The 142,491-nt window shown below is 45.1% G+C and overlaps 3 protein-coding genes across 25 annotated transcripts; 2 read left to right on the top strand and 1 right to left on the bottom strand.

The window, feature by feature from the left end:
- Nucleotides 1-4,712: 4,712 nt before the first annotated feature.
- On the top strand, nucleotides 4,713-18,280 carry A4GNT (alpha-1,4-N-acetylglucosaminyltransferase). 5 transcript variants are annotated; one of them, XM_070493378.1, is made up of 4 exons: nucleotides 4,713-4,995; nucleotides 9,086-9,518; nucleotides 14,905-15,508; nucleotides 18,147-18,280. In XM_070493378.1, exons 2-4 carry the CDS (start codon nucleotides 9,108-9,110, stop codon nucleotides 18,155-18,157), a joined length of 1,026 nt encoding a protein of 341 aa, XP_070349479.1. In that variant the 5' UTR covers nucleotides 4,713-4,995; nucleotides 9,086-9,107; the 3' UTR covers nucleotides 18,158-18,280. The 5 variants fall into 5 exon arrangements, with proteins under 5 accessions (XP_070349479.1, XP_070349478.1, XP_044610802.2 ...); XM_070493377.1 differs by lacking the exon at nucleotides 4,713-4,995 and adding an exon at nucleotides 7,626-7,783; XM_044754867.2 differs by lacking the exon at nucleotides 4,713-4,995 and adding an exon at nucleotides 7,626-7,783 and having other exon boundaries at nucleotides 18,142-18,280.
- Nucleotides 18,281-21,900: 3,620 nt separating this feature from the next.
- DZIP1L (DAZ interacting zinc finger protein 1 like) lies at nucleotides 21,901-134,114 on the top strand. Of its 16 annotated transcripts, none has more exons than XM_070493372.1 (21): nucleotides 24,517-27,711; nucleotides 30,328-30,909; nucleotides 34,151-34,244; nucleotides 36,973-37,094; nucleotides 37,784-37,945; nucleotides 40,780-40,908; nucleotides 47,320-47,382; nucleotides 48,597-48,737; nucleotides 51,367-51,397; nucleotides 52,558-52,611; nucleotides 54,938-55,071; nucleotides 56,414-56,606; nucleotides 59,398-59,614; nucleotides 60,041-60,228; nucleotides 61,343-61,482; nucleotides 63,127-64,940; nucleotides 65,339-77,013; nucleotides 92,968-93,124; nucleotides 95,217-95,354; nucleotides 125,899-126,071; nucleotides 133,242-134,103. In XM_070493372.1, the coding sequence occupies exons 1-16, from the start codon at nucleotides 27,709-27,711 to the stop codon at nucleotides 63,286-63,288; spliced, it is 2,415 nt and encodes an 804-aa protein (XP_070349473.1). In that variant the 5' UTR covers nucleotides 24,517-27,708; the 3' UTR covers nucleotides 63,289-64,940; nucleotides 65,339-77,013; nucleotides 92,968-93,124; nucleotides 95,217-95,354; nucleotides 125,899-126,071; nucleotides 133,242-134,103. The 16 variants fall into 16 exon arrangements, with proteins under 16 accessions (XP_070349475.1, XP_070349477.1, XP_070349476.1 ...); XM_070493365.1 differs by lacking the exons at nucleotides 125,899-126,071; nucleotides 133,242-134,103 and having other exon boundaries at nucleotides 65,339-65,520; nucleotides 76,106-76,197; nucleotides 76,630-77,013; nucleotides 95,217-95,429; XM_070493366.1 differs by lacking the exons at nucleotides 125,899-126,071; nucleotides 133,242-134,103 and adding an exon at nucleotides 90,143-90,276 and having other exon boundaries at nucleotides 65,339-76,766; nucleotides 76,970-77,013; nucleotides 95,217-95,429.
- On the bottom strand, nucleotides 93,890-118,702 carry CLDN18 (claudin 18). 4 transcript variants are annotated; one of them, XM_044754019.2, is made up of 6 exons: nucleotides 109,434-109,825; nucleotides 100,210-100,374; nucleotides 99,465-99,582; nucleotides 97,061-97,171; nucleotides 95,969-96,104; nucleotides 93,890-95,581 (listed from the first exon to the last, which is right to left on the bottom strand). In XM_044754019.2, the coding sequence occupies exons 1-6, from the start codon at nucleotides 109,651-109,653 to the stop codon at nucleotides 95,567-95,569; spliced, it is 765 nt and encodes a 254-aa protein (XP_044609954.1). In that variant the 5' UTR covers nucleotides 109,654-109,825; the 3' UTR covers nucleotides 93,890-95,566. The 4 variants fall into 4 exon arrangements, with proteins under 4 accessions (XP_044609954.1, XP_014707454.1, XP_014707453.1 ...); XM_014851968.3 differs by having other exon boundaries at nucleotides 93,890-95,461; nucleotides 109,434-109,805; XM_014851967.3 differs by lacking the exon at nucleotides 109,434-109,825 and adding an exon at nucleotides 118,465-118,702 and having other exon boundaries at nucleotides 93,890-96,104.
- Nucleotides 134,115-142,491: the final 8,377 nt, after the last annotated feature.

Raw genomic sequence — 142,491 nt, 5'->3', positions numbered from 1 at the left:
AGTGTGGTAACAAGAAAGAACATTGTGAAATATTGATGTCACCACAATCTTTATTTATTTATTTAGAAGATCTAATTGGCTTTATTCAGAGATTCATCAATTGGGCAGCATCCCATCTAGCAAGTAGAGAGACATGCCCACCGCTATCTTTATTTTTAACACGGAGAATGTGGAGAGGAAAGGCGAGGGAAAAATATCACAGGATTCCAAAGGATTTCCATCGCTTTCCTCTGTCCACTTTGGACTTCCCTACGTATTGACTTCTTGAATCCAAAGTGGGAAGTTCCTGGTGATTTCTTGAATTCTTCATTAGTAATTTTATCAAACTTCTGAACTCTCTGCATAAGTCTGTGTTCATCAGTCATTGTGGGGATACTCAATTGTTGTCTTTTAAATTTTATTTTTTGAATTGCTTACATATTCACGTAATGAAGAATTCCAATAGTACAAGGTGCACGCTATGAAGATCTCTCTCCCATCTCCGTCTCCCAGTCACTCAGTTCCTCTCCCTAGAGTCAACCAACATTATCAGTAGAATTTCTCTTTATATCCTCTCTTTTGAGAAAGATAGTAGTAATCCACACATTCTCCTTTTTACCATGCTTTTTTTCACTTAAAGTATGTATCTTGGAGGTGATTCCATGTCCACATATAAAAATCTTCCTTGTTTTTTAATGGGTGCATATCATTTCATTGTAATGTATAATGGATCCATTGTAATGTATAATGTAATCCAATGGATGTAATCTTAATTTATTAAGCCTGGCCCTTCTGATGGACATTATGTTGTTTCTAATTGTTTGGAAATAAAAACAATGAAAATGAAAATATATGTCATTTTGCTCATTGCAACTAGATCTCTAGGATAAACTTCTGGTAATAGGATTGCTAGACACAGGGTATATTGGTTTATAATTTTGATAAGTATAGCTTAACTGTCCTTTGCAGAGGTTGTACGAATTTATGTTCCCAGCAATGTGTGACAGTGATTGTTTCCCCACACCTTTTCCAACACCTTATATGATTAAACTTTATAGGCATTTGCTCACCTGGGAGATGAAAAATCGTATCTCAGGGCAGCTTTAGTTATCTGATGTATAAGGTTCAATGTCTTCCCTATATTTAAATCTATTTGTATTTCTTTTACTGTGGACTGCCTGGTCATAGCTTTTGCCTAATTTTTTACTAGATTGAAGTTTAATTTGTTACTGATTTATAGGAGTTCTTATGTAATAGGGAATTAATAACTTTGCTTTTTGAGTAAGTCTCTGAGTTACTATTAAGGAGTCTGTAATCACTGGATCTTTATGTCTTTTTATAAAATAAAATTGGAAAATAAAATAAAACACAGAATGAGAACACCCCACAAAGCAAACGTATAGTTACTGAATTATTCTAAGGTGAACACCCTTGTAGCTACCACCCAGGTCACCAGGTGGCTAGAACTTTGCCATTCACCCCAGAAGTCCCTCCACGTGCCCTATCCTGATAGCAACACCCTCCCTTCCTCCTGGGGCTGTCAGTGTGGGAGGTTCTGATCCCAAATAGAGCAGATTTTTGCCAGGTGATACTGCAAGAGTCTTATTGAATTACGAATTGCCGCAGGCCACATTGGATTCCTTGTGCGCAGGGACCAGCAAGTAAAAGGAGCAGTTACACTGGCACAGGTAATTGACCCTTATCAACAGGAGGAGGTCAGATGGCTTTTACACAACAGCAGCAGGGAGGCATATGCATGGAACCTAGGAGACCCACTGTGGGGCCTCCTGGTACCTCCTTGCCCTGTTATAACTGGGAACAGACCTGTGCAGCAACCCTGAACTGAGAAAGGGTGTGATTCCCAGGGTTCAGGCATTGAACAACCAGCTGTGCTACCAACACCTGATGAGGTGACCTCTGAGGGCAAGGTGAACTCAGAATGGATATTGGAAGAGGGAGTGAATGAATTGCGGCCCTGAGATCAACTATTGTTGACAGGGGCTGTAGTTCATCCTTTTAACCTCCTTATTAGTTTCCTCTTGGGATGAAAGGTCCGTGGGAACCATGGAAGCCCTACTCCCCAAAACTATGTGGAGAATTAGGTCCATGCAGCTCAAGGGATGCACTGTGATGGCCATGACAATGTGCCTCACGGACCTTCAACTTGAGTGAGCATACTGACCAATGGCCCAGCTACTGCATCGCTGAATTGTGCTGAGGCCATCCCTCCCCTGGGCTCCTCCTAGTAATGACTGCGGGTAGCAAGAATACTGAGGTAGACCCGTTCCTGGGAGACACAGGACTCCTCTAGTGGCTGGCTTTGGTTTGAGGACTCCTTGATGACTTTGCTGAACCTTCCTTAGACAAGGCTAGCCTGAGCAAGGCAGCCTAGGACACTGCCACCCAAGCTTCTCTCAGATGTGCACTGTGAGGCTGACAGCTGTCCCAGTCTTACGCAGCTCCCTTCCTATTTTCTCACACAGGCATTTCCCCTAATAAAATCCTTGCACAGGTAATCTCATCTTGGTGTCTGTTTCTTAGAGGACCTAAACTAACATAGCTTGCATGTGGGGAGTAAAGAGAAAGAAGAGTCAAGAATGACTCCCTGATTTCTGACTTGGGTACTGGGTGCACGGTGATTGTCAGACACTGCGATAAGGGAGACCAGGGATCTCAGTTTGAAGAGAAAAGAGGTAACAAGAGGATAGATTGAGGGGTGTGTGGAAGGACAGAAGGAAGGGAAGGCTGAGAGATCGCAGGCAAGGAGGACAGTTCCACCTGTAACAGGTTTCTCTTGCAGATGAAATTGCCTCTAATCCACTGGAGGCTTGGTCTCAACTCTCTAAATCTGAAGAGCAGCTCCAACCTCATCCAGGGCTCGAAAACAGACTCTCATGAAAACATATGGAAGGAGATGAGAGAGAACCGTGGGGTTCTCTGCGGCGGGGTTTCTGTCTTAGTCAGCTTGGGCTGCTATTACAAAATACCGAAGACTGGTGGCTTAATCAACAGATATTTATTGGTCACAGTTCTGGAGGCTGGGAAGTCCAAGATCAAGACGCAGCTGGGTTTCTGGTGAGGACCCTCTTTCCTGGCAGACAGCCCCTTCTTGCTGTGTCCTCACATCACCTTTCCTTGTGAGATGCATGCTCCTGGAGAGACAGAGATCTCTCTGTCTTCCTCTTCTTAGAAGGGTCCCACTCTCCTGACATCATCTAAACCCAATTATCTCTGAAACATCCCACTTCCAAATACCATCACACTGGGGTTAGGGCTTTGACATAAGAATTTTGGTGGTGGTGGTGGTGGTGGTGGTGGTGTGTGGGGGGGAAACGACATAAACTTTCAGTCCATAACAGTTTCTTTCACCATACGGGGAAGTGCTCATTCTCACAGCCACTCAGTCTTTATAAAGGTCCCGTGTCATGTGGACACTTGGCATAGGTGGCTCTAAGATGGTTCCAATTCCTTACAGGAAGGGGAAACTAAACCCTGACTTATTATAGAACTTAATGCAAAGCCCCTCAGACAGCCCTCCACTCTCTGGCTGGTTCCACTGTTTTCCATAGGCTTCTGGAAGATCCTGTTCTCCAGCCGGAAGGAGCGGTGTCTGGGGCACAACTGCTTCACTGAGAATGATTATTCTCCCTTATCTTCCTGCCCTAACCCCCGAGTCCTTCTTTTATCTACCAGTAAATTTAAAAAGGGGGGAAATTACGTGAGTAAGCACAGCAATTTCTAGAACAAACTGAGGAACACATTCTTGATAGCTCTGCAAGGTTTTATAAGCAGGAGCATGTTTGATGGGTATGGCCAAGTGGAGAACGAAAAGCATTATCTCCAGAAACGCAAGGCTAGAACCATTTTCTTAGAAATGCAGAACTCTAAAATATTGACATGGGATGAGGGGATTTTACTCTGGCACAAATTCACTGATTTTTAGTAAAAAATTTTCTTCAAGACTTGCTGTTGATAATGTCACTCCTTAATGCGCTTCCATGGTTCTCCCATGGGTCCCCCAGTGTTAAGCTCTGGTGATTTCTCCGTCTGCAGCGACCTGCCTCCGTCCAAGCCATCTCCTCTCCATTCACGCAAACCCAATACTCCAGTCTTTGTTCCTGCTTCAGAGCAGCGGTGAAAGGAATTGACAATGTTGATAAGATATCACTCTGAGTATTGGTTTTGCCTTGTTAATAGCTGAATGCTTTAACACGTTTATCGGTCCCACTCGCTTAATAAATACGTTAAAAACCGGAACTGTGGTTCTAAAGCCTCCAAAGTAAAGAAGACAAGTATTGTTGGCTTGAGTATTTCCTTTTTGCAATAAACTGGAGTTCAAAGAAGCTACAGAACTAAAGGGTGTGCTTTTCACGTGTAATTCAACTCAACAAACATTTCTTGTTAACAATTCCTTTAACTTTTCCGTCTTGACACAGTAAATCCTTTATAGCAGAGGGAGTCTAGGACCAAACACTGAGCTGCCTGCAGTTGAGGTTATCACCGGAACTGTGGTTCTAAAGCCTCCAAAGTAAATAAGACAAGTATTGTTGGCTTGAGTATTTCCTTTTTGCAATAAACTGGAGTTCAAAGAAGCTATAGAACTAAGGGGTGTGCTTTTCACGTGTAATTCAACTCAACAAACATTTCTTGTTAACAATTCCTTTAACTTTTCCGTCTTGACACAGTAAATCCTTTATAGCAGAGGGAGTCTAGGCCCAAACACTGAGCTGCCTGCAGTTGAGGTTATCAGAGGTTATCCATAGGGCTGGAGAGCTGGGGAAATTTCTGCTCTGGTTCTGTGGTTTACCTTCCTGTGTTGCATTTCCTTTGCACTAGCTACAAATATCTGAAGAACAGCATTGTAAAATAGAAAGAACACTAGATTCGGAGTTTTTTGCCATCCTGTTCATTTATTTGCGGCTACATCAATCTACATTTCCTAAGGCCTCATCACTCAGCGACAACAACCCTAATCCATTGGATTGACCAAGTCTGACCTACATTACAAAGGAGGAGGTAAGATCTCTCTCACAACAGGCAGAAACTCCTAAGAAAGTAGACAGTATCTGGATGCGTATGTGACTGTCACCAATGTATTCAGATCCATCCATTGCTTAAAGATAAATCACTACTCAGATACCTACAGTGGGTTCCTAGGAGTTGCTTGGCTGGTTGGAGAAGGCCTGAGATTGTGTGGTGAAGATGTCTGGAGGAATTTTGAACAGAGTTAATGTCACAGAGGGTCAAAGAGCAGGGACACTCCTTAGGTGATATGTAGGAGAAGCTGTGGGTAAGGGGCATCCAGAGTGAAGGTACTGATGCAAGCTGTGGCCCATCCTTGGAGCCTCTGGGGATCCATGGAGTCCAGGTTAGGAGGTGCTGCTGTGGGATCTGCCCATACAGAGAGAGAGTTAGTGTGGCACCGAGCAGACAAGGCAGAAAGGGGAGCAGAAGGAAGGAAATTCAGTTCTGCTCATCACACCAGAGGGAAGGCTCAATGGATGGATCTGGGCATCCTGGGAAGCTCCTGGCAGAGTGGCCCAGATGACAGAAGGCCTCCTCGGAAAGACTTGGGAAGGACATCAGTTGTGGTCCTAAAAATGCCCTAGGGATCAGTGACTGACTGCTGGCTTCTGCGCATATCTCATCAACTCTCACATGTGGCTGAGTATTCCCTTTTTGAAAGTTCACTGGGAAACAGATATCATTCATCTGAAAACAGCAACAACAACAACAACAACAACAACTTAATGTTTGTCATCAGGGAGTCCAAATCTACAGTAATAGTGTTCCATTTTTCTTCTCTTTTCCTGGGTGGAAAGTGTGAACTGCTTCTTTGGTTTACAGGGTCCTTTCATCCTCACCACGAGCCTGGGCTCAGTTATTTCTGCACTCTACAAAGGAGCTGAAGATCCAGGCAGCTTAGGGACTTGCTCTGGTGCCCTCAGCCTGCATGGGTAGAGGCATGACTCCAAACTCAGTGCTCTTTCCATCCTACCCTCTACTTGGTTCTTGGTCAGACAGGTCCTACTTCTTGTGCTTGGGGTTTCACTGCATCACGAATGCTCCCTTTCATCCCTGTGACAAAGACCACCAACTATTTCACTGTTCTCTGCCTTGACCACTTGTTCAGTGGTTTTTGGCCACTGTGCCAGCAGTTGGAAGGCACCAGAGCACATGACCCACCTTAGACACAGGCATGAGGAAGGTACCCCTCCCACAAATGGAGCGCTCCAGTTACCCCAGTGCAAGGGCAGAACACTGCCTCCCCTCGCCTCTGTAATGAAAGAACAACCAATCTATCCAACGACAGCGGACTTTGGAATGATGCCAAGGTACCTGAGCCTAGAACTGATGAGGTCCAGAGAAGAAATTCAGCTCTGAAAGGAAGAGGTGTGTGAGACCCTATGAGCTATTCTTGGGCAGCCTCAGCCACGTAGAAAACGAGAAGCCATCTGTTGCTTCCCAACCTTCTTGGGAGCTTCTCAGTTGTAATCTGAAACTGGCCCCCGAATGTGGAGGGCAGGGAGGGACAGAACAAACAGGCAGAGCACTCCAGATTGGTAGGTGGCAAGTTTAATAAGCAAGGGAACTTACATGGTTTCTCTTGGCTGGCTGCAAGACAATGTACTCACCCACTTGCCAAATCTGACAAGTTTATATAGAGGCCTTAACAGGGCTTAGTCACATATGCCATCCAGATGGTCTCAACACCACATTTCTATGTCAAGGCTGTATCCTTGGGGCTGCTTCTGGGAATGGGGAAGGCAAACGGAACGCACATTCCTAGGACGTGGGAGGAGATGGGGAGCCTCCAATTGCCTGGGTCCAGCTCAAGTGTCAACCAGTGGTTATGTCTTCTCGATGACTTCCCCCAACACCATCAATGAGCGGGAAGGTTTAATTCCCTTGATGTAGGACTTGCTATGTCAGGATCCAAAGTCGCTCGGGAGGGGAACTCTCTGTTCACACAAGAACATCCAGGGGGAACCGGGATACCTGTTTATGGACAAAAGAAGGCTCTGGACTGAAGTTAGGTGGTTCCCTGAGCAGAGGATGGCTCCAAAGAGAATTACTAAGTGCTCATGTAAGGAGCAATGAGGAGCAGACCACAGGAGAATGCTACCCTGGGAGATGTAGGGACTGCCACATCAGTGGAGGGCGATGAAGCTGACCTTGTGAGACTGGGAGGAAACTCATACCCCACAAGGGGGAACTTGGGGCAAAGGGACCCTTCCTGAAGCCACTGTAATGGACACTGGGGAATCAGTTCTTGTTCCAGATCACCAGGCCTTTGAACTACCGGGTTTTGTCCGCTGCTTATTTGTGGTGATGGATTTTCTTTTCTTTTAATCAAACCTTGCGCAACGTTTGGGACTAACTTACAGGGTTGTCTGGTGAAGAAACCTCCCCAAGTCTTTGCTATGATTTTGATTGAAGCTAAGTCTCTCAGGGGCACATTCTGTTGGTTCTAGGGTTGTACTATGACACAATTTTCTCCAGGTGTGAAATCATTGCTTTATAACCCTCCTGATAGATCCGTGAACAGGCAGGATTAGTGTGTGAGTCACCTCAAATATCATGTGAATCCCTTCTTGTCCCCAAGTCCCTGTGTTTAGAGTAATTTAGGAAAGGGAGGAGCTCCCTGGGAAAGTCTTGTGTTTAGCGTTGACCATCTGCCAATGACTTCCTTCCCAGTGTTGAACTGGGAGATTAGGTGGTGATTTATCAGAAAGTATAGCAGGAAAAACTTATCATTGCTAAGACCTCAGATATTAACTAACTGCAAGTTTCTGGCTAGAAGGTAAGCTCTGATTCGTTGGTTTTGTATTTTCTAAAAGAGTTACATGGCATGCAAAAAACAGACCACTGAAGAACTGAGATCCCTGCTCTCCTGGAGTTATGGAGAGGGAGGTCCTGCAGGTGAAGGCTCAGAGCCTGGGCTGTGGTGACAGGTGACCCACGTTAGAGTCCCTGCTCTGCTCCTGGTTACCTGTGTGGTCTTGGCAAGTTATTTAACTCCCACCTTCGGATTGCTTCCTTGGTTAATTTTCATCTTAGTTCTATTAGTTTTTCAGTAAATTATCTTGGATTTTCTAGGTAGGTAATCCTATATTCTACAACTTGTGATATTTTTGCCTCTTCCTTTCTAATATTCATAGTAGAAATACCTGTCTCTTGTTTCATTGCATTGCTTAGACTTATCAGAACGATGTTGAATAGTAACAGTGACAATGGACTTCTATATCATACTCCTGGTCTTAATGGGGATGTTTGAAATGCTTCATATTAAGTGTGATGATTACTGTGTGTTCTGGCAGACATCGTTTGTCAGCTTAAGAAAGTTTCCTGGTGCTTTTTAAAAACCATGAATGGATGTCAGATTTTATCCTTTTCTTGGCATCTATTGAGTCAAAATGACCATATGGCTTTTCTTCTTTAATCTGTTAAGATAATGCATTTCATTAATAGTTTACCTATTAACTAATTAACTATTTTTGTATTTTGAATCATCCTTAAATTCCACAGATAAACTCTAATTAATGCATTTTTCTTTTCCATATTAAAGGACTTGATTTGATTGTATTTTATTTTGTTGTTATTCGTGCTGTCGAGTCAATCCCCATCCTAGCAACTCTGTGTACAGAGTCTGTACAGAGTCTGTGAAGAGTACAGACTGCCGGGTCTTTCCGCGCCACTCTCTCACCTTCTGGTGCTCTGTCAGACAATGCTCTGCTGCTCTTCACAGCGTCTTCACGGACCATTTATTCGGAAATGGGTGGGCAGGTCCTTCTTCTTAGTCTGTCTTAGTCTGGAAGCACCACTAAAGCCTGTCCACCGTGGGTGACCCTACTGGTATTTGAAACACCTAGAGCACAGCTTTCAGCATCACAGCAATACCCAGCCGCCACAGTATGACGACCCACAGACGGGTGGTCCAGTTCCCTGACTGGAAAATGAACCCGGGCTGCAGCAGTGAGAGAGCAGAATCCACCACTTCTTTTAAAAATCTAAGCTTATAAGTGATATTTATGTATCATCTTCTGTGTGCTGTCTTGATCAGGTTTTGTGAATATCATTTTTAATTATCTGTGTTGATTTGAAGGAGCAGGCTGAGAGAGGAGGACATGCTGAAGGAGCTCCAGCTCTCCCTGTGGGTCGTCCTGCTGCTTGCCTGTGGCTTGCTCTACCAGCTCACCCTGAAGTCCAGCTGCCTCTTCTCCTGCCTGCCTCCCTCCAAGGCCCTGCAGGATCCAGAAGCCCTCCTGGGCCAGGGACGCAGCATCGTGTTTCTGGAGAGCTCGGAGAGAATGGAGCCATCCCCGCTGGTCTCCTGTGCTGTGGAGTCAGCTGCCAGGATTTACCCTGAGCAGCCTGTGGTGTTCCTTATGAAGGGTCTCAACGATTCCACACAGCTGCCCCCAAACTCCACTGCCTCGGCCTTTTCCCTCCTCTCAGCGATAGACAATGTTTTCCTCTTCCCTTTGGATATGAAAAGGCTGTTTGAAGACACGCCATTGTCTTCATGGTACGCTCAAGTAAGTGCTCAGAGAATCTTAGAATGTCAGTGCTGGGAGGGACCATAGAAAATGAATCCAACCTACTCATTTGATAGATGGGTAAACAGGGTAAGGACTCAGTGCTGGAGATGAGACTAGAACCAAGATCCTTTGACTCTTGCCTGCCTTCTTTCTACTATGTTGAGTCCTGATTCAAGTAAACAGGAGAGATTGACATCAGGCTTATCTGTAGCCTGATGTCTTTTGTTTCCAGCCTTATTTCTTAAGATCTAGGTTATTTTTGAGACCATTTTTTTCTTTTCATTCTTTAGAGGGCAGGCAGGGTATGGAGTGGGCAGCTCTTTTTTTTTTTTTGGTGAAGAAGAATGGCACTGAGCTAACATTCGTTGCCAATCTTCCTCTTTTTTTTTTCTCCCCAAAGCCCTAGTATGTATGTTGTATATCTTAGTTGTAAGTCCTTCTAGTTCTTCTATGTGGGATGCCGCCACGTCATGGCTTGATGAGCAGTGTGTAGGTCCACGCCCAGGATCCAAACTGGTGAACTCTGGGCTGCAGAAGCAGAGGGTGTGAACTTAACTGCTACACCATGGCATCAGCCCTGAGACTATTTTTTTTTTTTTTTAAAGATTTTATTTTTTCCTTTTTCTCCCCAAAGCCCCTCCGGTACATAGTTGTATATTCTTCGATGTGGGTCCTTCTAGTTGTGGCATGTGGGACGCTGCCTCAGTGTGGTTTGATAAGCAGTGTCATGTCCGTGCCCAGGATTTGAACCAACGAAACACTGGGCCGCCTGCAGCGGAGCGCGCGAACTTAACCACTCAGCCACGGGGCCAGCCCCAGCCCTGAGACCATTTTTAACGGAATGAGTCTCTATGTCTTTTCCAGGTGTACAGAACATCTATTTTGTCAGTTTAAACTGACAATTTTAAACCCATCTATGCTGGACTATTTTGCACCTGAAGGGGCACTAGGCAATATTTAACTTGAAAATGATGTAAATAGAAAATTCATGAAGGATCAGGTGGAGTGTTGCTATGTGAGATTGGGTTATGTTAAGATATGATCAAGAAACTCCTGGAGCTCTTAGGAATTTTGCAATCTTCATCTTGGTAACATCGCATAATAAGGAAATAATATTTCAATTACATATTTCTCTCACAGAGGACCCACAACCAGGTAAAACTTAAGGAAGTAATAGCCCAAGCACTCAATGATTCCATAATGTGGGCTTTAAGCATGGCTTCTTATAAAGACTATCACACAATATGGAATTAAATACTCTTACATTATAACATAATTAGAATTATTTTAGATATGCCCTGGCCCCTGCCACATCTATATGGAAAAAAAAGACCTGAAGAAAATACACAACACACAGTGCTAGTAGGTGTTTCAGGGTGACTGGATTAGAAGTGAATTTAGTGATGAGAATATGTTAATTTTATAAATAAAATTATTAAAAAAATAAAAAGTAATTTGAAAATTGACATCAAAATAATACCATTTGCTTGCCATGTAAAGTCCTGTCTAAGTTCTAATCACAGGCTGGACCAAATGCCAGCAAACTCTTTCTCTGTAAGGGGCCGGATGGTAAATATTTTAGGCTTTGCAGGCCAAGAGGCAAAATTGAGGCCATTAGGAAGGCACATGTATTAGTTTCCTGGGGCTGCTTAACAAATCACCACAAACTTAGTGACCTAAAACCACAGAAAGTTGTTCTCTCACAGTTATGGACGCCAGAAGTCCCAAATCAGTCTCACGGGGAGCAGATAGCAAGGTGCTGGCAGAGCCCCATTCCCCAGGGAGGCTCTGGGGCAGAGTCTCCACTCCCTGCCTCCACTTTCACCTCCCCCTTTCCTCTGCGTGTGTGTGTGTGTGTGTGTGTGAACTTTCTCTCTGCCTCTCTTTCTCTCTCTCTTTTTTTTTGCTGAGGAAGATTTGCTCTGAGCTAACATCTGTGCCAATCTCCCTCTACTTTGTATGTGGGATGCCTCCACAGCATGGCTGATGAGTGGAGTAGGTCCACACCCAGGATCTGGCCTCTGGAACCTGGGCTGCCGACACAGAGCGCACAGAACTTTAACTACTCGGCCACAGCTGGTCCCTGTCTCTCTCTTTAAAGGACACTTGTGATAGCATTTAGGGCCCATCAGGATAATCTCCCAATCTCAACATCCTTAATTTAATCACATTTGCAAAGACCCTTTTTCCAGAGGTAACATTTACAGGTTCCAGGACTTAGGACCTGGTATTTTTGAGTGGCCATTATTCAGTCCCCTACCATATTTATATATAAAAAGGATAGCTGTGGTCCCATCCTGCCTCATTCACTTGGGGACCAGGCGGGCTGTCCTGGGTGGAGGACACACTTGCATCTAGTTGCTGTCAACTGGAGACATTTTCTGGACTAAGCGACAGCCTGAGTGTGTGTGTGTTGGCGGCAGTGGTCAGTTTTGCTCTTGGCCCTGTTTCATTTCTAGATCCTAGTGTGCCCATCTCTTCTCTGAAGAGCCTGAAATCTCAAATTGGGACCCGTCAGGAGGAGGTGGAGTGACCTGCCGGGTGGAGATTTCACCTGCAGTTGTCAGCAAGGGTTCCCAGCAAATAGGTGGTGACCAGTGTGGCTCTGGGCAGCGGCAGAGCAGGCCGAGGGCCAGGGGGGCAGGCGCGGGCAGTGAAGAGGGACCGGGTGGAGGGGACACGCAGGCTGGGTCCCTGTGGCTCTCAGTGCTAGCCTGCTAGACGGCGCTCTAGGACTGCACAGGAACAGGCGTGTGCTGGCTCCAGGCCTGGTTTCCCGCATGCCTGGGCTACATTAACTTTACCTGCATTGGGTTTTGCTCCTTGGAAAAAGAAATCTCTACTCAAATTGTTTTGGGAGATGTTGCACACTGCATCCTTTTCTCACAGACTAATCACGCACATGAGGAGACGGTAGGCTCTGTGTAGTTCTGAACTAAAGAAACTTTAATTTGATTCAACCCAGGATTTTCCAAATTTATTTGAGCATGGAACCCTCTTTCAGCATGACATAAATATTTCCTTGGAGCTAATGTTCTGTGGAGCACAGTTTGATTTGCTCTGAGCTGTGCCTCATTTTACTATGTTGGGTCTTAGGAACAAGGTGGGCCCTGGGACACAGAGTGTCTGCCCCATCCGAGCCTGCAGGGACCACATAAGGCCATGCATCTACAGTGGTCACACCAGCATACCCTTGGGGGGCTGGGCTGTGGCATGCTCTGCCCCATTGAGGCCACCTCAGGATAGCTGGGGACCAGCTGTTAGGGATGACCCAATGTGCCATGACCTGCTGGTGACCCCTGGGTTTGCTGCACTGGTTTGGCAACTGTAGGCCTTGAAGATGCCCAGGGAGGAGTACTGTGGGGTGCTGAGGGGATGAGCATCCAGACCCTAATCCCCTTTCTGGTGCTCCACCCCATGGGGTCTCTTGTATTTTAGGTTGACGGTAGCCCAATGCCCATATCAAGCCGGGCTCTCTCCTCCTCTGGTTCTATGTGGCTTTTGATATCCTTCATCTCTGGGTCTGTTCATTAACAATCACCAATTGACCAAATAATCAACTTTACTTATTTTTACCAAAACCTTGTTTCTTCTGAATGATTGGATCTCTGGAGCCGGACTGCCTGGGTTCAAATCCATCCTCTTCCTCTCTTACCTTGGACAAATTATTCAACTTCTTAGTCCTTTTAGTTTTTCACTTGAAAAATGGGATTATTCATAATACTGATCTTTGAGGATTTGCGTAGCTTATAAAGAGCTTGGAACAGTTTTTCATAAAATTTAGCTATTATTTTTTATGAGGTTTTCAGCAATTGTATGCAGCACGATGATGTTAACAACTCGTGGGAAGCTTCCTGCAAAGTATTAGTTGACCTGCTCTCATTTGGCTTCATCGCAGAATTTTAAAGAATGTTCATTTTGTGATAAGCCAAGGATTGTTGTTTAATCTTTTAATCAACCTATTTCAATTCAGAAAAATCTATTTTGCTTTCTGTATTCAAAATTTTAGCATCCCACTTGGGAACAATGCCATTTTCTAATGATTTATTTTTATTCTTTTAAAAGTCATTTTCTGTTTTGCTCACATTTTAGCATCTGCAGTCATCCTTGACTCCTCTCTCCCACTCCACGTCCCACCCGTCAAAATCTGGACGGGCTTTGTCTTTATCGTGTACCCAGCATCTGACCACTTCTCTCACCTCCTCTATCATCCTCCTTCTCCACCGTAATCTCTTGCCTGGATTATTTCAACAGCCTCCTAACTTGCTTCTCTGCTTCTGCCATGGCCACCTCCCAACCACCCTCCCCCACCCCCCATCTGTTTTCCACACAGTGGCCAGTGTGACCCTTTTAAGACTAATTCAGATCACATCACTCCTTTCTTTTGAACCTTACAAATCATTTCAGTCTTCACCCCAGCCTACGTGATCCACCCTCCCTTCCCACCCCAGCCCTCTCTGATCTCATCTCCCATCCCTCTCCCGTCACCACTCCGTTTTGGCCACATTGCCTCCTTCCCGTTCCTGTAAAGAGTGAGCGTGCTTCTGTCTCAGGGCCCTTGAACTGGCTGTTCCCTCTACCTAGAACCCGCTTCTCTAAGATGTCAGCAGTGTTCACCCACCCACTTCACTCAAGTTTCTGCTGGAACTCAAGATAAGATAGAGCTCTACCTCGCTCCCTTAATAGCCCCTTCACTCATCTTTTTTCCCGTCATATCCCTTATGAACACCCAATATAATATATTATATACTTATTTGTTTATGGACTATCTCTTCCCAGTTGGAATTTTGTCTGTTTGTTCACTGCTGTGTCCTTAGCAATTATAATAGAGCTTGGCACATAGTAAGCAGCCCCTCAATGAACGTTATTAAAGAAATTAATTAGTGAACAAAGGCATGCATGCATGCATTTTAAGATTCTTTTACCAATTTCTCAAAGAGCATACATATTGACCCATTCTATAGTTTCCTAGCTTATTTTTCTTTATAGTTTTTAGCATTTTTAGGATGTTAAGAGTTCTTTCTTCAGAGTTTCATGTTTGTGGTTAATGTATACCCTGCTGAAAATGACTCACACAGTTCATTGTGAAATCCCCCCGGGGTTCTTCTTTCCCCTTCCATTGCTTTAATTATTGTTATTATATTTTTAACAATTTCATGAAATCTTTAAAAGCTACTAAAACCTTCCCATCGATACTGATTGCTATAAACTTTTTACTTAAAGGCAACTTTTTTGGGTGGAGGTGAGTTTGGTAAATTTGCAAAATTCGGCATTCGGGAGGCTGGCTTGCTTCCTCCTCTCCAGCTACCCTGGGGCTGCCCTCGGCTGTGAGCGTCTCCCTCTGCCCCTGCTGCTGGCGGCTGATTTGCACTTGCTCCTGCAGGTCAACAGCAGTACAGAGAGACACTGGCTCTACGTCAGCTCAGACGCGTGCCGCCTGGCGGTCATCTGGAAGTACGGCGGCGTCTACATGGACACCGACGTCATCTCCATCAGGCCCATCCCTGACGAGAACTTTTTGGCTGCGCAGTCTTCTAAGATCTCTAGTAACGGGGTGTTTGGATTCCTCCCCCGCCACCCCTTCCTGTGGGGGTGCATGGAAAACTTTGTTGAACACTACAATTCAGCCATTTGGGGCCACCAGGGTCCCGATTTGATGACGAGGATGTTGAGAGTATGGTGCAAACTCGGAGACTTCCAAGAGGTGAGCGACCTCAGGTGTTTGAACCTGTCCTTCTTACACCCCCAAAGATTTTACCCCATTCCCTTTCGACAGTGGAGGCGCTACTATGAAGTCTGGGACACAGACCCGAGCTTCAACGACTCCTACGCCCTGCATCTGTGGAACTACATGAACAAGGAAGGGAGGACCGTGGTTCAAGGAAGCAACACGCTGGCGGAGAATCTCTACCGGAAGCACTGTCCCAGGACGCACAGGGTCCTGATTCAAGGCTCAGAGGGGTCGGTCACCCAGGAGCTGGGTCCAGGTGATACGTAGAGCCGAGGCTGGGTTGCTCCTGCTATGTCGTGGAACTGGGCAATTTCTGGAGTGCCAGGCTCTCACTGGATCTCCACTTCCCCAGGGGTGTGGGGGTTTACTCACGATATCAGTTAGGATTAGCTTTCTCTGTCTATAATAGAAAAGTCCCAAAGACCATTGGTATATAACATATGGAGGTTTATTTCTCTCTCATGTAGAAGAAGTCTGAAGGCAGGCAATTCAGGGCAGGTGTGGTCACTACAGTGCTCAGGGACCTAGGCTTCTTGCATCTTTCTGTTTATCATCCTTCATGTCCACAGCCCGTGGTCCATATGGCTGCTTGATCTCCAGCCCTTCATGTCTGCATTTCAGGCAGCAGGATGAAAGAAGGAGGAAGGGAATACCTCCTCTGTTTTATGAAGACTTCCTGCACCTACCATACAGCACTTCCCTTTACATCTCACTGGTCAGAATGTAGCTGCAAGAGAGGCTGGGAAGTTTAAGGAGGAAGAAGAAATGGGGTGTTGGGATAGGCAGCTACATGTTACATTTACTTCTGCAAGATTAATTCCAGCACCTGTTAGAGAACTGACTGAGGAAAAAAGAGACTTGATTTCTAGTACTGATTTTGACAGTCATTAATGCATTCAGTCAATAAATATTACTTGAGCCTCTTCTGTGTGCCAAGTGCTAACTTAAGAGCTGAACATACAGCTGGATCAAGCAGACAAGGTCCTGTCTTAGTTCTGGCTGCAATAACAAAGTACCATAGACCAGGTGGCTTATAAACAACAGAAATTTATTTCTCACAGTTGTGGACGCTGGAAGTCCAACATTAGGATGCCATGATGGTCTTATTCTAGTGAGGATCCTCTGCTGGGTGACAGCACACTTCTTGTTGAATCTTCTTATGGTGAAAGGAGTCAGGGGAGCTCTCTAGGGTCCCTTTTATAGGAGAACTAATCCCACACGTAACGGCTCCACCCTCATGACCTAATTTCCTTCCCAAAGACCCTGCCTCCTAGTATCATCACATCAGGAGTTAGGATTTCAACATGGGGAGTTTTGGGGACACAAACATTCAGTCCATTGCACGTCTCTAGTACTTATATTCTGTGACTGTCCACATCCCCCTGGGATAGTCTCCTCCCCTCCTCAGGGGGTCTGCTATTCCCTACCACACCCCAACTGGCTCAAAAAAACAAATTACAAATTCAAAAATTTAAAAACTGCTGCCCCTTTTACAGTCACATAAAACTTCACCTCCTCTTTCCAGGAGGTATGAGAATTAATATTTCTTCTACAAATACTCATCAGCCAAGATTTTCTAGAACTTTCCTTTTGGTAGTTTGCTTTATGGGAAAAAATAGTTTATATTTTTTTCCAAATATAAAATTATGATGCTTTTTCAAGCTATAGCCACCCATCCCCTTTCATTCTGGTATTTCCCCCTTTGAGAATCACTGCTCTGACAGTCTTTGTAAAAATACTCACAAATCATGTCTCCTGCCCCAGCTTTATTTATTCCCAGCTGCTGGCTCTGGATTCTTAGCTATCTGACACCACAGTTAGGTTTTGAGGCCTGCTGCTACTCCCCATGGCTGCCCTCTGAGTTGTGTCACCAGAAACCCTGCTGGTTTTCAGCTCTCCAATGGTCTCCCCAGGGGAGCATTCCTAGGGCTAGCCCTCTCGAGGAGGGGTAGGGTCCCACACACTGGATCTCATTTCCCCATCTGGAGAACGCACGACAAGGGGTTCTCCAACTAACGTTCCCAACCCCTAGGGTCCTGAAGCATTTGGTTAGAAATATTTCAATATTTCAAAAGTGTATCAACTGTTTCATGATGGGAGCAACTAGGTCAACCTGAATGTCCCATTTCTATGTGCTGGGCTGTGATTATATGAATTCAGTATTGATAATTTAACATTTATAGGGAGCTTTAACTGTCAGTAAAATGTTTTTGATTAATAAAATATAGGAAATAATGATGCATTAATTAATAAATGTAGTTTATTTAGTAGAAAAGAATACTCAAAACACGGCGATGAGGGGGGATTGGGCAAAGTAAGGAGCAGAGGTGGTAGAAGGATGGGATTTCTGGGGCTCTGGATGAGCCTGGATTCCTTCTGGCCTTTTGTGTGTCTGGGCCGCTTGTTTATGTCATGATACATTTTGAAAATAGGCCATGCTGGTGTTTCCCCCATATTAATTTTTTTTCAAATCCTGCATTCCTTCTTTGACTTTCAAACTAACAAGATTTTACGGAGAAAAAAATTGGCTATAGAGTGTTTCATTGTAGGGTATGTCATAAACTATTTGAATCAATACCCAACTGGTGGAAATTTAAGTTGATTCTAATTTTAATAGTACATGTAATGCTGTAGCAAAAGTCCTGGTTACCACATTTTTGAAGACTTTAGGTTTTGATATGTGCTGCCAAATTGTTTTAAAAAAGGCTATTTGAAATTGCCCATTTCCCATCCTTCACCAATGCCAAAAATCTATTTAATTTTGACCAATATAGTAGTTTAAAAAGTGTATCTCATTGTCATGTTAATTTTGGTGGGGTTGAGTGTTTCACATGTTTAATTGGTAATTTATATTTTCTTTCTTTCTTTCATTTTTTTTTTTTGATGAAGGTTAGCCCTGAACTAACATCTGCCGCCAATCCTTCTCTTTTTGCTGCGGAAGCCTGGCCCTGAGCTAACATCATGCCCATCTTCCTCTACTTTATATGTGGACGCCTGCCACAGCATGGCTTGATGAGAACGGTGCATACATCCGCACCTGGGATCCGAACTGGTGAACCCTGGGCCACTGAAGCAGAACGTGTGAACTTAACCACTGTGCCCCCCGGTGGCCCCTATATTTTCTTATTCTGTGAATTGCCCAATACCTTTTGTCTACTTTTCTGTTGGGTTGTTTTTCTATTTCTTGATTTGTAACCACTTTTTCTGTACCAAGGACACAAACGTTTCATTATTTTGTTGCAGTTTTGCAGTCTGTCCTAGCCCGCCAGGCCTTGGGTTTGTTTCCAGACGGAGAGAGCAGGTCCTGGTTCTGCTGACTCTGCATTTTCATTTTGCAGGCGAGGAGATCGTTTTCCTGAGAAACGTCTCTTCTTTAAGTGCACAGACTTCCTCGGAAGTGAGTTTTTCAGGGACTGGGCTAGAGCGTAGGCTCTGCTTACAGAAGAGGTACCCCGTCAGCTCCAGCCTTTTTTTTTTTTAAAGATTGGCACCGGAGCTAACGTCTGTTGCCAATCTTCTTTGTTTTCTTCTTCTTCTCCCCAAGTCCCTGCCCGCCCCAGTACACAGTTGTGTATTCTAGTTGTGGGTCCTTCTGGTTGTGCTATGTGGGACGCCACCTCAGCATGGCCTGATGAGCGGTGCCATGTCCGTGCCCAGGATCCAAACCAGCAAAACCCTGGGCCGCTGAAGCTGAGCACACGAACTTAACTACTTGGCCCCGGGGCCGGCCCCCAGCCCATTTTTTGATATGTGAGAGGGCAAGCCTTCTTCTGTTGCCAGATCCTCAGATTTTTCCAAAGAAACCAGCAAAACGGATTTTTATGTAAAATCCCCCTCTGCCTATATGCCTATGTATACATCAAAGCTGTGAAAACCCAACAATATACCCTTGACCTAACCTCACCTCAGGGACCGTTAGTGGCCAGCATCCTAGCCCTGGGGGACCTGTCTGTACACCTCAGATGCCCTTCAGGAAAGTGGGATCCGGAGCTGGCTTCCAAGGTGTGATGCCAGCAGTTGACAGCAGAGGGCACTCCTGCTGTGGGCTGCCTAGAGTCCCGAGTCCACCTCTAGTCAGCAGACATGTCTCACTGTTTCCTGACAGTCCCTAAATGTAGGAGGGAGACCAGCCATGCCGGGCCTGTGCTGGGTCAGAGAGCAAGGGTCTGGCCCTGGCCTGAGGGAGGGGTGAGGGGCTACGGGGCAAGATGGAAATTGCAGGTATTGGGAAGTCACCCTCCTGCCCTCCCACCCAATAGATTCTGCCCAGACGCTCAGGGCGAAAGGACTGTCTCCTCGACTAGCCATCTAGGGCCAGTCGCCTTTGGCCTGTTCCTGTGTTACGGGCTAGATGCCTGCCCCCATTGGTGCCAAATCTTGTGTGTGCTGTAGCAGAGGTGGCGCAGCACAGGGTGACAGCTTCCCAGTGTCCTCCAAAAACGCTTGGTATCCTCGGGCCCTAGAACAGAGCCTGGTGCATAGAAGGCACTCTGCAAGCCTTGGCTGTATTGCAAGTTGAATTGCGGCCCAGAAAGGGAGGGTGTGAGGGCTCTGCCCATAGGAGGTCTTGGTCAGCCGAAGATGGAGTCGTTCGCTTTTGGCATTAGCAACAAGGTGGGTGCAGGTCAAGTCCACTTTCTCACAACCACCCCGGAAAGAGGGCACCCCATTTACATATGGGGAAATTGAGGTGAGTGGAAATGACACAGACAAACACATACGGGTCCCTCAGAGCTGCTTTCTGTACACTTCAGGGACACGGTGGGAAGAGAGCTGACGAGTGCATGCTCCAAGCCCCCACAGCTTTCACACTTGACTGAGCTCTAGAGGACACCCCACTGACAGCCGGTCCCCAGGCTGAGCCTGGAGATGCTTTAGCTAATTTGGTTCTCATAAAGACCCTGCTAGGTACAGTTTCTTTTTCCCATTTTACGGAGAGGTTAAGTGACTTTCCCAGGGTTACACAGCTTGGGAATGTGGAATGTAAATGTGTCTTTGACTCCAAAACTTGGACTCTTCTCTCCCTTCCAGTGGGCAGCAGGAACCCCTGGAGTGAAAAGGGTGCCCTGACCAGGAGAGGAGAGGAGGAACAAGGTTCCCCATCAGGGTGAATGGCTCACAGACATCCTTACTTGATCTTGGTTACTGTCCCAGCCACTTTTATTTTAAATTTTAAAAATTGTGGTAAAATATACATACCATAAAATTTACCACGTCAACCATTTTCAAGTGTACAATTCAGTGGCATTAAATACATTCGCATTGTTGTACAACCAATACCCCTAGCTATCTCTGGGAACTTTTCACCATCCCGAATTGAAACTCTGTATCCCTTAAACAATAACTCTCTATTCCCTAAACCAGCTCTCCCACTCCTCCCACCCCCAGCCCCAGGGTAAACACTATTATACTTTCTGGAACATCTCTATGAATTTGACTATTCTAGGTACCTTGTATAAGTGGAATCATATAATATTTGCCCTTTTGTGTCTGGTTTACTTCGCTTAGCATAATATTTTCAAGGTTTCTTCGTGTCGTAGCATGCATGCATCAGAATTTCATTCCTTTTTAAGGCTGAGTAATATTCTTTTGTATGTATGCACCACATTTTTTTTATCTATTCAGATGTTGATGGACACTTAGGTTGGGGTGTTTCCACCTTTTGGCTATTGTGAATAATGCTGTTATGAACATGTGTGTACAAATATGTGTTTGAGTCCCTGCTTTCAGTTCCTTTGAGAATATACCCAGAAATGGAATTGCTGGATCATATGGTAATTCTATGTTTGTTTGTGTGGAATCACCACTCTCTTTTCCACAGCAGCTGTACCATTTTATATTCCCACCAGCAATGCACAGTTTCTCCACATCCTTGCCATCACTTGTTCCCATACGCTTTTGCTTTGGCTGCCCCAAGATACAGAGTTTGGCAGATTGAGGCTGGGGTGGGAGGAAGACCTTAAAAAAATTTCCCAAAAATCTGAATCTAACAAAAGCCTTGACTGGCTATAGGAAGGGATCAGGGACTGATTATCAGGGAAGAATTCTCTGGTCCTGGGTTTCACAGCTGGATCCACAGGGCAAGCCAGAAGGTTAGGGGGTCGGAGGGTGGTTACCATTTGACCAGGCCTGGGACTCACCCAAAGGACTAGCTCTGGCTGGGTTGGAAACCAAGAATCTCCCTTCAGCTTAAGGCAGGTGGGCTGGGCTGTCTGCCTGGGAGGCTGCAGCTTCCCCAGCTTTCAGCAGGCCAGCGGCTGAACTGCGGGCAGTGTGTTTGTGTGTGTGTGTGTCTAGACAGAACCACGTCCAGCCTCCCTGGGCTCCACGCGGCCCGGCCTGTCAGCAAGGCCTGGGAGCCATTCACTTGGATCCTAGATTTTCCTAACGGATTAAACGTGGCATTCCCTCCTCCTCCCTCCGTAACAGACCTAAAAATAGCTCCTCCCAGGGGGCTGGGGAGAGGCTCCACCCTCGCCGGGGCGGGGTGGAGCGGCTCTCGTCGGGGCGGGAGGCGTCGGAGACCCCAGGCCGAGCCGCGGGCGCTGAGGGGTCCTCTTGCCCGTCCCCAGGGCGGCAGCGCCGGGGGGCCGGCCGGCCTGCTCCCCGCGCCCGCGGCGTCCGGGTGCCCGAGGCTGGGAAGCATCCCCGGGCCGCGCGGCGGGGCGGGTTCCGGGAAGGGCTGTGGCGGCGCGGGGCGCTGGGGCGAGCCGGGAGGCCGGGCCGGGCGAGAGGGGGGCACCTCCGGACCTCTGCCGCCTCCCGGCTCCGGACCCCCAGGTGAGCCGGGCCGCTGGGAAACTATGCCAGGAATTCGGCCCGGGAGGGGCGCGGGCGGGCGGTGCGAGGGCCCCGTGGATCGGGCCACGGGCGCGGGGGTTAAACATTAGCGGCTGCAGCCCGGGAGTTGCGGCCGCCGCGCCCCGGCTCGGCCTCCAGACGCGCCGCTTCCCGCGCCCCGGCTCGGCCCTGCGCCGCGGCTCCTTGGCCCGCTCTGGAGCGGGGTACCCCGGGAGGGGAGCAGCACTGGCTGAACCCCAGGTCTGGGCTTCGCTGGGAAGACAGCCCTGGATTTCTACTTGCTGAAAAAAGTAAAATGATTTGGGGGCTTGATGCTTTGAGTTCTGCAGGTAAAGGGGGATCTTTTGCTAACAAGATGGTTTAAAAAGCAAACACATTGGCATCCCGTTTCTTCTCCTTGTACTCCTGGGCTGGAGTTTGGGGGGAGGCAGCAATGGTGTTTTCCCCAGGTACAAGTTCACGGGAGACTTGCTGTGCACAGGACAAGGGGCCGGAAGGCGGGCAGAGGTGTGGGTCTGGAGGGCTGGGCAGGGGCTGCCATCCAGCCAGCGCTCCTAAGGGCCGGGCTGTCTGCACCTGCCTTATCTCCTGGAGTTTGATTTCTAGCAGGACTTTTGAGAGTGGTGAGTGTGAGGTGCTCTGTCTGTGGCCTCTTACACTCGTGTCTGCAGACAGCTGGGGGGGGGAGTGTCATCCTTCTTGGTCACAGTGCCTAACACCTCCTCCTGGAGCTGAGGACCCTCCAGTGAGAACAACTCCACCTAGAGAAGGCTAGTCCTCCAGTCAAGTGTTTGAGAAGTGGTCTTTTGTCTGTCTTGTCAGCACCCAGGGTCTGGAGACATCTCCCTCATATGGAAATGTTTTTGGACACCATCCACCTTGATAAAATGATCCCGTGAAGTTATATGCTTCTGGTTGCGAACAGAAACCTGAATTCACTTGTGGAGCATAACCGGGTCCTGCCACAGAGCTGGAATTTGGTGAAAAGGCTTGCTGTTCAGCTGAAACTGACAGGAGTGGGGAACGGCACAGTTTGGTGGGCTCTTGTGAACCTCCTTGTGGGCCCCTTGCAGCAAGGGCAGTCCTGGTTAGCAGGGTTAACCGCCTGCCGTGCCACTTGTCCCTGGCCTTGCACCTGTAGCGAGGATTTTGTGAGATTCTGATGGCTCAGGCACTAGAGATGGAGAAACTCTACCAAGAGGCAATGGCTCCTCCAGAGGAAAGAAAACGCCAGAATATTCTAAGCTGGTTTTGTTTGAGATGTGAAAAGTGGTGTTGGTCTTTGACCGTCCTGCACCTGGGAGGATCGGTCCTGTCAGTACGTAGTCTCCTTCTCTAAAGTACTCCTGAGCGATGTCGATCAAATTCCTGCTCCCAGTTTTTTATTTTGAAGAAAATCCTCTTGTGGCAAAAACTTAGAATAGGTTCCTGACAAAACCGTGGACGATTTCTTTTAAAAATATCTCCTTAAGGTTGCTAGGAATGGAGTCCAGCTGTCGGGGTGGAGTGTCTCTCTCTCTTGATACTTGATGGTTCTGGGAGTGCGTGAAGGCAAGAGTGGAGAGGGGGACTTCTTTCTTTGGAAAACAACAGAATCAGAGAACAAAGCTAAGGTCTGTGATGGGCTCGCTCCGGAAGAGCTCCTGGGTCACTCACCTCCGTTGGGGTCTCTAGCGCTCTCTTGACTACCATGTGTGCACAGCCTGTTTGCAAACTATGTGCAGGTTTCCTTGGCAGCCACCACAATTAGCACTAATGACACGCCTGAGCTCCCGGGGCAGGTCCCGCTGCCTTTGGCTCAGAGCCAGGGCGGGCTGGTAAATGATTGCCTGGCAGCCGCCTCAGAAGCCTGGCTCCTCCAAGTGCTCCTCTTGGCTGCCTTCTTGAGGAAGCAGCAGAGACAGTAAGGTGGCAGCAGCGGTGGTATAGACTAGCTGCCAAGTTACATTAACTCAGTCAGAATTTTATTTAAAAAAATCAGCTCTTTGGTTGATTTTGTGGAAGTTATCTTTAACAGATCATAGGTGGGCAGCTTTCAGTACCATAAAGTCTCGGGGAATTGTTTCACAGTGGATGGCTGCCTTGTGAGGTGGTGAACACCTCATGGCCAGGGGTATGCAAAGCAAGGGTGGTAGACGGGCTTTCGTTCTTGGCTGTGGGACTGTCCAGGTAGAAACCATCTCTGTGACAATGAAGTGAGTTTGGAATGCTGGCATAAATATCATTCTTTTGTGTCCCACTAATTGTGACATTGGTTTAGGATTGGGAAGTTTCCGAGGACTCCATCAAAACATCTAGAGATGGTTAACACAGCTTCAGGTTTCCTGATGACAGAGAGTCATTTCTGCCTTGTGTTTCTATTCCCAGATGTGGGAGAAGCAGTCTGCTGATAATTCGGTCTGGAGAGAGTGTGGTGTTCCTGCCCCCGGGGGTGTGGTCTCCAGGTAACCCGCAGCACTCTCCTTTGGCTTTGTCTTCAAAACTGAGTCGCATTTGGCTAAGCTCTGCCAACATACAGGGAGAATTAGGGTTTCCAGTGCCGACCCTCTTGTGATTTGCTGTCAGCTCTTTCAGTCCTTGAAGTTTAGTCAAGAAATCTCAGGTACTGTAATTTCCGTAATGGGAAATAATCTATGTATCGTCACCATCATCATTAGGAGGTAGTTTGGCATAATTTGAAAGCTTTGGTGTCAGACAGAACTTGATTGAATCTTGGCTTCTTTACGTGGTAGCTGAGTGAGTTGGGGCGGGTCCCTTAGCTTTTCTGAGCCTCAGTTTCTACATTTGTCAGATGAGGCAAATCGTAGCTACATACAAAGCCAGAAATAGCACTTTCACAGCCTGGCACAGTGCCTGGCACACAGATACTTAGTAAACGATGGCTGCTATCATCATCATCATCATCTTCAAATTCCCACAGTTCTGCTCACCTTTTGATGTCCAAGCCCTGGGCCTTCTGAGAATTGGCCCCTTGGGGTTCTAGTAGAAGACAGCAGGGATACTTTTGGGGTTCAGTGAGTCCTCATGAACTCAGAGCCCTAATTCAGAATTGCATATAACTGGGAGTGGGGCTGCCATCCTCAGTGCTATCAGAGTGTGCTCAGAGTGTAAACGTGCGGGTTTCAGAGCTGCTCAGGAAGCAAGCTCGACACTGCAGCCAGGTCCTCACAGGGGATGTGGGCGCTGGGGCTCCTCGCGAATCGGCCTGAGCCGACCCCCGAGGGCTCCCACGCTCCAAGCTTTCGTTAGTGGCCAGTGGGATTGAGCTATGGACACAGATGGTCAACAACCCAGCATTTTACTAAGGCTGAATGGCATTTCTCTCCAGCGAGTCCAAATTAAGGACTCCTAACTCATTCGTACTCTTTATCCTAATTCTCACTGGTCCATAGCCTCATTTCTCCAAGACCCCAAGAAGGTAGACTTTTGAGGCAATATTCTAAGATTTTGACAAACCTGCTCAGTTCAGTAGCAGTCTGGGCTGCAGGTAATATGCTAGGAGTGGAAATACAACAGATAGGTATAAGCCGTGGTCTCAGCCCTTGTGGAGCTCAGGGCTGGGGGAGTCGGTGGGAGAAGGGAGACAGAAACATCCTGGTGTGGCCCTCCTTGGTGCTCCCACAGCACCCGGCCTGGCTCCTACCCCGGCACTTACCACTCTGTAGGGTCATTTCTGTCTTTGTGGAGAACAAACTCTGGAGCCAGATGCCACCACTTACTGGTTGTGTGACTTGGCTCTCCTCGTTCACCTCGAAGCTTCTTCATCTGCCTACTGGGCTGTGGTGAGAATTAGATGGGGTGATACACGTAAAGCCTCCTGACTGTGTGTGGAGTACACAGTGCCAGACTGTTAACTGTTTTTATTAACAATGGCAGGGACAGTTGCCTGGGTCACCGTCAATTCTGAGTGCCAATCATGGTGCCTGGCACTTAGTAGGGGCTCAGGACTCATTTGTTGATGGGATGGATGGATGAATGTTGCACAGCTGCCCCAACCTCGACCAGAGTGTGGTGAGGGCGACCGGAGGAGTGCGTGCCTGTGCTCTGGGAGCCTAGGGGAGGGGCAGGGAGTTCTGATTGTGGGCCTGGGAGGGATTTATGGGGGCAATCATGTATGAGCAAGGCCTTGGAGCACGCATTCCCCTGCAGTAGGAGCAGAAGGAGGTGGTGGAGGGCCATCTCTACCAAGAGGCAGCATGCACAGTGGGGAAGAGCTCGGATTCTGTCACCCGGCTGTGTGGGTTTGGATCCTGCCTCCTGCACCTGAGGCAAGCTTCTTCACTTCCTTGTGGGTTAGATAATAATAGTCTCTCCTCAGCGCCGGCCTGGTGGCGCAGTGATAAAGTTTGCACATTCTGCTTCTTGGCGGCCCAGGGTTTGCCGGTTCGAATCCCGGGTGCGGACATGGCACCACTTGGTATGCCATGCTGTGGTAGGCGTCCCACATATAAAGTAGAGGAAGATGGGCACAGATATTAGCTCAGGGCCAGGTTTCCTCAGCAAAAAGAGGAGGACTGGCAGTAGTTAGCTCAGGGCTAATCTTCCTCAAAAAAAAAAAAAGTATCTCCTCCAGAGGTGTTGTGAGGAGTACATGAGTTACTCGTTATAAAGTGCTTAAAGACAGGGCCTATAAATAAATAGTTCAGAGATATGAAAGTATGGACAGCGAGGAATATGGTTAAGTGAGAGATGCAGCTAGAGAGGTAGTTTGGAAACAGTTCTTAGAGGTCTTTGAATACCTTCTTAATGAATTTGGAATTAGCCCATAAGAACACATAAAATCCATTCCCATATGGCTGAAGCTCAGTGGCGGCTGCCGCTTTTAAACAGGGCATGGACTCCCCATTTTGCCACAATCCCCAACACTCCCTACCCCACACTCCCTCCTGCAGTGCTCCTGAATCCGTAAGTCTGGGGATCTGCATTTCTAACAAGTTCCCAGTTGATGCTGATGCTGCTGGTCCAGGCACCACACTGCCTAATTGTGTCTGGGACACTAAGATGGGGAATCAGTTGCCATTTGTCATCAATTTGTACTGTGGTTTCTCTTATAGCTGCTGTGTCCTGCATTTAACACACCTTCCTGGCCCTGGTGGAATTTGGATTTACAATTTCTGGCATAAACAGTGTTGGAAGGTTGGGTCTAAGTCCCAAGAGACATATGGGCCGGTGAGAAAGAGATTTGGGAGTGGCTGCGGCTCAGCCTAAAGCAGGACTGTGTAGCTGAAGCTGTGGTGTGTGTGAGCTCATCCCCAGGGAGAGCGTGCAGGGAGAGACGGGTCGTGGGTGAATGGCAGAATGACGTGGGGGCACTGGCACACCCTGCCTTGCAGGAAGGGAGAAAGGATAGTAACTGTTCAAGGAAGAGGATGGAGGGAGCATTTGGAGCGGAGGGAGGAGAGTGAGAGAGCTGCTGATGGAGCGTCCTTGGCCTTGTTGTTAGAGACAGGACTGTGGGCAAACACCTGAGGCCAAAGTTTTAATAGTTAAACAGTGAGTTGTCAGGTGAGCTCCGGGCTGTGGGAGCACAGGGAGCGGGTGTCCTGTTACCCCTGCCCACGGCATGCCTGGTAACCTGCTGTTGCTCCAAGGCACGGCTTGTTGTGACAATTGTCTCTGAGGCTCCGGGGACGTGGTTGCAGCTTGGAGCTGAGCATGGTGAGTATCACGTCGTTCACCTCCTCCTTTTTGATAGTGCGACACTTTGAGTAGAATTGTGCTGATCTTCTCCTCATGGCCATGGAGGGCATGCTTGTGGTTGGATGGTTTTGTTTTTGGAGCACATGTTGGGAAAGAGTCTGAGAAAGGGAAGCGTGGTTGCTGAAACTGAAAAGGGAGGTCAGTGGCCTCCTGTGGGCAGTCTTCGAGGCCTGGCTGCGGGGTTTGGACTTGGTACTGTGGCAACAAGAAGCCATGCTGAGCTCCTGTGTTGGGGGCAGACATGTGGTTAATACACCTCGGTAACCTGGGCTGACCCAGGTAGGCATCCTGTAAATGAGGGGGGAGTGAGTGAATGAATGAATGAGTTTGAGGGATAAGCGGTGATGAGCTGATCAAAGCAGAGTTTTAGGACAAATAGCCTCAAGAATCGTGCTGGGTGGTTCAAAGTCCACAAGCTTTGGAGCCAGATGCACCTCGGTTGTCCTTCAACGCTGACCTCCCTACCTGGGGCAAGCCACTTCCCCTCTCCACACATCAGTTTCCTTGTCGGTAAAATGAAAGAGTGGTACCTGCTTGTAGGTTTGTGTTTGGTTGTGTCTGGCACAGAGGCTGGCACACCTTGCACTGTGGCCGGTATTGTTACTGAGGGCTTCCCTCGCTTCTCCTTGGGTTCTTACAGCGCCCCACGGGTAGGTGGGGGGGTCCTATCACGGGTACCACAGCCTTTCATCCATGAGAGGCTTGGGGGGTGGAGCCTTTCCTGCAGGCCCTTCCCCTCTGCAGACCTGGCCCCACCGCTTCCTCAAGGCCTTTCTCCATCCTGAGACCAAGGACCTTTCTCTCCTCTGATTTTCTATTGCACGTAAAAGTCGGAATCACGTAATCTAGAAAGAACTTGATTAAATAGGGTCACATATACTTCTTGTTGCCCCAGTCGGATTCTGAGTTCCTCAAGAGCAGGAATTGTATTTTTTTCTTTAAAAAATTATAAAAGTAATAGATGATGATGCAGAGAACTTTGGATAGTCTAGAGAGGTGGAAAGGGGAAAATAAAAGTCCTCAAACCTCCATTCCCCCTTCCCAGAGGTAACCATAAACAGCTAACAGCTCGTTTATTTTTCTAGAAATAGTCTGTGCTTATGAAATAATACAGATAATGAATCATATAGGAATCTAAATTAGTATATTTTATTTAATTATGACTATATATGAATAACAAATACGGATCACTCATGTATGTGTATATATGTATCATTATCATCATTGGTAAATGTAAGTCCTGTCTATCTGTCTGTCTGTCCGTCTATCTATCCATCTCCTATCCATGCACTATCCGTCTATTCATTTATTTATCCCCGTTTCTCATTCCCATTTTCCTCATCCCTCATAGGTAACTATTCTAAAGTGAGATAGATATATATATTCAGATATATATAGATATAGATGAGATATACTTATCTCCTTTATTTTTGCAAATTATTACTAAATGTGACTATATTAATATTTCATTTAAACAGAAATGGAAGCATGTGTGTCTGTATATGTGTATGTGTGGTCGTTATTCCATATCAGTACATGAAAAGTGGCTTTGTTTTGAATAACTGCGTAGTATTTCATTGTATAGAGACGGTCTGTGGCATCCCCTACTGTACTTTGCCTTCTTGGACTTTGCTATTACAGACAACACTACAATGAGAATTTTTGCACAAGCACCTTTGCACACTTGTATGAGTTTATCTGTAGGATAAATTGTAATTTCTAGTAGTGGAATGTTCATTTTAAATTCCTGTTGCTCTTGTCAAATTACTCTCCAAAGAGAGAGAACAGTTTCTGTGTCTACCAAGAGAGGGGAGAGTAGAAGCTGAGTCTTTTGATAACAAACTGGAGCTCTTTTCTAAACCATTAGGTTTGAAAAAAAAAAAGACCATCATGGACTGGGCACAATCTGTGTGTAGGGTCGCAGGCGCTCTCCTAAGCACCCCCTGGGCAGTGGCGGACATCAGTTCACTCACATCCCACTAGGGAGGACATAGTCACATGACCACACCTTATAGCCGAGGAAACTGGGAAATGTAGCCCACCACTATTCCACCCTGACCTTGTAATAATGGGAGGAGAGGATGGGCTGTGGTAGACGTTAGGCAGCTCTGCCACCCGAGGTGAGTTCTTGGACTTTATCCTGAGGTCAATGTCAGGCTGCAGAAGGACCTACTTATACATCTGACAGCTCCGCCCAACAAAGAGCTCGGGCAGGCACTCTTGCAGTGGACTGGGGCACAGAGATGTTCACTGAGGACCTACTATGTGCCAGACTCTATGCTGAGTGCTTCACCTGCCTCATTCCTAACCACAGGCTTGCAAAGTGGGCCCCGTGATCCCCAGTATACACAGGAGGCTTAAAGCTGTGAAGGGACTTGCCCAGGGCTGAGGTTCTGAGTCCACATCTGTGAGACTGGAAAGCCCACACCCTTGCTTGCTGGAGCTCTGGCTGTGTCAGGGCAGAGCAGCCTACTGCAGCTGTTGTTTAGTTCCCTTAGGCTCTTGCTGGCCACGTGTATGGTACATGCAGCCACACGCACCTTGCCTAACTTGGACTCACTTCTCATTTTCCAGGCCCTCTCTCAGCTCCTTTGTCTGCTGCCGTGGCCCTGGTGGCATCCTCCCTCGGTGATCAGCCCAGGGCTTTCCCTGCCCATGCAGTCTCCTGCAACCACTGCTGAGGGCCTCAGTGGCCCCCTCTTTGGGGCCTACATGCTCCCTACCTTCAAGTTCCAGCCTCGCCATGAAAGCATGGACTGGAGGCGTATTAGTGCCCTGGATGTGGACCGCGTGGCCCGGGAGCTGGACGTGGCCACCCTGCAGGAGAACATCGCTGGCGTCACCTTCTGCAATTTGGACCGGGAGGCGTGCAGCCGCTGTGGGCAGCCTGTGGACCCAGCGCTGCTCAAGGTGCTGCGCTTGGCGCAGCTCATCATCGAGTACCTGCTGCACTGCCAGGATTGCCTGAGTGCCAGCGTGGCCCAGCTGGAGGCGCGGCTGCAGGCCAGCCTGGGCCAGCAGGAGCGTGGCCAGCAGGAACTGGGCCGCCAGGCTGACGAGCTCAAGGGTGTACGGGAGGAGAGCCGCCGGCGTCGCAAGATGATCAGCACCTTGCAGCAGCTGCTCCTGCAGACAGGCGCCCACAGCTACCACACGGTAAGGGATCTCTGCAGGGTGGGGAGTGGGAGGGCTTTGCGCCCAGCCACCAGGCCACCTGGGCAGCACCACTGCCGTGGGTCCCAAGGCCCTGTGGGCCATTTCACTGGTTAGGAGCAGATTTTAGAGACGCTGCTTGCGGTCAGGGAGCCCAAGGGTGTCTGACCAGGTTCTACAGTGTGTGTGTGAGAATGAAATTACGCATTTGTGGCAGGTGTGTGTAGGAAGGATGTGTGTGCACAGAGTGTGTGTGTGTTTATGGAGAGGGTGCGTGTCTAGCGTGTGATGTGTGAATGCACGGGGGGTATCTGTGTTTATGGATGGTGTGAATCTGTGTATGTGAGTGTTTGGAGGGCACATGTGTGTATGGTATGTGTGCATGTGTGTAGAAGTGTGCATATAAAGGTGTATTTATGGTGTGGTGGTATGAATGGTGGATATGTGTCGAAGGGTTATGGAGGGCATACGTGTGTATGTATGAAAGGTTTGTGTGTGCATGTCGAGAGTGTGATATGTAAAGGGATGTGTAAGAGGGTGTATGTATGTGTGGAATCAGTGTGTGACAAGGGACTGGTGGAGCCAGGCCCATTCTGGAAAAGTGACTCCATTATTCAACTAAGTGACAGTTCATTCCCCACAGTGGCATTTGAGTATTTGCATGTATTTCCATAGAAAGTGTGGACTGGGGACAGTTGCCCTTTAATGAATTGTCGTGATGGCCAGGCCCTGGGCCAGGCTCTGAGGATGAAGGCACAAGTCATGCTGGTTCAGGTTTTCAAGAAATTCATAGTTTGGGGGTGCGTGGGACAGCAGGAATCATTATGATCCAATGTCAATTGATAGAATGATAGTTTATATAGTTGATATAATGTTGATTATGATAAAAAGGGTCAGAACCCTTTCAGTAGTAAGTGACAAAGCAGCAATCCAACCTCGCTTAGACCAATAAGGAATTTTTTGGCTGATTTAACTTAAAAATCCAGGGTTATGGATTTTTTGTGTGTGATTTTGTGTATGGATTCAGGTGTGATTTGCCCCAGGAATCAGACGATGGCACCAGAATCTAGTTTCTCTCCCTGCAGCTCTTGGCAATTCTTCCTCAGTGTGGGTTCCGTTTCTAGAAAGATTCTGTCCCTGTGGCAGCAGTTGGGCTACTGTAGTGGCAGCTTCTCATTTTCTCAGATTCAAGGCTGGCATGGTGGGGGCCTCCTTTGGTGTCAGCAGCCCAGCCGGTGCTTCACCGTCTCTCCTATGTTTGGCCGTGCGTGGGTCTCCGACCCATCTCTGAACCAATCACAGGTCCTGAGAATGTGGGGTTCAGAGTGGCTTTGGTCTGGGTCACATGTTCATCCATGGAGCTGGGGGTGGACTGGAGCCCGTGGATTCTCAGTCCTCTGGGAAGAGGGTAATCGCCCAGCAGGAAGCTGTACTGTCAAAAGTGAACACATGTCCTTAACCAGTGGAGAAAGTGTTGAGTACAATAAAGATGTGGCTGAGAAGCTGTAGGAGCACAGAGGAGGGAGGGGGGTGTCTTCTGGAGGTGGTGTTTAAACTGAGCCTTGAATGCTGAGCACAGTTTTGTAAAGGAGTGTTGCAAGCAGAGGCAGCGTGGGTGCCAAGGAGAGAAGGGCGCTCAGTGCGATGGCTTCGGAGTGGCCTGAGGTGGGGTTGGTGAGGGGCTGTGGGCAGAGAGGTGGCAGGAGATGATAGCAGAGCCAGGTTCTGGTAGCCTTGAATGCCATGGTGAAGAGTGTGGACCTAGTCTGAAGGCAGTGGTGGTGTCCAGCGTCAGGAGCCTGGTTTGTGAGTGTGCTGAGAGGTGAGAACAGGGAAACGGGGAAGGGTGGGATGAAGGAGGGGCTTACGATTTGGAATAAGATGCCTCATAAAATATTCCCCACCCATTCAACTCATATTCCTTCCGACAACTAGAAATTCATTTGTGTCCCTTTGGAACTCCAGAGTGGACCAAGTCTGTCAATGTCGTGTGTATCTCTTTGGATAAGGTTTGACTATGGGTGACAGAAAACCTCAAATAATAGCTGTGTGACTGGGTAGAAGTTTATTTCTCTCTCATGAATAAAGTCTAGAAGTAAGTGATCCAGGGGTGGTATGGAATGCCACAACCATTGTGGACCCAGTTCTTTATGTGTTGCTCTGCCAGCCTTGTCATGTGGCTTTTGCCTCATGGTCCAAGATGGCTGCCTGAGTTCCACCTCTCAGGTCTACATTCTATTCAGCAGGAGGAGGAAGGGTGAGGAATGTCATGACTCTTTCTTTAACGGCACCTCCTAAAAGTTACATATCCACTTCTGCTTACATGTCATTGCCCAGAATTTAGTCACATGGCCACACCTGGTTACAAGGGAGGCTGGGACATATAGTGTTTATTCTCAGTAGCCTCATGACCAGCTAAAACTGAGGGTTTCTATTGCAAAGGAAAAAGGGAAAATGGGGATTGGGTAACAACTGGCAATTTCTGTCACATTTGCTCTTCTGTAAAGATAGCAAATAATCTGCCCTCTTACTCTGATTGACTAGTCATGGCAGCCTGCAAAGCCGTGTTGGAAGGATTTTGAAGTTTTACAGTGAAAAGATGATAGGATAGATTGGCAGCGTCTGAAATGCCTGAGGAGAGTGAAGTGGAAATGCAGGGGCTGTTATTTGCTGTCCTCTACTCCGGTGGTTCTCAGCCCTGGGGTGGGACCTGGACATTTGCATTTTTAAAAAAGCTTTTTATTCTGGAAAATTTCAAACATATACAGAAGCAGAGAGAGTACTATAATGAAGCTTCTTCTGCACGTTACCCAGCCCAGTAGTTGTCAGCTGATGGCCAATGTTCCTAACCATTTCTCCCACCCCTGGGTTATTTTGAAGTGTATTACTCATATGATTTTGTCTGTAAATGTTTTAGTACGTATCTGTAAGAGGCAAGGATTCCCATTTTTAAACATAAACATGATACCATCATCATGCCCAGAAAAACCAACTAAAATTCCCCAACATGGTCAAATACCCAGTCAGAGTTCACAGTTCCCCAGCACTGGTCGTGTTTTAAAGCTCGGAATACATAATATATGTATATTTTTTGGGTTGATGTTCCTGCTCACTCAGTTAGTCAAATTCTTCATTTCTGAAGCAGCCCAGGGGGCCGAAGGAAATGGGCGTTGCGATGTCGGGAGAATCCCAGGCTGACTCAGGTGATCTAATCCTGCTCTCTCACTGCTTCCCCTTTGTGTAGTGCCACCTGTGTGACAAGACGTTCATGAATGCCACCTTCCTCCGAGGCCACATCCAGCGCAGACATGCGGGCACCGCAGAGGGCATGGCGGAAGGTAGTGAGTCCAGGCAGCAGCCCGGGGCCCTCCTGGGACTGTGGAGGGACCTGGGCTGGTGTTCAGAGGGTGGGGGGCACGTACACCACCAAAGCTGCCCTCAGAACCTCATCATCCAGTTGAGGATGGGATGATCCCACCATCCATCATGGGGGGTTTCACCTGGGGCCCGGAGCGTTTCTGACCACGTGTGTAGGGAAGAAGGGCTGGGAGTCAGACAGGTAGGTTCCAGTCTTAGCTTTGTCTCTTTCTACGAGGTGACCATGGTCAGTGCTCCCCTGTCTGAGTCTCAGTGGCCTTCACTGTGAAGGGGGCAGTCAGACGGAGTGACTTTGAAGGGCCTTTCCCTCCTGGCCTTCTGTGAATCTGCTCTTCTCTGATGCTAACTAGGAATAAGCTTAAATGGGGTTAAGGAGCAGCCAGACCAGTTTTTTGACTTTTTTATGTATGTATGTATGTGAGCTTATTATGACTCAATCACTTTAATTTCGTTGTTTCAAATTCCAAAACAAGTAGCAAGGTTGTATGTTTTCTCCACAAAGAGATTTGCGTACTTTATATCCATTTTTTGAGGTTCAATAAGAAATAGCTGTTAAAACATAAAACATAGATATGAAAATATAAATATAATGTAAATATAAAAATACCATTAAATAAAAATTTTTTCTTATTTTCCTTTATTTTAATTTCCTTTTCAAAGAACAGACTTAGACTTTGAAATAGCACCATTTACCTAGTTACTATGCATTTATTATATATCTAATTCTTCTTGGTTCTGAATTGGAGGCTGCTAAAGAAAAACAGATTTTCTACTTCTTAAATAGTTTTTTTTCTGATAAAAATATATGTCTTTGAAGAGATATTTGTATACCCATGTTCATAGCAGCGTTCACACAGTAGCTAAGATGTGGAAGCAACCCAAATGTCCATTTGATGGATGGATAAGCAAATGAATGGATAAGCAAAATGTGGTATATACATACTAAGGAATATTATTCAGCCTTAAACAAAATGGAAATTCTGCAATATGATACAACATGGATGAATCTTGAGGACATTATGCTAAATGAAATAACTCACAAAAGGACAAATACTGTATGATTTCACATATATGAGGTGTCTAGAGTAGTCAAATTCATAGAAACAGAAAGTAGAATGGTGGTTGCCAGGGGCTGGGGGTAAGGGGGTGGGGGGTCATTGTTTAATGGGTACAGAGTTTCTGTCTTACAAGATGAAAAGAGTTATGGAGATAGATGGTGGTGATGGTTGCACGACTTTATGAATGTATTTAATACTGCTGAACTGTACATTTAAAAATGATTAAGATGGAAAATTTTGTGTTGTGTGTATTTTAATACAATAAAAAAATTGGGAAAAATGCCTTTGATATAGAAAATTTAAATACAGGAATGTAGAAAACCAAAAATAAAAACCATGGGCAATATCACCTGCAGTTAATATTTTGGTATATTCTCTGTCACTGCTCTTCCGTGTACATATATAATTGTATAGCACGCAGTTTTGACTATCGCTTTTTTCCAATTAAGAATATATCACATTTTCCAATGTCATTAAATTATCTTTGAAAACATGATTTTTTTAATGGCTGAATAGTATTCCATCATGTGGCTATCATGATTTATTTCACAATTGAATTATTTCATAATTTGTATGGGTTACTCAAAAATTTCCCTATTATAAATCACATGATGATCACCAATCTTGTGTATAAATCCTTGTGCATATTCCTTACCATTTCCTTAATGTAAAGGGCTGTAAGGAGAGAGGGAAGATGGTCTTCAGGCAACTTTTGGGACATTTCTGTTCATGACCTTTTTATTCTCGGGCAGCTGGCTCTCGGATACCCCAGCTCTGCTGTTCCATACTCACCTCAAATCACTTTATTAACCCAAATTAATTTTGACTGCATCTAAACATTGCTTGTTTCCAAAAAGTCCAATCTGAAAAAAGCCTTTTCAAAGAAATGCTTAGAGTTTAATAACAGTACCGTCTATCTAATGATCACTAAATGTACTTTAAAGAGTAACGTGTTCGTGTACAGCTGGTGTCTTTTTCATTAACCCTTGGATCTTGGTTTATCAGTATGTGTTTTAGTTAAGAGTATTCTTTTATAATTCATTCTTTGTTTAAAATCTTAAAAAATTTAAAGTCTACAGTTTCAGCAAGCTTGGCTGAAAGTTTCCTTCATAATTCATGCTGCCTTTTTTCGTTTTGTACAACTATGCATTTAGACTATATTATGGAAAAAAGTGAACTTAAAACTAGAATTATTTTCCTTACTTGAAGCTCCTCGCTGATAGCTGTCGGGATGCATAGACCTGTTCTTTGGGGTCCTAACCAGTGTGTGCGTGCTATTTGCTATTCTGCCTCTGTTACTCTACTAATTTTGCGTCCACATTTCCGTGTGTCAGTACGGTCAAAACAGGTATTTTAAAGGACAATAATAGTAACATTTATTGAGCTGTCATGCCAGGCACAACGCTGACAACTTTGCTTTGTCACGTTTCGTCCTCATAACAGCCCTCTGAGGTAGGTGCTATTTTCCATTTTCCAGTTTGGGGAAACAGTTATGTCGTCTGCCCGAGGTCAGTGTGCAGTGGAAGTGGCAAAGCTAGCCTCAGACTAAGGTGGGACTGATTGCATAGGTGAGGAATGTACTGACTTTTGGACTTAAACTGGTCCCCCTCTTTTTGCATGGACTCCACAGGAAAACAGAAGAAGCAGGAACAGCCAGTGGAGGAGGTGTTAGAAGAGCTGCGGGCCAAGCTAAAGTGGACCCAAGGGGAGCTGGAAGCCCAGCGTGAGGCTGAGAGGCGGCGGCAGCTCCAGGTGGGCACGGAGGGCAGAGGTCAGGGAGGCTCGGACGTGGGCGACCTGGGAGACCCATGATGCTCCTTATCGACAGGGCCCAAATGCTGGCTGGTTTCCCAGAGCCGGGTGTCAGAGCTAGGATCGCAGGTTCCTGGATGTGGCAGATGATTTTAGGTCGTCTGGAAAGGAAAATCCAGTTATTTTGGCAGACCTGTGTGGTCAAAAGTAGGGCAGAGAGTTGCAGTTTCCTGCGTTATTCAGCGCCCTCTGAGGGCGTTTGAACCTGAATTTTCACTTCTTACACCGTGCTCTTAGCTTTTTGAGGACAAAGACTGGATAAGCTCCAGAATCCAGCCCAGAGGAGGTACTCAGGAAATACCTGTAGAATGAAAATACGTAAACTTGCCTCCCTCGTTCCTTCATTTATTCATTCATCACTCATTCCCTCAGCATGCATTTATTGAGCACCACCTATGCCAGGCATTGTGAGGAACATAAAGAGAGAAAAGACATTATCCCCATCCTCAAGGAACTTTACACTTCAGAAAAGCCTTGTTCCATTCCATGTCCGGACAGTGGGGACCGTGGGACGGGTGTCCTTTGGGTCTCCATAGTGACTTGCGTGGACAAGGGGCCCTAGCAGTTTCTCAGTAAATATTTGTCATAATGTGGAATTAATGATTCTGTTGTTTTGCTTTTCTTTGTAGGAAGCAGAGATCACTCGTCAGAGGGAAATGGAAGCTAAGAAAGACTTTGATGAGTGGAAAGAAAAAGAGCGGGCCAAGCTCTATGGGGAAATAGACAAGCTAAAAAAATTATTTTGGGATGAATTTAAAACTGTTGCCAACCATAACTCTACGCTAGAAGAGGTACCCAATATGAAAGCCTTCTCAATGTTCTTTGGTGAAAATCTGCTTATTTGTTCTCATAATTCAGTTCTTAGTTTGTACTGGTTTTATTTCATCTGCCATTGGGAGCTAATATGCTATGAGGCCAGATACTAGAGGGCGGTGCCTGAGATTGAATACCTGCTCTATCATATACTGGCTGTGTGACCTTGGGCAAGTTACTTAACCTTCCTGTGCCTCAGCTTCTTTTCTGTAAGATAGGTTGCTGGAAGGGTTAAATTAGCACAGAGACAGCACTAAACGTTATCTGGCACACAGTAAGAATTGCCTAGATATCATGCTTATTTTTGCAAAGGGCTTTCATCACTGGACAAGAAATGAGGCAAAATTTAAATTAATGCATTTTTCTTCCAACAAATATTTGCTGAGCGCTGGTCACCTGCCAGGCAGTCTGCTGGGGTCTGTGGAGGTCACACTTGGTAGCTAACATTCACTGCCTGTGTTTACTGTTTTCCAGCCACACTGCAGAGCGCTTTACACACCCTCACTTCCGATCGTCGTAACAACCAAACAACCATAACATTCTCAAAGTCGGTACCTCCTTAGTTTATTAATTTATTTGTTAAAATTCTTTGTTTTGTTAAAAGCTTTTTATCATTCCTCCTTTACGGGTGAAGACAGTGAGGCCACATAGCTTGCCCAAGGTCACACAGCTTTAAGAGGCAGAGCTGGGTTCCGGTCCCAGCTCCTGAAACTTTGAAGCCCCTGCTGTTCTTCCGAAGGTGCTATCAAGTTTATTCAGGGAAACCTTATTAAACTGATCCCTGGACAGCATCTTCCCGTAGAAGCCTGGATGACTACAACTGTCTAAGGGAAAAAGTTTTGGGGAGGAATATTTTCGGAATGTGTGTAGCTCTAATTGGTCCTCCTAACATCAAGGAGAATCTTTCTTGTTTTTCAAAATGAACTGTCAAAGAGTGTTTCTCATAATCGTTTCATGTTTTTTCTAAAGAAACATCTAGACAACTTTTCCAGAAGGGGATTGTCATAGGATGCGCTTGGAGTCTTCAGTGATCCAGCGTCTTAATCTGAGACGGGAAGCTGAGGATGGAAGGCGGAGGGGTTGAAATGAGAGTCGTGTGTGTGCGTGTGTGTGCACGTGTGATTATCTGTAGTGACCTGAGCCCTCCTGTCCTAAATGTGCCCCCCGTGTGGTCAGGGATGATCTGTGGAAGACAAGATGTTGCTCTGCCGTGTGAACCTCATGCTCCTAACCCCCAGCTCCATACCCACCATTCCTGAGCTCGTCTACACCTCTCCCGACTCCCACACTTCCCTGACAAGGTGCCAGCTGATGAGACATTTGATAAATAGGTATTGATTTGATTTTGGAGTTGTTCAGAAACCACCTCATCAAGAGTCAAAGGGTTGCTTTTGGTTAGAAATTCTGAGTTTTGGTAGATGAGGACATGATTCTTACCATCCATGGTTTCCTTCTGACTTGATCTCATTCTCCTAAACTGGAACATCCATTTCTTTGTGTGTTTCTCCTATCGGACTGCTTATGTTGTGTTTTTGTGTTTGTGTGTCTCCCCCGTCTCCTCTCACCTGACATTTTATTATTTTACTTTTATTACAGTTAGGAACCAAACTGGATACAAAATTCTCAGTGTAGTTGGATAATTATTTTGTTAATTTATTTTTAAAATTTTGGGGGTAAAAACATAAGATTCTATTTAGAGTGATTGTGAAACTCTGTAAGACAGGCCATTTTCAAAATGCAGGAGAAGATTCTCCTTGATGTTAAGAGGGCCAGTGAGAGCTAAATATGTTTTCAAAATATTTCTTCTCAAAACTTTCTCCCGTTACAGAAATCTGAGTTTCCTTTGGCTCAGTTACGTGACTGAAGAGAAAACTTTAGATTAGATGTAGGGTAAATCCAGGAGTCCCCAGTTCAGGGAAGATACCATGAGGGTTTGTAATGCCAAGACAGCCAGCTCTCTGGTTGTCACGAGCAGCAGTGTGTAGACAGAAGTGACCCACTAGAGGCTGAGAGTTGGGCATACATCTGATAAAGCATTCGACTGTGAAAGTATTCGAGGGGTTCAGAAGGTGAACATTTGGACCTAATATTGCTTGAGCAGTAATCGAGAAGAGTTAAAGATTAGCAACAACAATGCCAAGTTAAACTCAGGGACTTGCAGTTCATTGAGGCTTCGATAGGGCTTCTGAGATTTATTCAGAAACAGAGATGGAGTTATTTGCTTTGTTACTGCAGGAGTGATATATTGAAAAATATAACCCTAGTTGGGTGTACAGGCGCCTTCTCTTGGATCCACTTTTCCTTCAGATCACATGCTGCTAGCTCAGGAATCACTAGGCATTGGTGACGGCTCCAAGTCGGGCAAAGCCAGGCCTTCTTGGTGACAGCCAGGATGTTTCTGTGGGAGGAGGGGCAGGAGTCCTCAGGGAACGGTCTGGGGTGCCTGAGACGCTTCCAGAGGCTTACAAATCTGATTCTCTTCAGCCTTTTCAAGACTGAGGAGGAAATGGGGCAGCTGTCAGGCGAGCTTTGGGTTTGAATACAGCAGAATTTCAGTGCAATTGAAATCCCACTCTTGAATTCTGTTCTTCCATGGGAATTTGCTTCTCCTCTGCAAGGACTGAGCTCTCAGGAGAACTCTAGTGAAGGGGAGTGTGGACTTGTGTGATTAGCAGGTGTGCAGCTATCTAGTGGGGACAAGTTTGGGGTTTGTCGTTGGGGTAAGGTGTGCTCTTCTGACACTGCTCAAGGGCCAAAGACACCATCGTGATCAGATCTTCATCCAAATAAAACTATGCCCTGGCCTTTGCAGAAACTGCAGGCACTGCAGTCCCACAGTGTGATCGAGTCCCATCTGGGGTCGTTGCGGGATGAGGAGTCGGAGGAGCGACTCAGGCAGGCGCAGGAGCTCCAGGCACTGAAGGAGAAGATGGATGTTCAGGTGAGCAGACACCCATGCCTTTCTTCCCCAAGCCAGCCAAGAGGCATGTTGTCTTCCAACAAAGATTCCTGTTCTGCCAGGATGTGAAAGCACAGAATAGGGTTCTTTGGCTTCTCAGGTGAGGCTGGTGATGTACATGTGTGCAATATCAGAATATGTACAGCTGTGTCTCTTATTTTGCACTTTTATCTTCATTTTGAGTCCAACCCAGTTGAAAACAACTCTTAGAAAGTGTGACTATCGCTTGGATTTGAAAATATTTGGAATGAATGGTGTGATGATAAATATTTAACAACTGGCTCTCTGTAACTAAAAAAGCTTTGATTTGTAGCGCTTGTCATTTTCCATGGTATAAATATTCCCACCATGGCTGATTTCGTGCCACCAATGTAAGGTCACTGCATATGGAATTGGGACAACTTGTGCACAATCCTCTCTCGTGAACTGGTAGGAGGTGGCCCTGGCCACTGCTGGATGAATCTTACAACAGTCCAGTTATACATGGTCTGTATCATGGTGATTCCATGATGAGAAATGGCAGTTGGCACAGTCATTAGATGATGTTGTGCTTCTGTTCCTGTCTTCCAAGAATGTTAACAAAGAGCTTAATGTCTAACAGTCAGCAGTAAAACGTTTCCACTGGTGGATGTTTCACAAGTTTCACATTAAAGAAAGCCATTCTTCTTCTATGAACTCTGTTTACATCCTTTCTTATTTTTCTGTTGACTTCCGTCCCAACTTGTGAGTTTGTATAATGTATGGAAATTAAGCCAGTCCTTTGTTCTTGTTGTGGCTATTTTCTCCAATTTTCTGTTGGTCCTTCAACTTTGTTTATTGTGGCTTTGGCCATACAAAATCAATACTATTTATGTGGTTAAAATGATCAATCTTGTTTATGGCCACTGTGAGATTTAAAAAGAAAATATTCTTGCGTTTTCTTTTAGTGCTTTTGTGGCCTTATTTATTTATTCATTCATGCATACATACCACTTTACTGAGGTACGATTGACATGTAAAAAGCTGTATATGTTTAATGTATATGACTCAATGAGTTTGGGGATAAGTATGCACCCTTGAAACCATCACCACCATCAGGCCGTAGACACATCCATGACCTCCCAAGGTTTCCTCCCATCCTTATTATTGTTATTATTTTTGTGTGTGTGGTAATAACACTTAACATGAGATCTACTTCCTTAGCAAATTTTAAGTATACAATACAGTGTATATATATATATCTTGCATAAAAAACTTTGTACTCTTTGACCATAAGCTCCCCATTTTCTCCTCACCTTAGCCCCTGGCAATCACCATTCTACTCTCTGTTTCTATGAGTTTTACTATTTTAAATTCCACATATAAGTGAGATCATGTAGTATTGTCTTTCTGTATCTGGCTTATTTCACTTAGCATGCTGTCCTCTAGGTCCACTCATGTTGATGCAAATGGCAAGATTTCCTTCTTTTTTAAGGCTGAGTAATATTCCAGTGTATTTATATACTAGATTTTCTTTATTCATTAATTCGTTGATGGATTATTAGGTTTCCATATTTTGGCTGTTGTGAATAATGCTGCAATGAACATGGAATTGTGGGTATCTCTTTGAGATCATGATTTCAATTCTTTTGGATCAACACCAAGAAGTGGAATTGCTGGATTATATGGTAGTTCTATTTTTAATTTATCTTAACAAGAGAAAAATAAACAAGTTTATTAACATGTATACCTCATATATACTTGGGAGATACCCAGGGAAAATGAGTAACTCTCGGTGTTTAATGTTTTGAGGAGCCTCTGTACTGTTTTCCATAATTGCTGTGCCAATTTACATTCCCACCAACAGTGTGCAAGAGTTTCCTTTTCTTCACATCCTCGCCAACACTTATCTTCTTGTTTTTTTAAAATAATAGCCATCTCAGCAGGTGTGAGGTGATAGCTCACTGTGGTTTTATTTGCATTTCTCTTCTGAGTGATGATGTTGAGCACCTTTTCATATTCCTCTTGGCCATTTGTAGGTCTTTGGGGAAATGTCTATTCAAGTCCTTTGATCATTTTTTAATTGTTCTTTGTTTTTTGCTATTGAGTTGTATGAATTCCTTATATTTTGGATATTAACTTCTTATCAAATATATGGTTTGCAAGTATTGTCTGTCGTTCCGTAGCTTGCCTTTTCATTTTGTTGATTATTTCTTTTGCTGTGCAGAAACTTTTAGTTTGAGGTAATCCCACTTGTTTAGCTTTGCTTTTGTTGCCTGTGCTTTTGATGTCACATCCAAAAATATATTGCCAAGACCAATGTCAAGGAGCTTTTCCTCTATGTTTTCTTCTAGGAGTTTTATGGTTTCAGATCTTACATTTAAATCTTTAATCCATTTTGAGTTATTTTTGTGTATGGTGTAAGATATTGGTCCAAATTCATTCTTTTGCATGTGTATATCCATTTTCCCCAGCACTATTTATTGAAAAGGCTATCCTTTCCGTATTTTGTATGCTGGGTGTCCGTGTTGAAGATTAGTTGACTGTATATGTGTGAGTTTATTTCTGGGTTCCATAGTCTATTCCATTGGTCTATGTGTCTGCTTTTATGCCAATACCATACTGTTTTGATGACTATAGCTTTATAATATAATTTGAAATCAGGAAGTGATGCCTCTAGTTTTGTCTTTTTGCTCAAGATTTCTCTGGGTATTTGGGGTCTTTTGTGGTTCCATATGAGTTTTAGGATTTTTTTTTCTATTTCTGAGAAAAATGCCATTAGAAATTTGATAGGAATTACATTGACTCTGTAAATTGTTTTGGGTAGTATGGACATTTTAACAATATTCTTCCAGTCCGTGAGCACAGAATATCTTTCCATTTATTTGTGTCTTCTACTTCATTCATTGGTGTTTTATAGTTTTCAGTGGATAGATCTTTATATCCTTGGTTAAATTTGTTCCTATGTATTTTGTTGTTTCTGATGCTGCTGTAAATGGGATTGTTTTCCTAATTTCTTTTTTGGGTAGTTTGTTGTTAATGTATAGAAACGCAACTGATTTTTACATGCTGATTTTGTATCTTACAACTTTATTGAATTTTTATTCTAACAGTTTTTATTTGGGTGGAGTCTTTAGGGTTTTCTATGTATAAGATCATGTCATGTGCAAATAGAGAGAATTTTACTTCTTCCTTTCCAATTTGAATGCCTTTTATTGCTTTTTCTTGCCTGATTGCTCTTTCTAGGATTTCGCGTACTATGCTGAATAGATGTGGTGAGAGTGGGCATGCTTGTCTTGTTGCTGGTCTTAGGGGAAAAGTGTTCAGCTTTTCACTGTTGAATGTGTTACTCATATATGGCCTTTATTGTGTTGAGATACATTCCTTCTATACCTAATTTGTTGAGAGTTTTTGTACTGAAAGGATATTGGATTTTGTCACATGCTTCTTCCACATCTGTTGAGATGATCATATGATTTTGTCCTTCATTCTGTTAATGTGTTTTACTACATTTATTGATTTGTGTGTGTTGAACCATCCTTGCATCCTGGAATAAATCCCACTTAATAATGATGTATGTTCTTTTAATGTGCTGTTGAATTTGGTTTGCTTGTATTTTGTGAGGATTTTTGATCCATGTACATTAGGGATATTGGCCTGTAATTTTTTTCCCTGTAGATCCCTGGTCTGACTTTTGATAAGAGTATGCTGACCTCATAAGATGAGTTTGGAAGTGTTCCTTCTTCAATTTTTCAGAAGAATTTAGGAATAATTTGCATTAATTCTTTAAATCTTTGATAGAATTCACCAGTGAAGCCATCTGGTTCTAGGCTTTTCTTTATTGGGAGATTTTTGATTACTGATTCAGTCTCCTTACTCTTTATTGATCTGTTCAGATATTTTGTTTCTTTATGACTCAGTCTTGGTAGGTTGTATGTTTCTAGGAATTTGTCCATGTCTTCCATATTATCCAATTTATTGGTGTATAATTGTTTGTAGTAGTCTCTTGTGATCCTTTGCATTTTTGTGGAATCAGTTGTAACATCTCTGCTTTCATTTCTGATTTTATTTATTTGAGACTTATCTTTTCTTTTTGCCTAGCTAAGTATTTGTCAATTTCATCTTTTCAGAAAACCAACTCTGTTTTGTTGATCTTTTCTATTCTCTATTTCATTTATATCTACTCTAATCTTTATTATTTTCTTCCTTTTGCTAACTTTGGGCTTAGTTTGTTGTTTTTCTAGTTCCTTGAGGTGCAAAAGTAGGTTGCTAATTTGACATCTTTCTGTTCTCTTAATGTGGAAGTTTATCAATATAAACTTCCTTCTTAGAACTGCTTTTTCTGCATCCCATAAGTTTTGATATTTGTGTTTCCACTTTTGTTTGTCACAAGATATGTTTTGTTCCCCCTTTGATTTCTTCTTTGACCGTTGGTTGTTCAGGAGTGTGTAGTTTAATTTCCACTTATTTGTGAATTTTCCTATTCTTTCCTGCTATTGATTTCTAGTTTCATAGTATTATGGTTGGAAAAGATTAACTTGATCTGATTTCAAGCTTAAATTGGTAAGACTTGTTGCGTGGGCTGCCATATGATCTATCCTGGAGAATGTTCGTTGGGCGCTTGAGAAGAATGTGTATTCTGCTACTTTTGGATGGAGTGTTCTGTATATGTCTGTTTAGTCCATTTGGTCTATGGTGCTGTTCAAGTCCACTGTTTCACTGTTGATTTTCTGTCTGGATGATATATCTGTTGTTGAAAGTGGGTATTGAAGTCTCCTACTATTATTGTATTGCTGTTTATGTCTCCCTTCAGTTCTGTTAATATTTGCTTTATATGTTTAGGTGCTCTGATGTTGGGTGCATATGTATTTACAATTGTTATATCCTCCTGATGAATTGACCCCTTCATCATTATATATAGACCTTCTTTATCTCTTGTAATAGTTTTTGACTTAAAGTCTATGTTGTCTGATATAAGTGTCATTACTCTTGTTTTCTTTTGGTTACCATTGGCATGAAATACCTTTTTCCATCCCTTCAGTTTTAGCCTATGTGTGTACTTAAAGCTGAAGTGAGTCTCTTGCAGGCAGCATATAATTGGATCTTGTTTTTTTTTTTTTTTTTTTTTTGTGGTGAGAAAGATTGGCTTTGAGCTAATGTATGTTGCCAATACTCTTTTTGCCTGAGGAAGATTATTGCTGAGCTAACATCTGTGCCAATCTTCCTCTATTTTGTATGTGGGATGCTACCACAGCATGGCTTGATGAACAGTATGTAGGTAACTGGCTGGGATCTGAACCTGCAAACCCTGGGCTGACGAAGCACAGTGCACAAACTTAACCACTATGACACTGGGCTGGCCCCTGGATCTTGTTTTTTTTATCCGTTCAGTTGCTCTTCATCTTTTGATTGGAGAATTTAATCTGTTTAAATTTGAAGTAATTATTGATAGGTAAGGACATACCGTTGCTATTTTGTTAATTTTCAGACTGTTTTGTGGTTCCTTTGTCCCTTTCTTCCTCTCTTGCTGTCTTCCTTTGTGATTTGATGATTTTTTTTGTAGTGGAATGCTTTGATTTCTTTCTCTTTCTCTTTTACGTATCTGCTACAGGTTTTTTCTTTGTGATCATATGAGGCTTGCATAAATGTCTTGTAGTTACAGCAGCTTATTTTCAGTTGATAACAACTTAACTCTGATTGCATACAATACTCTACACTTTACTTCTCCTCTTCCATACCTACTGGTGTCCACAAGCCAGCCAGCAGCATCTGCGGCCAGTTGTTGAGATCCATCTGCCAGCACCAAGAGCCAGTTCAGCTGTGCCGATTCCTTTAGTCCTGGGCGGGGTGAGACAGAGTGGGCCCCCTGGGCAGTGTTCCTCAGGCTGGGCACTCTCTCTCACTTTCCCCCATGGGAGAAATTGCAGGCTGAGGGGCTCTCTCTTACCACTGAGCTGGCTGCCTTGGGGAAAGGCTGATGGTAAGGTGATCTTCTTACCTCTGCAATGCATCTGTTCTTGGGTTTTTTGCTCCACTGTGGTGCTGACACTCTGGGCTGGGTTCCTGGGCTCCCATAAAGGTATTGTCATCTGCCGGTGGTTCAAGGGCTGGAGCATCCTATTCTGCCATCTTGCTGATGTCACTTCTATTTTAAGTCTTTGACCCACCTAGAATTTATTTTGGGTAAGATATGAAATAAGGATCCAAGTTCATATTTTTTTCCAGACAGTTAGCTATTTGTTTGAACATCACCTGTCAGTAACCCATCTTCCCCCAGACTAAGATTCTGTTTTTCCCCCCATCTTTGTCTGGGCTTTCTGTCCTCTTCACTGCTCTGTCTGCCTCATCATGAGCCAGCACTTTTTCATTCCTGTAGCTTTGTATTGTATTTTAATATCTAGAGAGGCCCGTTTGATAAACCTGTTCTCTTTTCAGAAAACAGAATGGAAGAGGAGAATGAAGGAACTGCAGGAACAGCATGCAGCTCAGAAGAAAGAGGTAGGTGTCACTGGCTGGTCTGGGGGAGCTTGGTTTCCCGTGACCTCCTCGCATCCTTCGGCACCCCCATCCTTCACCCCAACCTGAAACTGGTGGGCGGATACTTTATCGTTGATACTGTTCCTGGCTGCTGGCCCCCATCAATACACAGAAGGAGTCAGTGGCCCAGAGAGCAGCTTCCCTGGCCAGGAGCAGCGGCCTCCAGGCCTTCCCTCTGAACCCACCACATCCTTTACTCTGTGGCCCCCTCTGTAGCGACCCCTTCAGCCCTCCAAGGAGGGTTATGCGGTAAACTCAGATGAATTGCCTGGTCTTTTGTGTTTGGGCTCTTCTTTGAAATCCCACCCAGGAGGGAACCAGGAGGCTGTGGCCCTCGGTGGGAGTTCAGGCGGAGCCCACATGGGAGAGCTCAGATACTGAGATCCATGAACAGAGAGTGGCAGGCCTCAGGGCAGGGCAAACAGCCTCTGTAAAAATGTCCCTGAGGAGGTGGCAAAATGAGGAGGAAGCCGATGACCAAGAGCCCAGGTTCTGCCAGCAGAAACCTCACATGAAGGGGCTTGATCAGAGGCTGGCATGTGGTGGACACCCCGTGCCCGTAATTCCCACCTGGTGGGCTTATTTTATTTGAAATACTTAAAAATGGGAAATACATTCAAATTTGTTCCAAAAGCAGAAAAAATATATTAAGGTACACTGAGTAAAGTCTGACTTCCACCCTGTCTCCATCTACCTGTCCCCGACTCCCACCCCACAGGTGACCACTTGTATTGCTTTCCTGTGCATTCTTCTAGAGTTTCTTTATGCAAATATACATAGATAGTCTCATTTTCTCTCGGCTCTTACACCGGAGGCAGCATGTTACCACATTTTCTTCACCTTTTGTTTTCACCTAAAATCATCTATGTGATGATTTTTAAATGGCCTCCATTTACCTGCCGTCCTTCAGTGGGGCCACCCCTGGCAGAGAGCGTTTTTGCCCTGATCCTGGGTGCTTGCATTCAGTTCTGACTTCTCCTCAGGCACAGCTTGAAAATGTCCCCTGGAAGGTGGTCAGTCTTGTTAGGAAGCCACCTGCCCGGGTCTGGAAACGCTGTACCCTGCTTTAGGTGGAACCCCAACCAGCGTTTGCCCGCAGGTGCAGGCACGGCCAACTCTGGGCTCTCACAGATCCCTGCAGACATGTGACTGACCGACTGCCCTGTGCCCACCAGCTGCAGGAACAGAACGAGAGGCTCCAGGCCTCCCTGTCTCAGGATCAGAGGAAAGCAGCGGCCCAGGCCCAGCGCCAGATCAGCACCCTCCACGCCCAGCTCCAGGAACAAGCCAGGCTCATCGCCTCCCAGGAGGAGATGGTAGGTCTGTCCCTCCTCCCAGCCAGGCCCTGGTCCCCTAGGCCTCTTCCTGGGAGGATCTCAGATTCTCTGGACTCATCGGCGCTAGTTCCGTTAGTCAGGCTCTTTAAGGAACCAGAAGAGTCCTCAGGCTGGAGGGGCACAAAGTGGAGAGGATTGGCCTGCCTCCCTCCAGGCTGCAGATGTGCTGTTGTCCTTGGGGTTGTGTAGTGGCTTCACAGTGACACCAGAGACCATATATGTGCCAGCACTTGGTCGATACTTTGCTTTTACTTCATGATCTTCAAGGTAGACATCACCTTCTCCCCATCTTCAATTGACAGATGACAAGGCAGGCTGGAGAAGTCAAGCGCTCGCTTAAGTCCACACAGGGCTTAAGTGACAGGGGTGAGAGTCACCCCTAGCCAGGCAGGTGGAACGCAAAGCTTGTGCTCTTTTCACTTTGTTCTCAGACATAGCTTCTCAACCAACACCTTTTTCATAAGTGAACAGCCTCTGATGAGGTTGTCAGGTAAACCAGTGTGATGGAAAGGCACTTACTCACTGAGCAGCCTCTCCTGGAATTGGGCCCTGTGACTCTTCACCTGTTGCTGGTAATTCTCTGCCCAGCCCGGGCTCAGCTCCCCATTCTGAGCCCCAGCTTGGTGGAGAAGTGTATCTCTCCCCAACTGGGCCCCTCCTGTGGTCTCAGGTCCTTGTCATGGTTCTGACACCACCTCCCACACAGCTTCCCTGGGCTGAGAACCCACTGCCCCATCTAGTCCATTCTTCCTGCACCCCAGCCATAGTGAACCCAGTCAACGTATCTAACCCACTCCCTTGCTGCTTTTCTTTTTACTGTTCCCCTTAAAACACTTAGCTCCTCACTGCTGGGGCCACCTCAGGTCCAGACTGGAGGTTTCCTCCTTACGTTACCCAGAGCTCTTGTTTGCAGATGTTTCTGTTAGGAAGCCGCTGGCTAAACATAACAAAATAGGTTAATAGAGGTTTATTTTTATTGTAACACCAAAAGAGGTGACAGTTGTTGGCCTTAGTTTGGTAGCAAAATTATGCCATTGGAAATACAGACTGTGTTTTTTTTTTTTTAACCATCTTTAGCATGTTGATTTTTGCTCTCATGCTTGACTCTGATAGTTGCAAGATGGCTGCCGTAGCCCCATCCATCACGACCATATTCAATGGAAGAAGTTGATGAAAAGGCCCCTTCCCAAGACTTCTTGTGTTTTATCAGTTAAACCTGTGTTACATGGGCAACTGTAGCTGCCAGGAAGGTTAGAAACTGAATAATTAGTTTTACAGTCTCTAGAATAGAGGTGGGCAAAGGAGGAAACAGTTGGAAATGGACATTGGATGAGTCATTCATCAGCAGGTAATAAAAACGAGTCAAGCTTAAGCAGAAGAAGGAATTTGTTTTAAGGTAGACAGGGTATCTCACAGAGCTCAAGGCAGGGGAGCAGCTGAGTCCTGGAGTAAACTGGAACCGGAGGCATGAATGTGGTCAGGATTTTCCTCTGCTCTGTGTCTCTGTTCCTTTCCCTGTATCTGCTTCAAGTTTTTCTTTTACTCTGAAGATCAGCTTCCACTCCATATCTGTCCGACATGGCGAAACAAACAAGCAAACAAATAAATAAACAAAGAGAACCAAAACCAGTTGACTGCCTATAGCTCTTTTTTTTAATGACCACATTCAAAGCAAGCCATATATTTTTAATTTTAATTTTATTCATTTATTTTTTTAAAGATTGGCACCTGAGCTAACAACTGTTGCCAATCTTTTTTTTTCCCTTCTCCTCCCCAAAGCCCCCTCCCCCCCAGTACATAGTTGTATATTTTAGTTGTGGGTCCTTCTGACTTTGCTGTGTGGGACGCCGCCTCAGTGTGGCCTGATGAGCGGTGCCATGTCTGCGCCCAGGATCTGAACTGGCAAAACCCCGGACCGCCGAAGCGGAGCGTGCGAACTTAACCGCTCAGCCACGGGGCTGGCCCCTGCCCATAGTTCTTGACTTCACATGTTACCAGTCTGGAATTCTCTGCCCAAAGCTGGACAGTCAGCCATGGCTGTGGTCTGGGGTCACGTTGTCCTAAGTGGCTGCCCCGTCTGCAACTGTGTGGAAGGAGGAAGAAGAGGCTTTCCTGGAAAAGGGGAGTTGAGCCTGGAAAAGGCTTTCCCTTCCTGGAAAAGGGGAGTTGAGCAGACAGTTCAGTGACCATCAGCATCATGCCTCCTTTGCCCCAGGGGGCGCTCAGCTCAGATGTCTGCCTTGCCCTGGCTGTCTTCCTCTAACTGTACCAATAGTACTGACTGTGTGCCTGTCCCCCTCTGTTTGCCGGGGGCTCCTGCCCTTCAAACCATAGTCTCTGAAGAGGGGGCATTCTTGCCTCCCCGCCATGGGAAAATGGAGCAGGGTGCCATCCTGGTTGTTGCCATTCAACCTTGGTGCCATCTTCTCTCACTTCTGGGTGGCAGGAGATGAACTGGGGGTTGGGGCAGTGTACTCTGAGCTCCTTCCAGTTCCCAGTAGGTAGCCGGGACTTAGTGGCCATCCCTTCTTCACGGTGCTAGGCAGACCTGCTGCTCAGAGCAGAGTTCCTTGCTGGCCGTAACCTGTTCTCTTCCACATCTTTGCAGATCCAGACCATGTCTCTCAGAAAAGCGGAGGGTAAGTCTCCACGGGGTGGTTTGGAACAGTCTTGGCTGTTGTTTGGCCTCCTCTCTCTTCTGTCGCCCACCAGTCAATTTATAGGATGAGGATGGGTGACAGCTGCCCGTGGACATGTGGTGTCAGGCTCTCTGGCTGGGCGAGGGGAGTTGAGAAGAGAGAAGACGATTGCTTCTGGGACAGACAGGGCTCCAGCCTGGTGTTTGTGCTGAAGGCATTCTATGCAGCGGGCAGGCGTCCTTGCCTGGCTTGCTCTTCTCTGTGGGGTGGTGGAGACGTGGGGAGGGTGGGGATCTTGGAGGCAGTGATGGGTGCAGTGGGGTTCCTGAACAAGCTCTTTCTAATTCACATGCCTGTGGTTCAGGCCACTGACCTTTGCTTTGCTCCCAGCATGTAGCAAGTTGACCCCAAATCTATGTGAATGTGGCCTGTTTGGGGTGTACATGCCCCTCCTCTTGGGTACTCTGGTGTGCTGGTGTGTGCGCATGTGTGAGTGTGTGAGTGTGTAATGGAGTGCAGGTGTTGGTGTCTAGAGGGAGATGCTACCTTACAGGGGACTGCTCCTGACCCTTGACCAGCCCCTGGAGGAACCTGGCCTTCCCACTCCACCACCTCCCCTGGCCTGGCCCTTTAGCTACACTTCTGCTTTTTCCTGCAAACCCACCCATCTCTGCCCATCCCCTGCCTCAAGACCAGACATTTCTTTCCCAGCCTTGCAACTAGTTCGGAGATGTCCTGTTCCTGTGGGCCTGAGCTTTCTCAGTGCCATGGCTGGGATGGGAGCCATTAATAACCGCTGAGTGCCGTGCGCTGCGCCAGGCACTTCAGGTTCCTTCTCTCCTTACCTTGTCCCCATGATTTCATGTGGGCTGGGTATTATTATCCTAATTTTCTAGATGAGGAGACTGAGACTTAGAGGGGTTCAAGGACTTGCCATGTCACGCACAGCTAGTGAGGGGCAGAGCTGGAACGTGAACTCTGATCTTTCTGCCTCCAGTGTCCTTGGTTGTGACCACTGCTCCATCCTGCCTCTCTCTGGGAAAGAAACAGCTGAAGGGCTTGCTCTTTCTGGCCACCACTCACATGGTGTCCCATGCTTTTCTCAGAGTCAAGGATGGGGTCCAGGTATTGGAGCCACTAACTGTTCCTCCTCTCCTCAGGGATCTGCGAGGGCCCGAAGGCTGTGGACACAGAAGAGGACTCTTCCGAGGAAGGTGGGACCTCATTTTCTTCCCTGGTGTCCACTGCAGAAAACAGGTTCACTGCCCTCTCATTGTTTAGTCTGGCTCTACTTAAGTGTATCTGGCCCACTGAACGGGGTGCAGGGAACTAGGACATGAAATAAATATTTCTTAAGCACCTTGTGTGCCAGCATGTGACCTGCGGGTACTAACATGCAATCTGCTGGTTCACTGATGGGGAAACCCAGGCTCAGAGAGGGTCAGTGACTTGCTCAGAGTCACAGAGCCAGCAGGTGGTGGAGCCAGAATTTGGGGGGGCATCTGATGCACAGCCTGTCCCTTGTGCCTGCCCCACCGCCTCTCCCCTGGTACTGTCTGGAGCAGTGGATGAGGAGTCACTGCATTGGCTTCAAACGGCCTTTGCTGTTTTGTTCTGTGTGGTGCGTGTGCTGCAGACACATCATGCAGGCCTAACTGGTGTGTAGGCGTCCGCCTCGGCTCTCTCTTCAGAGCACCGGGTCCCGGCTGTTGTAATTCACTCCATTCGGTGACTGCCTCCGATTTGCAGAGCTCTCAACCAGAGGTCTCGAGGGCATGCAAAGGAGAAGCGAAGAAAATAGCAATGCTCCCTAACCACGGGGAGCTCCTGGGTTGGTAGGGGAGAAGGAGCTTCCAGGGAAGACGAGCGAGTGCGCACAGCCAGCCTGCTGACCCGGGCCTGCCCGCACCAGCCGGGCTGGGATGGGACAGTTCAAAGTCAGCAGCAGATGCACCCGGGAAAGGGTTTTATCTGTGTCACCAAAGAGTTCATCATGAGTATTTTATTTTGTTTTTTAATATAATATTTTTCTGTACTTTTGAGACAGTAATCTATGCTGATGGTCAAAAAAGGGGAAAAAACAAAAGAAAAGAAAGACTGTGAAAGGATGTGCTGTGAGAAGTGGGGGTCCCTCCTGCCGGGCTGTCCAGTTTCCACCCAGACAGTCCACTGTTAGTGTTTCTCGTGTATCTTTCTGGAGATACTTGGTGCAAATCCAAGCACACATGTGTATGCATTCCTTTCCTTTTTCCCAAGTGGGAGCACACTTTACATGTTCTGCAGTTATTTATTTCCTTAGCAGCTTATTTGGGAAGTCATTTTATATCCCTTTATGTAGAGCTGCTTCATTATTTTTTCAGGGCTTTGCAATATTCCATTGGATGGATGAAACTAAATTTATTTAAGCCCATGCTATGGCTCACGCTGTGAGAACCACTGCTCTAGAACAATCGGTTCTCAGGCTTGGCTATTTGTTTGAAGATCTGAGGAGCTTTAAAAATCACTGTTAAGGCCTGGGGCCCACCCTCAGAGATTCTGATGTTGTTGGGCTGGGCCCTGGGTGATTCAGGTCTGCAGCCAGGCTTGAGATCGCCACCCTGGACAGTGAGCTCCTTGAGAGAAGAGAGATGGCTTTCTTCTGTGTCCCCAGCACCCAGCTCTGGCCTGTTCACACTCATCTTACTTGTCAGTAAATGTCTGTTGAGTGCATCACAGGGCTGGTCCAGCCCTGACCACAGTGGCCCCCCCAGTGGTCCTGAAGAGTGCTTCTGGGGGGCCTGTGTGTCTCACCGTGGGTGGCCCCTTTGCAGCAGTTACCACATTTTATTGTAATTGCTCACTTTGCTGCCCTCTGGGTTGGTATTTCTTAAGGTGGGGTCTGTGGCTCACCTCTGTCAGAATCATCCAGGCAAGTTAAAATGCAGGTTCCAGGGCCCTTCCCCAGATCTGTGCAATCAGACTTTCTGGAGTGTGGGGCCAGGGAAGGTGCCTTTTGAACCCAGGTGATTCTGATGTTTATGGCAACTGGAGGGAGAAGCCCTGATCTAGACAGTAGACTCAAAGGGAGCAGGGACCTGTCTATCGTGTCCACCATTGTATCCCCTGGACGGGAACAGAATTGGTGCAGCAATGGGATGAGGGCATCAGGTGGGGCCAGGGCTAGGCTGGAGTTGGCAGCAGGCAGGGCCTGGAATCTGGGGTCAGAATGGAGTCCAGGGAACAAGCTGCAGTCAGGACTCAAGTGAAGTCGAAAGCCCAAATGCCCCATTATTCTGGGACAGGATGAGCCCAGATCTTGCAGGTCCAGACTGGCAGGCGATGAGAATCCTGAAGGTGGGTGGGGGGTCTGAGGCAGTGGTACCCAGGAGCAGAGACATCCCAGCTTCTGACCCTGGGACAGACACTTGGGTAGGGTCAGTGGCCCTGGGCTCACGGGCTGGAGACCAGGATCACTGGCCGAGTGAGGGCCAGGCAGGTGCAGTGGGGCTTTAGGAGTGGATGCTGCAGGTGCCCAGGCTGACCTAGGTGACTGTGCTGCAGAACTGGAGGCCTCCCGAGATGGACAGCAGAAGGTGCTGGCAGCTCTGAGGCGAAACCCCACCTTGCTGAAGCAGTTCAGGCCAGTCCTGGAGGACACCCTGGAGGAGAAACTGGAAAGCATGGGGATAAAGAGGGTAAGCCCAGGGCTACTGTTGTAAGGGCCAATACCCACCATGTAGGCAGGGGCTGTTCTTAAACTGACAAATGATCAATTATTCTTTACTTTATAAGCTTATTCATCTTATTTCTTCCAATTGGGGTGCCTTTGGTGTCCGGGAATATAAAGCCCCACAGCTTCACCCTCATCTCCCAGTGCAGTGTGGTCTCTTCTCTGTCTCCTCCAACAGCCTCTTGAGATCAGCCCTACCTGGCTGACACGCTACCCTGCGTCCTGAGCTCTCCGTGCTCTCCACTCACTGGTTGCTTTCTTCTGTGTCTCTAGTTAAATTTTCTTGCAGAGGGAATTTAATTGGTTCAATCTGACCTCTGGATGGGTCCCTTGGATGGAGAGTCCATCGTCCATGGCACACGTGGCCACGCCCATCCAGCAGGCGGCTACGGGTGGGACAGGCTCTGAAAGCTGGGTCTGGTACAAATTAGTATTCGAATGCCATTGTTCCTTCATGCCTGTGTTTAACCAGAGCATGCATATTATCGTGAAGGGCATTAATGAAATCTGTTATTAAATGAAAACATACCTTGTTACTAAAGTAGCCGAATGATCATGTCATTGAAAATACTGTTGTGTAGAGTAAGATTAGAAAAAAAAAAAGGACACCTAGGTTTAATTTCATAAGGATACTCACTCATCTTTGGCGGTTTTCAACTCCTGCTTAATCTAACTTTGGGCCTATGTTCAGACCTGATTAAAACATTTCTTTCTAACCTGAATGAATCCTCATCTGGGATTCGGATGCCTCCTAAGACCCTCCCATGGGCTCTGGGTGGATGTCAGAGCCCAAGCAGCTTCTAATAGGTCTTTGAAGGGTACCTGGCTTTTGTTTTTTGCAGTTGATTTTTTCAAGCATTGTTAGCCACAGTGCATAACAATAGTGCCTGGGTTACGAAAAGGAGCACGTCATGCTCCCCCCTCCCAGGATTCAATCGGGTGGAGGAAAAGCATGTCCTGTCTAAGTCCCCTGTGCTGTGGTGTTCTGTCTAAGTCCTGTCCAAGCCCCCTGTACTGTGATGTCCCGTCTAGACCCCCTGTGCCGTGGTGTTGATGGAATTGTAAGCAGCCCTTTGCGTCATCCCGCTATGTGCATTTTGACGGGGCTCCCGGACCCTAAACCAGCCCACTTTCAGCAGGACGGGAAGCTACTGCTCACCCTGCTCTGATGCTCATCTCATCCTCCTCCAGAACACTCCGGTGCTGATGACAGTGACTTCCAGGCCAGCAGCAGCAGGTTGAGAGGCTTAGGAGAAGGAGGAGAAGGGGAGCCCCTGTCTCCAGAGGGGAACTTCTGTCTCTTCTAGGGTGCCAAGGGAATCCCTGCGCAGACTCTCAGACACCTGGAGTCCCTCCTGAGAGCCCAGCGGGAGCAGAAGGCGGGGAGGTTTTCTGAATTTTTGAGTCTGAGGGAAAAACTCGTCAAGGAAGCCACCAGCAGAGTGAAGGAGAAACAGAGGAACAGGGCTGCAGGGTCCCAGCAGGACGGCCAGGCTCCAGGTAAGCTGGTGAGAGGCTTGCTTGGGGGCTGTGACCTGGGAGGGTTTGGTTCTTGCCAAGGCTTATTTGCATGTGAGCAGGGTGTAATCCCTGCCCGCATCGGGACATGGCTCTGAAGGACGAGATGATAGGGTCCTCACAGGGGACTGAGTCCAGAAGTCTGGGGTGAGGTGGGGTGGGCCGGGCCTGGGATCCCTCAGGGAAGCAGGAGAGAGCCAGTGCTAGAGCTCGTGGCCAACCCTGGATGTCCCTGCTCTGACGTGCAGCCTCGCTCGGCAGCTCTGTTCTGCTCTGCTTTACCACAAGTTGAACTTTGCTCCAGCAGGGTTTCTGGTATTTCTCTCTAAACCAGGCATGTCGGTGCTAGGAGACAGGCCCTGGGCCTGGGAGCGCTGGGGCTGCAGATGGCGGCAAATATTCATCAGATGAAAACTTGCTCTGGGGCAGTGGGTGGGCGTGGGGGCTGGGCCAGTTCTGCATGGAAAAATCCTCAGAGCTCAGACGTGTTCCCTGGGCCAAGTCACTGCTGCTCCTCTGCCCCCGGGGCCGTGACAAGGGAAGGCCTGTTGTTCTCGTGGAGGATTAAAGTATGTGGGTGAGGGCCTCCAGCCTCTGTCCTCAAGGAATTTAGGGAGAAAGGGAACTTGTGTTCCTAGGTTCAAGAGCCCCCCATTTCTGGAGGATTCCAAGATCCACTGGGCTGCTGTACCTGGAGGCCTTGCGGGGGGGGGGGGGGGGGGGGCGGTGCTTCAATGAGTCTGGGCTGCTCAGGCAGGGGGATGCCCTGGCTGCTTTCACTCGTCTTCTCAGTCACGGACATACTCAGCCAGAGGAACATCACTTCCTCTGTCCAGGCAGACCCAACCTGAGCTCTTTGCACAGAGGAATTTTCCAGATTGTGGTCCACATATCTCTAGGGAAATGAGAGATAATTTTAGTTGGTCTATGGACCAATAATTTTAAAATTTAATCTTTCCTTTTCTCCATGTGAATTAGAAAAACTGTTACTAACATAGCAGTCTTGTGAGAGCATGAAATTATTACTTGGACAAATATGAAGCAGGTATTTTGTGGTTGAAAGTAGCGTCGTTTAGTATAAAAATGTTAAATAGATAAGAGGACCGTTGGTGTGAGGAAATGATGGAAATTGTGTTGGTCTGGGAAACTGTCCTATTTAGTTTAAACGTCTGATCTTAGAAGCTCTAAGGAAAGGGCGGTTCTTTGTCGTGCACAGACATCGCAGAGAGAAGGGTATCTGTCCTGTTGGCTAACCCACCTTGCACACTTCAGCTTAAGCTCCAGCCCTTTGCTCTCTTGCTCAGGTGTGCACTCCTTCCTTCGCTCGCTCATCTAGTTCAGGACTTACTGAGGCTCACCTGAGCCAGGGCCGCCACCTCAGCTGGGGAGCTGGCCGGACAGTTGTGTGATGGAGACAGGCCCAGGGCAGTGGGAGCTCCCAGGAGAGGGGACAGGCAGTCAGGGAAGATGAAGGGAAGCACCCCTGAGTCCAGGCTTCCAAGGAGAGGAAGGTATCTTGCTCCTCCAGGTGCCACCCTCCCCTCTAGCCCTTGCTCCTGTAGTCAGGAAGCCCTCTTGTCTCCTCTCCCCTTCCTGGTCTTGGGGTCCTGTCTTCTCCAGGGCATGTCACTGACATGTGAGGTGAGCACTGTGACCTCTCTTTCCAGCTCTGTGCTACACGCTTCTCTTTCCAGGTCCCCTGTGAGTGCCCTGTGCATGCTCACCTCCTGTCTCTGCTCAGACGCGGCCTCCTTTGTTCTGGGGCAAAGCCGTGGGGTGTAGAGGGGCGGTGGCAAGAGCCGTAGATTTGGGGTGCCCTGGGTTTGCATCTACCACTTGCTCCCATGGAATGGTGGGTTTTCACCGAGTCCCTTAATCCCTCGAAGCCTCTGTTGAGTAGGGAAAACGATGCTCTCCGAGGGTGTCTGCAGCTAAATGGAGGTTGTGAAGTGCTTATTAGCTCTGCATTTGTACACGGCAACTGTAGCTATTGTGGTTATTCTCCCTCGGCAAGTTTGTCGGCCTCCCCTTTCTCTTCCGTTGACGCTCTCCTAGAAGGTCCACTTCTGAATAACGGCGTTCACTGAGAGCAGTGTATTTCAAATGTTTTTTGACCTTGAGCTAGAGTAAGAAACACATCTTACGCTGTGACTTGATCCACACGTGTAAGACTCCCGCTGTGCACTTTCTCTCCTCTTATCTTTCCATAAAACAGTTGCTGATTCTGGACTCCCCCTTCTCCTCCGTGGGTCTTGATGCAATTTGGAAGAGAGAGGGCGCGTCTAGTTGCCTGCAACGGGCCGTTCTGGGAGGAGGTTGTGTGGGTCTTGATAGCCCATGTGGTCCTGCGGTGACCTCTGGTGGCAGCAGGGCCTTCCTGCAAGGCTGCCCGCACACCAGCGACTGCAGCTTGAGTGGGTAGAGAGGGTAGACGGCCTTAGCGAGGTCAGCCTCTAGGATTATGTCGGGGGTGAGCTGCAGACAATGCTGGGTCCCACTGCAGACGTGCAGCCTCCTATGGGTCTCCCAGAATGATGACATAACCCTGGAACACCAGTTGCTCTCCTGGTCTCTGATGAAACCATGGGTCCCAGCCCCAAGTCTGGCGAGCAGCGGGACATCTGGGGTGGGGGAAATTATTAAATCTGCTGCAGTTACACTGCAGCAGAGTGACTTGTCCATTTCAAGTGTGTCAGAGCCTCTCTCGGCATCCTCTCAGGCTTGAGGGCCCAGGTGGGTATGCTCTGAAAATCATTCTTATCTGTGTTTCTAGCCAAGAGCCAGCAGAACCTTTTGTTCACCAAAGAGGTCCAGCCAAAGGCCAGGACCCTGCATGTGACATTGCCATCCAAGCTGGCAGAGCCACCCATGACAACTCCTCAGAGCCGCGGCAGCCATGGCCCTGGCCTCGTCCAGGTGCCCACCCCAGCTCCGCGCCCCAGAGCCCATGGATCCTCTGGCACCCCTGCTTCCCTGGGGCCTGGGCTGAGGTGAGCCCTGGACTCTGCACCCTCCCCGGGTCGGTGATGTGGCTCCCGGCCTCATGCATCCCTGTCCTGGGCCCTCCAGAGGCTTCTGCAGACATGTGAGGGGCACAGAGAGAAATGAACAGGAGGGGCCTCAGGTGGGGTTCAAACTGAGCTCATAGGAAGAGACTGGGGCCCTTTGGTCCCAGCCAGGACGAACCTCCCCGCCCCTTCCCCATCTCTTCCCGGGCAGCAGCTGGCACACTGGAATAGCTGGGTCTTCATCTTCTAAGGGAGGAGCTGGCGTGGCTGCTATGCTCCAGGATGACTCCTGGCTGTCCAGGGAGGGAGCAGGGCTGGCTCTGGGCAAACCAAACACACTTGCAAGTGGTGAAATGTGTTTCACTTTTCCTTCTGGCCCATTCGTCCCTCGTTTCTTCTCCATGGCAGTACACCCCCGTTCAGTTCTGAAGAGGACACTGAAGGAGATCCTGTGCAGCGTGTGTCTCTCCAGCCCCCGAGAGTTCCTTTGAGGATGGGGTCCCGGCCAGAGGATGACTGGGACTGGTCTGACACCGAGACGTCGGAGGGGAACGCCCAGCCCCCTGGCAAGGGCTCCGGTGGGCTGGCTACCTCAGGTGACGAAGGTTTTCTTTAAAAGTATTAATGAGGCCTGTGGCTTCTGGTTTCAGTTGCATTTTCTAGCCAAGGCTTAGTTTAAAAATATGGAACTTATGGTTCTGTCTTTTTGAAGTTGGAAAGTGGAAGCAGTGGGGTGTGAGCCCAGGTGTGTGCAATCTGCAAAGTCTTGATGGATTCTGCTGTCTTTCATCTTGTCCACAGCATAGCCCAAGCCTCCTAGTCCATCAGAATCTACCAGAACCAGATCTTTGGAGAAGTGTTGACAACCTGCCTGGCAGGGCGATAGGGTGGAAAAATCTTGGAAACGGGAGTCAGGAGTCCTCGGATGCAGTTCGGGCTCTGTCACTTGCTACCTGCTTGTGCCTGTAGGAGGGGTTTTGGTTCCTTTGTTGTAGAATGATGTGTCTGGACAAGATGATTCATGGGGGTGAAGAACACAGTGCTTGGTACGTAGTAGGCCCTTAGCAAACATTTCTTGAATGAACCAATGAGCCAAGGGCTGTTTAGCTCCAGATGTTGCTCAGGCCCTCTGACGTTTGAATCCAGAAGGCCTCAGTTAGCTCCTTGCTTCTTGATCATTCCTGAGGTCCGCACATCCACCTGGCCTTTGCCACATCACCAGGAGTCCTTAGACAATGTAGGTCACTGCTTTGCTCCCTTCCTGTGCAGAGTTTGCAGAAAGACTGGCCACAGCCCTCCTATGCTAATTTATATTTATGATATTTCTTCTTGTGTCTGTGAAGACATTGAAGGAGGATGTGTCTGCATATTAGTTTTGCAGTTCATGTACCAACGGAGCAGAGGTTCTGCCTTAGCCTCCTATTAAAAGAACAGCTGCCTAAGACGTAGGCCCTGTCCCAGCCCTGTCCCAGCCCTGTCCTCAAGTCTGCACTGTTACATTTCAGGATCCTCAGAGCCTCGCATCACCGGCACACGTGGGCCTGGGCCTTCTCTCTCTCTTTGCCCCTCTCCTCGTGGTTGTCCTTCCCTCTGCCTTCTGACCTTTGCCACACTCCCTCTGTCCACACCAGAGCCTTGCCATGAGCCACAAGGGTGAGGCATTCATTCTCTGGGCTTTTCTCGCTGACACAGCCTCTGGTTGCCTTCCAGAGACACTGGTGCAGTCGATGGTCAAGAACCTCGAGAAGCAGCTGGAGGCTCCGGCGAAGAAGCCTGTTGGAGGCGTCAAACTGTTCCTAATGCCCGATGCTGGGCCACAGAGGTCTGCCACACCAGGGAGGGAGCCCCAGGTAGGGTGTAGGATGCTTGGAAGTTGCCCTGAAAGTCCGTGCAGAGCCAGCTCTGAGTTTGGGGGACCTAGGGTGTGGGTTGGGGGAGGGTCCTGCAAGTGTCAGCCTTGGCCCTAGCGGGACGTTGCAGGTGACCTCACTCTCTCCTCTGCTCCTGTGCAGGTGGAGAGATGGCCTCTTTCAAATGCTTGTTGCTTGTGTGCATGTTAATATGAAAAGGCCTTTTGGTCCATTATTCAGGCAACTACATGGTAGGTTGTTTCTCCTGGCCACTCACACTCCATTTCCTGCCTCTGGTAGAGCCTGGATACGGCTCTGGGTCTGCCTTCCTGCCATAGCTGCCTCTTAGGGCTCTGGCTCATCCCACAGCAGACCCCTCCCCATTCCTTCACTCCTCCGAGGACCCCAACACAAGGCTGTCTGCAGAGCAGATTTCTCCCCAAGGATGGGGCATTGGAGTGTCATCACACAGCACATCAGAGTAGGCAACAACATACAGTGGGAACAACGGCACACCTTTGTCCTCATCACTGAATGTCTTGATGATCTTGCTCTCTCAGGCTCTAGCTGCCATCAGATTTAGAGCTCACATGCTCCGCCTCCCTGACCCTTATCATGACCAGACACCCTCACTGCTCCCTGTCAGGGACCAACTCCCACATTCCTGTTACTTTCTTAGGCAGAAACATTTTGAGTTCTTGTTACTTCATGTTCCATTCTCACCTTTGTCATTCCAAAAGGTGCATCCTGGGATGACCAATGCTATTGCTAAAACCCAGAAGTAGTGGGCAAGCAGTTCTTGGTTCTCGGTAGCATACTCGCTCTCTCCTTTACTACATAATGTGTTTGGTTAATTGCACAGCTCGTGTACATTTGTGAGTCATGAGTCCAAATGATTAGAACAAATATTCATTCCTTTCCCAGTGTTGTGAAAGAGCATCAGCAAAGCAGGGGAAGCGCTGTGCAGAGCCTGCTGCTGCCCTGGGCCCCCAGAGGTTTCTGACTGGGTGGCCTTACATTCCAGGAGAAAATGCACAGGATGCTTATGTCAAAGCCCAGGTGGCCTGGGCCTCGTCCCGGCATGGGCACTGAGAACTCCAGACGGGTGACTGTGATCCTGGTAGCCTGCGTCCTTTGCTGACTCTGGGCTCTCCCATTGGCCGCAGCCCAGGCCCCTTCCAGCTGCAGGGTCCTGGCATCTGGAGCTCCCCTCGCACTCCTTTGGTTGGATTACCAACCTGGCCTGACCCAAGAGAAGCAGTCTGAGAGGAGGTCAGGTGGGCGCTTTAGCCCCTGGTGCATTCAGCTCAGATATTCAGAAAAGTCAAACCTCTGAGCTTCTAGCTCTGAAAATTTGGGCAGTTACAAAGTCTAGACAAAATTTAAGTGACAAAAGCAACCTGATCTACACAGGGCTTTCCGAGGAGCTTCCCTTGGTCTGGCTAGAGGAATTTCAAGAGTGCTTGAAGTCACTCTAACCCCTGGTCCCTGACGCAGGTTCTCAAAGAGAGGGAAACCTGAGAAAGCAGGAGGGTGGTGTCCCCCTGCTGCTTTCTTCCCGGTCTGCATTTTGCCCCATGTCCATCCTGCGTCGCCATCCTCCCTTAGCAGAATGCATTTTCTTCTCCCACTTACCTCCCGCAGCTGTCTGACGATGAGAGTGACTTGGAGGTCTCTTCTTTGGAAGATCTCCCCCAGGACCTGGACCAGAGAGAGAAACCGAAGCCCTTGTCTCGTTCAAAGCTCCCAGAGAAGTTTGGCGCCAGCTCTTGGAGCCCCAGCCGACCCAGGGTCCCTGGCTGGTGATCCTGCCCCAGAACCTGGTGGGTAGAGGACCAGCCATGTCGCCTGGCTGGGGCCAGCTAGGTCCCACCCAACAGAAGAGGCTGCTGGGCGTCTTGTCTTTGCCAGTAACCGAGAGGTCTTCTCCCTTGGAGAGAAGCACAGCGGAAGACGGGTATAATTTCTCCCTCCCCGCCTGTGAGGGGTCCTGCCCCAGAGCATCAGCGGTGCCTGGCTGGGTGCCCATGGGTCCTCCCACAGCTTGAGAAAGGCTTATAACAGGACCTCTGAGCAATTTCCTTCCACCACCTCAATGTTTACATAGAGTAAAAGGAGCTACTTGGTCTCTATTCCGGAGCGTTTGTAAACCTGTGGGAGCACTGTGAAGATGAATCCTATGTGGGGTCCTTTTGGTGACAAGTGCCTCAGTCGGTCATTCAGTGATTGATCCAAAGTCATTTACTAAGTGCCTGCTCTGTGCCAGGTCCCCCAGCTTCTCACTGCCGAGTCGAGGTGCAGGCAGAGATGGGTGGGGCAGAAAGTACGGGACAGTAATCTAGTAACAGAGATTGGGGTGTTATGGGAGCGTAGATGGGACCATCCAATGCAGCCTGGGGTGATCTTGGAGAGCTTCCCAGAGTTGTGATGTCTAGCAGGGCAGTGGGAGGGAGGGCCACTTGGCTGGGGCCTCATATCCCTAAAGGACCACAAATTTTATTTTATTTTATTTTTTTGCTTGAGGAGGATTAGCCCTGAGCTAACACCTGTTGCCAGGCTTCATCTATTTTGTATGTGGGTCACTCCCACAACATGGTCACAAACGAGTGGTGTATATCCGCACCTGGGAACTGAACCAGGGCTGCCGAAGTAGAGAGCGCCGAACTTAACCACTAGGCTGTGGGGCCGGCCCCAGGACCACAAATTTAATTTTTGATATTATTTCCAAAATTAGGTTATATATATAGCCACTGTATTTTTTGTAATGTGAAAAGCATTCATTTATTATATGTGAACATTTAAATATAACACAATGTTTATAACTCTGGTATTTCTTCATTATTTTTGGAGCTTCCGTGGGGGCAGGGGTGGGGGTGAAGCACCCTGCACCCCAATCGTGTCGGTTTACATCCTGTGGGTGCAGTTGCCAAGAGGGAGTTAGGAGTGTGAGAGGTTTGTTGAGGAGCCTCACCTGTGAAAGGTGCAGGTGGAGGAAGCAGGCTTGGATGGGGAAAGGCCTCAGAGTGCGATGCAGGTCTGACTACGGTGGGAGGAGAGGAAGGAGGAAGCAGGAACAGGCAGGAAGAGCCCCAGACCACCAGGCAGAGCTGAAGTCCACCAACCCAATGAGAGCTCCAGGGCAGGAATGGCCCACCAGGGAGTCCCCAGTGGGCAGAAACAGCCAGGCCCTGGTGCCCCCACCCTGCTCGGCCATTGAGTAGGGCGGCCCATGAAGAGGGAGACCTGACCTGAAAGCTGAGACGAGCCCTGTCAGCCAACTTCATTCCTTGTAGTTGAACAGCAGTTTTTTTCCTAGAGGGAGACCCAGCGGTGCATCTCCACGCCTCACAAGCAGAGGGAATAGCGTGCCAGGACCACGTTGCCAACACCCAGCTTTAACCATTATCAACTCAACACACAGCCCGTCTTGTTTCATCCATCTCTTCCCCCCACCTCAGGTCTCTCCTCCCCAGCCCTCCGTCCAGGCTTCTTTTGACCTCTGGGTGGTCCTGACACCTGGGCTAGGCCCTGATGTCCTAGGAGGAAGAAACAGGGGAAGTGAGGGAGGGAAAGCCTTGCCTGGAACAAAGGGGACCTGCGCGTGGGGAGGCTTGAGGGGATCATGGGGCTGTTCAGTGAGGCCGGAGCACAGTTTATGAAGGGGTATTTGGGGCCAGCACAGCCCTGGCTGGCTGGGGGGTAAATCCCTTTGTGTATCTCATAGCTTTGAACAGCTGAGAATGTGTAGGGTGGATGATCCAGTGGCTGTGTGAGAAGGGACAGTGACTGAGGAGTGGTGGGGCTTCATCCTCCTCTCAGAATTCTACCCACAAAGCCGTGTTTTCCTGTTCGCTAGGTTTGGTTGCACTTCCCGTGCCAGGTGCCCACATCACGCATGCCCCCTGAGGTCTCTGCTTGTGGCCTCAGGGTTGTCTCTGGCGCTGTGGAAGGCTGCACTGTCTACTTGCAGGTACAACCGGAGGTGTGGGAGGGCTGCCACTACCCGGGCGGCCCACAGCCAAGGCGGGATGGGAGTTGGTGAGTAATTGTGCCAGCCTCCCTGTGCTTTGGTGGGACAATTCTGAGGCTTGTTCTGCAGTTTCTCAGAGCATCCCCAGGGGGAGTGAGCCCCAGCTCCCAGCAGCAGTTACTGCTTGTTAACGCACCCTTTATTGGCCTTACTCACTCCTGCTTCATTTTTCTCACTCTGTCACTTCTGCTTCTTCTCTGAAATAAATTAACCTGTACGGTGTACCTGCGTAACGTGCAAACACTCACTGGTGAAAATTGCTGATGAGAATGACTCTGTTCTTGAGTGTTCATTATTAAGTTATGTGTTTCCAAACATATTTTTCTATCTGCTGTGAAGATGGACGTATTAGTTTTGCATTTCTATGCTGTTTAGCCCTCCCCACTTTCACGTACATTTTAAAATCCTCTGGCAAGATTTATAAGAAGTTTGGAACATATGTGTATTAGGGTTTTCCAGAGAAACAGAAGCAATAGGATATATATGGATATATATAAGAGGGGATTTCTTATAGGAATTGGCTCACGTGGTCCTGGAGGCTGAGAAGTTCGATGATCTGCCCCCTGCAGGCGCGGGAGAACTTAGAAAGCCCTTGATGTCAGTCCTGGAGTCTGAAGGCCCCAGAAGCAGGAACTCTGATTCAAATGCTAATCTCTTTTGGAAGCACTCTCAGGGACACACACAGAAATAATGTTTGACCAGCTCTCCGGGCATCCCTTAGCCCAGTCAGGTTGAAATGTAGAATTAATCATCACACTATGTAACATATTACATTATTTAAAAATGATGCAAACAATAAGATTGATCTTGAAAAATTAGAAAATACAGATAATCAAAAAGAAAAATAAATTTGAATAACCCCTAAATCCAGAGTCAACTACCATTAACATCTAGGTACACATGTCCTGATTAAAAAAGTACATATGTCTCCTTCCTAGGATTTAACTATATTCATTCTTCTCTAGCTTGATTTTCCTTCTTGAAAAAAGATTATAAATGTCCTTACATCAATACATATGTGTCAACATAATGGCCACATAGTATTACAAGGTAAACATTACAAAAATTTATTTAACTAGACATTTCAACTTAGGGCTTTTTATAAATTAGGACATGGGAAACAAACGTGTATATTCATCTTTGTGCACTTAATTAAGATCTCCTTAGGACTATAAATACTCAGACATGAGGTTGCTGGGCCAACATAATAATGGGAGCCAGCCCTCTATGGCAGGCACTGGCCTGAGTTCCCTAGGAATATTCTCTGACTTCGGCTCACAGCAGCCCTTTGAGGGGTTGCCACTGTTACGGTCATTTTACGGACTCGGAACTGAGACACGGCAATTAAGAAACTTGCTTTTCATTCTGTTGTCAGTTAAGTGGGATGACTGAGATCTGACCTGGCCTTGCGGGCCTTGGCGCATAATCATGTCCTCTTGGGGATTTTTGTTACATGGTTTCCAGAAAACCTGAGCCAATTTAGGCTAATGTTTGCCATTCTCATTTTCACATTTCCTTACCACCAGGGGGTATTGTTCATTTTTAAATGTTTGGACGATGTGCTAAGTGAAAAATGCAACCTCATTTTTAAAAGAATTTATATTTTTTTGGTTTTCTTCTAATGTAGGATTCTTTTTCATTTTCATATTGATTATTTCTATTTCTTCTTTTACAAATTGCCTGATCGCATTCTTAGTCCTTTTCTCCCCCAGTTGATGTAATTAACTTTTGCTTGTTGCTGTTTTCTTTATCTTTTTATTGTGGAAAACTTCAAGCACGTATAAAAGTAGAGAGAATGTATGAGGACCTTGATGGCCTTGCAGCTCAGCTTTAACAATTGTCAACATGTGGCAACTCTTGTTTCTTCTAAATCTCTCTCTCTCCAACCTCCTCCCGGATAGTTGAATCATTATGTCTACAATATTTCCATATTTATCTCTAAAAGATACTTCCTTTTCAAAAGAAGCATTCTACCACCACCATCGCACTAAAACAAAAATCAATAGGATCTTCTAAACATCATCCAATACCTACTCATTGTTCACATTTCCTCTATTTTCCTATGCATGTTTTAGTCTCTTTAATCTATAGATTCCTCTTCCACTTTCCCCTCTCTTCCCGCCCTCCCTCCCTCCCAATCTTTATTATTTTTGTTGTTGCCGAAGAAATTGGGTTATTTGCCTTGTAGAATTTCCCTGTCTGGACTTGGCCGATGGCATTGCTGTGCTGCTGTGTAATGTACTCCTTTTCCCCTGAACTTTCTATACATTTGTAGTTAGATCTAAATACTTGATCGGGTTCAGCTTTTTTGATTTTTGATTCTTTTTGACAGGACACTTCACAGATGGTGGTGTGCACTTCCATCAGGGGCACGTAACGTCAGTTTCCCTCTTTTCATGGTATTGGTGATGACACTGATGATTAATTGAGGATCATTGTCTAAATCTGTCTATTGATTAGGGATTTCTAAAATTGTGATAGTCTAAATCTATCATTCCTTTGGGATTTACTTGCTGGAAAACTTCTGTAAGGAGAAATTCTCTGTATCAAACTCTCTGGTTGCCTTGAGGTATGGTTTATATAGGTAAGGAATATAATGGTTTGATTTTTTCTCCTTTCAAAATAAGCAGTTGGTTTCTTAGTATCCTCCATAGACACCATATGAACTCATGTATTTAAATATATTTGATTTGTTAAATTTATTGTCCTTGTTATCCTTATTGAGGCTAAAGATTGTCCTGTCTTTGGCCAATGGGTACCTCTTCAGGTTGGTTCCCGGGTCCTTTTGAATGACCTTAGTAGTCTCATTGCTTCCTTGCCATCTGGTATGAAGGATGCTCCAGGCTTATATTGTCTGTTTCCTACCTCAGACCTGAATTAGTATCTCTGGGGGCTCCCGGTTTCTTTCAGAGGAAAACAGTACTTATAGATACAATCTGGATGCTGAGACTGCTTATTGCTACTGGTCTTGTCATTATTTTTAAGCCCTTTTGGTGGACAGAGATAGGAAATACAATTAAGAAAATATATTCTGAGTTCATACTGATATTTCCCTTTCAAATTCAGGACTACAGGATTTTTATAGTACCTCATTGATCTAACATCTGTCCGTATCACTTTTCCTCCACACCAAAAGTCCTGGCTCTTAACGTTACGATCGCAGCCTCAGAATAGCAATACCAACACTATTGCCCACAGTATGAATATTGGAAACAGTTTAAGATTTATTGTTGTTACTTTTTGAAATTCTTTTTGTCCTTAGGATTTATTCCACTAGAGAGGCCCAGTTAAGTTGTTGTGTTTTAAAATCACTTCAAATAGTTTCTCTCTGTGGTTATGCTATGGAATGGATATATAATTAGTTTTGTTTCTTCGTTTTACTTTTGATTTTAGAGATTTCATTTTTATTACTTAATTTGCTTCATATTGTTTCTAAGAGTTCTTATATAATTGAAAATATTAATCCATTGACATATAGGCTACTTTTTCTCCTTCTTGGTTGGTCATTTGTCTTTTAATTTTGTTTATGGGTTCCTTCCTATAGAGAGGTTTTGAGTTTTTATATGTCTAACCAATCAATGTTTTACTTTGTAATTTCTGCCTTTGGTGTCAGAATTAGGAAGACTTTCTTCATTCCAGTATTCATGCGTGTTCGTCTATATTTTCTTTTACTTCCATTGAAAGCTTTAAGATTTGAATACTTGATACATCTGGACTTTTTTGGGGGGTGTTAGCTGTGACTTAGGGGCCTGTTTTATTTTTTTCCAAACAGTTAGCTAGTTGTCTCAACATCATTACTTGATAATTCGTCCTTTCTTCACTTTTAAAAATACCCCCACTATCAAATATAACTTATTGGATGTGCTCGGGTTTTTGGACTTTCTATTTATTCCATAAACTGACTATTCTGGTCCTAGTGTTTCAGTGTTTTTAATCACTGAAATTTTATCTTGCGAGACACAACTACCCTGATTATCTATATCTTCCAGAATTTTATATTGGCTATTTTTCAAAGTTGAAATTCTATCATATTCTTATGAAGGCATCCCCGTTCTCATGGATGAACAAATAAACGTGGATGGCTCTGACATGCGCCTTTGTGAATCCTAATTAGACCTCTTATTTGAAGTTGGGTCTTGGCAAAGCTCTATCTCGGACCTTAGCTGGGTGACTTTTGAAAACTTCTAGTAGAATGTCCCATTCCTTACAATTCTTCCTGTTCTGGATTCTCATCAGGCTAGTTCTTTGTAAAGTGGGAGTGTAAATCCCCGGCATTGTGGGGGGCAGTGTGCAGTAGGCTCAGATAACAAAAGGTTTTGCAGGTGATCCAAGGTTACCAAATTTTGTTTTGCCACGTAGGAACACAAAAGAAAGAAAGAATGCGGCAGTCACCACCTTCTAGCACTATTGTTTAATATAAGAGTACGATTGAGTTGGTCTTAGAATAAGAGACAGAACTTCCCAAGACTAGATTCCTCACAATGACACCCCCCCCCTCAACCCGTTTTCCTCATTTCACGTTGAACAAATGAAAACTTGGTGATGGACCAGCTCTGGTCCACAGCCCGGCGCTTGGGAACCACTGTGCTAGTTTGTATCTAGGGACCATTCCAGCTCTTATATTCCATGATTGCATGATTCAATGTGAAAAGAGAAAATTTAATTAGTTGTGTCATCTTAGGTAACTTCAATAATGAGCCTAATTTATACCCATAGGGATGACATTGACTGGGAGTTTGTAATAGGTTATGGTCACACCTGAAAAAGGTTTTTTACCACCTAAAAGTCTGCACCTACAATTTAGGAAGTAGATGATGCTTTAGTCTTATGGCTGAAACCTGGTAGTGGCGTGAAACTGAGATAAAGATTAAGACCATTTTAGCTTTGAAATGTCTAAAGTGAAATGACATACTAGGTCTGTTATATGGTATGAGTGAACTCTATAGGGAATCTCAGTAAAGCGACTCCTAAAGTCAACAGACCCTCACGTGTGATTCTGCACTTTTTTCTCCTCCCTGTGTCTCCCCTGTCAGATTCTGGGGGGAGCTACAAAGACCCATCAAGTCCTCTCTAGACTTAGGAGGAAAGGATGTGGAAGGCATCATCCTGCACCCGCACCATCTGCTCTGCCTCTGTTTGCAAGCCTGTCTCCCTGCTGGAGGTGCTGGTGCAGGCTCAACGTTCAGAATAACAGAAAATGGAGCTGCCAGGCACTAACATTTGCTAAGTCCTGTAGGGAGAAGGATGTGTTGTTGACTCTTGTAACACCCCTGTCTGCAGAGAGCACACTCGCCATCTGATAAGCTGAGCTGGGCCAATCAGACTCCTGGGCCAGGAGTATCTTCATACATTATTCCAACTAATGACAGGACAAGAGAGAAGAACTGACATAAGCAAAATATTTCCAAGGAGTAGAGAGGACTCAAAGTAAAGGTCAGAGGGTGGTGAGTTTGGAAGAACCTGATCCAGGACGAGATAGTGATTTGAATTGTTCTGCCACTGGCAATAACTGGTCATTGTTAGGCTCTTGTGGAAGATGAAGCTGCATTTCATACTCAACAGAGCCCATCAGTGGAATGGGTCAAATGGGTGGTCTGAAGGGGCAGAGAGCTGCCCACTGCTCATTGATTCCATCATTTTGACTAGTCAGATCTTACGGAGGAGATGGGTGAGAACTCAGGCCTGATAGCTGATCACTAAGGGTTCACTGCACCCTAAGATTCAGCGGCCTTTTCTCTGCATTGGTTCAGCGCAATAGCCATACAGAGAAGGTGCTTTGGGTTCCCTGACTGGGACTGATATGTTGGCTTAAAGGCTGCACCTGCGTCAGTTTTATTTTGTGCAGGGTCAGCCAGCTGGTGTCTACCACATGGTGGCGCTGTGGGCCACAAAGTGGTTGGCTACACAGGGCTATTTAGTGCCATGAGGACTTCTCTGCAAGAGATAACAGGGTTCTTCCAGCCTGCACCCTGACTCCAGGACAGGTGGGCAGGACTTGGTAAATTGTCTTATGCAGCCAGGCAACTTCTCTATGATTAAAAAACAAGAAAACAAAACCTTTAAAGATCGGTTTTAGAGCAGGGACTTGTCTTGCTTTCCTGCTTATCCTTGTGTTGCCAAGGCCTAGCTGAGACCCTTGCATGGAAGGGGCAATCAGCAAATATCGATGAGTTTCCACAACCTGTGCTCTCAAGGAGCTTCACTGTTGGGAGGTTTTCCCTGTCCAGGAAATATCCAACGTGCACGGCAACCCCACACTGAGAAATCCTTAGGACTTTGTTGCTTCTGCAAGTTACTGCACTGTGTCTCATTTTGTTTATATTTGCATCTAATTAGCTTGTTTATACCTGCTGCAGCCAGCCCTGGTGGTCTAGTGGTTAGACTAGATGGACTAGACAGACTCGGAAGGAGGACCTGGCCACTTGCTTCTGAAAAAACTGGCCATGAAAACCCTGTGAATGGCAGCTGAGCATTGTCTAACATAGCGCCAGAAGATGAGAGGATGGCACAAAAAAAGGTCAGGCAGGCTTCTGCTTTGCTGTGCACAGTGACAAACAGAAATGGCAAGTAATAGGATGTATTGGAGAATATGAGGAAGCCATTTGGTATAAACCTAATTCGGCCTGACCTTGTCTTTCCAAAAGGGCCTGACCGTGGCTGTTGAGCATGCATTGCATATCTGCTTTAGACATTCCCTATGGCAAGAACAAAGGCCCTTGAGATAGAGGTGCAACTTCCCGCCCCTTCCCAACGTTGGCATTTCCTTAAGGATAAGACATCTTTCCTTAGGCTAGGAACTGATTGCTGCGCTCACCTGTGACCACCCAGCTCGAGACAATAGGCTTGCCTCCTGCTGTACCCGCCGAGAGAGCAGACCCACTACCTGCTGTGTCCATCAAGCGCTGTGCCGACAGGGCAATCTTGTGACTATTGTGGGAGGGACATTTCAATCATATGTGAAACATCCTGTTTGGGGGTATATGACCACTCTGTGCACCCCACTTCTTTGGTGCCCTTTCTTCCTTCGGGAAGAAAGGCCCTGGGCCATGGTCCTCAGATTTTAGCTCAGAATAAACTCTCCTAAATTTTCATTTATAGATTGGTTATGGATTATTTTCGTCGACAACAGAGTTGCTAGGAGTCTTGAGGGCACTAACAGCATGCTGCATCTCCTTCCTTGTTCCATCAGTTTCTTAGATTTACTCAGCTATAACTGAATCTCAGCTTTGGCTGACATGTCCTGAGTTGCCCTTGAACTGCCCCCTACTCCTCAACTTTCCAGCACATATGCATCCCACCTCGTCCATCACCACCACCTCTACCTCCACCACCACCATTACCACCTCCACAAATTTATCCATGTAATTCTGGGGATTGTTGCTCATTTGTGAAAGCAGCTTCTATTTTAGAGTGAGCGGAAAGGACCTGAAGAAGGGAGTCAGGAGCCCCAATTTGAATCCTGACAGCCACACACCTGTTTTGCGACCTTGGGAAAGTCATGTGACCTTTTGTTTTCTCACCTGTGAAGTGAGGAGGTTGGCAGAGATGATCTCCTAGACTTAGAGAATTCTAGAATCCCATGAATGCCTTAAGCTTTAGAAATTCACTTTTACCTTTAAAAATGTTAGTCAATTTACTAATTATAACCTGAAAGTCCTTTTGATATTTAAAAAATCCTCATGCTTTCTCTTTGTTCTTTGAAAATTTAGAGCTGCCTTGTTTCATAATGCCTAAAGCCTGTATTTATAATCAGCATCTATTTCATGGTTCTGAGCCATTTTTCACATAATTGTCTTTTTTTTTTTTTTGCTTTAGAATTAGTTCTTTTGTGGTTAATGTATAGCAGAAATGAAATGACTTTTGAAAAAGCCCTTTAGGAATTATGGGGTCTGCAGCTGTATCACTAGGGGGCCACATAGCTTTGTGAGAGAGCTGGGTCTCAGAAGGGGAAGGCAGCCCCATTCTTGGGAGAGAGAGAGAGAAAGGAGCAACTGAGGGCAGAGGCAGGTGGTGTGTGGCAGTGGTGTAGACAGGAGTTTGAGGGTGGTCTGGAAGAAGCCAGAAAGGGTGGTCTGGACTCCAGAGGGGAGGGGATGAGGTGCATCCGTGAGACCACCAGGGGCGGCAGGTCACAGGGAGGTGAGAGCTGAGGTGGGTGCAGGTGGAGGTTCTGTTTATATGTGGGGCTCTCCAGGCACTCTGGGAAGGAACACTGCCTTACCCAGGACCCACAGATGGGTAGGTCTAGGGGCATATAGGTTTCGTGTAAATTCTGAGAGATCTGAGAAGTTTAGGGAGGGCATCAAAGCAAAGAATGGGACTTCCTATTAGTCAAAAGTGTAGAGGTTTGGAGCAACAATATTTGGAGTGTGGCTGTATATAAATGATCACATAATTTCTACCCTTTAGCTGCTGAAGGCTAGGTGGCAAACATACTTGGGTTTAATACCCCATAAACTTGTGTATTTTCCTCATTCTAGAGTGTGGATTCAGGCATTCTCAACACATTCTTTAGTCACATGGGTGGGTTGCCAGTTTCCACCTAGAAGGGGTTTAGGGGCGCCAGTCTGAGCGGGGGGTGAGGACTGGAGGCCTCAGTGAAGTTGCATGAGCTGAGGAACACTCCGTGCTTTGCTTGGATTGTATGCCATTAGAGTAAGTGAAAATAGAAAATGAAAAGATTTTCACTCTCATTCTTAAATGATAGAATATTTAGGTATAGAATACTAGGATGAGAACTGCTTTCCACCATTACGTTAAAGATACGGTTCCACTGTGTTCTGGAAAACTCTGTCATCACTCCAGATGCTGTTGCTTTGTAGTCGATCTGTCCTTTTGCTTAAGTTAAGTTTAAGATGTTCTCTTTATCTCTGCAGTTCTACCACTTTGCTACGGTGTTTCTAAGTAAGGGGTGATGTGATTTGTCTATACTTACCGTGCTACAGTGTGATTTTAAATCGGAGGCTTCCTATCTTTTTAAAAAACTTAAAAAAAATTGAAGTATACTGAATATAAAGCTAAATGGGGAAATTAACTGGATTTTGTAGAGGCACTTCTAGGATTTTTTTCTGCAGATGGTTGGCCAGTTCCATTTGCAAAACAAATAATAGCAGCTCACACTGACCGGGCATTTAGTGTGCAATAAGTACCTCAACGAGAGATATTATTATTTCCCCATTGCACAGAGTGGACTACTGAGCCTCCGACAGGGTCAAGCTCCCATGACTATAAATGACAGAGGCAGGGTTTGAACCCAGGGCAATTGGCTTTAGCAACTGCTGTCCTTAACTACCTTGCTATGCTTCCTTTTGACATTAGCCTAAAGTTTTCAAACATTTGGTCTGCTCATTTTTCTTTTTTAAAACTTATTTTTATTATATTTGGAGAGGCTCTTGGGTGCTAATGACGATTATCTGAAGGGGACAAGCACCTCCACCCGTCACCAGGTTCTCCTACCCTCAGGTTTGAAGCCATTTCCCCAAGCACGTGTCTGCCCGGCTTGCCCCATAAACGCCACTCCTCTGCCTCAGAAAGAAGCACTCCTGCCGGGGGAACCTCTAGGGTGTGCGGGGCCCTGGGGCAAGTATTTTTCATGAGACTGTCTACATAAACAATTTGATGAAAACAAAGAATTACAGAATTCATGGGTTCATGTGTGACCTAGTGATTTGTTGATAGCAGCCTAGAAAAATAGGTGGAGAAGAGGTACTGACAGATTTGTTTATTGTCCAGTGTGTGCGAAGACTCTTTGTAGTGACCTGACACCATCTCATCCTGTTCAGGTCCAGGAACCGTCTCTCCGTGTTCTTTATTGTCAAATGCACCATCCCTGGCTGATTTCACACCCCTCGTCATGAGGGAAAGGCAGTAACCTGCTATTGCTCCCAATGCTGTGGCTGTTGGTATTGCAACAATATAGATCTGCCTGTCTCTGCAATTCCCTGCTGCCTGTTACTGAATGCTGTCGCATTGTTACTTCTGGTGCTGCATCTGTATCGTGCCCACTGTGAATACCGGCTTCCAAGGACTCTCTCGAATGTTGTCACAGTGCGTTGCTGTTAATGAGCACAAACACAAATCTTACCCAGAGTACACAGGAAAATGAGAATAGTCATTTTCTGTTTCTTGTTAAATTTACCATTTGGAATTTTGTAACGTAAACGTAGAACACGTCTTTTGACCATGCCCTCTCTTAAAATGTTTAGGCTTTAATAACTGTGTTTCTAGAATGTGGTCTCTTTCAAAGTTGACACAGCGTTGCGTGCAGGGAGGATAGGCGAGGGGGTGGGGGTGGAGTGAGAAGAGCAAGGCGCGTCCCTCGTGCAAGGCAAGTCTGTATGGTGTTCTCTGCCATGGCTTAAGACTGACCCAGGAGAGCACGAGGTCACCATGCTGACTGGAGGCAAGAGAGGGCCCATTTGTGTTGCAAAGCAACAGTCTCAAAAGCCCTTTGAGGATACAGGTGAGACCAACCACCCCCAGAGGGCTTCTGGACACTTGGCATGGAGACTGTGAGAGCATGGGAGACTTCCCTGGGTGCCGACAGTCGGGGGCACACAGGGTAAATGACCCCTGCTGCTTCTGATGTTGTAGATCTGAGGTGGCACTGAGGATAGAACATGGAAGGATGAGAGTTGACACATGGGCCCACACACGTCCCTGAAATTATCCTGTGAAAAATGAGAGTAAGTGTCACCCCAGATCAGCATGTTAGTACCATTTTGGGGGCCCAATCTTGCATGATCCCGCAGAGAAATGTTGCACCAACTAGCGTGGTCTGCTTGCCTGGCTGCTGTCCTGGAACTGGGGGCACATAGGCACAAGTCCCAGAGCTCTTTTGTGCATCTGATCCACCCCACATTCAGGATAGAGAGTCAGAAACCACTGAGAAGGGGAGAAACGGGCTGAGTTCTCTGCGTCCTGGCCTGGGCTTGAGGAGCCCTGTCAGATGGCACAGCTGGCTCCAGCCAGTTCCAGGCCCTGGAGGGGGACTTAGAAAATTTCAAGGAAGGCATTTAAGAGTAGAGCCCCATGAGGCCTGGGGCCCCTTGTCTGCCCGGCTGGGCCATGGATTGCTCCTGCCCTTCTCATCAAGATGACTGCATCTGCATTTGCAGCTGAGGAGGCAGCCCTAGCCCCCGGAACACCGGGCACAGGAAGAGAAGCAAGGCTGGTGAGCTCCGGTTTGACGGGTCAGGATGGATGCAGATCCTCCCAGTTAGGTCCCTTATTTGATATAATCACCGCTTTTCCCGTAAGTACGTCCTGAAGACAACGTTTGTTTTATTTTTGACCATACGGTCTGAACCCACAATGCGGGAAGGACATCTCTTCCATCTGCATCTGCAGAGTCTGTCCTAACCTGGGCCTGACCAGGTCTCCATTCCCGGGTCGGGGAGCTTTCTCTCTTACTTCTTCTGGAAACCTTCCATTAAATGTTGCTCTTTGCTTCCTCAGGAAGGTCCTTGGATAAGTTCTATCAACTCTGGAAATACCCTCTGGTAAGCGTGAATGTTTGTATCTGTGGTATTTTGGGGGCTATTGTGGCTGTTATTGTTATGTCTTTTGTCAATTATTCCTGTGACATAAAGCATATTGTTTTGTTTGAGTGTGTTTCATGGCATAGTACATGCTGAATTCTTGATTTAACAGGGGGGGAAGTGGATGCTGTCTGAGTGACCTGTCCAGACCAGGGTCCCACAGCAAGGCTCCACACCCTGGGATCACACCCTGGGATCTACACCCTGGGATCACATCCTGGGATCCACACCCTGGGATCACACTCTGAGGTTATACCCTGGGGTCCACACCCTGGGATCATACCCTGGGATTACACCCTGGGATCACACCCTGGGATCACACTCTGGGATCACACCCTGGGGTCACACCCTGGGATCCACACTCTGGGATCGCATGCTAAGATCCACATCTGGGGATCACACTCTGGTAAGCCTGGCTCTCCTCTCATGCCTCTCAAGCTCACAAGCAAGTGATGCTGCCACAAGGTTCTCCAAGCCCCTAGGAAACTAAGGTACATCCTCCTGGGGTATCAATTTTATTTAAATATCTGAGAGGATAAAAGTTAAGCATTTTAACCAATAAATGATTTTAACTCTTAAAAGTTACAACAAATACAGATATATAATGGAGCAGAATGCCACGCGTATAAGAATCCTTACCTAGAGCTGTCTCCCTGAGTCTGGGTCCACCAGGCCCCCCGAGGACAAGTTTCCAGGGGCTGAGTTTCCTGTTTAAAAAATTTTAAAAAAATTATTATTGAGATCTAATTCATATAACATAAACTTCAGCACTTTAAAGTGTACCGTTCAGTAGTTTTTAGTACATTCACAATGTTGTGCAACCCTCCCCACTATTCCCTGTTTTTAAGGGATTTTTTCATGAAGTCGGGGAAGTGCTGCCTGCCTGTGCCACTTGGCCTGCAGAGTAGACTTCACAGCATCAGTGACAGCAGACGGGGAAAGTTTTTATTTGGGGGTGGCTTTGGGTGTCATGGGGTGCATTCTCAGTTCCTATAGGTCCTTCCACTTAGGCAAGGATCCGCTCTCTATCTGGGAGGCAGCCCGTTCCCTGAATATTCACGCTGCGCTGTGGAAGGATTATCACTAGAAGAAATCAGGACAGTCTTCCTGCCGTAGAAATTACTGACTCACAAAGGACTAAACAGCTTAGAAACTGTGAAGACCCCTGAGAGAATTGAAGGGGCTGGACTCGCTTTTAATCAGGTTTCAATGCAGAGACAGGTGTCCTGTTGATTCGCGCATTCAGGGACACATTTGTCGTGGCATTAACAGACAAAGTCAGCATTCCCCGGGGACCGACAAAAGCCTGAGCCAATGCGAGTTTGTGCCTTTCTGTAAAGATTGGCAGTGGGATTCCAGGCAGGTTAGCTAATGGCCTTCCTCTCACTGGAGATGCGGTGCCTACTCCAGGGGCCAGACTCGCGGTTATGTTCTTTATCAATTTTCATGCAGATTCACAAGCAGACTCGAACAATGGTGAGTCCTTTTGGTATTTCTGGCAGTATCTCTGCTGAATGAGGACTTGAGTAGGAAAGCAAGTCTCTGAACTTGCCTCTGATTTGGAATTTTCTCTTCTTACAAACTTTCCTGAGATTCTTGAGACAACCATATACCTTCTCAAAACCATATAGCAAAATCTTAACTTAGATCCTAAATTTCATAATTCATACCCATTGCAAATTCTGAAAATTTGGTGTGTAGGAAAATGGCCCCTGCCTCTTTAAGAAATGTTGATTTACAGAGCTGTGAATAACAATAGCTATTCTTTACAGACTGCTTGCCACCTGCTAAGTGCTTTACACATATTATCTTTAATCCTCACAACAACCTTGCAAGGTAGTTGTTCGCCCATGTTGACAGGGCCGCTGAGGCTGAGAGAGGTTAGTAACTGGCCCGCTTTCACACAGCTCGCTAGGAAATGCTCTGACTCCAAATTTCCCAGGAACCCTCCGCCCCTCGTTCCTGTGAGCCATTCTTCTCAGGTGGTCCCGTGTCATGGAGCATTGAAACACCATGGGCTTTGAGTTAGACATGATTCAAATCCCAGCTCCACTAATCACTAGATGAGTGACTGGGCTAGTCACGTAACTCCCTGAGCCTCACTTTCCTCAGCTGTAATTGTGATAATGATGCTTTGGGAGGTTGTTATGGGAATGAAATGAGCTGAAACTCTTCAAAGTCCCCAGCATGGTATTGACACGTTGCACAGCACAGCAGAATCGCAACAAATGATACTTTCTCTTTCTTCTTTATTCATCTGCCATGGCACCTGGTAAAAAGTAGTACTCAAGAAATATCTATGGAAGGAAATTCAAAGGATTCTCCATGGCCTTGTTTCCTAGGGGCATTGTGAAGTTGGGCCCTCTCCACAAGCTCCCTGAAAGAACAAAAGAAGTTTTGAAGCATGTCAAAGCTACTCATGGTTAAAATCTTTAGGATGAAGCAAGAAGACAAGAATAATCCTAAAAATAACAATAGTACTAAAATTCTGAAGTGAAATTCACGAGGTAGAGTGCTGTTGCTCTTCAAGAAAAAGCACTAGTTGAGGGTTGTCAAGTACCTTGAAGCATAAGGGACAATAAATGTGATGAGAATGGCTCTTGGGTTTGGTGGATTGTTCGACGATGACTGGATTGGTTGGAGACAGTGCACTTTAGGAAGTGTATCCTTGCTTAAGAGTAGTTAAAAAATAAAACATAAGATCTTCAAATGTGTAACATGGGGTGTTGGAGGGAGCGCATCCTTGCTGTGATGCAGGGAGTGGTCGGCTGAGGTCTCGGAAGGGATTCAGGAGGGGGAGTGTGTGGCATGTGTGCTGCCATTCCCCAGCCAGATCCATGACGGATGCTGCTCATTGATCTTGGCATTCTCTTATGCCTGAGTCCTTCTAACCACAGTCAGCTGGAATCAGTCTGAGTTGGCATTTAAGATCCAACCATTTGTTGTCCCTGGCTCCAAACGAGGAGACTTTTGTGCACATTTAATACCCAAGATTCAAAGACCCTGTTCTCCCTCCCAGGAAGCTTTGGTCTAGTCTCCTGACACAGCTAAGTCATGGCACCAAAGCTACCAGCACCTCTCAGTATGCCATGGAGATTTTAGTGAAGTAGTTGTTAACAATTTTCCCTTCTTTCTGCAGTGCATTTACCCTGGAGCTCAGATACAAGTCTATGCGCACTAGAGTAGAAGAAAATCAAATGACAACCATTACACTGCATCTAGAATCATCCCTATTCATCTTGAAGTAAACTTGTTCTTTCTCACGTTTCTTCCTCTGAGATGGGATTTTCTAGGACATTCTTTAGTCCTCATGCTCCCCAAGTCTACTAAACCCAAGTGGCACAGTGGATATTTCTGTGGGAGCTGTACCTGTCCGTTCCTGGCCTGGGAGTCCATGTTTGTTTTGATTAGGATGCATTGGCTTTAAGTCATAGTAAATCCCAACTGAAATTGGGTTAAGCAGTAAAGAAGTTAATTGTTGTACATTACAAAAACTTTAGAGATGGGATCTCTGCAGGTGAGGAACATAAATTAGAGCTCTGGCTCCACTTCCCTAGGCTTCTCTTGTTCTGCCCTCCTCCATGTGTTGCCTTCATCTTCAGGCCAGTAGCAACCTGGCTTCAATACTTCTAATCATCACATCTACTCATGATTATGCTTAGATGGAGGAAGAAGGTGTGTGTGTGTATATTGGTGGATGGGGCTGTCTGTTTTACTGTCTTCTCATTAGGAGCAAAGAAACATTTCTTAGAATCTTCCAAGGCTTTCCTTTATGAATCACTAGTCAAAACTGGGTTGTATGCTCCATCCCCTAAACCAATCACTGGGAAGGGGAATGAGTCACAATGATTGACTTAAGCCAAACAGAATATATCCCTTGAGCTAGAGATAGGGCCATAGGAGGGAGAGTGGATACACTTCTTTAACTAGAAAAAGTGATGGTAGTAGAATGGATGTGGAGTAGGCAAGCCAACAGTTCCTGTTACACAGGGACATAACTGATAGGATCTCCTTCACAGAGAGCTGACAAATTTTTCGTTGGCTAGTGGTCAATCTGATTTTCTTTCTTGAGAAAAATTTAAACTAAGAGAAACATATCTTCTGCTTAGGTGGTAGTCAATACTTAACTAAAAATTCATGTGCCATTGGGTCTGGGTGGGGAAACAATTTTTACTTGATGAAGACGCATATGGTAGGGAGAGCCAGAATCATGGAGTGGTTTTCTATTCCTTGCATACAGAAAGTCTTGACTATGATGTTCGTATATGTTTGCATCTCAGGGTAAACACAGTGTAAGTTTAAGCTGGGCCCTCTGCCTTCCTAGTGTGTGTATATTTGCAATTCTCAAACTAATGAAGAAATTCCAGATGGGTAAAGATTACTAAAGCTAAGATAGTGCTTGCTCTTTGAGACTTACCTGTTCTTGAGTGTCTGGATAAAATCCTCAGTGGTATTTGTCTGGGAGTCTCCACTTAATAAGGTCAACAATATGTCCAGTTCCTCAGACCTGACTCTTTTCCACTGAGAGAATCCTGGGTGACTCACACAGTCTTCTGAGCACAATGAGAGCTGGAACTGTCAGTATCTTCTATGCTTGTCCCCTGAAAGCCTTGATCACAGTTTCTGTTGCTACTCTTCATCAGGTCCTTAATTTGGAATGATAGTTTAGCTGGGTGTAAAATTCTAGCTTGACAGTTGTTTTCCCTCTGAACTTTGAAGCTATAATTATAAAGTCTTCTGGCATTTGTTGGTGCTGATGTCAGTCTCATTGCCAAGGAGTGGTGATAAATAATTTTTTTCTTTGCTTATTTTAGGATGTTCTTTTTATTGCTGATATTCTACATTTTCATGACAATGTATGAAGTAAAGCTTAATTCTGCTCAGGAGACAATGTGTTTTCAACACTAGGACATATGTCTTTCTTCAAATGTAGAGATATTTCCTCTTCCCGATTCTGACCAGTCTTCTTTTTTGGAATTGAATTAAGTGCATGTTAAAGCTCCTCATCCTGTGTGTCATGTCACTAAAATATTTTTCAAGCATTATATCTCTCTCTTTCCTTGTGTTGGGTCATTTCCTTTGCTTGCTCTACTACGTCAGCATTGCTGTGTCTAGTCCATTATTTAACTTAACTATGATTCTTATATCAATGACTATATTTTAAATTGTCACCATTTTTATTTGGTTCATTTAAAATTATCACCTGTACTTTTTTCCCCAATTATTTTTTTTGGGTGAGATTTAAAGTATACTTATTTTACAATCTTTTATATTTTTCTATTAGTTGGAGATCCTGAGATGTGATTTCTCTTGGTTGTCTCATATGGTGACTTTCTCATCATGGTTTGTTTCCTCACATGCTTTATAATTTTCAGTAGTGAACTTGTCTTTAGTGAAAGATGTTTTAGTATGAGAAGCTTGTATAACTCCTGGGATGCAGATGCGTCCATGTAGGGTACATACAGTTTCACTTATTTCAGACTATTTTTTTTTCTTTCTTTGATGATTTTAAAAAATGTTGTGCTATATGACTCATAAATATTATAATAGTGGATTTTCTTCATGTTGGTGTAAAACAGACATTCAATACATGTTTGTTCAATAAATGAATACTAGTGAATATTGAAAGTATATTTTGTGCATGAAACACAATTTGGAGAACAATAAGAGTCAAATCTTGTGTTCACGGAAAGGAGAGCTATCTTCCTTGTAGGAGAGAGAATGTTAAAGGGTTAGACATAAGTGGAGGAGGCCCATGTTCAGGCTCTTTTTGGTGTTTCCCTTCCATTGAAAGATGAATCAGGGCAGAGCAGGGGAAGTAGAGGGCAGCCAGCTGTGGGGTTTCACAGTAGAATCTTTACACTCCTTGTCTTCCCCACCCTGCTCTGCACACCACACTCCTCAGCAGCTGCTCTGAGGTTAAACTGTCCACTGCAGGGGCCACAAAAATTCCCTTGAGAGAGTCTGGCCTAGGGTCTACTGTTTTAGAAAGGCTTTTTCTCCCACATCCAGAAGGGAAATATGATTACAAGGAGAGAAGAGTTGAACTGTTTGCCATCAGTGATGACGACTAGTTGACTCTCTAATCCTTTTGTAAAACAGTTCGTAGGTGATTGAAAGCAGAATGAATTTAGTTTCATTTCTTTTTAAATCTTATCTCCCTACAACTTTTATACATATACACAAAATTCTGCCACTTTCACCCTAGTGTGGAGAAGTTATTTTAGCAGATATTTTCAATTAATCAGCTCAATGTGCTAGGCATAAATTACATTTTTTTGCTGTTATTCTGCCAAGAGTCCAGAAGTCTCCCATTCCTTAGCATGTTCTGGTTGAAACCAAAGACTATGCAATTGGCTTTGTTCTTACTGATACCTGTTTCATCCATAAACTCAGAACAAAGAAACCCACGTCACACAAAATATTCAATGTTAACACAGAAAAGGGGAGATAAAAACATAAGAACAGATGTCTAACAAACTGATAACTTGGTGACGAATATCAAATGAAAATAGATTTTTTTAAGCTGACACAACTTTTTAATACGAGACAAGACATGCAGAAAATGACCATTGATCAGTTCTTTGTCTTCTGTAGTAGCTTTACTTATTCTAGAGACCTATTAAGAGGTGCACTTGAGATATGGGAATTGAGAGGAAATTCTCATCCTGGAAGCTTCCACCTCTATAGCAACTGTGTGCCAAGTAACATTTTCAAAAATATTCCTTCAATTCAGTTTTCAAAGTTAATTTCCTGGTTTAGTATTGGGTTTAGAGACTGCCAAAATTTGCCTACTACTATTACTTATTTAATGCTATTGTGTTTCCTCTTTGAAGGAACACTGACAGCTGCCCACAACTTCTGTGATGGTGGAAGTTTAGATGCAATGTACTGACTGCTTCAAAGTCTCAGGCTTTGAGCCTTGCATTCTATCTAGTGATATACAATGTCCTGCTTAATAAGGTCTGTTTCCAATGCCCTTTATTTCTTCCTGAAGATCCTAGTTTCTATCTGGTATCATTTCCCTTTGGTCTGAAGAATTTCCTTTAGCATTTTTTGTAGTAAAGATCCACTGGTAATGAATTCTCAGAGTTTCCTTTTATCTGAAAACTATATTTTGCCTTCATTCTTGAAGGATATTTGAGCTGAAAATAGAATTTTAGGTTGACAGAATTTTTCCTGTCAGCACTTTGAAGATATCATACCACCCTCTTCTGGCCTCCATTGTTTCTTTTTGATACTGTCCTGAAGTCCCTGAAGTTTTGTTTTTGTTAAAACTTCTTTTTCTCTGTTCTTGGATAATTTCTATTGATCTTCAAGTTCACGGATGATTTCCTGTCATCTCCATTTTACTTATAAGTTCATACAACACATTTTTTATTTCAGATATTATATTTTCAGTTGTAGAATTTCTGTTTTAAAAAATAGTTTTCATTTCTCTGATGAGATTTCTTTATGAGTATATTTTCTTTCCATTCTTTCATATCTTTCATTCATTATGAGTGTGTTTTCTTTTGTGTATTTGACCATAGTTACAATTGCTGCTTTAAAATCCTTGTCTTCTAATTCCAACATCTAAGTTATCTTGAAGTCAGTCTCCATAGATTTCTATTCTTTTCAACCTTTTCTATTAAAAATGAGTCATGTCATATGCATGTCAAATAATTTGAATTCTATCCTGAATGTTCTGAATGTTCTATTCTAGAGACTCTGGATTCTGTTTTAGTCTTCCAAAGAGTATTGATTTTTTTTGTTTGTTTGTTTGTTTGAGTAGACAATTAACTTGCTTGTGTTCATACCGCACTCTCTGTTTCTTGGGAACATCTCAAATCTCCCTTCAGTTTTTATCCTAAGCCAGCTGTTTGCAGTCAACACTGCACTTGTGTATTCAGAGACTTCCACAAAAGTTTATATACAAAACTTGGACCTTACCCCTTTGGGTATCCGTTTTCCAAGAGTCCCTCCTTGTTTTATGATGGCTATGGTTGCCCTGAGCTCTGTTCTCTGATTCTTCAGGCCATAAACACAGCAGGTTTTCTGATGGAGTGTTAGCTGCTCTGTGCTGCCTGACTTTGGCCTTCTCTTGGGCCAGAAGCCACAAAAATGGGAAACTCATCTTTGTCTTTCCTTCCTTTCAAGTGCCAACTAACCCTCCAGAATATGCCTGTCTTTGTTCACTCTCCAGTGGCTTCAGGTGGTTGTTTTTTGTACTTTTCACAGAGTTTGTTATCTGCAAGAGGGTTAATCTGGGAGGAGCTTTCTAAGCCGTACTGGAAGCTGAGCTCCTCCGGACTGGTTTTGGTAATTTCTGTGCCATGCAAAAACTCTGATCCTAGAAAAACTTAGAGAAGCACAGACTGTAGACCACGAAGTCCCATACATAGCATGGAATGTGGGTTCACTTTTCTCACAGGTGATTCCTTTTCCATCTTTGGTCCACGATCAGTGGCACATTTCTGTTCAGTGTTTCTGGGCCAGCGAGGGCGGTATTTCTATTCCCCTTTTGCAATGAGTTAAGTTCAAATATCTACACCTGTGAGGTCTGAATCTTCCCAAAGGAAGTTAAAATATAAACCCCATGATGCATATCTAGTGGAAACCCTCTGTGGGCTCTTTGGCATCAACTCCTATGCATTACTCTGCCTTGGAGTTCTTTCTCCATTTCAAGCACTTGTGGTTGCCCTGCTCCAATTTGGCTAAAGATTAAAATTTTTTTTTGTTCAATTTTATCCAGCATTCCTATGTATTTGAACTGGCGGTGGGGTGTGAGGTTCCTGTGTCTGTTCAACTTGCTGCCTTCACTGACAGGCAACTGCTACAACTCTTGCTGATACAAGTATCAGTTTGCTTAGCTGCCTCTGTCTGGGGTTGGGGAGGTGCTCATTCAAGAGGAACCTCACCCCCCGAGTTACAGATTCCTCTGCCCCAAATCTTGGCGTAAGCTCCCAGGGCCTGAGACAAGGGGCGGTTGAGTAATGCCACCCTGTGTCTGATTTAAAGTCGTTCTGGACCAGATACGCCGACCTGGTGTTCCAGGACTCCCCTGGGGCACCTTGCCTCTCTCCTGCTTCAGAATGACTTTCTTCTCTCCAAGTTTAACCCCTCCCTTTTTAATTTGGAGACGGACTTTGTCCTCTCTTGTTGCTAAAGCTTTACCCTTTGTGCCGGGATCCAAGTGTCAGTCTGCAGTCTTTCTCCCAGATCTGCCCACAAGCAGATCTCCCTGATGGTGGCATATTCTGTTGTGTGAGAATTCCCCAGGCGGTATATAGGCTCCGTCCAGCTCCAATTTTGCCCTGTCCTTCCCCATCCCTGTCCCTTCATTTCCCTCAAGGTCCTGTTTTCTTCTATATACAAACAAAAACTAGTGACACATTTTTTTAGGTGCCCTTTTTGTGGGCACAGCCCTGGCAGTAATGAGAACCCAGCTGGTGCAAAGAACTTTCACAAATTCTGCAAGTGGAGGACTTTTTCTTTCCATATGGATTGACTTTTGCTTTTTTGGAAGTCAAAGCTTTATTTTTGTTCAGCTTCCTTCCACCAATTTCTGTGGTATTCCTTGCACATGGAAAGATGTGTATCTGGAGTATAATGGTGCCAAGTTTCTTTGCACATTTTCTGCACACTGTCCGTCTGCTGAAGGTTCCCTTAGCCACAGAACCAAAGCTTTTTCTAGAGTCAGGATGATTTCCTTTGGGCAGATTCCCAGGAATTGGACTACTTGGTCCCAGAGAATGAACCAGGTAGAGTCTTGGAGTATGTTGCCAAAGAGGCCATGAGGGTCATTGGGTTTTCTGTGCTCCGTCAGCTGTACCCCTTTGCAGATGGATAGGACTGGTCTGTCTGCACAAAAGCTCGTGGTGGGAGGGTCGGCCAGCCCTCAGGAGAAGACACAGTCACATGCATTCACTATTGACTTTCAAAATATCTCCACCCATGTTCTGACCCCACCCCTCAACATGTTTGTTTGCAGTTGGATAGTTTTGTTTCTCTCACTCTCTCTTAATTATGACTTAACTCCTAAAACTTGGGCAAACACTCCCAGTATCATAAGGGGCTGGCTGGCAGGACAGCCTGTGCCCCATTATGGTATTTTACTCACCTTTCAGCCAGGAGCCATCCTCCTTACCAGAGCCATTGCCATGGCAACCGTCCTCCTTTGGGCGATAAGTATGGGTGGCAAAGTCCACATGCTCAATATGTTTGATATTTTACCTTTCGAAAAATTCTTTGGGGAGATTCAAGTTGGCTCATTGAACAAAATAAATAAGCTTTTTATTGTCAACAAGGGCTAAGGGCAGCAGCTTTGATAACAGGGAAAGCCAGAACTGGTCAAAAACCTGAGACCAGAGTGAGCTGGTCACATCCGGCTCCACTTGAGACAAGAAAGGAATGGGAACGCTCTCAGTGGCTGCGGAAGCTGGCTCAGACCCCAGACAGCGTTGGGGAGCTCCAGCCTGAGAATAGCGCTGAGATGAAAGGAGCCTCAGCCCAGACCCAATCTCAGGGACATTTGGCTGCCACTGCTGGAGGGGTCAGGGGTTTCCCCTGCAAACAGTGTCCTCTGAGGGCCCTGGCCCTTTCCTGCCCTTTTGGGTGGCATCACACCACAGTTCTCTTTAGCCTGGAAGCCCTTAAAAGTGCACACATGTCACACAGCATACTGAGAGCTTTGTAGAGGCTGAATGTGTCAGCTCAGACAGGGACCAGCTAGCCTGATAGCCTCCCCCAAACCTGCCATCTGCCTGCCCACCATTTACAATACATTTGCTTTTGCTTGACATTTTTTTTTACCTTAAGAATTAAAGATTGAAGTTTTACAGTATATTCTTTTAAGTAATATGCTTCTTGGCTTCATACTTTAAGGATATTTCCTCCCTCCCTCCTTCCCTTCCTTCCTTCCTTTGCATGTATGTATGTATTCTGCCTGTTTACTGGGATTCACTGTGGTGTAGTGGAAAGAGTGAGGTGTGGAACCAGCCGCACCCTGAGTGGGATCCACACTTTCCTCTTAGCTGTGTAGCCATGACATAGGGTGACCAGCTGTCCTAGTTTGCAGGGGGCTGAGAGGTTTCCTGGGATGCAGGACTTTCAATGCTAAATCCAGGACAGTCCTGGACAAACCGGGACAGTTGATTACCTTACTTGGGCAAGACATTTAGCCTCTCTGAGCCTTGGTTTCTTTATCTGTGAAACGGGCCTAATCATACTTGTCTCATGGGTTATTTCAAGGATTGGGGCTATTGTGCTAAAAGGGACTGAAGCTGTGTCTCAGATCTACCTGATGATTTTGATAGTAATATTAATATTAATAATTATCTATTTTTTTTAAGTCTCAAAGTGATCTTTCACCATCATTCATTTTGGCCATCAATGCTTTTCTCTTAATTTCTAACATCTGTTCAGGAAGGAGGGGTTGATTTTGTTCTCTTCGTTCTTATGTAAGCCCGGGTTTCTAAAACTATGCTTTGCCCAATTAAAAAAAAGCTACTGAATTTTGCCTGACTCCTAACATCTCTGAATAGAGTCTAAGGGTAATACATCAACTGAGATTGAGATTATCTTTTAGAAACTCTGAGAAACCCGCTGAGGCCCCTAAAGTCTTCCTCTTTTGATATAAGACACACAGATCTTACTAAGCCCCTTCTTTACCAGATGAAGGTCTGAGGGGTTCCGGGTGTTGAATGTTTGGGAGCTGAGGGTCTGCTCTGGATCCTTCCCTACACAGGAGTGGAGGCCCAGGCCACCTGCCCACTTTAGACCACCCGCCCCAGAGCAAGCCCGTCCTCACTCTTTTGGGTTGGCCCTTCTGTCCAGAAAAAGGGTTGGAAACTGGGGAGGCACCTGGGGTAGGAGTGAGGAGATGAAGTCTGGGTGACTATGGAGAGGGGGTAAGAGGTTAAACCTGGGTGTGCACTCCAGTCCTTGTTCTGGGTCCACCTGCCATGGCTGAGCAAGGCCCTGAGCATGTCCTTGTCCACGATGAGGGTGTGGGCCTCTGCTCTCCCATCTTCAGAGGTGAGTAGGGGTGATGAAATGGAGAAATGAATGCCAAAGAGTCACCAAAAGGAAGACAAACGATAACAACACAGTGTGAGGGCAGTTTCTGGGCTCACGACCATTTTATTTTATTGGTTTAGAATAAACAGAGAGCTCAGCTCAGCCAGGGCTTACCAGCTTCCTTCTTCCAAGCTGCCTGAGATGGCCAGGTGTCCAGGTAACAGGCTGCACCTGCCCTTGTGGACTTCCTGTCTGGATGTTCTTACTATTTTTTAGTTGTGGTGAAAAACACATAGCATCATATTCAGCATAGTAACCACTTTTCAGTGCATAGGTAAGTGATATTAAGTAGATTCACGTTGTTGGGCTGTGTCTGGATGCTATTTTCTATTTTTTGATTCTTCATCAGTTTTTAGTTTTATTTTTTCTCTGGATATAAAATGAAAATATTCTCATTGAAGAAAATTTAGGAAGTATGGAAAAGTATACATAAAGAAAAAGTATCATTATGTCTCCAATCAGAAGCAACCACTTTAAAAATATTTTGGAATGTATTTCTTTCCGGGGCATTTTTCAATGTACTATTTAAAAGGATTAATATCTAAAAATATCTGAATAATTTAATGGCTGTATATTAGTTTACTTATGTATAAACTATGATTGATTTAAGTCTTCCTTTAGTTGGATTTTAGATTGATCCAGTTTGACTATTTTAAACAATTGAGATATCTGACAAGAGATTTTCACATATTGAGGTATACGGGGTAGCTATTCTGGTCCAAAACTGATTCGACTTGAACTAAAGAAGCCTGACTTCCGGCCTTCACACACACACTGTACGTCTGCTTTAGCGATTAAAGTAAAGAATTCATGCTTTGGAGAAAAGAATGCAGACTTCCCCGCCTGCGACGCCAGTATGGGTAACGCCCACCAGTATCGGTAAACGTGCTATCAGTACTCCTAAAGATAAGTTCCCTTTCCCAGACATCAGGGTCATGTTGACCTGCTGATTTTCAACTGCCTATATCCTTGAAACTTTGATGAATATGTATCCCGGGCATGTTTGATGTGTGTTCTTTGTTCTAAAAAGGTATAAAACTGTCCTGAAAACCATGCTTCTCTGGAATGCTTTCTTCCTTTGTGGAGACTGCCTGCCCGGGTTATGATCCTCAGCTTGGCTCCAGTAAAACCACCCTCTCTCTCCTATCTAGAGAGCGATTATTGGTAATTTGCATCAACATTTCTTTGGGCATAAATATTTATGATTATTTCCTTAGGGGAAGTTCAAAACAGGGAAATTGCTGGATGAAAGGACAAATATTTTTAGCCTTCTCTTATATTAGATATAACATTATCTTTACTTTCCCCCCAAAATATAAGTTAAAGATAGGGCAAAATATGATATTTTCTATGGAAGGGACTTATGTTCCTTTTCTCCAAGCAAGACCCAAATCTCCCCAGAAGGTTCTCTGAGGAAGAAGTCTCTGGGTTCTTTCAGCAACTGTCTATAGAAGGGGTGGCTGAGAGATTTCATCTTACTTGGTCATTAGGTAGTAGCTGCATTTAGTCTTGAGTATTGTGGTGGTGTGCAGACTAAAACCCATCACTGTGAGACCCTTTTGTTTTCACGTCAGAATTAAACACTTTTGTTCCAGAATGGGATTTGCATACAGCTGAAGCATTTTAGTGACATTTTGTCTCCACAGCGTAGTATCTTGTGTGGGGGACTGGAATTGGCCACCCTAAGGTATGTCTCTTTGGCATGAGGATTATTTTGGGCTGGTTACTTTTAAACACTGCAGATATGAGAGAAACTCTGAAAAGTAGAAGTTACCCTATGTAAGAGACATTTACATTTGTAAAGGAAATCTCCATCTGTAAAGGTGTCTCCCTCTCTGTACCAGGAAGAAGGGGGGATGACCTTATCTTTAAAAACTCCTACCAATGCGGAAGGTGAGGGCTCAAATCTGCATAACTACCTTAGTCTTGTTTACTGTGCTTTTCTGGTAATCTCCCATAACTGACTCCCCCACCCCCAACATCTTCCTTTGCTTTTAGCTGAAGATGATATTTAAGAAGAGAACCGTCACCATTTTGGTGAGCTGCTCAGTTTTTCTGAGTCTCTCCCATGCATACATGTCACAAAGCTTTGTTTAATTTTCTTCTGTTATTCTGTCTCATGTCAATTTAATTTGTAGTCCAGCCAGAAGGACCTAGACTGGGTAGAGGAAATGTCTTCCTCCCCTACACTTGCACTTAATAATAAACCAAAAGGAAACTCTGTTTATCCTCAACTCCTAATACCTCTCCTGCTCCTTTATTATTAATTTGGGCTGTTAGGAAGAGAATAATCTCTTTCTTTCTATCTGTGGATTGGGAGATGTGAAAAATAAGCCTAGCTTCAGGTGGAGGAATGGAATAGTTCAAAAGCAGGTCTGAGGCATCTGCAAATGCTTAAGAATTGAAAAATCAAAGAAATTATGGTCCCTGCTGAGGACCTAGAAATATAACTGGGTGTTTGAGTGTGCATGAGTATCTGTGAGAGTGCATTTGTGTGTGTATGAGAGTGTGTGTGTGGTGGGGGGGTGTGGTCCTGGCAAGTGTCTGGGAGCTTTGGGCCACTCACACTAGTCAGAGGTTGGAGGTCAGTGGGTGAGACCAGGATTGCTGGAGGATTAGAGATCCAGTACGTAAAGCTCTAAAAGCAGTACTGATGATCACAAGGACTCAAGAAACAAAATAAGGAAAACACATTGGTAAATTATTATAATTGATCCTTCGAGTGGAGTCTGGAGCAGAAGTTCAGGTTTCTGATTCCAAGTGCAGTGCTCTCCCCAGTGGAGTGAATCAACTCTGAGATGCCAGGCACTCTGGCAAAAATTGTGGCCACTGCAGTAGTTGACCCTGGGCAATGTCCTGTGGAGGCAGGATGGGGCTGAATATCACCCAAGAAAAAGGTAAAAGAATTGGGCATCCTACGGAGACGTTGATTAAACCCCTTTCTTTTGGACCTCAAGATGGCTGACAGTGAAACACTCAGTGGCTAGCTCCTCGGGACTCCCCAGGGATTTTTATGGGTTATGGTGGTGAGTCGTCTTTTGAGCATGTACATTATGACTTGATTCCTCCATTTCTGTCTTTGCACAGGGGTCTTCAAAATGCCCCTAACCTTAGGAAATTTAAATTTGAATAGCTGAAAATTAAATAATTGAAAACAGTTTTCTACTAACCAGTTTTACAATCCTACTCATTTAAAAGTGAATGTAAGGGGCCAGCCCAGTGGCGCAGTGGTTAAGTTTGCACGTTCTGCTTCTCTGCGGCCCAGGGTTCGCTGGTTCAGATCCTGGGTGCAGACATGGCACCGCTTGGCAAAAGCCATGCTGTGGTAGGTGCCCCACGTATAAAAAGTAGAGGAAGATGGGCATAGATGTTAGCTCAGGGCCAATCTTCCTCAGCGAAAAGAGGAGGAATGGCAGCAGATGTTAGCTCAGGGCTAATCTTCCTCAAAAAAGAAAAAAAATTGAATGTAAAGGTTTTACCATTTTTAGGTTTTAAATATCAGTTTTCTGTGAGAACCAGCGTAATCTCTCAGGTCCTTCCTCTCTGTACTATAAATACTACGCTGTTTGGTAACCAGTCAGAGAGGTTCTGAGGTTGTACCCCTGAAGCTTTTTTTGGAGTTCAGGTTTAACCAAAGGGGTAAAAAATTAGGCAAAGCAATGAGTTTTCCTTACTTCTAAGCTCTGGGTCCTTAGGATACAGTCTTTGTGGCATATGACAAATCTCCATGTTTGACTGTGGGACCCAGGCTTGGCCAAGCTAAATGCCACTGCTCTGGCTATAGCAAGAGGTTCAGGGATGGAGCCATGAATCAAATAATCCAAAGAGTTTTATCAGGATTTTTTTCTCTTACAGATATCAGGAAAGAGATGCCTCCTTTTGGCAAGATTCCCTAGCTGAAGGATGGCATATGCCTAGAAATATGAGCAGCCATCACTATCCTGTGGGGACAACTTGCCTGAGAAGCAAACCAACAGAGAGGAAAGCAAAACTGAGAAGAGGGCAGAAAAAGGTAGTCTTTATCATATCCCTTGATCCAGCTGTGCCTGAAGCCAATCTTAGCCTCAGATATCCTAGTTACATAAGCCAATGCTCTGTTTGTCTTAAAGTTGTGCAAGTTGCGTGTTTGCCATTTAAACAGGTCCTTTACTTGCATTATTCCATTATTCTGTTTTTTTTTCTGCCTTATCTCCCCAAATCCCCCCAGTACATAGTATTCCATTATTCTTAATGTCCCTATTCTATAGACAAGGAAACTGAGATTCAGAAAGTCTAAGTGCTTTGTTCAAGCTAATGTGGCTGGGAAGTGGTGTGGCCTGGATTTGAGGCTGGGCTGTTCTGACTATAGCTCATGTTGGTTCCACAGCTCAATGCAGCCTCAGTGAGTACAGCTAACTGAGCTGGCAAGCGCAGCCTTTGACATGATCAAGAGGACAGCCATTGGCTCTCTTGCTTTACTAGCTCAGGGGCAGGCCAATGACGTCAGACACTTCAGGCTGGTACACGCACGGTCAGAGAGGCTACACTTGGTCCTTGGTCCCATGCTGCATGCCTGGCTGTGCTGGGAATCCCTTTTTATTCAGGCTTCCAATCTTGCAGAAACCACCACCTGGCCTGGATCAGACCTGGTTGGCCTCCAGGCAGCCAGGCTGCTGCTGAGCAGACACAGATCCTGCAAACAGAAACACCCCAGGAAGAGGCGCTCGGCTTTGAGGTGCTAAGCCTCCCACCTCCACTTCCCAAAGCTTAGGAGAAAAGAGCAGAAGCTGTTCCAATGTGAGATAACAGTATATTTAATATTTAAGTAACAAAACATGCAGGTTAATACTCAATGCATATACAATAAGTCAGAGCGACAAAAAAATTACAAAGCACGATCTAACTACATGAGGCTTTCAAACAATGAAGTGTTGGATAGAGAATGTGCGAATTCAAAACCCAGCTGAGCCACACCCCAGTGCCTCAGACCTGACCAGGGACTTTCTGTAGGTAGGAGTGAGAGCTCACCATGACCTTCAACTCAAATCCTGATGCCCTAGACTGCTCAGCTTCCTCTCCCCCGATCCCCAGTTCCTTTGCTTGAATTGATTTATCTGTCTGTCCTTTACCCAGTGCCAGACAATGAGTCCCCTGGGTCCTCTATCTGATTTGGCCTGAAACCATTGCTGTCTAGTGAGAAGGGTCTCTGAGTTTACTGTTTTGGCTCCTTGCCCGATTCCTCTGTTTAATGGGCCATGATCTGGTCTTCCCCCAGACATGGTCCATTCAGCCTGAAGACTCCTGTGGATATTCAGCCATCTCCGGGAGACCACTTTCACACGCACTATTGGTGTGAAGACTTTTTTTTCCCAAGTAATAACCAAAGGGTCAGATTCCCCCGGTGCGAATGCTGCTGCCTGATTAGGTAGTTTTGAGAGACTGCGCTGACCTCCCTTTCCTGGGGGGCCTACCCTGGCTCTGGTGCCAGGATGGAAATCTGGTGGCCCGGAAGAAGGAGTTGAGGGCTTCTCCAGCAGTGATGTAAAGACGGGGAGGGTGTGTGCTGCAGAGAGCTTTTCGTTCTTGAACGTCCAACCGTCCAACCACTCTAGTGAATTCAGTGATGGGAGCAGCTCTCAGAGGAACAAAGCTGACCACAGTGCCAAGTAAGTGCGACTGTCAAGTGACAGTGGCCTGTAGTCGTGCAAGTGTGGATATGTGTCTCTTGGAAACATAACATTACATTCAGGCTCATCACTTTTTTCTTTTTTGAAAGAACTGGTTTCAACTCACTTCCTAGGATCTGCTGTGTTCCATTATCTGGTTTTCAAAGGGTTACACTGACTCTATCATGTATGATCAGAGTCCTGGAGACCTCAAAGGGAGAGGATTAGGATCAGTCAGCATTTCATGAAATTCGGACTTAAGTGTGACTTTACAAAGTACAATAGAGGCAACGTCAAAGCAATTATTTTGTCATTTTCTTCTATCTACGTGCAGGGGTGAGGCTAATTCACAGAGCCAGTGTATCATTTCACTAATACACTAGTTATTCTAACTATATTTAGAATACCAAATATATTTAGATTACAAAAAAAAAAGAAATCCTTTTCTCATTCCTCCAGGGACACTTTCCGGCTGGTGACAGAAAGAAGATCTGCAGTGGAGAGCCCTGGAGATGCTGGGAGAGTCTTGTTGGAATTAGCAGATGCCAGCAGAAGCAGAAAGGCATGGTTTCCACAAACTGAAATCACTTTGGTCAGGTAACGTTCAAAATCACAGTGTGAGAAAACTCAGATAATGAGCTGGAGACGTTACTAAGATCTTTCCCCATCACCTCTTCTCCAGTCAGTGTTTATTAGTAGCCAAACTGGGGAAAGGGAGGCAAAAATTAGATAGCAGAAAATGGTGTCTTTTGACTGACTCTCTTTTTCCTTTTAGAATTGTTCTGGGAGACGAGTTGGGAAATAGATCATCAATGGGCAATTGGCTAGAAGAAAGAGAGAGAGTCTGTCTAAATCATCCATATGTCTGATAGGAATTCAAACCACATTCTATCATCAGATTGGGGAGGTTATATTAAAAAAAAAAGGAAATAGAGGGCTGGAAAATATGAGCTACGGCCTCTAATTCATATCCGATAACTCAGCTGTTTCGTGATGGAACATTTAGAGACGGAGATGTGTGGCCAAGACCATCTGGCCTCACCAGGTGAAATCAAGGCTTTGCTAACTTCCAATTGTGAGGCAAAAGTGATCAGGAATCAAGATAAAATGTCCTTGTTTTGGGGTGAGCTCTAATGGGGGGGGTTTCTTCTGCCTGCGCGAGGTGTCTCCGAGGGCTACACATAGTCGTACTTGGAAGGATGAGATTGTACCTCGTCCTCTGTGCGGGCTCCTCCACCGTATATCTTCTTGTTTTTGGTGTTGGACCCAAAGCCAGTGCTGGCCTTGAAGCCTCCAGGCTTGTAGGCAACATTGTGGCCTGAGGCATGATAAGACACGGTTTTGTAGCTGAAAAGAGAGAAACATTCCATGACCATAGATGTATTCGGTAGGAGGACGAACCACCCCATTTTCCCTGGAATGTCTCAGTTTTAGCACTGAAAGTCCAGTGTCCCAGGAAAGCCCTGGTCCTGGGCAAACTGAGGCAGTTGCTTACCCCAGGCTTTGAGACACTGGTTTTTCTGGAGCAGAATTTCTTGCTTTCTATTAAAGCTGGTAGTTGGTGACTGGTGAGCTCCCTCTGGTAATCAGCTAAAATGAAGCTGAACCAGAAATACTGTCCAGGGGAACATGGTAATGCCAAAGAATCATAGAATTTGTGAGCTGGAAGTTACCAACGGCAGCCCATCTGCTCTAATCTGCTCAGTTCATGGAGGAGCTAACAGTGGCCCAGAGCTGGCAAACGACTTGCTGGAGGTCACAGGGCTAGTTAGCAGTAGGACCAGACTGGGATGCAGGGCTCCCAGCTCCAGGTCCATTCCTGGAGTTAAGCAGGGTTTCTCAGCAGCCATACATGCTATTGACGTTTTGGAGCGGATGCTTCTTTGTTGTGGGGCCCTGTCCTGTGTATTGTAGGAGACTTAGCAGCATCCTGGCCTCCATCCGCTAGATGCCAGTATCACCCACCTCCCCACCCCAAAGTGGTAACAATCAAGAGTTTTCAGATGTTGCCAAACATCCCCTGGGGGACAAAATGCTCGAGCTGAGAACCATTGAGTGAGGAGGACACTGGAGTCAGAGGGAACCTAGAGGGATGTGTTTTTTCCCTTCAAATAGGATCATTCCTAAATCTGCTCAGGCTGAAATATTCCCCTTCTGTTCTTTAGGTTCCCCATAGAAGAGAAGGTTCCTGAACCTTTAGTCATAAAGTTCTTCCATATCCCTGGGCTGTCATTCTGGCTGCAAATTACACATTAGGATGGACTCGCATCAAACGTCTGATTGGTTGGGGAGGGGAGACTCACTTGGTTTCCTCGGGCGCCAGGCCCCGGCAGGCGATGCACATCATCACGCCTCCAATGAGCGTGAGGCCTCCAGCGACCCAGCCCACAAACAGAGCCGAACCGAAGGTGTACCTGAGCGGGGAGACGGTGGCTGTGAATGTGGGTGACTCAACTCCCCAGGTTCCCCACACGGCACCTGGCCATGCCCATCCTTTCTGGATTCCACATCTATCCCCACCCACGCCCCCGAAACATACACTCCTTTGGGTCACAGCCAACGTTCTCAGGTGCCCTGGAGGATGGACTTGGGACTGAAGCTAATCAGCGAAACAGCAGGAGATTCTTGGGCCCCTAGCATCACTCAGGCAGAGAACTACCTGTAAGTGTCTAATCCCAGAGAAACACCTCAGGAAACCCCCTCCTCCCTACTGGCAAAGGGGAGTGTCTCGAAGGTTTGGCAAGAAAAGTTCGAGAGATATGGACTATCTCCAGTTATTATTTCTGAAGGAGTTTTGGTCCCTTGAGTTCTTACTTTGGGCCAAGAAGCTTTCGTCTTATCTAACTCAAGGAACCCCGGCAACCATCCACTCAGGAAGGAGTGAAAGTTTGGAGTCAAGACAACTCAGAGGTGTAATTCATGCCCCATAGCTCCTCAGGATCAGGCGGAGTGCAAGACTTAATCTGAAAGCATGCCCTCCCCTGTCCTGCTTGCCCCCCTCCCCATCCAGTCTCCCCTTCTCTAGTAAATCACTTACACACGGATCCTCAGGATCTGTTTCTGAGTAACCCAACCTCTGGCACTTCTAATTTTTAAAAGTTGATGATTAATTCAGGTTATAAAATGAAAGGCTAACACAAAACACCTCACAAGCCGTGTATCGTGTGAAGGCAGGAGGTTTGTGCTCTGGTCCAGGGCTTAGACTCTGCCAATGTTTCACTCAATGCAGCAATGGCAGAGGAGGGGATCCTGGGACCGAATGGGGAACCAGAACCAAAGCCCCATCAATTGGCTGCCAAGATCTTTCTTGGTAGCTATGCTGTCTTGTGTGAATCCTGGGTAGAACAGATGAGAAGACAGAAAGAAGGGGGGAACCACAGCCCATCCGTGGATAAAGATGTTCTGGAGGCCTTTCAGAATCCTGTAATTTCAGTCTCAGGACTGAAGTTGCCTGCCCCAGGGACAGGGGCAGGTTCCAGGGAGATGGCAGGAGAGAGTGACGACAGGCATTAGTGCTGGGTGCCAGGTGGGTGGGTGACTCTGCTGGTCAGGAGCAGTGACACTAGATACCCAGATACTTTGGACAAGGTGGGCTTTTCTATGTAGGATGACAACCATCCTGATTTGTCTGTGACAGAGGAGTTTCCCAGGATGTGGGACTTTCAATGCTAAAGCTGGGAAAGTCCCAGGAAAACCAGGACGAGTTGGTCAGGGTACTTCTAAGTTGCCCTTGTAAGCAAGAGACCATGGGAAGGCCATGGAGAAGGATGAGGGCAGCTTGTGGGGATCACTTCCTTCCCATTCTTGAAACAAAGCAGGAACAAGGATGGGGATTAGAGTTCCAGGGAGCCAGAGAGTAATGGATTTATATATCCTCACACCCTGCCTGTATCCCATGATGGTGTGGCTGGAGAAATACCAAGTGGATCCATTCCGCAGATAACGAGTCACTAAGGTATAATATTTACATTGTTGTCCCAGAACAAGATCTTTCTCCTTCAGGAATTTGCTGCTGCTTCTGGCTATGAAATATGTTCCTTTGAAGTGGCTAAATGAATACGGGTGTGGAATTCCTCTTCCATTTTTTAAAAGTTCTACCCTTCTTCAGACACCAAATTATAGTGGGGTTTTATCTCCCTCTCCTCGACTGTAACCTCCATGAGAATAGGGACCTTGTCTTTATCCCCAGCACTCAGGACAGTTCCTGGCCCACAGCAGGTGCTCAATAACTTTGTAAAATGAATGAATTAATGAATGAGAGAAAAAAGCAGCTGTACAAGGAAGAAACATTACTTTCCTCACCTAAACTACATCTTGCTCATTTCTATTCCAGCTTTTACCTGTCCCTAGCCAGGTTCCTGTCATGGACTGGAGATGCGGGTTGATACTCATTTACATGCCTGGGTTAACAGTGCCTGTTTCATTGCCACCACAATGGGGCCTGTGTAAGAGTGTTAGATAAATACTGTGAACTGTCGCTGTATTTCAATGCAAATGTCAGATCAGCCCCAAGTCATATCACTGAGGATATTTCACTGAAATGAAGTTTATGAATTTACAGATCATTGTTGATTTATGATATGGCATGGTTGCCTCTGATAAATTTTTGCTATTTCAGGCACTGACAATCACATTAGGCATATGTGTTTAATCGGATTTTTACAACAATATTCCCCATGGAGCACGGAGACTAGATTAGGAGGTTACCTGGTCTGAACAGTCTGCACCATCCCACCCATGCCGGTGTACATGTTAGCTGTAGACATCCAGAAGTTAGTAACCAGCATGTTGGCAAACACAGACACTCCAGCGATTGCACAAATACCTGTGGGCAAAGAATAAGAAAGCTCCAGAGTCAGTTTTAAAGAGATCACCATGTTTCTGAGGCAGCGTGTGCATAAATGAGTGTAGAGGAGCAGGCTGCAGAATATCCTGTTCCCATAACAGAGTGGTCAATCCAAGCACCGATTATTGAAGTCCCACTATGTGCTAGATGTTATATTAGGTGCTTAGACTCTCTTATCTCCCTAATTGTGGAAGGATTTACACGTGCACAGAAAGAGATTTTTCTACGCATTTTGGGACCGGGGGTTAATAGTACAAATATTTTGGGCCTGGTCCTTTGACTATGTTAAGAGCTCTTCCCTTAAAATCATTTTCTAGAGTCTTACCAAAATAATGCCTTTGGGGATTGAGTCACATGACTACCCTAGGGTTGAGAGTCTCTTATAACAGGGTGGGGTTGGCAGCTAAGAGGAGCTTTAGCACTCGTGACAATTCCGTAGAGTGTAATGGGGTCTTAGTCTCAGATTTTGAATCCCAGTGTGTAAAGCTCTGATCCATGTTCAGATCACACTCAGTAGAGAGAACAGTGTTTCCTCTGCCAGAAAGATTTTGCTTTGACATTCCCAGCAGCATATTTGAGAGGGGGAACCCCAGGCTCCTTGTTCACCTGAGATGATGAACATGATCCCAGACGTCAGTGTCATGTTGGCCTTGGCAGAGTCCTCCATGTTGCCAATGCGGATGCACTTCAGGGCAAAGATGGACACCAGGAGGCCAATGGCACCCAGGACAATGCCCACGACCATCAGGGCTCGCACTGCCTGCAGCATGGCTGCAAGACAAGGGGCAAGAGACAAGCAGACAAATAAGACCACTTGAACAAAGCTCTGTTAATAAAACAATGCAACCACAACCAACTAGCACCAAACTGCTGAGAAATAGCAACTCCATAAACTGTGGACCTTGTCGTTGTCAGGGGATGTGGAATTGTGGGAAATGCAAAACTATTGCTTACAATCATCTAATTGATGAAGGACACGCATGTGAATGTAGAATGAGACAATTAGGGACTGCTGGAGCTGGGAGGGCCAATGGAATTTAACTATTTTATTTCCGCATTTTAAAGCTTGATAATCTGGGGCTCAGGAAGGGGAAATGGCCTGATTAAGGTGACATTAAAAATTACTGATAGAACTTGGAGTAAAACTATCTTGCTTTGACTTCTAACCCAAACGTCTTTCTTCTCTGGTCTTTCCATATAGGCTCAGTGCTTCATATAGTTGGGTCTGCTTTAGGAAAACGCAGTGTTCATTTATAGCATATAATAAAGCAAGGTCACTAGGTGATATACCAAGGGCATTGTATTTTTGCCTCTTTCCAAAGGGACAACTAAGGGCTTGGTGAGCTGTGATTTGGGGTGTATATAAAAGACTACTATATCAATCTCAGACCTTTCAACCCAACCCAACCACAGTTTATTAGCCATTCCCTTTCCAGGAATCAATGGGAGCTCTTGGTCTTGCTGGACTCTCCTGCAGTGACCTCCCCTCCAGATATATCCAAAGTGGCTTCTAGTGCTTCCTTAAAGTGCAGTGACTCATCTCAACAGTTCTTTACTGAGCCCCATGACTAGGCATGGGATTGACAGTAATTAACAGGTCAGATGTGGTCTCTGCCCTCATGGAGCTTTTCCAAGGAGGGGAAAGACAGTTATTAAACATGTCCATTACAAGCATAATGAATTTTACAAAAGGAAGACAAATGAATCTTTGGTCTCTTTCAGAGGGAAAGGCCCCAGTGTGGGTAGTTCTGATAAAGCAGAACTGAAGAACTGTGTGATACAAGGCAGAGAGCTCCGTCCTACCCTAGTTGTCATGGCCAATTGCTACTTTTGATTGAAAGCTATTAGGGGCTTTTAATTAAACAATTTTCATTAAAAAGTTAATCCACATTAAAAAACTCCTGCAATGTAGGTAATATTACTTCCATTTTATAATTGAAGAAATTGAGACTCAGAGGTTAAGTTACCTAAGGACACATATGAAGGGAAAAGCAGAGCTGGGGGTCAAACTCAGAACTGTCTCAAAATGGTTACTTTCCCAACACAGTATGTTGCTTTCAGGTACCTTATCCTGGAAAAACCGGCAGAGTCTGGCTGCCGTCACGGTACAGGGACCTGTAAGCTCCTAATAGGATGTATCCTCCAAACTTGGAGGCTTGGCCATAAATGTCATCCTCTGAAATGGATGCTAAGAATGCATAAAGGGATATTCTCCAAAAATCATCTCAGGGAATACTCTGTCCCAGGAGACTATTTATAAATGTGACTCTCAAGACAGGGGAGCCCTGGGAGGGAATTCTCTCCAATCTCTTTGGGAAGATTTCCATCTCAAATATGGCCAATATCAGTGGAACTGCCAGCTTATTTACTCTAAGGTGTGTATCGCAAAGCAATTTGTCATGACGGAAGAATTGGTGATCAATAAAACATACTGAAAAAGGAGAGGTAGACCATGCAGAATTCATTAAAGAGGCTTCTGCAGCATCTGAGGAATGGGGCCTGGCACCTTTCTCATCGGGTATCTCCCTGTGCAGAGATGACGGTATCCAGCTACTCCATCTACACCAGCGATCTCCATTCACTTGATTCTGATTCTCTTCTCCCTAAAGAAACTTCTGATTTTAACTTTGCTTCTCTGCTGGGAAGAGAATTCTACAAGCAGCCATCATCAGTCTTGGTCCTATTAGCAACTGTATTCCCAGGGTAAATGTATTGGTTTATGGTGTGGATCAATCCTCCAGGATCTGACCATTCATTCCTGGGAGAATTGATTAACACTGGCATCTTGGGCTTGCAGCTGAGTTCTGATGCGAGAGCAGTGGTGGCTCTAGTAAGGGAAAGAGAACTTATGAGGGCCTTGGAGTGGCCCTTGGATACATTCCTTACATAGGAGGGCTCCAGTGTGTCACCTCTGTTCTCCAAAGCCTCGCCCAATGGCTTTGCAGGGGCCACAAGATGCCAGGAACAAACACACTGTTCATTCCCTCATTAACAAAAGCAAATATGTGTCATCTACTCGTGTACTCATTTACGCCTTTGTGTATTCATCCAGCGCACGTTATGTACTTCCATAGTCACACGTTAACATATTCATACACTCATCCAGGAATTCACTTATTCATTCATCAAGTATTTTTAAGCTCAAATTCTCTGAAAAACCCTTTGCCAGATGCTCTAGGAGGTATAGTTTCATGAGAAATAATCTCTGCGTTCAGGCACTTTACAACCTGGGAAGATTATATTTTTACTGGGAATCTTGAACCTCAAATTTCTTTTCACCTTGGGAGTGCCTTGGCTAAGGAATTATAGTAGAACCACTTTCTGATGGTCACTCGTGGTGTGGTTCCAGTTCTCTTTAACACACACAAACTACAAGCCTGTGGTTCAGGGCAGCTACAGAGAGGAGATTTGTGGGGCAGCCCCAGACTTCAGGATAGGTTTCTTTTTTAGCCACTCTGTCTCTTATTTGATATTCTGAGCAAGAGGCACAGGCTTATCAGCTGATAACACTGAGTCAATGGGCTCTATAGTCTGATTCCCTGCACCAAAGGTGTGACCACAGCATTCTTTCCAAAGAACAATGCAGAATTATCAGACCTGAAGGGTGGGCAGGCGTTAGGGCTGACAGAAGCAAACAGAAAAATGGCAACTCAGTGTTCCCTGCCCGTTGCAAAATATCTTATTCCCCCAAAGGAGCAAAGGACTGACAGGCAAGGGGACTTCGGGTGTGGTTCCCAACCCTGGCTGTCTCTTAGCATCTCCTGGGGGGAACTTCAAAAGAAATATTAATGTTTTGGCCCCACCCCTTGAGATTTTCATTTAATTGCTCAATAACATAAAATTTCAAGGAATAATCTTGGAAAACAGCCCTCAAGGGGGCTCAGGAAGAGGTGCTCAGACTGGAGTTGAGAGGAGAGTTCCCAGTGGCTGACATCATTGAGCTGGCTGGGGGACAGGGGGTGGGGTAGGGGGTGCTGATAAGACAACAAGTCACCAGGGGCCAAAGGCCTGGACCTGGGGCCTTTGTTGGGGGGGGAGGGGGGAGGACCCATACCTTCAGGCACAGCTTGGCCTCAGATTGGAGGGTGGAAGGGCTAGTGGAGGAGTTCAAAGGAGGGGAGCCAGAGGAGGGAAGTCTGAGGCCAGGCCTCGGAGGAAAAGCCCTTTAGAACAAGGTGGAAGTGCCTAGATTCTCCAGAGATCCCAGGGAACCAATATGGAGGTCCTTTGTATCTACCGAAATCCTACAGAACAATGTGATACCAGGTGAATGTCATTAGGCAAGTCTTTTAATCTCACTGATGCTGCTTCCTCAACTCTGGAGTGGGATAGAGATATCTCTTACACGGAGACATTGTGAAGAACAGATGCTACTTAGCACCAGCATAGACTAAGGCAGGATCAGTAAATATCACTTTCTGCCCTTTCTCTAAAAAGAATGTACTTCTCTCTTACCCTACGTGGCTTTGGCTTGCACTAACTGTGTACAAACCTGAATCCTCTCACATGGTGATAAATTATGGTTGAGGATTTGAAAAAGTCATGCATGAGGGAGTGTAAAGGGCAAGAGGGGAAGAAGATCTTAAAGGAGGAGGCGGAGGAGAAAGGCCTGGACTAAGGTCAGGGGAAGATCAGGAAGGATGGGTTCAGGATCTGGCTGGCAATGAGCAGGGGAGCAGGCTGATGGGTAAGGCAGTGTAGATGGCTTCCATCCTCATTGCCTTTCCTTTTCACCACTAAGGGGGTGTCCAACTACATACCTCTGACTATGTGTGTCCCCACCAAGAAATGATGCCCCACCACTGACTAGTCCATGCTAGGGCATGATGCTTTGTGGGTGGCTATGCTTGCTATCAAAGCAACAACCTCCACAACCGCAAGCTGAGGAGGCATTTGAATCCTGGCTCTACATAGCTTTGATCATCGAGAAATCAGGGCAGCCAGCCGCATTTTATGTCTAAGACACAGGTTCTCTTAGGCTTTGTCAATGTGTTCTCAGTTCTCTGTGAGATTGCCTTCAGAGGTATAATAGTGTGTACACTTTTAGAAGTTTGTCCATATATTTAAAAAGGTATATTTGTGCTAAAACATGTCTCTTTGTTGAAGAAAGGGAAAGCAGCTTGACTGAAAACCAAGAGGCTCCCCCAGATCTCATTTCAACTTGATAACTACCTTACAACCACTCTACCTCCCAGGGTCAGTTTCTTTCACCAGACAGTGGGGAAAGACAAACTGGTTTCACAGGATCGTGAGCGCTAGACTTGATGTGAAACATTCAGCCAATAGTAAGAAGAAATAGACAGGGACGCTCTTTAGAAAGGGCACTTAAGAGCAGTTTCATAGTTTTTTCCCTTATGGATTTTGCGGGATTGTTCTCGGGGGTAAATGTTGTTTTGCTAAATTCCCCATTCCTGTGCGTGTGAACGTGATGGACAGCTGATGGGAAACTCCCTAGCTCTCCATGGCTGCTGTTTTTCACATCGAGGTAGAAAGGAGGAAATGTAGCCAGTTTTACGAAAAACATCAAGACCCTCAGTGCCTGCAATGGGACCGAGAACGAGTGAAGCGCTCGGAACACAGGCAGGACAGGAGATGGGAAGGAGAAAAACGGACCCTCAATGGTCTTCACTTTGTACATTCGGGTTCATAAAAGATGTTTGATTTTGGAGAAGAAAAAAACCAGGAAGATCAAATGTCCTAACCATTTGAGAGCTTTGGGTGGTGTAGACATGAAAGTAATGATTTAATGACGCCAAGAGTTAGATCATGTCAACGAGCCGCAGAGCACTTTCACACACATGCCTTATTGTGAAGCATTTCACAGCTGAGGAAATCGAGGCCAAGAGAGGTAGGTGGCCAAGCTATGCCCTTGATCCCTGCTGACCTGCCTCTAACCAGAGATCCCCGCCACCGCACCAAATGCAGTCCAAATATCTGCAAACACGTTAGAAGAAGCCTGACTTGACCACGATGTCATCATGCCGCCAGGGACGGGAGTTTGCCAGGTCTTCGCCTCCTCTCCATCCTGCTCATTGACTGCCCTTTGCTTTTCCCTCCCACTGTCTCCAGGGAGGGGAATTGAGAATGACACAAGTCACCCACTCTTCAAACTTAGTACGCCTAATTGTGCATTGTTGATGATGTTGCTATAAATGGGCCAAGGTGCCCATACACTCTCAATTCTTATTGTGCTCAGACCCAGGCCAATCTCTTCAATTATAAACGTGGCCCCTTCCAGCCGGAATGTAGAAACAGGGCCTGAGCATGGGGCAGGGGAAAAGACACAGACCTGGAGGCCTTTCAGCCTTGTGTTCATGTGCTGTTTCTGCATCTTCCATCCATGGGAGCTTTGGCATCCATGGGAGCTTGCCCCCTCTCTCAGTCTCAGTTTCCGCTTTTGTAAAAATAAAGCTAATACGTATTGCCCTGTATTGTTGTGAAGGTTAAACTGGACAGTCTATGTGCAGTCCAATAAATAGTAGCTGTTTTTATTTCTGTGCACTGTCCTTGGGGAACTCCATACTACATTGACTGTTTGGAATATAGTGAGAGGGAATCTTGGGCTATAAATTACACGGAACTGGTGGTAAATGGGTAAATAGTCCCGCTACTACCATGGTATGCCTCAGTAATCTATCTGTAGGTTACATCATATAGCTAGTTGAATGGAATGAAATTATTCTACGGCCATAAGTTCCAACTAAATGTGATACATTTTTATCAGATGAATGAAAAGTTAAGTGAGATTTTGCAAGAAAAGAGCTTATACATAGGAAGAATTGAATAACTGGTAGTGATCATTAACTAAAGTATTATAATGGTATTGGCCTCATGTCTTTATAGCACTTTAAGGCTTACTTTTCTGTTGGAAGGTGGTACTCCCTTCCAGCAGAAAGGCTAGTAGGTCAAAATTAAATGCTCCATCATCTTGCATTTCTATCTCCAGGCATTTTACCCATCTCCTCTGCATCAGGTCTCTCTTCCCTAGACCCCTTGTCATGCTCAAGAAAATGCTTTCAGCAGCTGTTTCCGATGGCTGAATCCCCTCTAGGCCTCAGGTCCTGGCTGGTTAGTGTTCCTCCTTCCAGCTCCCTCAGGATCCCAAGTGTCCACAAGCCACGCTCTGGCTCCTCCATCTCCTTACGTTCCTGCCTTCAGTTTTTGAGCTTCTTTTTAGTCTCTTCCTCCTGGTAATTTTCCCGCCCAACCCTTACCTCAGTCGGCCAAATCTTAAGTCATGAAACAAATATTTGCATTTCGGGATGCCAATTTACATTGTAGTCCCTCTTGCTGCACGAGGACTGGCTATTCTTAAGTCCATGCTGTTCTCCATGGCCACAGATTGCCAATGATTGGAGGTATCCCCTTTTCTGCAAGCTCAGTCCCAAGAAATGTCTTTCCTGGCTTTTGGTGGACTCTTGTTCCCTCAATCTGGACAGGCAGGGCTGGGGTACACCTCTGTGATGGCTGCTGGGGGTGTTTTAGCTTTTCAGAATTGTGAGCAGTGTCATGAGGAGAGAATATGCTCAATCTATCAGAATGCTCTAGGTTTGGTACAGAGATTTGTGGGATCCTATTCAATTTGGGGATGTGAGGAGGCGTCAGGCAGGAGGTGGAATGTGAACTGGACCTCGCACATGGGAAGATTTGTGGAGATGGAGGTGGTAGAGGGGGCACAGAGGCAGTGGGGGCAATGGGTGTCCAGGACCAAGCCCAGAGTATAGTAAATGGACAGGGAGAAGCACAGGCTGAGGGCAGAGGAACAGTAAGACATAGGGCAGGGAAGGGAGGTGAGGGAGGTGGGAGGGCATGGGTGTCCGGCTGTCATGTCTGCACCTGATTAAGCTGGGAGTGGGGAACCATGGAAGGTGCTGGGTTTTGAAATATCTAGGGAGATGAGAACTGAGAACTGGAAGTGGGTGATTGGAAGATTCTGTCCAACCCTTTGCTACAGTCAAAGGAGTAAACGCTCTAAAGAGGTGAAGGACAGAAACCAGACTGAGAAAGGTTAAGAGTGAGAGGTGGTAGAAAAATTTAGTCCTTTAATTTGGTTGTTAGTGACCTAGGGAGAGATAGAGCTTGACAATGATCAGAATCTAGAGGTTTTCCAGGAAAAGAGGATACAGGCATAAGTGAGGAGGAGAGATGAACGAGGCAAGAAGGAGAGGGCTGATCAGCAGGGACGACCAGACAGCATGGTGTGGGGCCTGCAGAGCCCGGTGGAGAGGTCGGCCTTGGAGGAGACAGGGCGAGGGGGAGGGATCTTGTTCTGCAGAGAGTACATATGCCAGGGGGAAGCGGGGTGGGGGTGGGGGTTGGGGGTTGGGCGTGGAGGTGGGGGAGATTCCGAGACGGTTCCTGGAGGATGGGATCCCTTGGTAGAACCAGAAGGACAAGTGAGAGTGGCAGCAAAGAGGTCTGGCCATTTAGGAGGGTGGGAATATTTGGGAGCCCACGTGTGGAAAGACACAGACAAAACAGAGACTGATAACGTGTGACGGAGCCCTGGGAAGGGGTTATTGAGCATGAAGTTATGGATGTCATGCCTAAATTTTGAATATAAGGTCAATCTTTTTTCCTCCTTTGGTAGTTCCTTCCTTCCTTTGATAGATAAAATTGGGTGCAGCTAGCAAGTCAACAATCCACGGTCTTGCATTTCCTCCCTTCCGACCTCTGCTCTCCCCTGACAGCATAATCCCTCCTCCGTGGCTTCCTTCCCTCAGGCCAGGGTCTGCCTCCCTTGCTCCCCTAAGCAGGTCCTTCTCTAGAGTCCACGATCCTGTTGGTCCTGAAAAATGAATGGCTTCCAAAAATGGAGTAAATACCCCAATTCTTCTACTCTGTCACTATCTTCTATTTCTTTCTGAAAATGAATTATTTGAATTGTTTTTCACGATTCAGTTTCAAGGGCTTCACAGGCTCTTAACAGTTTTGTGAAATTTATTTCCATCTACCTGTTTACAAGGCGTTTGTTTCAGAGAGGCAAAACCCAACGCTCTCTTCCTTTCCTCACCAAACTCACATCTTGGCCACTCCCTGGAGCCACTAATTAGCGTGATCATTTATTTTCTTTTTACTTAAAAAAAAAATACAAGTAAAGCACCCATAATATCCAGAATGCAAAATTCCTATGATGCATATTTGAAATAGTTATCTGTATTAAAAGCAGAGGTTTAACTTATTCCATCTTCAGGGCTGAAAGGATATCACATTTATAATTATATTTATATTCTGAAATTACTGTAATTCCGTAATTCTATTCTGACATACATTGTGAGTGCATACCAGAACTTCTCAACACAAATGCAGAAAAAGAATATTTCTAATTTAATGGCAATATATATTTTTGGTACCTATAGAGACTCCAATTGTCCAAAGAAAAATGAAATTAAATTGAAAATGACATGAAATTAGCTCTCGAAAAACTTTTTCAGCGACAAGAAAATATTCCCCATCCTGCTTCTCTCTTCTCATGGATGTGCAAGCAGGAGCAAGGCCCAGGCACATACATGCACACAGTTAATTTTCTTCTTGAGGAACATTTTTCTAGTCTATTCTAGTAGCATGACCCCACAACAGGCCCATTCTTTCAAGACCTGCGTCCTTACTGCCCATTCCTTTAACTTAAAACTGAATTCTCCGATTTTGTCCTGTTCAGCTATGGCTGTCTTTGACACGGGGCCAACTTCTCAGATTCACACCTTTAGCCGGAGCCGACGCTGCACGGGTCCCACCCAGCCCCCCCTGCCGTGGGGTCCCTCGGCCCCAGCGAGAGCAGCAGCCCCTGGCCCCGCTCCCGGCGGGTGGGCCCGGGGGTGGCCCGCGCCTACCTGGCAGGCCCAGGATGGTGAAGTAGGGCCGGCACTCAGTGAACCCCGAGCTCTGCCTCACACAGCTCTGCCACAGCCCTTCGTACTGGAACACGGAGGTGACAGGGTTGTCGTACAGGTCCTGGGTGCTCCACGTGTCCATCCCCGTGGCAGCGATGCAGCCCGCCAGGCCCAGCACGGACAGGAGGAAGCCCACCACTTGGCAGGTGGTGGTGGACATGGCCTTGGCCTGGGCCTGCGGCCGCCGCCTCCCCCGGGAAGGTGCGGGCCCACCGCGCGGCGCCCTGGAGGGAGCTGCTCTCACCCACGCTCTCCCTCCGCTCTCCGTGTTTGCTCACAGTGTTTTCCTTAGATAGTTCTGTTTCACTCTTGGTTCAAGGGCGTAATTTTTTCATTTGTTAGGGAACCGGCCCCAAGAGGCACTTGTCCTGCTGAGCGGCGCAGGCCCAGCTGGTTCGTGCCAGCCTCCGGCATCCCGGCATCCTGGCTGGGCTCCGAGCATCCCGAGCACGCCGCCGGCTGGGGCGAGTTGACGGCCAGCGCAATGAGAACCCCACCGGCCCTTCCTCAGACCCTGCTGTCACGGAAGCCACTTGGCGGAACTTATGCGTAATAAAATGGCCCCAGGAATCTCTTAAACCAGACTTCTACACTTTCTCCTCACAACTCATAAACCACTTTTCACTTACGTCTTCCCATTTTGACCTGACAGAAATGGGTAGGGCAGGTGTCCTGGGCAGAGTTGTCCCAATTTTTGAGAACAGGGAGCCAAGTCCTAGAGACATGCTCTTGGTCCACAGGTGTTGGAACTGGGATGGGAAGCAGCAAGCCATCCTTTTGACCTCCAGCTCGCCCTTTCACTCATGCCACAAGAACCACAGGACCATGTGGCAAAACAGAAGGTTCCACAAAGGCCAGAGGAGGGACCAGGGCTGGCTGGGCCAAAGACCCTGAGCCGGTCACTCAGAGACCTAGGATCGTCTCTGGACGCCGACGTTACCATGCTGTGTGCTACCTGTTTTCATCTGTAACACGTGGGAACTAAACCAGAATACTTCACAGCCTTTTGAGATTTCACACACTGTCTTCTACGTTTTGCTGAAAAGTTTTCACTACCGTTGGTCAAAATATCAGGAGTTATATAATTACAAAAAAGAGAGAATCAGCTGGAGATCAGCCCTTGCGTTTTGTCTACACAATTCAATTTCGTTAGAGAATCGATCAATCTGTGGCTTCCCGTGGGTCATGTGGCTGGTCTCTGAATTCAGATACAGTTTAATTGGTCATTCCCCAAATCTGGATTTCAAGGCCCTGAAACACACCCACACACACCCACACCCCAATCTCTACCCTGTACAGGTTCTCCCCAGGAAACAAGCCTGTCCATCTGGACGTTTCAATGTTATCTTGGGCGCACCCTCCCGGCGCTCCCACAGCTTTACTCCCAGCAAACACAGAAAGCAAATATGGAAGGTCTCCCCCCTAGTTTGAATGGAGGCAACACTCCCCTCAGCTGCACACCTTGCTCTAGGTTCTGTGATCTGCGTTTGTAGAGAAGGAAGCATGAACCAGGAAACTCAAAATAAGAGCATAAGCGAGAGTGTGTGACTTAAAATGGAATGGTGTTGGTGGCTGTGGCTCCCCTGAACTGAGCTAGAGGACCAACCCTAAAAGGGGAGGAGGGGACAATAGACAAAGTGACTCTGGTCTCTGCTGGTGGACGGGGATTAATCAATTAGATTGGAAAATGTTGGAATAATTCGGGAATGATTCTGCCACTGTTTCTGTGGACAGAGTCCACTTTAATCTTATTTCAAACAAGAGGCAGGCTTTTTATTCATAAAGAGATCTGTCAGACTTTTGTTTCTGGTGTTCATTTTATGACATTTGCTTAACACCCCTCAAACACATTGACAATAATGCCACTGAAATAATAGATTGAAAATGGCAAAATGTAAAAAATAGGTTATTACAAGTTATCTATTCTCACTCCTGGTAGTTTTCCCTCCCACTTCCCTATGCAAATGTTTTTATGCAAAATTGCAAGACAGGGAAAAAAGTTGCATAGGTAATAATGCATTAAGCTTTCTTTCCTGTTTGAAATGGTAACAGTGACTTTATTTTTTTGGAAGGAGGAAAAGTTAATTTTAAAGGATAAACTAAAGCTACCTCAACCAAAGTAGAATACTGAATGAGTAGAGAGAAATTGTAAGTCTGCACAATTTTTTTATGTGAAACAAATATTTACATGTTTTAAAACATCTGGAAGATGATATTTTTTACTTTCTGGTGAGTTTTCTGTGCTCTGAAATGAGTGGGCCACTGCTTTTGCCATCACTGACAAAGAGTGAATTGGGGTCCAAGAGGAAAATCTGGCTTCCTTGTTCATGGCAATAGGCTTTGTTAAAATGTATCTCTGAGATAATTCATGGTCTGATTCTGTTTAACAATAATGGGGTTGGTACAACTTTGTTTAATCACCTTTAAAATGGAACAAAGTTTTTTCCTGACTTCTTAGGGGAAAGAATTCCTATATTCAGGTTTAAATGTAGCTCTGGCAGTGTCATTGTGGGTTATAAATTTCCAGGAGCTTATATTATCTTACTGACATTGGAGAAAACGTTTCCTCCAATTTTCCTTTTCTTTCTTTCTTTGGAGGCAGATGAGCCCTGAGCTAACATCTGCTGCCAATCCTCCTCTTTTTGCCGAGGAAGGCTGGTCCTGAACTAACATCCATGCCCATCTTCCTCTACTTTATATGTGGGATGCCTGCCACAGCATGGCTTGCCAAGCGGTGCCATGTCCACACCTGGGATCCGAACTGGCGAACCCCAGGCCGCTGAAGTGGAACGTGCGAAGTTAACCTCTGTGCCACCGGGCTGGCCCAGTCTCCCACTTTTTCTTTACAGCTTTTTAGGAATGTTAATATAACACCATCTATGGTAATTAGGTAAAAATGGTGGTCAAATAGCATTATAAAATATTATATCCAGGAATTAGGGAGGAGTAAAATTAGTATGCTAGCAAGACAAATGATTGGTACAACTATTATTTTTTTTCTTTTAAAATATCACCACATTGTTTATCCCCAATTTCTGATTCTACTTTTTGGTACTATTAATAGAAAATTTGAAAGTAGAGAAAGTGTTAACAAGTCACTTGTAATTTTAAATCCTACACAAAATATTTGGCATATTTCCTTTTTATCCATTCTCTGTATATATATATATATATATATATATATATATAGAAATGATTAAGAGATTGTACAATTTGATGTTTTGCTCTTTTCACTTAATTGCATACATGTGCAATGAAAGCTCCTTGTAAACATCTTGCAACATGTTTTATATTAAACATTTAATTCCATATGAGCAAGTTAGTATTTTAACATAAACATACTAGTATTCTAATACGTAGAAATGCTATTATTCACCTAAACAGCATCTATTCTTATACAGTTAGATTGTACCCTTCCTCCAATTTTTTTGGTATGAAAAACGACATTATGAGGAACATTTTTACATATAACTCCCTGCCAGCATTTTGGATTACTTTTTTAGGATAGATTCCTAAGAGTGGAATTAAGATGTCAAAAGGTGTGAAGTTTTAAAAAATCTTCTTTATGTAGAACCAGACTGTTTTCCACGAATTTTGCTCCTGGCAGCAGTATTCTAAAGCTCCTGCCTCACTACACCCTGACCTATGCTGTGAGTTTGGGGACTTGTACGTGATCGCCTGTTTTAATTTGCATGGTTTTGACTACTAATCAGTTTGAAACTTTTTTTTTTAAACAAATATTTATGAAGCATTGGTTTTGTTCTTTTCTTGAGTTTTCAGTTTGTACTTCCTCATTTATTTACTGGAATTTTAGCACTTTTCCTATAAATTTATATGAATTATTTATTTGTTAAAGATCTTAATATATTGCTATGATTACTGAAAAGATCTTTTCCCATTGATTATTTGCTTTTTAATTTTTTTAATGGTTTGGAGAAAATGTGCTCCCCAGTCCGTGGTGCATAATACACGCTTCCCAAATATTTGTTGAATGGTGCAGTCAAATGAGTTTCGTTTCTTTTGTGTTATCCTCCACCATTTCTGTCTTAGGAATTTATTTTCCGTTTAGGAGATAGAAACGATTTTAGGATTATTTTAGAATTTTAGAAGATTTAAAACTATCATGTATTTTTACATTTAATCAGTCTGGAATCTATTTTGGCTTATAGTCAATAATTTCTGCAGCACCAATTGGGTAACCATCCCCCCACTGCTTGGTGGAACCCCCTCTGTCTACAGCATTAAATTCACAGATGCGTCCTCCTGATTTTAGATTTTGTTCCATTGACCTGTCTGTCCATCTTTGGGCCAAAGCACACTTTTAATTATTACAGCATTGGAATTTGGTTGAATATCTGGCAGTTAGCCCCCCAATTTTATTTTCTTCTTTAAAAAAACTTTCAAAAGTTAATTTCATCCGCTACTTTTTATAGATAAACACTTTGTGACGTTCCCAGAGGAAAACCCTTACTGGTGTTTTGATTAGAATTCTCGTAATGGAGAAGCGCTTGGGCTCTGGGGCAGTCTGCCTGGGCCTGAATCCTCGCCCTGACACCTAGTACTACACTGACTACTAAGTATGACTGTGTCTTTGGGACATTGTTAACCTCTCCGGGCTTCAGTTTCCTCATCGATGAAAAGGAAATAATAATACTGCTTACCTCACAGGGTTGTTGAGAAAACTAAAGTGTAAATATATAAAATTATGTCACTTAGGTATATTAATATACGGTAATTCCTTAACCCAATGCCTGGCACATAGTAAGATCTCAATAAATTTTATTATTGTTAATAATAAATTAGTAAATATGTTACTTATTATCATACATCAGTTAGGGACAAATTCACATCTTTATAATGTTCCTATCTAGGAACCTGTAGTATATCTTTTCATTTAATTTAGGCTTTTAAATTCTTCTTAGTAAAGCTTCCTTATTAATTTTCATTCTTGCCGAATATTTACAGATATTCTTCCTAAGACACGTTTAACACGTCTCATTGTGCCGCATCCCCTCCCTGGCTCATATCACACACACAGAACCAAGCAATTTTAATTGTCCTACGCTCTCTCATGCCACTGAATCTTCCCAGATGGTGTTTCTCTGTCTGCCTCCTTATCCTCTGGGGTACCTTGCACATGTCGCTGGTAACTCAGCTCACTCATCATTTCCTTTAGGAAGCCTTCCTCTCCTCGTGTCTGCAGCCTGTACGACGCATAGCACTTGCTATACTTTACTGCAGGGATTCTTGATGGGGGCTGATTTTGCTCCCCAGGGGACATAAGGCGATGTCTAGAGGCATTTTCATTTGTTACAACTGGGAGGGGGAGGGTGCCGCTACTCCCATCTAGTGGGTGGAGGCCAGGGATGCTGCTAAAGATCCTGTAATGCACAGGAAAGCAGCCTACGGAAAGAATTATATGGCCCAGACTGTCAATAGTGCTGAGGCTGAGGAACTTTGTATTGCAATGATCTGTTTCCTCAATGTCTCTCTTTCTGGATTTGTGAGCCTTTTGATATCTCTATGTTTCTATGTTTCCCATATACAGACAGCCTGGAGCACTGTTGAGTAAGTGCTTAACAAATGTGTGTTGAATGAATAAATATTCCTTCTAATGTCACAATTTCTGTGTTATTATTTATTTCCCTATTACTTCCCCGTGTGTGACAGGGCCAAAGGCCTTTGCTTTTCCTTCCTTGTCCTTACCAAGAGGAGACCTTGTTTAAACCTAGTCAGCCTGGGACCAGTTGGCTGCTGGTTATGGGCCATGAAATGATTTGGTCTAGGAGGGTGGCCACCGGTCCTATGCCTGGGGTTTCTCTGGAGGGTTTGCTTGTGCCTGACTTCTTGCCTCTGAGCCTGAGAGTCTGTGTTTGCATTCTCGGGAGTGTGAAGCTTCTCAATGGAAATTTTAAAATTCTGTGCCTTTGTTTCAATGGCAATGGAAAGGAAATTAAAACAAGCATGTTCCAGATCCTCTGGCTGGCCACTCCTGGTTTATGTTTATGTTGGTGTTTTTGATCATGTTTATACCAGGGGACAGCCAAGTGATGTCCTCAACTGGCACACAGACAAAGAGCTCACTCTAGCTCAAACAGAACACGGGGAATTTCTCCCCGCCCTGTGGCACTGGCCCTCTGCGCTCAGGCACCTGCGCCCTGGTGCTCCAAACCACAGAAACCCCACCAGGAAGCATGGCACCGTCCTGTCTTTGCACGTAGTTGATTGCAACAATTAGTGGCAGTAAATACACAGCAGAGAACTTTCCCTCCCCAATTCCAGAAATAATTGGGTTGATAGCCTTCGAGCCGCATTTCAGTAGCGCCACAAGGCCACCTTACCTCTTGTGAACAAGAACGGCAAAGAGCTACCAAGGGGCAGCCCCCTCACTACCACAGGAGAGGATCCTGTTAAACTCCCAATGCAAGTGAACACTACCCCCAACACCAAATTAAGTTTTAAATTTGGGTTTATTTGTTTTTTAGTGTTATTTAGATTACATTTGCAAATGTGATGTTTGTATGTATATAAGATGTGTATACATGAGGAATCTAAATCTATTGTTATACTCGTATGTATTAAAGTGACATTAAAATAACTATAATTTAAATCAACATTGAGGGTCTGCAAGAATTCTTTTTCTTTTAAAAGGGATTCCTACAACACTATTTTTGGAAAATACTTCTCTAAACTACCTAGTCACAGGATTTTCATACACACACACACACACACACAGGTTCTAAGAAAAGACCTAACAGGCAGTTTCCGTCTGGCCTGGTTCTAACTCTGTGAGCTTGGGCAAGTCTCTTTGCTCCTGCGAGTCTCCATCTGTAAGACAAGTATGGAGGGTGTTGGCACCTGTTGTTAGTCCAGGACACTCCCAAGGAGAGGACCGTGTGGGGCTGCGGCACCAGACTTCGGCAAGAGAAGAGGCTAGGAAGGCGCCTCTGCATTGGGGGTAGAAAGCTCCTAGTCAGGAGAGGTGTCTGCTTGTGTCTGAGAGCTTCTGGGCTCCCTGTTAGGGCTGTGGCCTGGGGCTTGGGTGCAGGCAGGACAAAGGCTGAGTTCCTTCAGTCTCCATCTGTATATGACCTTGGGCAAGTTACACAAACTTGGTTTCCTTGTTTCTAAACGTACGATAATCACACCAGGCTCTCAGGGTGGTTTGTAGAGATTACAGACAAGATAGCAAGGCAGCTTACTCAGTGCCAGTGCATGGGTTGCCGCGGTGACCTGCCCTTTGTGAAGCAGTATGAGCCCCTCAGATGTCACTCAGGTACTTGTGTGGTATGAGGTCAGCCCCAGGCTGGTTCTCTCCATCATGGCCTCTAGCTCTGTGTGGACCCACGTCCCTAGTCTCTGGAGAGTTTTGGGCGTTTTGCCTTTGAGGTGAGGGAGAATCCCAGGGCAGGTGGTTAGACTCAGAGCTAAGGCAGGGCCAGCAGGACACATGGACCTGGGAGTGGCTCCCCTTCCCTCCAGTGCCTAGAGGAGGGAGACCCCAATGAATCGACAGCTGGTCACCCACTGATGGGGCCCATGTTCTCCTGTTCATACCCAGGCCCTTCCTCTCTTAGCCTGGCATTCAGTGCTCTCCATAATCATCCCCACATGCACCCTCTTCCCACCCAGTGTCTTTCTTTCACTTTCCCCTGAGTAAGACTCGGGTGGGAGCGCCCTCATGCCTTTGCTCATGCAGATTTTTGTTCTGTGATTCTGCCCCTCCAAATCCTAACCACCTTTCAAGGTTCATTTGTGGTTTCTCCTCCTCGGTAAAGGCTCCCCTGAGCAGTTCCCTCCTCATCTCCTCTCCTGCAGCACTGGCCCTCTCTCCTCCTCACTTGGTACCTTGTCTTATCCAGCTTGGGGTGTGCGTTCACATTTTTGGGGGTGCCAGGCCCACAGAACCCTGAGGTTGTAGCGAGCCCTCCATCAATGTGTGGAAGGTATAAAAGAATGAATCACCATGTGACCAAAGTCTTCACTTGGTGCCTTCTGTGCATGTCTTAGTCTTGACCCTACCGTCAAATACCAAGTTCCCGGAAGGGACAGCCCTACTTTCTATTTCTGATCCTCCTTGCAATGCCCGCCTTAGATCAATGCCCCTCTCAAGACTTTGATATGTATCTATGGAAGGAACAAAGAACCAAAAAATGAAAATGACAAGCTTATCCATTGTCTTACTCTGTTACTTGAATGAAGGACTGTTTTAACATTCTCTACTCTTGTGACTTGAATTTTTCTTCAAGTTAAAATGCCCAATCTACTGAGCGAACAAACACACAATCCTTGTGTGACTAACACGCTGATCTGGGGCAGTGGGCACCACAGCCCACACACCTTTCCCCGTGTGGTAGAGTTCACTTGCCACAAAAGTCCTCTGTGCAGAGAGTGCCCTGATTCTGGTTGCAGGTGACCCATATTTTCTGGAGGTCAGGAGCCTGGAGCCACAGAGAAGGGGCCCATCTGGCACACCCCAGAGAAACATAGCACTCGGTTCTTTTTCTCTGGCCCTTTCCTCTGCCCCATTTCTGTTGCTGCTACGTGCTTAGAATTCCCTGGAAGCTGGGAGAAGACCCAAGGAGGACGGGAGATGGAACTCTGTTCAGGAGATTCATAGTCCCCGATTCAGGGAGGGGGACTCTTGGGGCTAAAGGAAGGAAGTGGCTAAAGTCTGGGTCTCCCAAATCCTATTCCCGTGGGTGATTGAGACTCAATGCCATTGCTCACATAGGAGTTATTTTAAAAATGTAAGCCCCTTGGGGAAAATTGGGCACCACCCAGTTAGGGGAACAGAGACCTGACAGCTCCAGCGAGCTCCTCTCCCTAAGGCTCCTGCACTCCTGTCCCACCCTGCTGGTGGGGCTGTTGCTCTTCCCTCCCCAGCGGTCCCTCTGTGGTGCCCAGGCAAAGGCTGCGATCCCCCGTCTGCTCCATCTCCCCCGCCAGCCTACCAGGCGCCGGCCCTTACCTGGCAGCCCCAGCAGGGTGAAGTAGCCCCGGCACTCGGTGAAGCCAGAGCTTTCTCGGACACAGGAGCGCCATAACCCTTGGTAGTTGAATACAGCTGTCACAGGGTTGTTGTACAAGTCCTGGGTGCTCCACTGGTCCATACAGGTGGCAGCAATCACGCCTGCAATCCCGATCAGTGAAACCACGAACCCCAAGCCCTGGCAGGCTGTCACGGCCATGGTGGGGTACAGCGTCAAAACAGAGTGCCACACGAAAAGGGGACAGCCCAGTTCTGAGAGTGCTCAGTGTAGCGATGGAGTTTTCTCGAAGACACTGGTGCACACGTCACGAATGGGCCATGTAATGGAGGAGGGGACTCAACAGTGCCACCTGGGCTCGCCCTCCTCCTTTATCTACCTGAGTGAGATAATTTCCACAACATGGTACCAAGAGCCATTTATTTTCCACCATATGTACACTCTACTCACTGTTTATCTTGTGAGGGAGTTTCTTTCCTGATTACCAGGTTCCCCTCTGTGGAGGGTAAAGCAAGAGCAGAGGGCGCTGCCTGCAGCCCTGTAGGTGGTCGGGCAGGGCTTCCAGAGGCCAAGCCATAAGAGACTTGGAGATGAAAGGGCTTCATCCATGTGGTCTTCCCAAGGTACTGGCTGCTGCTCCACTTAAAACCCTTAGGTGAGGCTGGTTATAAGGCAGGATGAAATACAGTCTATTCTCATTAATCACAGTAGTTATGTTCTATAGAGTCACCAGGAACCCAGAACTAGCAAATACTAAATCACTGCCCCCAGGGGAAATATGGGCTTAGGTCCCTGCGAGCCTCCCGTGGTCACGTTTTCATCAACCAATCAATATATAACCTTGTTTTATGTGTGTTTCTGTTTGAAGACATCTTATTTAATCTGTATTGTTGATTCATTAGCGTTGAACTCACAGCCAACAACACCATAACTCAGGCCTGAACGAAGCTTATCTAGCACATCCCTTCTCCATAAGGCACGGTACAGCCTTCTCGCCTTTAGGAACACTAGACTGCACTTTAGTGCTATGCTTGGGGCAATTTTAAATAGAGAATCACCAGCAAAAAGCACAAAAATATGAAAAACATGGCATTAAATACTCTACAAGAAGGACCCTTGTTTATAGTATGGAGCTGAAACAAGGAGTCTGAGCACGGCCTTGTTCCACTGCCGCTGGGAACGTGCACCTCCCTTGACTTAAATTTTTTGCCCTCTGCACATGCACAAGTCCAGTAATGACGGGGGAAATATCTGGAGTATTGATTTTTGGATTAAAATAAATTTTAGCGAGAATTCACAAACATGGAATCTTCAAATAATCTGATGGAACTGAGTGGTGGATGTGGTCAAGCAGTTCGCAGCATCTGTGGCCTTGACTCTGCCTCCAGCAGAGAGACCAGGGAGGAGGGAAGACAGCAGAGGTAGGCAGCAGGAAGGCCTTTGGGTTCTGGAGCCAGACAGCCTGGCTTCAACCCTCACTCCCCTGTTGACGAGCCACGTGAGACCACAGCTAAATCACTTATCTCATTGTCTTCTTCTGTAAAATGAGATAATGATAGTGTTTATCTCCCTGCATTGTTTTGCAGACTAAATATGATAATGCATATGAAATGCTAAGCATTGCCTGTGGAGCACTGTACTCAGAAAATAATAGCAAATATTACTAGGGGAGACTGTTAGTAATATAATTAGAAGCTTTAACAATGGACTTAACCACTCTCACAGTGTGTTTCTTCACATTGATCAGAAACGAAAGCCTGGCCTTCTCACACAAAGTGTCTCTAGTTACAGAAAGGCTTTTTAATCTTTTTGGTCCAAATATCATTGCTATCTGCTTTGAACCTGGATTCAAGCCTCAATTCTTTTTACCAACTCACAGAACTATATTTTACGTCATTGGCTAACACCTCTGTGCCTCGCTTTCTCCATTTTTAAAGTAAAGGAGTTGGAATATCTCAGAAATTTCATAATTTTCAAAAAGAGAAACATTTTCTTTGTGATATTGCCAGGAAGACTAATATGTTATGTATGTAAAAAATGTGTGTGTGTGAGTGCACACGCGCGTGCATGTGTGTACTTGTGTGGCAGTGTGAGGAGAGGAGAAGGGGGTGCTACTCTGGTTTATAGGACGGAGGGAACAGTCTGCTCACTTTGCTCTTGCTCTTTGAAGCTGGGTCATTTATTAGACTCCCACGGGCCTCCAGGGAACATAATATGAAAACCACTGGACAGTACTCATTCAATAAGACAATTAGTACAGAGAAGGGATGGGCTAGAAAATTCAACTCGTTGGCACAGGGAGAAAGTTTGTTAGGCTTAGTCTGATTTGACCCCTGTGTGGAAAAACAGAAAAAATCTAAGAATATATGACCATGAGCCTCTGCTTCATATGTGACTGGGGTTTAAATTTACACACCCCACATGGTGGTCCTGGGACGCCCACACTAAGAAAACAGCAGTAAAAGGTGATTCCAGACTGATAACATCTGGAAGGACTTGTAGAGGCAACTGCAGACCCCTCAATGCAGGTTGAATGGGATTTCTACATTTAAAGCCCTGTCCAACTTGAGCTCAAAACTCAAAATTCAAAATCTATTATAAACAGTGGTACACATACTAGTAAACCTAGCCTCAAAAGAAGAAAACTTGCTGGGGACTGGCCTGGTGGTGTAGTGGTTAAGTTCACATACTCCGCTTTGGCAGCCTGGGGTTCGGATCCTGGGTGCTCGTCAAGCCATGCTGTGGTGGTGACCCACATAAAATATAGAGGAAGATTGACACAGGTGTTAGCTCAGTGACAATCTTCCTCAAGCAAAAAGAGGAAGATTGGCAGTAGATGTTAGCTTAGGGCTGATCTTCTTCACAAAAAGAAAAGAAAAAAACTTGCTGACTTAGTAGCATTTGCTGATTTCCATGACATACATACACTCACCATAACTGACTTCATGCTTCCAATGTGAGATCATTGAATGCACAGTTGGGAAGCTGATTCCAGCACAGCACTTAATTGTGAATAAGGTCACAAGACTTAACAGTTACAATGGTCCCCCAAGACAATCAGATAATATTGACTAAAGACATAAAAGAAGGAACTAAAATCATAAGTAAATATAAGTCACCATGAAAAAATCTGGGAAGATTTGACAACCCCTACCACTAGAATTTCTAGAAATTAGATATATAGTCAATGAAACAAGAAACTCAGCGGACAGTGTAGTAGGCACGATTTTGGCTCCTATGATCTCTGCCTCCATAGTTCTATTGTGTCACATGGCAAAAGGAATTTTACACATGTAATTAAAGTTGCTAATCAGCTAACTTTAAAATAGAGAGATGATCCTAGATTATCCAGGGAGGCCACTGTAATCTTATGAACCCTAAGAAACAGGAGAGGAAGGCAGAGCAGGGAGCGAGAGAAATACAGCAGAAAGCTGAGCCTGGCGTTAGAAGAATGAGAAGGATTTGATGCACCATTGTTGACTTGAAGATGAAGGGAGTCACAAGTCAAGGAAACAGCGATCTCAGTTCTACAACTGCAAAGAACTGAATTCTTCCAGCCAACAGTGATCTTGGAAGAGGACCTCAAGCCCTGTAGGAGAACCACAGCCATGGCCGATGCCTTTGTTTAAGCCTGGTGAGCCCTAAGCAGAGTATCTAACCACATCATGGCAGACATCTGACCCACAGAAACTGTGAGATAATAAATGGGTGTTGTTTGAAGCTGCTAAGTTTCTGAGAATTTGTTAGGGCAGCATTAGAAAACTAACAACAGGTAATTAGCAGGTTAAACACAGCTGAAGTTAGCATTCATAAATTAAAAGATAGAACTGAGAAAATTATGCAAAATGTAGACAGAAGTAAAGAGATGGAAAACATGAAACAGCAGTTTAAGGCATGGAGGATAGAAGGAGAAGTTCGAATGTACATATAATAGGAGTGCTGGAAGAGGAAAACAGGGAGAATGAGAGAAAGACAGTATTTGATAAGTTAATGGCTAAGAATTTTCTAAAACTCATGAAAAATATTAATCCCATATTAAGGATGTAATTAAAAGCTTTAAGATGTACCATAGTTTCAGGAAAGGTAAATTAAAACAAATCAATGTCTGAATGTATCATAGTATTGCAAAACACCAAAGATAAAGAGAAAAATCTTTTAAAAACCTGAAAGAAAGGAATTATAGCCATTATATCAATTGCAACAATAGAAACCAGAAGATGACAGAATTATATCTTTGAAAATTGAGAATAAAAATAACTATCACCTTCAAGATAATGAGAAGACAAGCCACAGATGGAGAGAAAATATTTGCAAAAAAATATTTGGATAATGGACTAATCCAAAATACACAAAGAACTCTTAATATTCAACAATAGGAAAATGAATAACCTGATTAAAAATGGGCAAAGAAAATATACAGATGATAAATAAGCATCAGAAAAGATGCTCAACATCATATGTCACTGGAGAGCTACAAATTTAAACAGCAATGAGATACTACAATGAGATACTACATTGTACCTCAGTACCTAATACATATGTATTAGAGTGGCTAACATCCAAAAAATTGACACCAAATTCCAAAAGATGTAGAACCACTGAAACTCTCATTTATTGCTGGTGGGAATTCAAAATGGTAGAGCCATTTTGGAAGACAGTTTGGCAGTTTCTTATAAAACTAAACATATTCTTACCATATATGATCCAGCAAATCACACTCCTTGGTATTTACCCAAATGAATTGAAAATTTATATCCACACAAAAGCCTGCACACAGATGTTTATGAGATCTTTATTCATAATTTCCAAAACTTAAACAGGTTGTCCTTTAGTAGGTGAATGGATAAATTGTGGCACATCCAGACAATGGAATATTATCCAGTGCTAAAAAGAAATGAGCTATCAAGCCATGAAAATACATGGGGGAACCTTACATGCATATTCTAAGCGAAAGAAGCCAATCTGAGAAGGCTACATACTACATGATTCCAAATATATGACATTCTGGAAAAGGTAAAACTATGGAGACAATAAAACAAATCAGTGGTTGCCAAGGGCTTGGGGCTCTGGAGGGATGAATAGGAGGGGCACAGAAGATTTTAGGGCAATGAAGCTAATCTGTGTGATGCTATAATAGGTGGATATCTGTCACTATACATTTATCAAAACCCGTAGAATGTACAACACTAAGAGCGTATCCTTTTGTAAACTATGGACTTTGGGTGCTAAGGATGGGTCAGTGTGGGTTCATTGATTGTAACTCATGCACCATTCTGGTGCTGGATGTTGATGGGGGGGAGGCTGTGTATGTTTGTGGGCAGAGGGTGTATGGGAACTCTGTACTTTCCATTAATTATTGCTGTGAACTGAAAACTGCGCTAAAAAATAAGTTGTACTTTTTACAAAACGGCTGCTTCATATTTGGTTTGGTACCTGAGTGGAGAGAGAAGAACAGCTCTGGAAGGGCAGAGCAGAGAACAAGTGGGGGCAGGGAGTTGGAATCAGAGGTGGCCATGAAAACGTACAATTCTTTGGAACGCTGAGAAGTCTTGGAGTGGACAGTAGACTTTCCCAGGGCGTGGAATGAGGGCTCAGCACACGCTCATTAGATCCTCAGGGATGGGGGAGCCCCTGGGGGAAATCTCAGTTACACGGCAAGCAGGAAGAACAGGCGTCCTGTGTTGGTGATGTGCTCAGCCACAGGCAGGACTGAAGTCAGAATACGCTTTCAAACTCCCAGGGACGGGGCAACTGTGAGGCCTGAATTGGGAAGAGAGAATTCTGACTCAAAAGGCCCTCCAGTGACTGCGAGGCTGGCTCCTTGCAGCTCTGCGCCTCTGGCTGCCAGATGTACGCCTTAGCTCTGTGGCCAAGAGGACATTCCTTCCATCTGACCTTTTCTCTGGATGGTCAATGGTCAAGAACCCTTTGGAAAATTGTAGGAATTTTTTTTATGACCAAATCTGGGAATCAGGGGTAGAGCGGTCTCAGTATGTATAACGCGTGAAGAAGTTCATGTCCTAACTCTAACTTTTTTACTGATACAATTTCATCGAAACTGGGCCTCTGTTTCCCAGAGAAATAAGGAATATTTCCTATCCATAGTTTAGGAACATTTTGGAAAATAACAATCTGAACACCACCATGTCCAGAGGTCTTCAGCACTGAGTGTGGGCTCTGAAAAAAACAGATTCAAATTTCCTGAAGTGAGAGAGCCCATCTACTCTTTCCGGAAGAAATGTCCACCCCAGACTCTGTAGGAGAAACTCAGTGTGTTCTCGTCACGATCTCACGCTGCTGAGTGAGACAGTAATCAGAAAAATGACCATTGAACCCCGAGTTTCAGCCTAATGTGGGTGTTCCAAGGATACAATTCAGTCACGTAGTGACTCATTTCCATTCAGTTTGGCTTGTGGGAGTAACAAGATAATACTCCCTTGATTGTGGACTGGGGTTATGAATGGCTCAAGTACCCCACCCCATGTGAGTATCAGGATTCAATTCTGAAGCTGGTAGGCGTGGCTAACCAAAATACCGCCCAGTGTTCACTGACTTTCTAGACTTGGCTATGTTTTTGAGTCCCAGTTTCAGTGACTAATAGCATATGGATTTTTAATAAGAAACACCCCTAGCATATTTGGCAAAGAATTTAAGCATTATGCATCCTCTCAGGCTAAATAAGAATTAGATCCTTATTTGTTTGCCAGGCAAGGTTTCAGTGGGGAAAACCTTGCTCCCTTCGGTGACGAAGCAAAATACAGCAGGAATATGGACACTATCCACGATGTCCACGTTTGTCCTGTTGCCAGCATATGTCATTATCAAAGTGTACCCTGAAATAAAAGAAGTCCTTTTAGGGCAAAAGTTCTAAGACAGAACCAGCCCTTGGCATGGTTCACAGATGATCCCCTGCCCTCATCTGACTATCTTCCTCATTGCTGCTCAGTGCCCCAGGCTCCTCACTCTCCCCCATACTCTAAAATCTGATCTTAGGAAAGAGATGTGTTAAGGTGTGATGATTGAATGGCAAAGCTTAGTTTGTAATCTCTTCTGGACTATTTGCATTTTACCCCATGAATCAACTTCTCCTCTCTTCACCTTAAAAACAAATCAAACAAAACGTTTTCTGTTTGCTAATGGTTTGGTGATTCCCCAGACTTTTGGATTGTATGAATTAGTAAATTTTCAAGTAAAAAATTCCAGGACCCTGAAAGGACTGTCAAATTTTGACTTTGCTCAGTAAGGATAATAACTAATTATTATAATCATCATCATTTATAAGAGAAAAAATATTTTAATATGAAAAAGATAGAAACCACAATCTCAGAATAAAGGACTGTCATGAACAGCCAGGACATACATATTTGTATTTACTTTCCACGTTGTCTTCACTTATTTTCCTCATTTCTTTGCAGATGGGAAAACCATCATCATGGACCATCATGGTCCATGGAGCAGCTTTGGTGCAGAAGCCTGGAGTTGGAGGACTGGGAACTGTCTGATAGCCAGTGAGATGCTCGCTGCTAAGATTTGTTGAGAGAAAGGAATGCAGGAGATAAGGGCCAGAACCATGTCTCCTGAGCTGAAGGTGAGGGTGGGAGTTTTGGTGATCCTGAGGAGAAGTGCTGACTTTGAGAGGAGCTGGAGATGGACCTTTGTCCTATCTTTATAGGAGATCTTGAGGACTCAGGATGATCTGGTTGAGGGGGCAGGGACTAAGGTGGGTGCAAGTGGAAGTGTGTCTGGTGAAAAATAGTTCACATCAGGCACAGAAGAGAAGAGAAACAATGAAAAGTCCCTAAGGACAGTGACTGTCACCTAATATGTTCTGTGGACAGGGACTAAGGAACATGATTGATTGAGTGATTGATTTCATGTGATTGATTTGATCCATTCATGAATGCAATTTGTCTAAAAACCAGTTGTTGAGCCTGGCAGTACACCAAGTACTGGGAATGTGTAAATGTCCTTGCATAGTCCTTGGCCCCAGATATGCATAACTATTTATAAATGATACATATGTGCTGCTATAGTTATGTATTATATACATTATAAAACATAGCCTAACATGGAAATTAAAGGAAGACAATAAAAAATGATTATAAATAGAAATTCTGAAATTATCTTCCTGTATCCCAGTGGATTGTTCTGCCTGTCTCTGGACTGTGTACACGCCTTATCTGGAAATTATTGGTCCAATCAGTTGTGAACAAGTTGAGAGAGAAACTGGCAAGTAGAAGTGATAATGGCTTTGGAGAGAGGAATATTACTATGAGGCTGAGGAACAGACATGGGGCTCAAAGAGAGAGTGGCCCAAGTTCTTTAGGATCAAAGAGAAAAGACAAAAAAGGGAGTGAAGAGAAGTGAAATGAAGCAAAGAAGACAAGAGAGAAGAGTGTGTAGCTTGGGCCCCGGGGAAAAAGTAGACTGATCAGGAAACCTGGTGAGTGACCCTCCGGCAGAGCTTATCAATAGAAAGAGAGATTGAAACTGGTTGGAGTGAATTGGGCTCATTTGGACCCAGCTAAGACAGCAGCGTAAGGCTGGGTCTGCGATTTACCTTCTCTATCCCACACTGTAATACAGTAACAACTGACAACTTGTGCTCAGCTACAGGTGACAGGGTGGGAAGGGCTAACATGAGACCTGAAAGACGGAGAAGCCATAAATCTGGAGGAAGAGACTTTCACTGGTTCTGACACATAGGTCACAGGGCCCTGTGGCTCAGTGTTAGCTTTTTGAATCATTTGATAAGAGTGCTAGGGTGACCAGTCATCTTGGCTTGCTTGAGACTGTCCTAGTTATATCACTGAAAGCCATAGGTCCTGGGAAACCCCTAAGTTTTGGGCAAACTGGGACTGGCGGTCACCCTAAGTTATAGCATCTTGCCTGCTCTTTAGAGGAACAACCTTTTATCTCTCTCAATCTGTTAGGTTCCAGTGGAGGCGTTTCCACATGATACAAACCAGGTCATTGAGACTCAATTCTGGATATTTAGTTGGGACTGTTGGGAAAGCAAAGCAGTTGGTTTCACTGGGACTACTGGCATCAAGTCCGATGAATGCTTGGAGATGCTGGAACCACTGATTGGAGTCTTGAATGAAGCCAAAGTTAGAGAAAAGTAAAAAGGAGAGATGGAGAGAGCTACTCGTTCTTGCTGATGTCTGAGCCCCTCTACCAACCCATGCCGAAGACAGCTTTACTCTTAAACTTTTTCAGTTTTATGAGCTAACAAATCTCCTTCCACCTCTACCATCCCAACTCCACTCTTTGCTTAAGCCAGTTTGAATTGGGTTTTTCTAAATTGTAATTGATAGAGTCCTGACAAATATAGCTTATGGTGATCAGATAGAGACAAGAATATGTGTATTGTGCTATCCACAAGGCATCTTTTATTCTATATCTTGATGCTTGGTACCAATAGCTGCCAGCCCTCCCCTAAGGTTGTATGGAGTTTAATGATTAGGAATAAAAGTTGGGAACTGATGTCTAGTGGGCTTGGTTATCATTTCACAAAGTAGTCAGGAAGAGTATTGCAGGACCAATGCTATAAGGGACTTGGAAAATTCTTGACTTTTGTTACTTCATTGTATTTATTTTTATTTATTACTGTGTCCAGAATGATTAACACTAAAATCTTGGAAAAAAATATACTAAACATTAACTTGTAAGCATCTTTTAGGGAGCAGCTAAGCTAGGGGAAGAATAAATCAAGGGGTATCCAGGCAGAGTAATAATTTAGAGCCCTCCGTCCAACCAAAAGTCTTTAAATATTTGTTCAACATTTATTTAGAAGTGGTAAAAAACTTATTTTATGAATAATTCAAGTCCATTGATTAAAGCTGTCCTGAAAACATTCCATAAAATGTTCCTCACTTTTTTATAACTCTTCTTCTCCCCTACAGTTTTATGATCTTCTGAAGTAGACATCTCCTTGGTAGGCTTATTAAGAAGTTTAAAATAAAAAAAAAATAAGTCTCAATAAATGGCATTATGCTATGTATGATGTAGTTTTATAATTTCAGTTCTCTTTGAGAGACCTTTGGCAACCATTAGCAGCCTGGCTTTGGGATGGAGCGCTTCAGAGAAAAATATAGGTGCTGGAGAGATTATATTTTAAAATTTTTTGCTAGAGGGCATATTCTGCTTTGGAAGGAGTGGGACTGTTTAACTTTTCACCAACAAGGTAAGGAATTGTGTAAGGAAATCTGAGTTAATTGACATTATATATCCAATTTATTCAGTGAGGGCTTAATATCCCATATGGACTGTTACCACTGTCAGTTGCCTGATTAGCCAGGCCCTAATCCAGCTCTGGAGAGAAGAAGTGGTAATGGGTGCTAAACAGGAGAAAAAGCTGGATACCCAAATATGCAGGAAAGGATGTTTTGAAAAGAGCATAGAAAGCTGGTCTGTTGTTCTCAGGATGGGCAGTAGAAATGGTAGAAAGGCCAGGTGGGGAGGTAGAAAGGCCAGGTAGGAATGGTGGGCTAGGTAATTTGATTAATCCTACAACTGGAAACTATTTAAGAAGCTGGATAAAATATTAAGAAAAAAGTTTCTAAAAAACATAATAAAGTAACAAGATAATAAGGAATCACCAGGCCAAAAGTGAAGGAAAAACAAAACCCCGAGCATGGAAGTTAGTTTTAAGTGGCAGCATTTTCTGTCCCGTCAAATTTAGGACCTCTGTTTTGACAACCTTGTGGGGTATGTGTGGAGGACAAAGATCAAAGTTCCATGAGAGTCAAAGGTGAAGAGACAAGAGACTACCCTGCAACAAACTGAGACTCCAAAAGTCTAAACTCTCAAGATAAGGATGATCCAGAAGGTCAGAAATTCAGCTTAAAAAAAATTCCCTGGATGAGGCTGGCCTAGTGGCTGAGTGATTGGGTTCATGTGCTCCACTTCGGTGTCCCAGGATTCCCTGGTTCAGATGCTTGGTGCAGACCTATGCACTGCTCATCAAGCCATGCTGTGGTGGCATCCTACATAGAAGAATTAGAATGACTTATGACTAGGATATACAACTATATACTGGGGTTTTGGGGAGAAAAAAAATTCCCTGGCATTCCAGATAATTTGATTTAAGGTGGTTTCAGACTGGCAAAGACCTCAGGTACCCAGCATAAACAAACTCAAATTCTCCTTTGAAGACTTTCTCTTTATTGTGGACTTCAAATTATTCCTTCAAATAATTTAAAAAATATAATATACAACATATAGCCAAAGATAACCAGGCATACACAGAAATAAGACTTCATGGGGGGCTGGGCCCGTGGCCAAGTGGTTAAGTTCATGCGCTCTGCTTCGGTGGCCCAGGGTTTCTCTGGTTCGGATCCTGGGCACGGACATGCCGCCACTCATCAGGTCACACTGAGGCGGCATCCCACATGCCACAACTAGAAGGACCCACAACTAAAAAATATACAGCTATGTACTGTGGGGATTTGGGGAGAAAAAGCAGAAAAAAAAAGAAATAAGACTCCATGGAAAGAGCTAACAAAAGCAAACCACAACACAAAGGCAGCTTAGACATAGTCAAAGAGGGAATTAGTGAATGGGTAGACCCATCAGAAGGAATTATCTAGAATATAGTATGGGGATAAAAAAGAGAGAGAGAGAAATGATAAGAATTCTGGAAGATACAGTGGTAAGATATGAACATGTGTTTAATTGTAACCCAAAAAGGAGAAGAGAGAAGGGTGCAGCGGATACTGTATTTGAAGAGACAATCACTGAGAATTTTTCAGAACTGATGAAAGATACCAGTGCACAGATTCAGGAAGCCCCCAAATCCCAAGCAAGATAAATCAAAAGAAATGTATTCCTTGACACATCATGATGTTGCCGAAAATCAGAGATTGGAAGAGTTTTTAATAGCGGCCAATGAAAAAGAGATTACTTTCAAAGGAGCAGCAGTTAAACTGTCAGCAACAAGGGAAGACAGAAGACAGTGGAATGATATCTCCAATGTGCTGAAAGGACACAGGTGCCAACCTACAATTTTATATTTGGCAAACAAATCTTTCAAGACTGGAGATAAAGTATTCAAACAAACAAAAAATGAGTGAGTTCTCCATCAGCAGAAGCTGTAACAAAGGAAATGCTAAAGGAATTTTTAGATAGTAAAAAAATGATTCCAAATGTCCTAAAACTGATAAAGCCTAGCTCTTAAAAACCCACAACTAGCATTGTATCTAATGGTGAAAGCCTGAATACTTTCCCCCTAAGATCAGGAACAAGACAAGGATGTCTACGCTCACCACTCTATTTAACATTTTACTGGAGGTCGAGCCAAGGCAATTAGGCAAGAAAATGAAATAAAAGGTGTCCAGATTGCAAAGGAAGAAGTAAAACTCTCTCTCTTTGCAGATGACATGATCTTATATACAGAAAATCCTTAGGAATCCACTAAAAAACTAATAGAGCTAATAATGAGTTGAGTAGGTTGCAGGATACAAGGTCAATATATAAGAATTAATTGTATTTCTATATTCTTGCAATGAAAGATCTGAAAATGACACTAAGAAAACAATTCCATCTAAAAGAGCATCAAAAAGAGCAAAATGCTTAGGAATAAATTTAATGAAAGAAGTACAAAACTTACATTCTGAAAACTATAAAACGTTATTGAAATAAATTAAAGAAGACTGAAATAAATGGAAACACATCCCCTGTTCATGAATAGGAAGACTTAGTATTATTAAGGTGGCAGTACTGCTCAAATTGATTTTCGAATTCAATGCAATCTCTATAAAAATTCCAGTTGACTTTTTTCTTTTAAAGATTGGCACCTGAGCTAACAACTGTTGCCAATCTTCTTCTTCTTCTTCTTTTTCCTGCTTTTTCTCCCCAAATCTCCCCAGTACATAGTTGTATGTTTTAGTTGTGGGTCCTTCTAGTTGTGGCATGTGGGACACCACCTCAACGTGTCCTAATGAGCAGTGCCATGTCCACGCCCAGGATCTGAACTGGTGAAACCCTGGGCCGCCCAAGCAGAGCATGTGGACTTGACCACTTGGCCACGGGGCTGGCCGCAGCTGACTTCTTTATAGAAATGATGAGCTTATCCTAAAATTTTTACGGAAATTCAAAGGACTCTAATAGCCAAAATAATAATGAAAAAGAAGAACAAATTGAAGAGCTCACACTTTTCAACTTGAAAACTTATTACAAATCTATAGTAAGAAAGATAGTGTGGTAGAAATAATGGAACAGAATTGAGAGTCCAGAAACATTATGGTCAACTGATTTTTGACAATGGTGTTAAGACAATTCAATAGCCTTTTCAACAAATAGTGCTTGGCAACTGGATATCCACACACAAAAGAACGAAGGTGGACCCCTACCTTACACCATATGCAAAAATTAACTCAAAATGGGTCAAAGACCTAAATGTAAGAGCTAAAGCTGTAAAACTCAGAAGAAAGCATAGACATAAATCTTTGTGATCTTCGAGTAGGCAATGTTTTCTTAGACATGACCTCAAAAGCACATGCAACAAATGAAAACAGAGAAATTGGACTTTATCAAAATTAAAATTTTTGTGCATCAAAGGATGATATCAAGAAAGTGAAAACAGCCTACAGAATGTGATACTGTGAGAAATCATCTTATTTCAGAATTTCAAATCAAAATTTCACTTTGAAGAATGGAGGTAAGCTAAGGGAAATACACTGCTGGTCCTCCTGGGAGGATTTCTGTATGTTGGGCTGGCTGAAGGGAGGGCAGTGACGTGTCAGGACTCTCCTGATAAAGGTCCTGTATGGTGACTGTGTTTTCCAAACTAAAGAGTTTGTATGCATGAACTGAGGAGAGATTTTCCCCCCTGATTTTGATTAGTTTAAATGAAAAAAAAAAAAAAACTAATGGAAAATTACATTGTCTTTAGTTAAGATAAGCAACAAGATGAGAAAAAAAATCCCTATATGGGAAGAGGTTGGGGAGATGGTCATAGGAGTTTCCACCTACTCACCAGCACACACCTTATCTGAGCAACACCGAGAATCAGGAAGCAGTGGTACTCTGTGTTTCCCGCTCTCAGAAAGAGAATGAGGCAAGAGAGCAAACGGGAGGGGAGGGCTGGTTTCTGTTTGACTAGCGGTACACCCACAAGGCTCCCTGCCTCCTCCTGATTCTCAACGCACAGGCTGCATGTTCACCTTTAGTGCTTTTATTCAGGGGAGCTGAAAACATACTCAAAGTGTTTCTGAGTCATGGGAAAAATGAAAGCTCCAACCTACATTTTCCTTCACAAAAGAGTTTCTTTAAATGACAGTATTTATTTTGTTTCCCCATCATAAAAGTAATATGAAATGGTAGAAAATGTTAAAGAATAAAAAATTTTAAGGATCCAAAAGAGGGATAAATAGATCGAGCATAGGATTTTTAGGATAATGAAACTACTTTGTATGATACTGTACTGGTAGATACGTTCATTACACGTTTGTCTAAATCCAGAGAATGTACACCACAAAGAGTGAGCCCTGATGTAAGCTCCGGACTTTGGGGATTATGATGTGTCAGTGCAGGTTTGTCAGTTGTAGCAAATGGACCACTCTAGTGGGGTATGTTGACATTCAGGGAGGCTATCCATGTTTCGGGGCAGAAGGTATATGGGAAATCTTTGTATCTTTCCAGCAATTTTGCTGCAAACCTAAAACTGCTTTAAAAAAATGAAGTCTAAAAAACAATTTTTTAACTGTTTTCTTTTTTTTTTTTTAAGATTTTATTATTTTCCTTTTTCTCCCCAAAGCCCCCCGGTACATTCTTCATTGTGGGTCCTTCTAGTTGTGGCATGTGGGACGCCGCCTCAGCGTGGTTTGATGAGCAGTGCCATGTCCGTGCCGAGGATTCGAACCAACGAAACACTGGGCCGCCTGCAGCGAAGCGTGCGAACTTAACCACTCAGCCACGGGGCCAGCCCCTAATAAAACAATTTTTAAAAATAAGATAAAAGGAAAAAATTTTAAAAAATCCAAAAAACGATAAAAGCATAGAAAATAAAGCGATAAACCATGATTCTACCTCTAAGAGATATCATGTTAACATTTTGGCTTTGTTTCCTTCTAGTTTTCTTTCATGAATACATATTTTTTTATGTAGTTGGAATCATACTATGTATGGTTTTTATCATGCTTTTTCATTTAACTTTATATTCATAAAAATATTTTCCTACTTCATCAAAAATTCATTGCAAGCATAAATTTAATACACTGTTGTGTGGATGTACCATGTTTGTTTAACCTTTCCTCTGCTGTTGAGTGTTTAAGCTATTTGTGGTGTTTACTTCTTATGCATAATATGATTTTTGAAAAACCGTTTTTGAAATCTTGATGGGTAGAAGTTGAAAAAACTGGCATTAAGCTGTAAGCAGTTTTCTGTTTCACTAGAGACAGAGGCTCTGATACTCCTTCAAGATGGGCTGCATCTTGTTCCGGGCGCCACCAGACTTAACACTATAATTACACCAATGTAAATTACTTACTCACTTACTATTCTTGGGGAAAATGTGGTGTCATCACCCACCATAATATAAGTGTTTGTAGAGTGAAAATCCAAGTATCCTGATGGATAAGGTACTTTTTTTGGTGTATGCTTGAGTCAAAATTGTGTCTCTGCAGAATTTCTTTCTTTCCTTTGTTTTTTTTTTTGTAAGGAGAAGCGAATGGAGTGAAAAAAAAAGTTTTCCCTCAGTTTGAAATGAAGCTGCTTTTTGCCTAAAGATGTTGTTCTCCTGGATTTGGATATGCGTATCAGTGTACATGTTCTGGTTACCTGGAGCACCCAGCCTCTTGAAAACTAAACCAGATGGGTTCCATCACTCGTTCTATAGCTCGTGGGTCTCCAAAGCCCTGCCCATGATTGCTGCGACTTCCCAAGGGTCTTATGTTCTCACATCACCTTTGCCTCTGGGATCCTGCTGCCCTGCAGCTCTTGCTGTTCTGTTCCATGTATACCCAGATCTCAAAGTCAGCTTCTTCAGTTTCCATGATACTAAATCATAGAGCATCCCTACACAGAGAAACAATAATAATGACTGCTGACATTTACTAAATACTTACAATGTACCAGGCATTATTATAAGAATTTTAGAGGTATTGCTCAGTTTAATCTTCATATCTGCTCTATGAGATAGGCACTTAAATATTACAGCTTCACAGATGAAGAAATGGAGACACTGAGAGATTAAGTACAATTCATGTGCAAGTATGTTTTCTAAAGCATTAATTTATTTAAAAATTAGTAGCATCCTAATAATTCTGACAGGTGCTAGAGTTTCAATGGTGAGTAACATAGACACGGTCTTGGCCCTCAGAGAGCTCATCATCTAAAGGCACGACATAGACAATTACAAAGTTACCGAAAACATGAAATAGATGAAGAACAGAGAGAGATGACACATAGAATTTTATTTAATCTTTGTAATTATAGAAACTTCCTGAATAAAATGACAATAGATACTTGCAGGATGATTGGAAGTAAGCCACAAAAGGAGGGGAAGAACCAGGTAAAGAAAGTTTCAGGTAGAGAGTAGCTGTGCAAAGTTTGAATGAAGAGTAAGTCTGGTGAGGACCAGGTGTCAAAAGGGTTGGAATGGTTGCAGCACAGAGTGAGGTGGAGCAAATGTAAGAGAAGAGCTGGGGAGTTGGGGCAGAAGCCAGGACATTAAAGTCTTGTAGGCCATGGAGGGTCTTGTACCCTTGTTAAGGATTTTGGATTCCATCCCAAGGGTAATGGCAAGCCAATGAAGGGTTTAAGCAGGCCAGGGACATGATCATATTTGCCTCTTAAAGGGTTACTTTGGTTGCATATGGAGAATAGAATTGACTAGTGGCTGATTACTAACAGCAGAAAATCCAGAAGGCTTTTTAGTGGGCCAGGCAAGAACTCATGATGGCCTAGACTCAAGGAGTGGCAATGTCAATGGGCAGAAGTAGAGGGATTTGAGGTTTACTTAGAAGGTTGTGTTAGTCTGGGTTCTTACTTGCAGAATACAGAATCCATTCCAGGTGATTTAAGCAGGAAGGGATTTATGGTAGGATATAAGGTAGCTTACAGAATGTATAGGAAGGCTCATGGAATAGATTCTAGGCTGAGCTTCTGGAAAAACGCCTAGAGGAGGTGGTAGGGAAATCCCTCTGCCATGGCCAGACAGCTGCTCCTGTCACTACCAAACCCAGAACCACACTGTCTCTGCTGCTACCCATACCAACAACATGCATGCCTCATGCCCTGCCACTTTTCTGACATAACTCAGTTCTGATCAAAGCATCATGTAACTTCATCTAATTAGAAGGACTTTAATCACATAGGCCACCTAGTGGCAAGGAACCAAAAGAAATTTACAACCTTCTGTACAGGAAGTCACGCTAGAAAGTAACTGGAATGGCACTGAGTGAGCCAATATGCAACACCTGTCCCAGAGGTGGCAGGGCTGACAGGTTTTGGTGAATGATTTTGAGGAGAGTATAAGAGAGAAAAAGGTGTTAAGAAAGATCCCTAATTTCCAGCTTAATGTATGTGGGGATTGTGGTAGATTTTCTTGAAATTAAAACATGGCAGAAGGAGAATCACTTTGGAGATTGGAGAAAGGGGACAGATGAGTTTGTTTGGCTATGGGTTGATTCTGAGGTATCTGTGAGTTGTGTATATAGATATGTCCCAGAGATACTTAGATGTAGCGATCTGGAGGTATAGGTTTCTGAGTCATCAGCATGTGGATGGCACCTATTGAGAGAGACGAGATAGTCATTAGAGGAATGAGATCACATAGGAATAGAGTGTGGAATCTGCAGCATGGAGGGACGAAGACAAGAACCTTGGGAATACTACCAACACTAGAGCACAGGCAGAGCAAGAGGTATCAGCCAAGACTGAGAAGGGTTGGCCAGAGAGCTGGAAGGAGATTAGGGATGTGGAGTCATGGAAGGCAAGAGAAAAGAGTGCTTGGAGGAGAAGAGAGAAGGTGATAATGTTGAATGCTGCTGGAGGTCAAGCAGGTGGAGGACTGAGTGGTGTCTAGTGGATTGAATGACAAAGAGGTCACTAGTTCCTCTTCTGTCCTCTTCTGAGGGCAATTTAAGTAGAGTGGTAGAGAAGAAATTCAGATGTAGGGAGCGGGGGAGTGCATCAGATATGGAGAAGGGAAGAGAATTACAGGAGATGTCCCTTTCTGTAAGTTTGGCCATGACAGGAGAGATGAGAAAAGGACAAGTGGTTGAAGGAAAATGGGTGTGTGTGAGAAGATATGGCTAATGTGTGTAAACGCTGATGGGAAACCAGGAGAGAGCAAGAGGAATGAAGATTCAGATGACACGGCATAACTGAGAGACTGAAGTCCCTGAGAAAATAGAAAGGGTAAAGCTAGAGCTTTGGTAAGTAGATAGAGGGACATTGATTCATTCAATTCATTTTTATTCATTCATTCATTCAATTTATTTTCTTTCTGAGCCACTGCCTCCTTCAGCTGGGCACTGCATAGTTCAGAGTTCACTATGAATTTCTCCATTGAATTGCATTTATTCATTTTCTACCTCACACACTCACTTAGTCCTCAGTTACTTCCTCCCTCCCTTCCTTCCTTTTCTTCTCCCTTCATATATTTATTGAGAACTTGCTCTGAGCCAGACACTGTGCTACATGCAGGGGATACAATTGTGAATAACACACTCAGAATCTGCCTTCGTTGAGCTGGTAGAATAATAGGGAGAGAGACATTAATCACATCACAAATATAAATCTGAAATTATCACAGTGATAAGAGGCACAAAGGAGAGGCTCATGTGCTGCCATAGCATATAATAGGGGGATTTACCTAATCTGGGGAATTCAGGAAAAGCTTCTCTGAGGAAGTAGAAATTGAGCTGAAATGTGAAAGATGAGTAGAAATTCACTAGGCAATGAGGGATGGGTAGTTGAGAGTAAACAGTATTGCTTACAGTAGGAATGAACTTTAGAAACAACCTAAATGTCCAACAATAGGGGATTTGTTTAATAAATTATGGTGTATCCATATGATGGAATAATGTGCAACCATTTATAAGAATTAGATAGATGTATGAACTTTGGTTGATATGAAAGATATGCAGTTCAGTGAAAAAGGAGGCCACAAAATAATATGTCTGACACGATTGGAAGGATATACTCAAAATGTTATCAGTACTTATCTACGGAAGAAGGGATTAGAGTGGGGCTTTTAGTTTCTGCTTTCTACATGGGCATGCATTACATTTATAATGTGAAAGGAAAATCAAGAAAGAAATTACATTTTGGAAAAAGAAATGATTAATTAGAACCTGACCCACTTTATAGAATTAAAGGAAATCTGAAACATTTCCTGCAATTTTGGCTGTGCTCTGAGCGGGAACCAGTCAGCAACAGTCAGAGCAGGGGGCGGGGTGGGCCCTGGGGGAGCCAGGGGTTATGTGTTCAGTCCCGCAGAAGTTCCGCTGGCTCGGACAGGGAAGGAAGCTCTTTGTCCGCACCCTTCCTGGGCCTCAGATGGTGGTTTTGGGCCAGGAGGAGTGCGCTTCCTGTCATGGGCTCATCCTGGGCCGGGGAACGGACTCCTCTTTGAGTTACTTTTCTTCCTGAACCATCTGCCTCCTCCTGCTGGGCCTTGTGTAGTCCAGAGTTCACTATGAAATTCTCCATTCAATCATCCTTCTAGTTGCTCTCATATTTATTCCCTATCTCAAACATACACATATTTATTCACGCATTCAGCCACTCATTCATCCATCCATTTGTTTATTTATTCACTCACTCACACATTCACTCTAAACTTATTTACTCAACCCATCTTTATGTGTCCAACATTGTGGGGGTAGAGAAGTGAGAGGCATATGGTTCAGAGATTGGAGTCCAGGAGTGCCTACCTTGGCCCAGGGTACTGGGCAGACCCACCGTCCTTCTCCTGCAGGCCTCCACTTTCCTTGTAGCTCTTGAGCTTAGTACTTCTCAGACATTGATGTTTACATGAATCACCTGGGGATTTTGTTAAACTAAAGATTTTGGTTCAGTAGCTATGGATGAGGCCTAAGATGCTGCATCTCTGACAAACTCTCAGGTGAGATCTATGCTGCTGGTCCTCAGACCACATCCTGAGCAGCAAGAGTCTTGGTCAGTGTTGTCCAATAGACATTAGGGTGGCCAGATAATAGTCTGGACATAGAATTTCAGATAAACAAAGAATTTTATTTTTAGCATAAATGTGTACCAAATCTTGCACAGGACATATTTATATAAAAAATTTACTCTATATACAAAAAATTATTTGCGTTTATCTGAAATTCAAATTTAACTGGGCATCCAGTATTTTTATTTACTAAATCTGGCAAGCTTACATAGATCTGAGCCACAAATACACACCACATAAGTAATTTAAAATTTTCTAGGACCTACGTTTTAAAAAGTAAAAAGAAATAGGTGAATTAATTTAATAATACACTTTATTAAACCCGATGTATCTCTTTTTTGTGCTAAGTCTTTGAAATCTAGTGTGTATTTTACACTTACATCCATCTCATTTTGAAGTAGCCACATCCAAGTGCTCAACAGCCACACGTGGCTAGTGGCCACTGTACTGGGCAGCGCACGCCTGGATCTCCTCAGATATGCTTATTTCATCGGCCTGGGGCATGGGGACGTTTTCACAGCTCCCAGCTGATTGCAAAGTGCGGCAAGACAGCCTGGTCCCAGATCACTCGGGGATGAGCGGCAGCTGCCACAAGAGGGAGCCAGCCCCTTGGAATAAAGGCTCCTCAAGGCCACCTGGTCTTCCCTACGCAGGGACTCAGGAAGTGCCGGGCGAACCCACAAGCGCAGCTCCTGGACCTGTTCTTCAGTTTCCTTCCCACTCGCGTTCTCAGCCAAGGTTTTCTACAGGCTGGGCCGCTCCTGCAGATCTCTCTGTGAAGTTGCTCCCTAATTATCCCTTTCGTCTGTGGTATCTTGCTCTCTCCTCCCTCCTCCCACCATCACAAGCTCTTTCCCCCTCTAGCAGTGTGGTAAGGTACAAAGACTAGGAACCAGGGGTCCTACAGATTGGGGTCTGAATCCCAGCTCTGCTACTTACTGGCGAAGGGTCCTTTCAGCACATCACATAACAGCTCTCCGCTTCCTCACTAGCGTGGAGATAGTACCAATCTCAAGCATGTGGAGGAAGGACACCGTGTGATAATAAACTTAGAGCAGTGCCCAGGAGACGTTCGTAATAAAGGAAAGCAAAGTATGTGCTCAGGAAACAGCAGTTCATGCTCCCTGCCCTACAGATATGTCAGAGGCAATATGATTCACCTAATATATTAGTTCCCCAACTTGGCTGCACCACAGGGTCACCTAAGGAGCTTAGGAATATATCCCATTTCCTGATCCTCTCCCCTAGAGACTCTGATTCAGTGGGTCTGGAATGAGACCAGGGATTACGGACTATGAACTTTAAAGCAGTTCTCCAAGTGATTGTGAGGAGCCAGCCTAACACCGGCTTTGTGGGTTGTTTGGGAACCAGTGACATGTGGAAGGAAGAGGGATTTGGAATCAGGGGTCCTGGGCTTAACCTCTTGCTTTGCTGTTTACTCAACTTCTCTGAGCCTCAGTTACACCATTTGTTGGAGGAGACCAATGAGACACCTGCTCAGGAGGTGGTAATACCTGTAAGGCAGAGTGGAGGCTGGGTAGCCACGGTCCCTCCTTCCTCACCCTCTTCCTGTCCTCCCTCTTTCCTAATTCCCTGTGCTACCTACTGTTTCTTGCACAGACCATTCTTTCTCATCTCCCAAGTACTGTCCATTCCTTTCCTGCCACTTGGGAGGTCCTCCTTTCTCCCTTCTCTGTCAGAGCTGGGCCACCTTACATCGAAGCCCCACCTGCTTCCCTTGGATTTCAGATTAGATCTTGGCTTTGGTGTCCTATTGCTCCACTCTGGTTTCTAATTCAATTTCTTTGACTGAGCAACCAGTTTGCCACCGGACTAATTCGAATAAGGCCTTTCCTATCCCCTCACCATTCCTCCTATTCTATCTCTGCCCCCCACCCTCAAGGAGCCAGACTTAGCTGACAGGTCTTTCTGGAAGGGATGGACGTCTAGGGAAGGGGAGGAGGAGAAGTTCTGTACGGAGAAGAGTGAAGAAGACCACCCCATCCTCCTGTTCCATTGTAGGTTTCTGGCCCCAAACAGATTTGCTTTACAGCAAAACTTATCAAAAACAAAGCTAAAAGACAAATGGCAAAAGGTTAATATCTTAATAGGTCTCATATATAAATGATGTTAAATCAAGTTGGGGGTTTAGATTGGTATCACGGACCAATCCTTCTGACTTTCGAAATGAGACAGTAGTTGTAACTTAAAGTGACGGTAGGATTGTCCAACCAAGAGAGGGCAAAACAATCATGGGGCCTGCTGGAGTTTTCATCTAGTTGCAGAGGAAATTTACACCCTCTGACCAGATTTTAAAGTGACAATAAAAGACCCCAAATAAAATTGCATTATTATGTCAACAGTTGTGCCTATTCAACGATCGATGTACTGGTCACACCCAGTATTCTGTAACCTGTTTATTTTTAACTCAATACATCATGGAATAATTTTTTATGCCATTACATCAAAACTTACCTCCATCTTTTAAAAGGCTGCATAATATTCTATCACGTTGTTACTGGGCCCCAAGGGACTGCTGGCCCGCAATTGGGTCCTTTTGCCGGGAGCTGCTTGTGCCCATAGAACGAGACCAGGCTCGGAACAGCAGAGCAGAAACTTTATTCATTGATCAACAAATGGAGGCGGCAGGGCTCCTGCTCTAAAACATTTCTCAAGGGAAAGCGAGCAGGGTTCTCTTGGGATGTGAAGGGGAGGGGTCTCCGCATCAGCGCTCAGGGTCGGGGCATTTGGGGCATGCGCAGACCTTCCTTTCTTTCGCACGGCACTTTTCCCACGCATTTCCTTTTGTGCCACAGACCCCGTTGCCATCTTGGCCCTTTCTGATTTGGACCGGTTCTGTGACTTGGCCATCTGGGCGTGGTTCTGCTTCGGTTCCTATAAGCAAGCACAACTTAAAAACAAAGCATTAGACGTGGAAAGTGTTTTAGGGACTTCCGTGGTTGACAATATGACTGTATTATGATTTATTTAATCAATTTCATTTTAATGTATGTTTAGTTGGTCCAGTGTCTTTTATCATAAAGAACAATGATATTTCTATCTTAGAACATTAATCTTTTCCCACTTATTTCATTATGTCCTCAGGGTAAACTCTCTGAAGTGAAATATCTGGTATAAACATAAAAAAGATGGACATTTAAAATTTTGATCACATTGTTCTCTTAAAAAATTAGATCAGCTTATACTCTTGCTAAAAAACAGTGTGTGACAATTTTCCATATCCTTGAAAACTGACAATTATTAATATTTTTATTATTTTTGAGAAAGAACAGATGGAAGTGATGTCCCATTTCATCCTGCAGTTCTTTGGTTATCGCCTGCCAATAAGCACCATTTCCTGTATTTCTATTTTTTCTCTTTTGATTCACTTGTTCATGTTGGTGAATAAAGTCTTAATCAGGTTAATAATTCCATTATAAGGGTGTGTTTTAACATCTTCTTTTAGTTAAATTAACGTTAAATTGGTGGGCAGAGGTCTTTACCCTCCAATTATGTAAGATTAATGCCTCCCATTACTGTTTTAGATTAGAGCACTTTTCAGATTCTTATCTTCTGTGTAACTCAAATTTTTATGGTGTTTCTATTTTTTTAGAAGAATATGAGTGTAGCATGAAGCTCACTGAGGCAGAAATAAGGTTGTTAAGATGCCCTTCGGTGGGGGAAGGTGCTGCTTACCTATTTCGCCTCTCTGTGGGACCCACTCATTCATTACAAAAGTCAGGCAGTCCAGATTTATTTGAAACAATCTTTGAGGATGCTTATAAAGACTAAAAAGGGGTTTGTTAATGAGACTGAACTCAATTTACTAGACTGCCAACTTAAACATAAATATATATGTCTCATT

The sequence above is a fragment of the Equus asinus genome, chromosome 21, assembly GCF_041296235.1.
Source record: "Equus asinus isolate D_3611 breed Donkey chromosome 21, EquAss-T2T_v2, whole genome shotgun sequence".
NCBI classification, from domain to species: Eukaryota; Metazoa; Chordata; class Mammalia; order Perissodactyla; family Equidae; genus Equus; species Equus asinus.
Note: the sequence above shows the minus strand (reverse complement) of the source record. Positions and strands in the feature narration are given on the sequence as shown.

Coding starts and splice junctions, on each gene's coding strand:
- DZIP1L (XM_070493371.1), top strand. Junction 34,245..36,972: donor CGCAGAGGGCATGGCGGAAG/GTAGTGAGTCCA, acceptor TGGACTCCACAG/GAAAACAGAAGAAGCAGGAA. Junction 55,072..56,413: donor AAAGCATGGGGATAAAGAGG/GTAAGCCCAGGG, acceptor TGTCTCTTCTAG/GGTGCCAAGGGAATCCCTGC.
- CLDN18 (XM_014851967.3), bottom strand. CDS start 118,684: ATGGCCGTGACAGCCTGCCAGGGCTTGGGGTTCGTGGTTTCACTGATC. Junction 97,172..99,464: donor GTGCAGACTGTTCAGACCAG/GTAACCTCCTAA, acceptor CTCCCCGCTCAG/GTACACCTTCGGTTCGGCTC. Junction 96,105..97,060: donor CTGGCGCCCGAGGAAACCAA/GTGAGTCTCCCC, acceptor CTCTCTTTTCAG/CTACAAAACCGTGTCTTATC.
- A4GNT (XM_070493378.1), top strand. CDS start 9,108: ATGCTGAAGGAGCTCCAGCTCTCCCTGTGGGTCGTCCTGCTGCTTGCC. Junction 9,519..14,904: donor TGTCTTCATGGTACGCTCAA/GTAAGTGCTCAG, acceptor TTGCTCCTGCAG/GTCAACAGCAGTACAGAGAG.